We start from the raw sequence: 138,624 nt of genomic DNA, 5'->3' as shown, positions 1-138,624 counted from the left end.
CAGGTTGAAGGCTGGGGGAATTTTTTGCCTGAGTGACTAGAGGTCTTCACCTCTTCACCTTTGCTCTAGTTAGGTCAATATTTATAGAAAATACAAAGACAAGTGTTCAGATTTCTGAAAGTTCCCAGTAAAACATGGCTGAATTTACAACATTTTTCCTACCAGCAGCATCACAGGATCATAGAAAGGGCTGGTGCTTCTGGAATTATCCCTGATATATCTGGGTAGTGTAGGAGGTGTTTAGCAGTGAGCACACAGAGAGAGGGGAAGTGATTATAAATTAGTAGAAATGGGCTCTATTTAATAATTTCATGTATGCTTTCTGTTACATTTTCCCTGTGAAGAGCTGGACTCAGTGAGATGGAGAATCGTTTTACACAATCCCTGTAATTTTCTTACAGACTTCTGTGAGAACTTCCATAAGATATGGGACTGTGTAGACCTATAATTCATCTTCAAAATTGATAATATCTGAAAATAATATTTAAGATTATGCCACAGTCTCAAGGGTGAAAAACTTGTAATTTGGTTTAGGATTTGGTCAATAAAGAGAACAAGTTTGTGTGTTTGTGGGTATTATTCCTTCAAATGTGTAATTTTGTGGTTTGAAAAAGCACTGCCTTTTGGATTTGCTTTGTGCAGCTGGCTCTGGTTAATAAATCAGGTTCTTCACAGGATGGAGAGCTCAGAGCTCACACTGCAAATTCCCCACAGGCCTGTGCTCTCACTGATGAGAGGGTGAAAATCTATGACATTAAAACGACAGATTCCATTAGATTTGCACCTTCGGAGTCTGTCTTGTCAGGAGAAAGAAAGTGTGAATGTGCTGAGCAAGATGACTTTGACTTTTAAGAAATGCTTTTATCCAGGTCACGCAAGGAGCCCAAAGTTTTACCTGGGTGCTGCTCCCTGGCCACGGGGATGCTCAGCCTGTCCTGGGCTCCTCCTTGGCGTCCACAGGACAGAGGAGCACATGGTGACAGTCAGGACACCTATTCCAAAGGTGCTCAGCTCCCAGCAGGCAAAACAAAACGTGTTCCAGAGATGGTTTCCAGCTCTGCACTGGGTACAAGCTGAGAAGAACCTAAAACCACAGCCCATCTGAAATCTACCACGAAGGTCCTGACAGAAAGCAGCAAACAACAGTGTAAGAACAGCCAGTGCTGGGTCCACACTACAGCCAGGAAATATTGAACAAGGACTCAAAAGCAGATTTTCATCTCAAATTCAACACTGTCAAAAGATATAAAAAAAAATGTTTCCACTGACTCCTCATCATATGATTGCTTCCAATTCTTTTGGTGGACAATTTTGAAGAGGGCAAAGGATCCTTCTGTTTCCCCCAGAAAATTCTTTTTTTGCTGATAATAAAAGAGCAAATCTCTAAAGCATTTAGGTTTTTTTAACCACTTCTTTGTAAGCAAAATGACATAATTTTGTTCTATTCTATATTGTTTTCATATTTCCATATTTTCCACACTATTTCCATCTTTAAAATCCTTCAGTCTGCCTTTAGGGAAAAACTTTTTGCCTTTACCTCAGCCTCTCTGAGAAGCTACTGCCTGTATCTTTGAAGACAAAATAAAAATAAAATAAAATTTTTTAAAAAATTAACTTGTTTTTCCTCATCTTCCTTAGATGAGTGCAGGCAACAATTGCTTTGCTCTGGGGCCCCAGCCATACAAGCACTAACAGACACCACATCTTTGCTGCTGGCCACAAACTGGGAAATTTTAATCCTATCAAAGGCATTTTGCTTAATTGGTTCAGTGATTTATTTTAAATGGCTCTACATATCCAAAGCTGTATAAAGATGTTAACAAAAATAAATTATTCCAAGCACAGCCTCCACTGATACTGCATGAAGAGATGTGTTTTTTTACTGCACAAAGGCTGTGCAGTGTATTTTGATACATGTGCATACACACACCTTTAAGTCTGGTGATAAAGCCAAAGAACAGATCTACCACTTTCTACCTTTACAACTCCTTACAAAAAAAAAAAAAAGTTAATACACTGAGAAACATGTTGTTAGAGAAAACAAAATCATAAACTCCATCCAAAAGCTGCTACAGGGATGTGCAATGTGAGACAGACTGACCCCCCAGGATATTTCAGAGGGAAAAGCTTCCTCAAAACTTACAGAATTGGTGTCTTTCTGTCCCCTTTCACCAGAAGCAACACAACCAGAATGACAAAAATTATTAACTAATAATAATTCTGCAAGAAGGGAAGATTTTGTGGAGACCTCTTTTTCAGGGACAGGAGCGATAGGACAAGGAGTAATGGGTACAAACTGAAATAGGGAAAATTTAGCCTGGATATTAGGAAGAAATTATTTTTTGTGAGGATACTGAGACACAGGAAGAGGTTGCCCAGAGAAGCTGTGGCTGCCCCATCCCTGGAAGTGTTCCAGGCCAGGTTGGATGGGGCTGGGAGCATCCTGGAATAGTGGAAGGTGTTCCTGCCCATGGCAGGGGGTTGGAATTAAATTATCTTTATGGTCCCTTCCAACCCAAACCATTCTGTGGTTCTAATTTAAGATTTTTAACCAGCAATACAGGAAGCATTCCTTTATAAAAAATGAAAGACATATTCATTAGGAGCACCACATTTTGCCTGTTTATTCCTCATAAACACCCCAGAGTGAAGCACCCTCCATAGGGGCTGCCTTCTGCTGCTGCCAAACCACAGCAGCACTCCAGATCACCTGGGAGAGCTCCTTTTTCCTTGCACATTTTCAAACACAGTCATTACAAGAAGACCCAAATTCCTATTACTTTAACACAATTTGTTACCTGATGGGTGCATTTGTGTACTAAATTAATTGTTCTGTCTGCCACCAAAAATGGAAATCAATACAAATTCAATACAACAACTCCTCTTCTGAAAAGGAAAAGACAGGTCAATCTATCAAAAGAAACTTGAAAGGTGGTTTGATCACATCAGAGAGGAGAAGGCTGTGGTTAATTTCAGCAGTTACTTCTGGCTTAGAATATAAAAGCTTTTAGAAAGTATCAGTGAGCCTTTTCCCCAAAGGAGACATTTTCCAGACACTTAGAGCTTGGCAGTTCATTTTTAAGGGAATTTTAGTGCTTATCAGCACACTTCAAAGTCAGCCTTCAAGTCTTGTCTTCAGCAGATCTTTTGACAGAGCCTGACACACATCATCATACTCCAGGAGCTTTTCAGCTGATTGATAAAGTCAAAATCCCCTGTTCCAGTGCCCTCTCCCTGCTCTGCCCCGCAGCTCCCGTGTGTGAGGCACAGCAGATCACCAGGGGATTTCTGCTGCACCTCTCCAGCTGCACAGACAAATCCCTGGGGCTCTCTGCAGAGAGCAGGGATTAAGATAACATTTTGTAATAATGCAGGAGAAATCCAGGCAGTCCCAGGGCTCCCAACCCAACCAGATCAGCAATGTGGGGGATTTTCAGCTGCAGCACGACAGAATCAAGCATTGCATGAGTAACTGCAATTAGCCAGGAAAAAATGGGTCATTCACTGTGGAAACATCAGAAAGGCACAGAGCAGGGTGAGGGATCTGATGGGATTTGAACAGGCCAGGGGTACCCCAAGCCCAGTTCTGCTCCTTTGTAACACAAAAAGTCAGGATGAAATATTGACATCAGTGGGGCACTTCTGGAAGACAAACACTCTAAGAGCAAGGCTGTCTGCCAAAAATACTACTGATGAGCAGCAGGGTGTGTCAAAAGGTTGGCATCGATGCAGGTATACTGAAAGAAGTGTCCCAGCTTCCTTTTCCAGAGAGCTCTGCCTGCAGATGGCCACGTCTAACCCCAGAAATCCCCATTTGGCTGCTGATATCAATACTGCAGTGGGACAGTACTACAGCCTGGGACAGGGATCAAGTTTTGAGACCACCAGGGACCATTTCACAGGCTGGGAATCTGCCTGTGATGAGTGTTTACTGAAAGTCTGTTTAGCACCACCAAGGTAAGGAAAACTCACTGCTTCTCAAAACATTCACTCCTCTATTAATTTGCCCTTCTTAAACAAGGGTATTTAAAGCCAAACTCAAGCTAAATACAGCTCCATCTTCCAAAGGCCCAGTAATTTCAACAGTCTGCCTGTTCCCTGCCCAGAGACACTGCAGCATGAATAGGAATTTCATTATAAAATTCAGCTTGCACTGCCCAAGGGTTGGAATGATCTTGCTAATAAATCCATTGTTCAACACTTAATCCTCAAACAGCCCAAAGAGGTGATTTATTGCTGGTCTCAACCTGAACCAAAAGTACCCAAAGGGTACACATATGTCTTAGATGTGGGTTGAAGAGCTATAATTAAAGATTGATGCTTAAGTAAGCAAAAGAGCACAGGGCTTTTCAAGTTTAGCACTGCTGAGCAAATAAAAGTGCCATTCCATTGACTGGCTGCAGTTAAGTAAATAAATAGACCTCAGATTATGTTTTCCAGTTGTGAAAAAGAACAGCCTTAGCACATGGCTGCAGTAATTAGTGGCAGATGAACTATTCTCATCAGATCAGAAGGGACATGAGCCTTTTCCCAAAGCCTGAAGTAGCCCCAGGGTGCCACTGGATTCTGCATCTGGGTTTCAGATACCACGGGAAACTGAGGGGCCTGAAGGAACACGCAGTGTCCAGCCACATCTGATCTGAAACACAGACATGTAAACATGTGCACAAGCTTCACACCATTAGAAAGGTCTCTCTGTTGTGTCCAGATGGAAGTCACAGAAGAAAAAACACCTCCAACCACAATTTGCAGAGAAAAACCATAGAAAGCTTTCATTACACTAAAACCTAACAGGGAAGTTAAATTCTAAACAACTCCAATGGCATTTTATAGAATCACAGAATGGGTCAGGTTGGATGGGGTCATCTGGTCCAACATTCCTGCTCAAGCATCATCCCACAGGACACTGCACAGGAATGCCCAGATGGTTCTGGAATATCTCCAGTGAGGGAGACTCCACATGTTCTCTGAACAATCTGCTCATTGCTCACTCACTGCACAGCAAAGTTCTTCCTCGAGTTCAGCTGGGACATCCTGTGCACCAGTATCAATTTGGTATTGACTGTACCCCCCTTGAGAGAATGAAAAAATAATCTGCTTTATAGTACAGAATATGTTAGAAACTGTAAACAATCATCAGCATTGCCCTGCCTGCAGGATACAAATGGGACATCTGACCTGGGGGGGCAGGGAAGGGGAATACTGGTGAGTTTGGAATTTTGATCTGAAGGCAGTCACAGATTTCTGTGCTAAAAATCATCATCATGATGGCATTAGGCCATCATGCTGTTGGCCTAAACCAAAACCACTGAAATGAGCCAGAGAAGGAGCCCTTTCCTGGGAACACATCCACCAGGGATTTTAGGAGCATCCTCACAGTGGGGCAGGAGGTGAAATAGGGCTGCATGTCCCAAACTGTGCTTTCCCCCCTGAAATGAGACCTAACCCTGGCAGGACATGGCCCCACAGCCCTGTTAGTGCAGCCACATGCTCAGCCACTCAGCCAGTGCTGAAGGCCTCTGGAAAGAACTGGGATGTGCAATGAACTGTGACACCTTGGCAAGGGGGCACTGGGGGTTTCCAGGTCTCACCAATTTGGCAGCCAGGGGGGAACAGCTCCAATCAAGCTCCTGCACATCAAGGAGTCCAAGTGTCCCAGGGAACACTGACATTAAGCTGTTGCTACACAGTTAATTTGTGAAACTGGCAGAATTCCAGCTCTGGAGATTCCCTCTCACCTGCAATTAAACCTGGGCTGTCAGCCCATGGTATTTTGAGAAATACCAGTTTACAGCCCACGAAGGACAGCCACACCTTTCACCTCTCAAATATATTTATTCACTAAACGCTCCTGCAGTTTAAGTTTGGGGTATTAAAAATAGAAGTTCAGTGCCCCTCCTCATCCTGGACCATGAACTGGCTCTCTGTAAAGCTCCCCCACCTCTGCTACTTTTAAATGCCTAAATGACCATAAAACACAGGGGAAAACACTGCTATGTGCCAGGTGCTGAAATAAGCACCATGCTTCAATCACCCTTTGATAAACAGCAGATGAAACAGATTCCTTTCATGGTGCTTTTGCTGGGGCAAGACTCCTGCTGAATTTCCTGGGATTCTGGAAGGGGTCTGTGTAATAAAGGAAGCCTCACCTGAGACCATCTGTAAATTCCACTGTTTAACAAACTGGTTTAACCTGCACACATGAGAGGAGGGCAGCTGCTGGGCTGTGGCAAGTTTGCTTAAATTTTCAGGTGCTATAAAAAAATTCCAATCATTTCATTAATTAAATGACACCAAGAAGCAGACCTTGAGGTAATGGTCTTAAAATCTGTTACAGCAGCACACAGACCCAATTTTACCTCTATTTGAATAAAGGTAAACGTGAAGATGAGCTGTGTGAAAGGAGCAGGGATGGACTCCTGTCTGGAGAGGGAGAGAGGAAGCAACAGGGTCCTGAGGACAAGAACTGCCCCATGTCGTGGTTTTAAAGCATTAGCTAAAAAATCACTAGAAAACTTACTCATTTCTTGCTGTGAGATTAGGAGAAGGGAAAAACATGTTCAAAACTTAAAAGGAATAAAGAAAGTTTATTGACAAAAATACAAGAATAAGAAACCAGAATAAAACTTCTAGAAACCCTTTTTAACCACCAGGTTTTGTCTCTATGTTGTCAATTAAACAAGCACTGCTCTTCCCTCCAGACCCTCCTCAGCCTCTCCCACCAGAACATCTGGCTGTGGCTTTTCCCATGCTGGGGCATTTTTCTCCCTCTTCAATAAAGGCTTGTTCATGACCTTAAACTGTGTTATTTTGCTTAAATCTTCTATATTTCAAATGTATGTGAAGCCACTTTTGTTTAAGTGACTTCTGACCTGAGGTAATACTGAGGGCATTTATCTAGGTTTTTGGTAGAGAAGGACAAGTACTACTTGTTAGAAACAGTGACAAAATTTCAACTTTATTTTCATTTGAAACCATGAATTTATCCTGACAAGAGGCAATAATGCTTCATTAGAAAGGGTTTCTCAGAACAAGGACAGATTTTCTACTTAAACCAGATACCCCATCTGACGTGGAGAAACAATCTCCTTTGTTAGGACACCGCACAGGAAATGTCCATCCATTTGATTCAGCTCTGCTTGCTTTCCCACATCTAAAGGGGGAAACTGATAATTTGCAGTGTCCTCTTTCTTGCTCATCTCTGTCACTGTCTTGCAGAACAGGAAAAAGAATGAAAATTCTGTCTGGACAGATCAGAAAAGGGCTTTGTACAGTTCCTCTGACACACAAGAACTGAGATGGAGACAACAAATATTGGGAGGGAGGGAACAGCTACAATGCAGAAACAGAGTTGTCCATCAGTCTGGAAGGACAAGTGGAAATGATGAATACAGTAACAACAAATAGAATCAGTTTTACTCAAAAGACAGACAAAATCAGCTAGATAATGCTCAACATTTGTACATCACATGAAAAATTAAATAATTTTACAACAGCTCCACATACTGTACAGCTCCTTATTTCACTGACAAAAATAATAAAAGGAAAGAAAAAGAAAATAAGAAAGAAATTGAAGCACTGAAATGGCAAATGAGGACAAACTCTCCTCACAGCAGTTTTCACAAAGGTGAGAAACAAGCTTTTTGTTTCAGCATGTTTCTTCCAAGGGCTGCAGCAACACTGATGGTTTCCTGCTCCTGACAGCAGGTTCAGGGCCTTTTCTCTTCTGCTTTTCACGATGCTTCCCGTGGTTGTGCTCCAGGACAGTGCTGTCCATGCTCTGAGCTGGTCAGGCTCTCCTGCTCCCCTCAAACCAGCACCTCTCTGCAAGAAGTGCTCCTTTTCTTCTCACTGGTCAGATCCACTGAAGACAACAGTCCACTGCTAGGACTAGGAGGGAAAACAATCAGGTCAGATTACAAGAATCACCTCTGGAGGTGGAGGGTCCATTTCAAACAGGAGCTGCCTCAGCATCCTGTGAGAAACACAAGATGGTCAACTTAAAATGTGACCCACAGGAAAGGCTCCTGCAGGTGTGGGGAAACTCAGAGACCTGAAGCAAGAGCCTGCGTAACCCTTCCAGTGTTTTACATTGACCATTAAACCTCTGGATACACAGTCCCATTTTGGGCCCCTCAGTCCAGGAGGGACATTGAGGGGCTGGAGCATGGCCAGAGAAGGGAACAGAGCTGGGGAAGGGTCTGGAGCACAGCTCTGATGAGGAGCAGCTGAGGGAGGAGCTGGGGAAGCTCAGCCTGGAGAAAAGGAGGCTCAGGAGGGACCTTCTGGCTCTGCACAACTCCTGACAGGAGGGGACAGCCGGGTGGGGTCGGGCTCTCGTGCACCAAAAGCAACAGGACAAAAGAAAATGGCCTCACCTTGTGCCAGGGGGATTTGGATTGGATATTAGGAATAATTCCTTCACCAAACATTGGAACAGGCTGCCCAAGACAGTGGTGGAGTCCCTGGAGGTATTTAAAAGTCACCTAGATGTGACCACTGGGGACGTGGTTTAGTGGTGGGTTTGGCAGTGCTGGCAGCCAAGTCTTGGTGGGACTCAACCTGAAAGGTCTTTTCCAACCTAAACAATCCTATGATTCTGAAATTCTCTGAAACAATACTTTTTTATTTTTTTTTAAACAATCATCTCAGGTGTGACAAGCTTCTCCAGCTCTAATGAGTCAAACTCCATGTTTACACCCATGTTTACAAAAGTGGATGACTCACATCTTTCCCCTCTGTTATGCCACAGTAAACACCTACACGTGGTTTCTTCCACCCAGGTGAGTGACAACATCGACCCAAATTCCTAGGCACACACAGCCATGGTTTCCACATCAAGTTTTGCCCAGTGAGATCACTCAATACTTTTATCAAATGCTGCTGAGTCACAGGATTAGTGACATTTCCATCTGCTGTTTCCAGACTATTATACTGAAGGTGTCTTGAGAGAATTTTAACTTTCAAACTTTCAACCATGACCTAACGCCTGACAAGATGTGAAATATCTTTATTGGATCTTCCTGGATCGATAAAAGAATTGTAATTTCAAAGCTGCACAGTCTCTTCTGCCCCAAATGACCCAAATGGTGGTTTCAGAGAGGAGAAATAGTTGCCTTAACCCCTCTATTTTCCCCCCATAAATACATTTTTCCCCACATACATTTGAACACACAGTCACTGGAAGCCCTCCACAGCTTTCAATACAAGGATCATAACTGAGAAATAGACTGGGAAAAAAATGAAATTATTTTTCTCATGTCCAAACTGGACTGACACAGTTTCTTTTGGCTGACAGAAAAAACACTGCAGGTAATTCTTGTGACACCTAAAGGACCTTTTTATAAATATTGTGTGAAACCACTAAAGCCTTGGTACCAAAAGAAATCCAAGGACAACAGACAGTTTTTTTGCAGTAGAGGTAGGAAACACCAACTCAGTAATGTCAACAATTCTGCCAAAGTTTTTGCAGGAAGCTGCTAAAACACAGTTTGTTTCCTTAAGGTTGAAACATTGCTTTTAATGAATTGCTCTGATATTTAAAAGAGCCTCACACTCTCATGAGTGCACATCAATCACACCAAACACACTGTCTGGGCTCTGAGTGCTTTCCATCCCCCAGGTGAAAGCAGAACAACTCTCTGACATCCTAAAGCAGCCCTGCTGGCATACAGATCCATGTTTTTGTGAAGGCAGCAAACAGGTCATTACATTGGGAATTCTGATTCCTAATTCCATTCCTTCCTTATTCAGTGACCTTAAAGCAAATCTAATTCATATATGGGGGAAAAAGTTACTGGCACTGTCTGCCTAAAGGGCTTTGACATCTGCAGGTGAAGAGATTAGATGAAAATACCACTTTTAACTTTGTAACCACAGCAGAAGGTTATGTGGGAGTCACAAAAATCTATTGATTGCCACTTCTGATATTTAGAAGCTTAATATCCTGTGCAGACTTTTGAGATACCTGTATGTACCTGTCCTTCAGCAAGTATTTACATGTGAAAAATGTTATATGCTGTAAGATGCAGTGGATGGTTCCCTGCTTCTGACATACAAATAAGGTTTGTAAATTGGTAAATTAGCCATTAACAGGAAAATAAATAAACTTTACCTTTTCTAGACCCCACCTCCGCCTCGATGAAAGGCAGTTCATCCTTAAGGCTTCTCTTGTCTGCAGATTTAAATAAAAAATATTAAAGGGACCAGCTTCTCAAGGTGTAAAAAATGTTCATATAATCCAGAATAAGTACCTTTCTGTCCAGAAGTGTCCCAAACAACAGGATGAAGAATCCCTAAGAAATTGCAAAACCAGTTAACAAAACCAACATAACCACATGATATTTCTTAAGTGTTTTTAGATGTCTTTTCATTAAGGAGAGATCTCATCACTTGTGATTCGGGTAACAGCATTGCACAAAATGGTTTTATCCACCCAGGTCACAAGGGCTCTCTGGGAACATCAGGAATGGATATAACCTGTGTTCCTCCTGACTATGAACTGGACTGATAGGTAACACACCAGGGCTGTCTCAGCCCACTCAGTCAGCTAAGGCAGACTGGGTGTGCAGCAGGGCATCAGGTAACACTGCTGCTTATGCTGATGAGCTAATCAAAACCACGGAATCATGGAATGGAATGGTTTGGGTTGGAATTGACCTTAAAGGACATTCAGTTCCAACCCCCTGCCGTGGGCAGGGACACCTTCCACCGCAGCAGGTTGCTCAGAGCCCCATCCAGCCTGGTCTTGAATGTTCCCAGGGATGGGACATCCACAGCTTCTCTGGGAAGTCTGTGCCAGTGTCATCTACACTGGAAGGGAGAATTTTTCTGTGTAATTGTTAAGGATCAGATTTGTAGTTACGGACATGAACTGGTGTATTTTACATTTAACAGAAATTAATCATGGGATTAATTCCTCGTTCCACTTCCAGCAGACCAGTTTGTTCCATTACCCACCTGCACCTAAAACACCAACCCAGGATGTCTCGTGTGCAGGAAAGCACCGAGTGGAAGAGAAAGCTGAGATCCTGCTTTTCACACACAACACCTGCTGCCATTTGATCCCCCTTTGATCTGGTACCTTTATGCCAGGCCCAAGGTCTGAGCACACACACTACTCCCAGTGTCCCAGAGTTTACCTGGAAGGCGTTCAGCAGTGCAAACACGACGTGGAAGGCCAGAGAGCGGCTGTCGATGATCGTCGCCAGTCCAAACCCCCAGGTGAGGCCCAGCAGAGGCGTCAGAAGGGCAACGTTTTTACTGACTCGGATCATGCTGCTCAAATCTTGTGACTTGCAGCCCTCTCCAACGGAGGATCTCCCAGTCTTCACCACAACCACGACCACCACAATGAGATTCATAACAATGATGCTCAGGGCAGGTACAACAAAGGCCAAAAGTGCTTTTGTCTCATACCAATTGAGCCAGCAGGCTCCAGGCCTTAAATACCCATTTTTTGGTTCAGTAATAGCAACAGTGAGGACAGATACGACCAAGGGACATCCATATCCAATAGAGAATGCTGCAGCTAGGAACACAGATCTTGTTATCTTAAAAAAAATTAACAATAATCCATAGAGAATCAAGAGGCCCAGGGTAAACATCCAAAAAAACAGGGCAAGATAGAAAAAGTGAAGGAAAAAAGTGGCTGCCACACACAGCTGGTAGTTTAGGGCTGTATTGTGCACAATGGCTGCCAGGATGAACAGGACATCAGCGACAAGAAGCGAGGCTGCGATGTTGACCAAGCAGAAGTGGCGCATGTAGGTTATTTCAGTTTTTGTGACGTGGTGCCAGACCACGGCCTCGATGGCAAGGCAGAGGACCAGGCTGAGAATGGAGAGGCCCAGGCCCACCCGTGTGATGTAATCCAGCACCAAGCTCCGTGGCGCGGCCGGGGCCATCAGGATGGAGAAGGACCTGTAGGTGTGGCGTTGGTGGGCGCAGATGCAAACCACGGCGGTGACGCTGTGCGCGCGCAGCCGGCACGCCCTGGGATCCCAGCGCCGCTCGGCCGAGTGCCACCCCACGCACTGAGCCCCCACCTGCTCCAGCTTGTTCAGCTTCTCAAAGGTGAGCAGAACGTTCTGGAGCTCCTCTGGCAGCAACACCGACAGCACCATCCCGTTCACAAAAGCAGGGCCCAGCTGGTTGGTCTCTAGGATGGCTCCGAGCGTTGGAAATGCAACGCTGATGGCTTTGGAAGCCCTGGGTAACCTCAGAAGCTCTTCTTCTGGAATCACCACGTTCCCAGTGATGTTGCCTGTGCTGTTGAACTCCATGGAAAAGTCAAAGCTCCTTCCAGAAGTGTTTCTGTGTATGCTGTAGCCTTTGGTAGCGATGAAGGGCTCCTGGATACTTTCTGACTCATTCCTTAGAAGAAGTTTCCCAGCAAATAAATTCACCGAGTCCAGTAATATTGAACCAGCATTTCTGTCCTTTACAAAAGCCCAGTTGGAAATGATGGAGCTGTTCAGAATATGGTTTGCTATCCTGCTGTAGCTCTGAAACAAACAAGCAAAATAGAATTTATTTGTTTTATGTTACAAGAAACCAAATATTATTCTTCTGGCAATGGCCCCAAAAAATTCATGTGATTTCTGTAAAAGAATAATCCTTTGACAATGAATACGTTCCCATGATCCATCCCAGTCAAACCCAAACATCTCATTACTAGAATTGTCCCATCCTCTTCATATCCTACATCAAAAGGTGATTGGAGAAGTAAATATAAAGCAAAAAAGACACCCTAGTACTATTCCAGATGCTGACCCACAGTGCAGGTCTGGTTTTTACCACACTCCCTGTATTTCTTCCCCCACTCTCTGATTTCTGAGTTCATCAGGGAAAGATCTCTGTTGTTGTACAACACATGACAACACAGCTGCAGGTCAGCACCTCCAAGGTTGCCTTCCCTATAGTGTCATACTTTAGAAATTAATTTTTTCTTGTACTGTTATCCCATGCCTATGACAGCAGTTCCTGGAAACATTTGTTTGTAAAGAAATTTAATTCCACAGTCTATTTTCACACATGAATAAGTCAAAAAGTTTCTCTGACAAGATATCCCACTCTGGAAACTCTTTCCAGGTGATCTCCATGTGACTTGCAGCCACCACTTCATTGGACAGTGGCCATAAGGACAAAATACTTGTAGATGCTCCATAAAGCTCAGAAGCACCTCCAAAGCAAATAAAAGTAAATACCTGCATTTTCCCTCTAGTGACATTCTCTGATAGCAGCAGGGAAATCTTCTTTAGCAATTCCACTATATCAGCAATGTTTCCTGGGATGGCTGGTGAAGACAGGATATCTGGGATGATGCAAGAAAAATCCGCTTGGCAGCTCTGATTCCCAGCACCAAAATGCTTTGCTCCATCTCCAGGCTTCCCATGCCCTAGCTTTCCTCCTCCTCCAAAAGGAAGATGTGCTCCAGCACCACCACCGTGTCCTCCAGAGCATGGGAGGAGTTCACTTTGGGATATCCTCTGGAGGGAAGAAATAGGTTTGAGACAATCAGTGAAAAGAATGAAAATTAATCCACAGCTACAACTAGGCAAGAGATGCAGCCCTGGGTGTGCAGAGAAGGTGCCAGATGGACTGAATCTCAGGACCAGAGCTGACCTGAGAAGAATATCATGGTTACACTACACACATGAAGGAAGGGGCAAGAACTAAATGCAGTATCTTATTCTTGAAGTGACATGAGTAAGGATCTTGCAGCTGAGGTGAATTTGTCATAAATAATCTGATTATTACACACATTGGTGTTGTTCTTTCCTCAGTTTCATCCTGCTGTGTTCTTACCTCGGTTTAGATCCACTGGTGAGGAACACCAGGCAAGTGAACAAGGCAACTTCATTTCTGAATTCTGTTCCCACACAAGAATCTCCCAAATTTATTTCCTATCCCCTGATTTAAGACTGTGAAAGAATTAGAGAAATGTCTGATGAGGAGTGGCTGAGGGATCTGGCAATGTTTAGCCTGGAAAAAAGGAGGCTCAATGGGGGACTTTATCACTCTACAACTACCTGAAACGAGGTTATAGTGAGGTGGGGTCAGGCTCTTCTCACAGGTAACAAGTGACAGGACAAGAGGCCATGGTGTCAAGACACACCAAGGGAGATTTAGACTGGATATTAGGAAAAATTTCTGAAAGGGTGATCAGGTGTTGGAACAGGCTGCCCAGGGAAGTGGTGGAATCACAGTCCCTGGACAGGCGTGGAGGTGGCACTTGAGGTTGTGGTTCAGCAGTGAAATGGTGGTGCTGGGCTAATGGCTGCACTCAATGATCTTAAAGGCCTTTTCCAACCTAAACAATTCCTTGATTCCATGAAGTCAGAGCCTGTTATCAAAGCCTGTTACTCTGTGTTTTAGGATCTCATCTCCCTTTGCTCAGGACTGAAGGCACACAGAAGGAGGGTCTGTCTTTGCAAGAAGTTAAAAGCACAGGCCAAAGTAGGTGCACAACAGCATCCTCACCTGAAAAAGGGACTGAACATCCAGGCTTGCACAAGCATCTGACAACAGCTGCCACTTTCTGTCTTCACAGACAAAACTTGTCTCCCCGTGGAAGGAGGGAGAGCAAGGCTGAATACAAATTGCTCCATTATCTTGGCAGGGAATGAGATTTATACAGGCATCTGGAAAATAAACCAAGCAGACGCTGTTAGAAGGTGAAAGACAGCATACCATGGTCTGTGATGTATCAGGGGTGTAAAGTATTGATAACATCTCACAAAGCATTAACCAAGGCACTGTACCTTGCTCATCACCAGTCTTTGATTTGTTACTGAGAACCTGAAAAATAAGAAGTGGAATGTAGAGTGAATGTTTACATAAGTAAAAGATGACTCCTTGGTACAAATCAGAAAGGGTTTCAAGAGGAAAATAGTCCTTTAGAGGTTCAGAATGCAGATTTTCTGGCCCTTTGCTAATACAGCCCAGCTGAGAACTCTCTACTTCAGGTGTGCCTCTACATATGAAGCCTTCAGTTGGACCCTGCTACTGAAGTGACACTGTGAGCTCATGCACAGGATCTCAGATGAGATCTCAGATGAGATCTCAGATGAGGAAGTTGTTTATGATGAAGATGGTGAGACACTGCCACAGGCTGTCCAGAGAGGCTGTGGCTGCCCCATCCCCAGAAGTGTTCAAGGTCACTTGATGGGGATTTGAGCAGCCTGGTCTAGTGAAACTTACCCTGGGAGTGCTGTGTGACATGGCCAGGAAGAAGTGTGCAGCCCAAAGGAGCAGGCAGTGGATCACCCTCACATCCATCACCACTCATTTGCTGATTTCCTCCTGGAAGAAAGATGTTAAAGAAGTTTAGACATCTCTGTTTCCACTTCTTGAACACAGTCTGATTGTTTACTAGTAAAAAAACCAGCTAAACCTATGCCAGAGACTGTCCTTACTGGGCTTGCAAGGTGATTTTTGGGCATTCATAATTCATTACCTTTACTGAGAATGACTTGTGAACCCTTTCTTAAAAATAAAAAATAAAAAATCTTTTTGACACTGGATGTTACTGCATTAATAATTTACTCTAAACTGTAAGCTGGGGAGCTTATTAAAACAGTTCAGCCTGTGGGTCCCTTTTGAAGTCATTTAAGACAGTCTCATCTCCACTGGGTTCATGCTCTGCTCTCCTTGGGCAGTTCCTGCCATGTGAGCAGGAAACGTGGGCACTCAGGGCCCAGAAATCAAAATATGACAAACAAGGGCCAGAGTGAAGAGTTACTTCCTTTGCAGAAGAATTCAGACCTCTATTCCCTCCATGAAGTTGCCCACAATCCCTAATGAAAGCTAAATATCCTGGGATGCAACTTGTTACAGGTATAATTGTGGGAGAACAATAATCCAGAAAGGGAATGAAGAAAAAACAACATGTACATCAAATCTGATTATTAGATGCTAGACGTGTCCAAGGCAAAAGCAACTGCTGTGAGTTCAGAAGAATTGAGACATTGATCTTCTATCACCACAAGTAGATTAATTTAATTTTTAAAAAAAGAAAAAAAATGCATAAAAGTCATTGAGTTAAACTACCAAAGCAAGAAGCAATTGCACAGTGGCAAAACAGGATGACAGCTGGATCTCAAGAGAAGGCAACATGAAAAACCTCATCAAATTGCCAAGCCTTGAGAGGAGCCCCTCAGTTTTCCCTGACATGTACAGATCTGCACAGATGATGCTGATCAGAAGCAGGAGTCCTGCACTGGGACAGCAGAGATGTGTTTTCCCATCCAGAGGCTCCAGGCTCTCCCATCTGACAGAATCAAAGGCCCAGGCACACAGCTGCCTGCCTCTTCCATCTGTGATGTTTGGTCACCATGCTATGTTCTTAGATAGGAGGTTTATTACTTAATAATGAAATTGCCATAAAAGTAAGAGTTCAACTAATGCACTGAATTTCTAAGGCAGCTCTTAAGGAAAACCTCATGCCAGTCTCAGAATTCAGCTGTTAATATGAAAAGCATTTTCTGAGTTAAAAGCTAGCAGCCACTAGCTCTTCTGAGGAAATAAAATGATCAGGAGAAGTGAAGCAGAATATTCAGATCAATATTGCCAAAGAACGGGAGGTGGCTGGGAAACACCTACAGGTTTGGGGTGAAAGGCTGCACCGAATTCTTTTCTGATTTCTGCAGTCATTAAATGTTTGTTGTGAGCTCGTGGCCCTAATTCCATTTCACAGCTCGGAATCCTTGAGCTCATCGTATCTCACCATTAATTAATTCACATTCATTTTGTATTTAATCACAGGTGCAACTCCACCTAACTGAGGCTGTTACCTCTGAGTGAGGGAGAAATCTGGGACATCTCCAGTATCTCAGGCTCACCGAGGGACCGGCCCCAGCCAGCAGTGAAACACTGAGCTCACTCGGCTGCATTGTTTGACTCATCCTGGAAACCACCCAGTCCCAGCACTGCAACCTGCCAAGGCAACCACTGTGCAGTGGAGAAACTCAGGGCAAAACAAGCAAGACTGCAGCAAGTCAGTGTTACTTTAGGAAAAAACATGGGTGTAGTGACACTGGGCCACATGAAAGCATAAACAGAGAGAGGATGATTTATCTCTTTATCATGAACTATCTAGTGCCAGTAATCCCTGCCTTTGTAAGAAGCTGTAAACATGACACTCCTCTGTTCCAGAGGTTTCTGCTCCATCCATGTATCAGGACATAGGCACATGAGCAGCTGAGGTGTCAATACCCTCTCATGTGGAAAGGACTTTCTAGTAAGGGGACACTTCCACACCACAAGCTCAGGAGATTGTCACAAGCTGGTGATCCTCCTTCTCCAGTTCATTTCAAAGCCCTCAACAGAAGGGAAAGAGCAAGGAGTGGATGGGCAGGGGTTACAAGAGAGCAAAGAGTCTCTTAAAATAGAAAAATAAAACAAAACAGAACTGATTGTGAATTTAAAAAGTAATTCCTATGTTGTTTAATGCTCACAGCCTTACATTCAAATCCCTTACTCTGACTCCTGTTGGTGTGAAATTGAAGTATTTTGTAAAACTCTACAGAACTATCCTCCTTTCCTCTACCCCAAGCATATTCTTAATTTTAACTACTGGCAGGATGCACTGCACAGCAGTCTGGCCCTATGTGGGCACAGCAAACAGAGGGATCTGTTCAAACAGTGACAACTGGGATTTACACCCCTCCCACTGCTGGGCCCAAAGGCTCTGGCCAAAGGGTCCTTCATCACCTTGAGTCACTTCTCTCCCCTCTCCACTACTCCAGAAAACAAACTACAGTTAAGTTTACAGAGAAAGATGTTCTGCACAAAAAAATTACAAGCACGCTTTTTGCAAAATTAAGATTTATATTGATCTTGCAATAATTTGCTAGAGAAATGTTTTCTGAAATATTACAAACTCACAACTTTAACATTCATTAGAAGTATTAAACCCATTATTACAGGACCTAATCTATTGGTTTTAGGGCTTGAATTGCTGCATGGTTTGTTTAAAATTCAATAAATCACCACAACATGATAACCTGCCATTGCTACCAAGCAAGTTAAGCTGCAGCGGGAGGCTTCAGTGTTCACATGGTCATCCAAGGATAAAAAGTAAAGCTCTAAATTCTTCAGAATGGTATTAGTTATATTTTTAAAGGAATCATAGTTGGAAAGTGTAGCTTTAAGTGAAGCAAATTCTAAAAGGAAAGTAATCTTTATATATAGCTGTAAGAAAACTCCAAGTTTTCTTCAAAGTGACAACACTGATTAGAGACCAATTACAAAACTAGCAGAAAAAAACCAAGATGTTAATTAAAATATCTAATTATTTTCACAGATGTAAAAAGAATATAAAACTAAGAAAAGAAGCCCAAAGTAAAAACAGCCTTAGCAATTAAATGCATTTCAGATTATGAATGAACCAATTTCACAGACTACTGATAATTCTCCAGCAGCTCTGGAATGATGATTTTCTGTGGAAGTACTCACTGTTTTCAGAAGTCCAGGGAATACTGTGAGCAAAATTAACCCAGCCAGGGGTCCCCCAAGGTCTCAGACGTGACTGACTAACCACTCATGTGCTGCCATCCTTTCCCAGTCTCACTCTGCCTTACCCAGCCCCGTCTCGGTGCTCCGATTCATTTGGAGTTTTCCCATGAAGAAATAATGTTGGGCCGCAGCTGCTTCTTTTCCTGCCTGACTGGATTAAGGCTGAGGAACCTGCAGATGAAGGTATTGCACTGCAAAATGACAAAACATGTTACAAACACACCCACAAATCTGCCAGATTGTCACCTCTGCCAGGAGTCCACAGGGATGAGTCACGCCTGTGGGGTTGCTGCCCTTCCTCTGGGTGCAGGTGGCAGCTTCTGCTCTCCTGTATTTCACAGAACTATGGAATGATTTGGGTTGGAAGAGACCTTAAAGAACATCCAGTTCCAACCCCCTGCCACACCATCCACTGTCACAGGTTGCTTTAAGCACCCTCCAACCTATTACTGAACACTTCCAGGGATGGAGCATCCATAACTCCTCTAAACAATAATTTATAAAGACCTTAAAACACTATCAAAATCTAGTCAAGTTAATGCATTATCCTTCATAAATGCAAGAGCACACTATTGGCAGCACCTTGTGCATCTGAAAAGCCCAATGGGCAAATAATCTTTTCTTCAGGGCTACCCCATCATAAAGGGTGACAGGTACCTGCTGAACCTTGTGCCATGGTCACTATTAGCTCTCTATCACCTCAACTCCAAGAACCAGATTTTCAATAGCCAGAAATTTACAGCAAGTAGTTTATCACTAGAGAAGAGCAATTCCTAACAGTCCTTTACATAGGCCTGACTTGGAAGAGCTCTGATCACTAATTTTTTTCCTACATTCCTGCAGTATTAGTCAGGAGCTTACAGGGTTTCCTATCATTTTGTCTACTGTCAGAACTCCAGCCTGTCCTCAGCCACAGTCATGTCTCCAGTTTTAACCTAAAGATAGGTATTATTTACTGTTCTGCTTTGATATAGCCAGTCTCACATCAGCGTCAAGTAGGAATTTAGCCAGGCACAATCAACTATAGACACCTGGGAAGGTTTTATTCCTTGTACTTGATACACAACCAGATAGAGATCAGTTAAAAAAAAAAACTTTAAGGCTAAAAACAGTATCATGTCAAGGTATGAACATGTTTCAAAAGGCTTCTTGCCCGTATCACCTGGAGCTGTGCTTCTACACACTCCCTGAACCCTTACCGTGACAGCAAAACTGAATGGCCCTTGATTCTCAACACCTCCTCAACATCAAGAGTTCTCTGAAGGACACAAAACCCAACATCCTGCAGCCCTCAGGCACCCACACACTTCTCCCAGGAGGAAGGTGTGTGAATCTGGGCTCCCAGGGGGCTTGGAAAGAGACTGAAACCATGACTCCCAACAAAGAGGGCACTCCAAGCCCTGACCCCAGCAGCATCAGTCTCAGCAGTCACAAGTTGGGGTTGTTTACATTCCTCAGGAACAAACAGGGAGGGGTTTGTCTTCACAGCTCTTGCAAAATCCAATTACCCAAGATCTGCAACCAGCTGCTTCAATGCTGTGCTCACCACCTGCTTTCTCAGACATCAGAAACAACTCAGGTAACTTTTACAGCAGCCAAAAGGCAGCTGTGGAAACCTGGGTTTACCATTTCCTTTGGAAAGAGTTAACAACAGACTTGTGCTAACTTAATGAATACCAGGTATTTATTTAAAAGTTCAACAGATACTTTGCTATACACTTCAAACCTTGCAATAATCACAGGTCCATCAGAAATTCACTTCCACTAACATTAATGAAAAAATTCATCTTTGTGGGAAAAAAATCAAGTAGACCTATAATTTTGCTTTTTTTTTTTTTTTAACTATACCTTGTGTGCTACCAGAAGATTTTTAGACAAGTCTGAATGAAAACCTGGCAGTTTAAAAATGCCCTTCTGCTGTTCTGTTCTCTATGTGCCTTTTCCCTCTTCCACATCCTTCCTAAACATGCCATACCCTCAGTCTTCAGTTCTTCACTATATACTTAAGAAGGGGACTCAACCATGCATTTATCCATGTTATTGAGTGGCAATAGGGATCTTAAATAAAGCCTCTGATGATGCACAGTAAAGTCAGTTCAATATGGGCCAAGAGGGGAAAAAAAGGGGGAATGAATAGATCCTGAGAAGTTAAATATTCCCAGTTACATTTGCAAATAAAAACTGAGCTTTCCAACTGTTTGGATCCTAAGCCATCCTGTTAGTCAGGAGCCAGAGCATCCCCGTGAGTAAATGGAAATCTGAAAACTTTAAAGGGGAACTATCATAAATACTTTGCTTCCACTCCCCATACTCCTCTTTGCAACGAATGGCATACAAAACACTCCTGAACAGAACTGAGCAGACACCTGAAGAGGTTTTTATACTCATTTTATTTGCTGAGTTTGGATAGCATGCATCATTTTACAGCACCGGTAGACAAGTCAGTGAAGCACACTGCTCTTAGGAACTTGTACTGTGGAATGTCTCCAAAACCATTACCCTCTCCCCCTCCACTCCAGTACGTAACACTAGCTGAAAACAAGACAGACACACATCAGGGCAACTTCCTTATGGCTACAAATACTCATAGCAGCGACTTTTAAAGGAGGGTTTATTAAATCAAGTCATTGCACTTGGGTCATTTATTGCTATAGCGAACAAAGGCCATTACATAACAAACACCTTTCATTTGTGGCTTTAATTGATTGTCTTGTTCTGTTCATTCTCTGCAAGCTCACACACAGGCACAATTTCTGCAGAGCGACCCCTTCCAAGATTTCTTTCTTGCTCCAATCACAGTGAAGAGCTTGTAACACAAAACTGGGTCCTCCATTAGGCTCAATTCTTGTCCCTCATCACCTGCTTTACAGGTACGAATTCCAGGCAAGAGTTTAGTGTCTGATGAGAAACACATGATTCCTTAATTCATTTGTGATGCAATTGGGCAACTCAAGGTTAAAAGCACTAAGAGTGAATCACCTTACTAGCAATTTGACTAGCAAATATTACTCAGTAACTGCATAGTGTATTGATCAGGTTTCAATGAGATTTCATGAATTATCTGAATCAGTAATGGACAAACATTCCCCAAGTAACTTTTTGACATTTGTATTTTATGACACATCAACTGTGGAAGAATCCCACAGTGTGGGATTACTCTCAAGAATTAACACTTGCATGTCACTTGAACAAGTGATATACTAAACAATTATTTATGACTACTCCCATGAAGAAAAGCTTAATTACTTTCTTTTATTGATGAAGTTGCCAAACTATGTGGCATGTTTTTGCCTTTTAAGTTATAGGAGACCTAAACAAAATGAGCTGATTAACAGAACTAATGAATTTGACTGATTTTCTAAAGCTGTACGTTTTTTAATTCTTTAATCAGACAAACACAGCAATAAATACCATTGTCTCACATCACTTTGCATGTTATTTGTGTATTATTCTGGTGCAAGTTTTGAGCCCAGGGGTTAAAGATAATGGTAATCCACAAGAGCTCATCTTCTTTTCCATAAAGACACCATCCTGGACACCAGCACAATGATATCAAAGCAATTGCTCCAATCACTCATTTAAATACAAAGACGTTACTCAGTTTAGAGGTACTTAATATATTGAGAAAGTTTATGGCATAAATATATAAATATTGAGAGCTTTTGAGAGTATCAAAGTTCCAAAGGGATTTATTTGGAGATATAAACAAAACCTGACTATTGTAAAAACAGATCAAGATGCATACCTGAACAACTAGAAAGACTGATGACTTCAGAAACACAGAAGTACAGACGCTGTGACTTAAGGTTTACTCTTTCATGCTGTATACTGTAATAGTTTAGGCACAACAGGTTGAGTTAAGACTGGGCTCTCGCTTTGTTTCTGATTTCCTTGCATTCTGTGGTTTAACAGTTAATTTTGTCATGATTTCACAATTCAGTCTTAAATCCCTTTTTAATCCAATAGTGCAAGTGACAAACCGTTCTGCTGAACTACTTGGATTAGATCATTCAATCTTTCTACAATGCACAGGAGTCTCACCTGCTTCATTGCACTAACAAATTCCTATCTCAATACTCATGAACAGCATAGTATTAATATTCTCACTGCAGACAGGCACATCAGCATAACCCTGGGTAGGACTGCCAAAATTATACAAATATCACATATTCCCTTTTGCAGGTGGGGAAAAGTAGTGACTACAATTAGGATACAGTTATTCCATCCCTTCCAATGGACTATTTTACAGATTAGTTGCAAAGACAGATCACCCTATTTATTGTATAGATCTCTTTAAAAATCAAGCTACAGGTATTCAATAAAAATCTATTAAGAATTCCCTCTCCTTTCTATACAGATTCAGTAGTATCTTCAAGCAAACCAAAAAAATAAGGTCTGCAATTCCAGCACAGTAAGAAATAAGGCCTCTTTTATATTGGCAAAAAAATTACACCGTTATTCTTTTTTGTTTTCTTGTCTTTCTGAATATAAGACTATATTCCTTTTTTTCTACTATATTTTTTCTTTAAGACTGTAGAACACCAGCATCCATTAAAATGAAATAAGAGTCAGTTCTCCTTGTGTTCAGCTTCGAATTCCTAGTGAGTTAAAAACATTGAGTCCATAGCTGTCTCATGTAGACATCACTGCTTTCTTCAATTTTTCTATTTCAAGCTGAAAAAAACAGATATTTTGAAAAGAAAGTCAGTATTAAAGCAGCTATAAAGTCATCAGAGCTTTCACCAAAGTTATAATCTTTGCATTTCAAAGACACTTATGTATTGTACCATAGAAGCATTTGACAGCTCAGTATTTACAGTTGATTTTGTACCACTGTATTGCTAAACGAACAGGAATTTAAAATAATTATAGATTTGACTACAGTTCTGGTATAATCTTTTTAAAATTAAAAAAAAAAATGTTTTAGAAATGGGTTTATCTGAATAAACTCTCTGAAAAAAGAAGTCAAAGCTGGGTTATGGAATCACCTGACATGTCCCCATGTAATGCTGCACCATCACCTGAGAGTAACTTTCTAAAACAGCCTTTCATACAGAACACTGCCTGGATTAATTTGTATTTCTTGAAACAGACTTAGAGGACACCTGGAGTTACTTCCTCTTCAGCTCCAGTGCATATTTAAGGCATCTTCATTAATTGCTTTAGAGTCACATTGAAAAGAGAGAATCACCAGAAGCTTCTCTCATGTGTCTCCAGTAGTTTTGTAGCCAGCAAGCTGTACTATTTCACAAATAAAATGCCCTTTTGTACCAGACCGAAATGATTTCCTACAGTGAGCTCATCCTATTAACTATTTAATGGCATCATACTACTACCTACTACTGCAGGTAGTGTTCTTCATCAGTAAACTGAGGAGTGCCATTCATTCATAAGGAAATTTTTCAGATGCATTCTGTTCTTTTGGCAAATCATCCACACTTAATATTTAAACCATTAATCAAAAATTTAGAGACGTTTGCTTTTGCCCTATTTTTCTTCTGATTACCTAAATTAAATAGGTCTTTCATTCTTATACATGCAAAGTATTAACTGTCTCTCTTGGAACTTGTCCAGTTGGACACATTTCTAGCAAAGAGTAGAATCCAGCAACACTGAACTTCCATCCCAACTTCCACAGGTGTTACTATTTATGTTATTAAATGATTGTTAAAAATAATATTCCAGAAAAAGAAATCTGAATTTGGATCTTCTCCATACATCCAAATGTCTCTTGAGGCATTCACTCAATCACAAAATAAAACAGCAACACAAAAAGAGACTGAACAGGTTTGTTAAGACTTTCCTGTGACATCAAATCCCAGAACAAAGCCTACACACCCATAAACTCCCCATGCCCTCCCATAGTGGTAACATTACCTCCAGATTGCTTCTCAACAGCTTCTCTTCTTCCAAATCCTTCTTTAGTTTTTCTAGTTCTCTCCTAATAGTAGTTAAGATGGAAACAGAAGTTAGAAGGGGGAAAAAGAAACTTCACATGACTGAGGACAGAATGCATAGCCCTTGTTAAATTTTACAAGTGGGATTCACAAAACAAGGCACATACCCACCAGTGAATTGTTACTCTCATCTGTTGGACAAGTTTCCACCATCACTCAACACTTCTTACCTACAGCTATTCACCTATCCCTAATTTTTAATCCAAATTTTAAGGAGGCTACTTAAAAGTCTGAGCTGTTATTTAATATTTGAAGTTGAATTCAAGCTAAAACAACCTCAAATAACCGGCTACCTCTACACAGAGAATAAAGTACTTAGAAAATAAGGTTCCTACCAGTCATGTAAATACTGCAAGTTCTTGTGTAAAAGGTTACACAAGGCCTGCACATGTACTTACATCACTACCACAAAAAATGAACTACTTTTTCTTACAATGAAGGCACAAACTGTTTAAGAAATACTTTCCAGAAGATGTAATGGATGCAGAAGTGCCTCCATTAGATGCACATTAGAAGTCCAAGTAGGAGGGAAAAGCGTAAGAATTCCAAAAATACTCCGACATCAAATTTGTACATATTTAGGACATTTAATAGGATCAATTTCAGTAGAAAACATCTGAATTTATGTATTAGTATGTTATTAGCATAGAATAGCTTTCTTATTTTATTCTGGCATTGAAGACACTTAGAAGATGTTTATATAACCCTTTGCAGATTGACAAAGGAAATATTTACCCATGCTCTTTCTTCAGTGCGTCTACTAGACCCATTAAGTCATTAATCTGAGACCTGAGCTCTTCCACAGAAATTTTTTCATCCTCTGTTTCTCCTTTAAGTTGGAGGTCTCCAGGTAAAAAGTCGAGTATGACAGAACTTGGTCTCTGAGATGAAGGTGGAATCAGTGGGCTGAATGCAGATGGCTAAAAAAATGAATTGGTAGAAAGGTAAGAAGTGAAATCCTTATGAGCTGAACACTTACAGCACACAGGCCATACCAGGGTGGGAGCTAAACATGCATAAGTTCCCTTAATTTTCTACCTAAAAGGTAAAAAACTATGTCCAGTTTGAATGGATTACTGGACTATGTGAGATAGTTACTTTACACAGCTCTTAATTAAGGATTTGCCTGAGGTTCCTGTAGTCACTGAAAAATGTAGTTACACATACAAAGTCCTTTACACTTAAAACAAAAGTGATTTAATGGATCCCACTGGATTGTTATAAACAAACTTTTGAGCACTTTGCTGATCTGCTCAGTTGTTCTGCCTGTCAGGAGACTGAAGGCTGTGCAGGTATGGAATTTAATTGGGGAATACCACCTGACACAACAGTTCTCATCAGAACTCATGCCCTCTGTAAGTATAAATGAGCTTCAGTACTGAATTTCTTATTATGAACTTTATATTAAATGACTCAGCTCACTTGTACTCAAATACAAGCACTGGCATTCAGATGGTTGCATGAATCTGTACTGGAAATGCAAACAGGATGAACAGAACACCAAGCTGCCTGGAACTCCTCTGGCACTTTGGTAGCATCATACCTTCTTTGTTTCAACTGGCTTTGGTTTGGCACTTTCTTCTTCCTTCTGCACCTTCAAACTTTTTTCTGGACCCACATTTTGATTTGCCTGGTAAACCATTCATAAGGAATGAAAGGGTTTTCAGAATTTAAAACAAAACAACAAAACAACAAAACTTAAAAGTAAATTAAAAAACTTTTCTGAAAATGCGATAGCAAGGGGAAAACCAAGTAATTAAACTTTAATGGCTACACTAGAAGACTTTTCTGTTCCTGACAGTCATAATTTTCCTTCCCCACATTCATCTGAACTTAAATCAAAAACAGGAATCTTTGGTAGGATTTTCAAGCATATTTGCAATACTTAAACCTGTGATGCTTTTGGGAGCCGGTAGGTGCTCCCATAAAACACAAATAGGCAGTAACTGTATGTGGCAATTGCATGACTAATTATGCAGCATCCAGTGACAAAAACTGATTTCAAGGACTCTGCACCACCTGTTTTTCACTGTCTGTCAACCTCACATCAGCACTAACATCATAAGCCCAACGTTACAGCAGCATTAAAATACAAATTTATAGGGGCCAATTGTGAAAGTCACTAAAGACACTTTCAGATCTGTGTGTATGTACAACACCTATATCACCATCTGTGAGGCCAGAACAGCTGAGCATTTCCTGCAGCAACACCCCATGGAATATAAACACTCCTTCAGCTGCAGCACAGTTCCAGCTGTTTCTCTTGCAATCACTTCCCTGCTGGGAATGGACCTCCCTGCAATAAAACCTACAGGAACTGAACACCCCTGTAACATTTTGCTCACAGATAAATGGCTCACAAGAGTACTCCCCAGTGCAGTCCTGTTTCCTGGGAAGCCAGTTTTTAGTTCCCTACTAGGAGAACACCCCCAAAATACTCACAGGACTACTGCTATTGAAACGGGAGGGCAGCCTCCTACCAGGCATCTTGGGCCGGTTCGCAGTCGGGTGTGACAGGTTATCTGAGGTAGCTATTACATCATCAAAGCTGAACAGATCTACAAAAAGATGAAAACAGAGACCACCATCAAGAGCAGAAAGTTTTGTTTTCTTCTTTTTATCTTTTTTCTTTTTTTTTTTTTTGAGATAAAAAAAAAATAATTATCAGAATTCTTATTGTTTTGAGGATTTTCACCATATACAACACATGAGAGATCTGAAACAACTGCATGACTGCAACATATCTGGGAAACTGTATTTTCCCCCTTGAAAAAAAAAATAAGAGTTAATTCAACTAGGATTTAAATTCAAGTTAATTTATGTGAACAGAAAAAATGCTCTAGCAACATGACAGCATCGGCAGAAAATATATTTATTACTTTTTTCAAGAGCTGCCATATTCAACTACTTAAAAGCGTATTTTCTTGTTGCTGAACTTGCATAAAAAGCATGAAAATGCAAGTTTAGTGACTAAGACAAAAATTAAAGCAAAATGGTAAAGTACATAGTGGTGGACTCCACATGCTGGTGAAAGCTAACAGGACATTAAGTGCACCTATGCCAGTGCAGGTTAGTTTTTTCATGTTCAGTATCTAAAGATAATACACAGCTTCATAGTCTTTAATAAAACACTTCAAAACTCCACGCTCATACTTCATTCAATCACACAGATCTCTTTGCTCATTAGTCTCTTCATGCTCACACCTCTAGGTAAACTCTCTCAGATCAGCAGAAGAGCTTTACATCCTCTGGGAACAGGCAACTTCAGGAAAAAGATGTTGAAAATAGGAAAAACTGACCACAACTAGTCTTAGCAACCTAAGTATTTCACCTAAGTAACAACAGGACTTAGCCCTTTCTCCACAAAAATAAATATACTTACCTGACAACAGACGTTTAGTGAGACTGCGTGGTGTTTTTTACTTAAGCATTGACATAAGATTAGTTATTATATATTATTTACAACCCAAATTAATCAGTTAGTCTATAGACTGTAAATAAAATGCCATAAAGTATTTACTACAGGCACCATAAACAACATTCAAGATTTTGGGTTTGATGTTTTTCCATGACCTCTGATTCTTACTTGACATTATGATTTAGTAATTAGAACCTACGGTATCTCTTTTCCTACGTTCCCATTAAAGGCTAGATAAGAAAACCATTCATACCCCTTCAGGCTCTGGATGTCTTAAAATCATCTGATTAATACAAGCTTTACACACACATTGTCAAAGCTAATTTATACCTGTAGGTACTAAGTTTTCCACTCAATGTTTTAATTGATTTTAATCTGTTCTTTGCATTAATATCCTTGAAGGCCTTAGAACATTCAGCTCCTTTGGACAGCCCTGATCAGACCTACTTCATCACCCATTCCTTTATAGCACTGTTACCAATCAGTTCTACTGCTTTGTACTTCTATTCAAGGGAACAGAATGTCAAAACAGTCTTTTGTAAACATGCAATCATACCTGCAATTAAACAAGCAGGGGAGAAAAAAAAGAAGGAAGAAACAGAAGAATGATGAATGGCAAGCAGCTGACGGAAAAGAGGATGAGGGGAAAAATAAATGAGAAGGGATTTCTGTTCTAGTCTGTGCCAATAAAATATTTCATTTAATGCACTGCAAGCAACAGTGAGCACAGGGTCATCTTTAAGGTCTTTACTCAATTATTAGTAACCCCAGATTACGAAGCAGTCAGAGTCACAGAGTGGTTCAGGTTGGAAGGGACCTTGAAGATCTCCCCCTTCAAGCCCCTGCCATGGGGCCCCTTCCACTAGACCAGGTTGCCAAAGGACAAACTGTGATTTATGTTAGTCAGGAATCATTAAAAAGGTAACAAGAAAAAACTTTTATGCCTTTTTCCCCTCATCTCACTAATTTCTGACTTTAAGTGACCCTTCTTTTGTCATTCCACAGAAATGACAAATTATTTTGTAAGAAATTTAAGTAAGAATTATAAATTTAGCTGCTGTTCTGATTGTAATGCCACTCCTGTCTCCACAAACAGTAAACATGAAGCATATCAAGAATATATTAAGAAAAATGTAAACTTTGAAAAAAAAATTCACAATATTTGACAAGGCTTGAAGACTGCTACAGTCCTGAACTGTGTACTATTTAAATATAGATAGTGGAATGATACAAAAGCCAATGATTTTTTCCATATTTCTAAGAGCTTCTAAAGGAATTTGTTACACCTGAGAGAGCTGCTCAACATTAAGATTCTGTCAGCAGATTCCAGTCAGACATAATTCTGACTGTACTTGAATGTTTGTTTTTATTTTTCCAATTTATTCCTTTGGTATAGGGAAGAAATTAAAACACAGGTTGGTGGAGATTGGGGTTTGGTGGTGGTGATAGGTTGATTGGTTTTATTGTAGGCTTAGGGACTGATTTGATTGTTTTTCTTTTTAAACAGCATTTTTAGTTATTTTAGAGAAAATTTAACCATTAAACCAATAGAGATACTGATGATATCTACTGAAAGTTCTGAGTCTACACACATTTCAATCAATAAAATGCTTTACCAAATAAGATTCTTACAGACAGTCTGTGAGTAATTGTTAAAGGAAATCCCATCATAGTGCCAGAAGACCAATACCACACATCTGGAGATAATCTGGGTCAAAAAAAAAAACTTTATGACTGAGTGAGAGCACCTTTCTAAGAATATGAGCTAAGCCTAAAGCTACATAGGAGGGATTATTAGAAATGTCTCTTCTACAAGCTTACCATGGATCCACCACACAGCCGTTAGGAGCTTTGAGAGGTACAATTAACAAGAGGCTTTGTTAAGATTTGTGAATGCTTCAAGTGTATTCATAGCAGCTCGTCTTTAAAAGCCTTGACAAAAAGAAGAAAAGCTGAAGGGTGGCTGAAGAAATTATGGTTCCACCATTTCATGTGGCTGGGGTTTAAATATCCATGATACAAGTGAAATGTATCCAGTATTTTAGGCAATAACTCACATTAATCTGTGGAGTAAAAAGATGGCTCCCTTTCTCCTATCACTCACCTTGCTGAGATTTCACCCACAAAAATTCAGGGGACAGCTATAAGCTATAAAATATCTAATTGCCCAAAAGCTTCATGACTGTGTTCTTTGTGTGTACAGTATGATAAAGCCAACCTACATACACCAGACGTGCTAAAGGTACTGAACACATTTCACTACAAACAAACACAAAGTTTGGCTTATCAATAGCTCAACTATAAATTTTTTCTTACTTTTAGTCCCCACCAGCTCCTGATGAAAAAGCCTACTTAAAGTAATTTCTTTAACTGCTAAGGAAAACAGGCATTCAAACAAACAAAAAAAAAAGTCCATTAATAGAAACCCCAAAATTTTAGTACCAATAATTGCAACTGAAAACCACGCTCACAATGTTAAGAAGAGGATATGTGAATGGAATAAAGCATTTGGATTTCCTTAGAGATTGTTATCTTACCAAAATGGAGAAGGGTAGGGTAATTTCCTGACACGTAAGAAGGGAAACATGGCAAACAGGATAGGAAACAAAATCTGGAAAGAAAAGTCAAGGAGAGGAATGTCTAGAAAAAGATTCTGAACAAAAAAATTATTTTACAAAGCAGGAAAAAGAAACATTTGTAGAAGAAACAGAATTGCTTTACACGTTCAGCACGCCAGTATTACAGCTTTAGTCTTTTACAGTATTTGATTCTAATCAAACAGAGAAACATTTATGCAATTTTTCAAATAAAACTTCAAGAGGATTATTTCAATGTCATCAATGTTTCTAAATGGTTCTGGTTATTTATCCTTTTCTGATGGCTGGCAACATAATTTTGACATGGGGTGCGTTTTTCCATTACAGAACATTTACAGCTTCTTATGCTAAACTCAAAGTGGCACAATCTAAACCTCACTTCACGATCAAACTAAGTTGCAAGAAAACAGGAACCATATTTAAGAAACAAAACAAAAATACAAAGATTTCTTAAAAAGACTCTGGGCAATTGCCAGCCCCAGCCATCCATTTTCCCTTATCTCTATTAATACCTAGTCTAGTTATTATAAAGTTAAACAGTCTTAAATGTTACACAAGGACCCAATATCTTTTTCTTTTATAGTTTTATATGGCCTTGGCTGCATAGGCTCTTATGCCTTTAGCAGCACAGTATGCAGAGAATTAGAGCATGAGATCCATTACATTTTACTGCCAGGAGTTTGGATCAGTCCCTTTTCACAAGAGTGTAGGAGTGACTTATGCAGCTTGTTTTAAGGAATGACAGTTTGACAAAACAGGAGCTCTGAAACTTTCCTTCAATTGCAGCTCCTTGACCTTTCTCTGTGCTGCAGCCCCACAGGAACTCCCTAAGCCTTCACTGCTTGCACCAAACAGAGCTGAACAGACCTCACCCATGAGCCCATTGTGACCCCTGTGCCCTCCCCATTCAAATCTTCAATTTCTCCATAAGCCTGTAAAAACTTACACTAGCAAAAAAAATCTTTTTTTTTTTTGCTTTCCCCTCAGTCTGTGTAAAATTATTCTTTTTCTATCACATAATATTCTGATTTGTAGTATATACATGGACACCTACAGCAAAGGTACTATGTTGTCACCCTGGTTATTAAAAATGTCAAGGTAACAATGTAAAGGGAAAAAAAAACCCATAAAAAGAGATATTCCAGTTGTTTTCATGAGGAGTTTCTCCTGAGGTTAAATGATACTATGGTAACACACCTAGCACGACCCTAGAGATAATCACAGAATTTATTATACTAGCTAGAAAGCTGATAATCATAGAATGGCTTGGGTTGGAAGGGAACCTTAAGATCTTCACCTTCCACTGCCCCAGGTTGCTCCAAGCCCTGCCAAACCTGACCTTGGACACTTCCAGGGATGGGGCAGCCACAGCTTCTCTGTGCCCCCTGTGCCAGGGCCCTATCACCCTCATATTAAAGAACTTTTGTCTACTATCTAATCTGAGTAGTACAGCATCTGTACTAAAGACACACATGAATTAACCTTTCCTCATACAAAGCATTTACATTTAAAAAGCGTATTTTAACATGCTCAATGAGAAAAAGTCAGGAGTATTCTTTTCCATTGCTTCAGTTCTTTTAATGCAGATTAAAAGAATTAATGCAGATTATAATTTATTCTAAAAAATAATTACTTTGATCTTCCAGATGAATTTATTATACTTTGGACCAACTATTCTACAACTAGAATGTTATAATTTGCCTTAAAAATAAATATATTGATAGAATTTTTAAATTTATTATTACTAAAATATTTTCTGAGACAAGAAGTTGAATTTGAGATATGAAAGACAAACACTGTAGGCATAATACACTACAGCTTTTTCTGAAGTCTTTATTCATAAAATATAAATAATTTAGAGTTCAGAAAAGCATGCCCACAGCAGCTGATCCCTGCTTAAGTGACACACAGAGGTCTGGTATCAGTTGCACTGTCAGTCAAGGGCTAATGGTACCAATACAGTAGTTCAGAGGTTCTGATCATTAAATGTGGGGTTTTTAACCACTATCAAGGGTTTTACTGAATATATTTAGAATTAAGGAAACACCAAGTTTGGCTCAAGGTGGCTTTAAGCAAAGCCATAATTGTGCTATTCAAATGTACAATGCTCCATGCTTTTTTAAAGCCCCAATTTAAGGTATTGTAAAGTCAAAATCTAGAATAGCTCTGAACTAAATCACAAGAGACTGAAGGTAATGGCATTACTAAGAATTCTGAAGTTAGCCAGAAAAACCAAGTTATCTGAACTGCAAGAGCAGAACAAATTGAACCAGCCATTAAGAAAACAACTTCATAAAACTCAGGATGAAAGTGGCAGCAAAAAAAAAAAAAAAAAAAGAGCTTTCAAATTAGAAGAACAAACCATTATCTCTGTCTCCCTTCCTGCCCTCTATCACAACCCAGAGCTCAGCAGCTACCTGCAAATACCTTGCTGACATGTGCTCATCCCCTCCTGACTCTTGGCTTCAGCTGCCTACAGCACTTCTGAAAAAATACACAGGCTTATATAAATGCACTCACTGGCATTTTGAGTAAATCACTCAAAAAGCTTATTCCAACCCTGTAAAACACAGCAATCCAGTCAGAAAGGCCCAAAAGAACATTTCTTTTCTTACCTGATTCTTTAGAGCTCTTTATCACAAGTGAATCTACCTCTACTGATTTTGGTCTGAGTGGCAATGGTTCAGAGTCTAACTTTGGTTTTGCTACTGGCTCAACTTCAGATTTCGGTCGAAGCGTAACAACTTCTCCGTTAGTTCTGTGGTAAGAAAAAAAAAGATAAAACATACCTAGTCAAGAGATTAAATAGTTTAAAAGGGAATCATACTAAGAATTAGAAGCAAACTGAAAAACTATGGTAGATTTTATCACTTTCTAAAGCCTTGTTTTAAAATCAAGGCTTCTGGAGATCAATTCTACCTGTGAAAACTGTTTCTTTTGTTCCAGCTCTTGCAGGGTTGTCAGATGTGCACAAAACCCATGTGAAAACAATCCAGAACTTTAACTATACGACACACTTTGACATTTCAGTCCAAAATATTACACTTCAAATAACAGGTGAGCTGAATAACATTTTCACTAATACCTCTTGAAGTAATCCAACAACTGACTCCTTGACATTAAAAAAAAAAAAAAAAAAATCCTGTACAGGAAAAAAGGCTTTACAAGAACAAGTTATTTCTTGCTGGATATGGAAAAAGCTACCTTGTGGCTTTTGTTCTACCATGCACTCCTTACATATCTGCTTACATCATTAGCAGACAAAAAAATCCCAAAAAAATCTAAAGTAGCAAAATCCCCACCACCAAAACAATTAAAAAAGAACAGGCAACATTTTCCTTTACAATTCTTTCCATCACAAACCCATGCTGACCAGGCCTGATCATTTGGTTGGCCTGTACATGCTATAAACTGTGCCCCTTCCATTAATTCAGTTCCCAAAGCCTTTAAGTTTTACTGCAGCAGAAAAAGAGATAGCAGTCTAATCTTCCTAAAAAAAATGTTGAAAACTTTCAGACATTTAAATATCTCTAGGATTTTAATGTTTCAGTAATTAAAGGTCCACAGCTTAGTACAGACCTCTATTTAACTGCACATGTGCATCCCTTTAGAATAATAATTATTTTCTAATCTGGAAAATAATATGACTTGTGGTTTGAAAAAAATAATCTTTATTGGCAAAGTCTCCAAAATACCAAGTGAACATAACACAATTCTATACTGGAAAGGTATTTAAGGTGCAAGCTCTTCTGCTTCATTTCCACAAGGCTAAGTGTATCACAACCTCACTTTTTCATGGCTCTTTCGAGCCAACTGAACATCCCAAAGGGACAGTTACCAGTCAGCTGTTGCTTTACACTTCAGGATAAGGGCCTATAAACTACTTTGATGGAGACAGAAAGGAAAATTCTCTGTGTGGGAGATTGTATAGATGCAAAATTAGTCTTAGTGAAAGTTTCAAACTCATGAGGAAAAAGAAGTAAAAATCTAAGTGGATGTAGAAGTATTTGTCCCTATTTACGCAGAAACTCAAGTGGGAAGGCTCAAGAGCAGAGAATCTGAATGTGCTTCTGTAGTAAGTGCTTCCTCCTCCTTCCCCAAGGAGCAGACATGAGCCACAGTGAATACATTTAGCACAGGTACCTGAGCTAAGTTCTACCTTTCCATCTATCTTACCCTTTAGGTAAGACAGGCTCAAGCCTTGAACACTGAGGCAGCTCTAATTCTCAGGGTTTTCCTCTACACAGTAATAATTCCCAAGGCCCTTGCCCACATTCTTTTACTCCACCCTGTTACTGTAGCTACAGCAGCCCCCAGATGAGCAATTTCATCTGCCCCATGGTCAATTATGCTCTAGTATTGACTCTTAGATGGATTCAATATCTCAAAGGACTTGAAATATCACTGACAGAGACCTGGAGAACTAAGCCACTGGGAGGTGTAAGGCAAAACTTATCCTTGCATCCTTTTCACCCTCAAAGCACACAAAACTCATTCATGAAGAAAGATCAAACAACAAATCAAATTGAATATACTTGGTGACTACAGTTTAAGGCATACTGACTTGGATGCAGATGATGGCAAACCAGGTTTGTCTGGACGTTTTGGGTGCAGGAGCCCTGCTCTCAGTAAGCTGTTGGTCTTGCTTGGAGGAATAGGCTTCTTGGGTGGTACCTGAGGAGCTTGTGGCTTCAAAGGCTTCTGATCCAAAGCTCCTTTTTCATCTGACAAAAGAAGTCACACTTTAAAAACACCACATTGTCTAGAATTCCTACACTGCTAATCAATTAGAAAGCACCTGCTGTCAGAAATGCCTTCTTTGAAGACCAAAATGAAAAACAGACAGGCGTCTTAAATGACACCTTATCAAAACACACAAACTGCTTACCTGAGCTCAAAAATATCTATCTTAGTGTAAGATAAACCTCCCTACAGACATGAAAACAGTAGTAATAAATTAGGGACTCACATTAATGCACTGCAACAGACAGCTAAGAACCAGAAATCTTTGTACTGCTTTGTCTTTTCTACAAATGCATTTGATTTTCTTTTTAAAAGGATGGTGTTTTTATTTATTGTAACTAGACTTATTACACACACAAGCAGCATAATTTATCTATGTAAGAAGGGGCAGGGAGAAAAATGAGGTTTTTATCTGAATAGCTGAATTTATTTTATCTAAAGTCTACCTTCCTATGAAGAGATCAAAAATAGATATGGATGAAAAAAAAGAAGAAAATAAAAGAAAAAAATAAGTTGTATTTATTTGTTCAGTGACTGCATGACCTAACTGAATCCTGTCCAGAGGAGCTGACATACAACATATGGGACACTGAAAAATTGAAGCTGCTTCACAAGCAATACTTGAATAGGTTTCAACCCATGTGTCCTAACTCTACCCTATTGGACAGCCAGAGCAAAGCTTCTACTTTTCCCTGTAAAACTGCCATAGTTCAGAATACACAAACATAATTGTTATATTACACAAGGGGTTACAGTTCTTTAGAGTTACTGCCCTTATAGGACAGTAAATCAGTAAACTGGGATGGAGAGACTGACCTTCAGCTTTGATTCTCCCCATCCTCCCCTCCTTTTTTTGCTTTTAACCAAGTATTGATCTGTAGAATGTTTACATATGCTATGGATTTGGGAGTAGGGCTGGGTGTTTGCTTCAGCTCCATGCCAGCAAAATGCCTGAACTGCCCGGTCTAGGACTGATTTCCTTTGGACAAGTACTGCAGCCACTGAGCACCCCTCCAACCCTAAAATGAGAAGGGGCAGAAGTGTTCTCCTGCTTTGGGACACTTGAACATCAGGAGGAGATATGAGCAAGAAACCAAACTGGCTGGCATGTCCTCGCAGCGTCTCTCAGCATGGAGCCAGGAACGCAGGATGCTGAAGCAGTGGAAGGCTTTGCCACACGGTGGGGCTGCCTGCCCTCTGTAAAGCAGCACATCAGCAGCACCAGCACTCCTGCCTCCCCACCCAATACACATTTCCAGTTTTTAACACCCAACACCAGCCACTACTAACTGCAGATCAATTGGCTTTATTGAAGCTATGCTGAGAACAAGTTGAGAATTACCTCTTTGGCTTTTAAAAATAAGTGAGTTCATAAACAGGGCAGAAAAAAATGCTGTCACTGAACCCTGTTCCTGAACTCTCATCTGTCAGTTCTCCCTTCTAATACTCACACTCAAAATCTGAATATAAAAAATTCTATAGCTAAATGGAGTAAGTTAATACCAAAGGCTAAGGTTCACCATGAGCACAGAAACTGGGCATTTCTTCTGGAAAAAATGACATGCCTTTTTTGGATTCTGCTCCTGAATGAAAGTGTTGGCTAAAAATGAACAGTTTAGTAATGGAAATAAAATATACAAATCTGAAGACATTTACAGTGGAAAAAAATTTCTACATGACACCACTAAGTGTCCTTCACGATAAATACAGATAAATACTCATAGAAAACTCTACTTTTAATTTTTGATCAATTTTTGACTACAATTAAAGACAGATTTATTAATCTCCCAATAGGCATAAAAAATGACATGGTTTGACAGCTTCTGATTAGAGCTGCTCAATATTTTTTTCTGAGAACTAGTTACAAAAACATTTCATACTTAATGGGTTTAATTAGTAGTAATAACAGAGCTATTTTCCACAAGTACAACTGCACTGATAAATGGGCATATCTTGGAGTAAAGCACTAGTGCTACATAAAAAAGTAATTTTTATGACCTGATCTGCAACTGAATAAATGAAAAATTTCTCCTCCTTCATTTCCTGTAGCTCTGTAAGGAATATTTAGTATTTTATGTAATTTTGTAGATTTCACATTCATATGTTTTTTGGATGGTGTTACTCAATATTCTTTCCTATATTCTTCCATGAACAGTTGAGTTCTACTATGCCAAGATTAACACTGTAGTCCAAAGAGAACCAGTTTAAAATTAAACTTCCTTTTTCTGGAATCATACAGTTTATGTCAATTCACACCTGAAGATACTGCTCCAACAGATAAAAATTACTTGTTTGCTCACATACAGAAGAAACAGAACTGACTTTAACCAGTGTTTTTCATATTCAATACCTGAGAAGGTGCCTTATTAAAATGGGGGTAATAAAAACTGTGCAGGGAAGCCAAGAAACCCATCAGCAGCCTCACTGGTAGAAACGCTGGTCAGCCACAGTTCACCATTCACTGCACAGAGTGGTTTTGTTATTTAGTTAAGCTGCAGGAACATCAGGATTTCTTCTGCAAGGCCCAACCAACACATTTGTTTAAGTTTCTCACTTTTAAACACAATCAAACATTTTCACTTGGCAAGTCTTTTGAACATGGAAAGAAGCCTTTTAGAATCTGTTTGGGTGACTACAGTAGCTTTGCCTCTGGAAAAATGTGTCCTTTAAATTTTAAGAATAAAGCAGTAAATGTCTCCAAATTCAGTGAAACTTGAAAATATGGAATATAGCAAGAATTAACAGGACAGAAAATCTCCGTTTCTGAGTATTGTGACCGTAACATCTATCTAAGGAGCCTTGTACCTGTTCTGTGTAGCTCTTTCAAAATACTTCTGAACAGACTTTTGCAGGAGTGAACCCTTCCCTTTTTAATAACTCACTAGTGCTGCTTAAAACTGCAGCCACTGTCACAGAACTACCCCTTCACGAATGTAACAGTAACTATGTTACTGTGCAGTGCAACAGCCAATCTTCAGAATGTAATGTAATAACAAGAAATAAACATCTCAATAGAGTTTAGCAGCTCCTCTAACCATTCCAAAGGCATTTCTGTAACATCACAGACATGACAACTTCAGTAGCTGCTATCAAGGGAGTTTGTACAATGGCTGCTGAACAGAGAGCCTATTGCCAGAGCAGCCAAGTCACCATGAAGAAAACTGCCCTTACCTTTTTCTTCAGGCCTCAAAGAAAGGAATTTCTTCTCTCCAGTTGGCAATTCAGGTCTTGCAGCTGAATGCAAAAGCAAACCACAGACATTTCTCAAAGAGCTTAAATCATCTTGGTCACTAACTAAAAATAAGACTCATGCCAAGTTGTGTCTTCTCTTTTGCAAGGAGTGGAATACCATTTATAAAAACTCAAGCCCAGAAAATGGTGAGCCATTGTTAAAATGTTTCCAAAGTAGGCTCCATCGTAATTTTAAAAATACACAGCAGCAGCAGCAAAATATATAAAGTATGAAAAGTAACCTCAAAGTGTGACTATGGCTGCATTACTAGGATGTCAAAAGCTACTTGTAAATTTTCTTTTGAAGTCATGCACTGCTTCTGAAATTCAGTATTTTCTCAGACGAGAATACATGTACTACATACCTGGACTTTTAACTGGAGGTGGAGGTTTCTTTGGCTTCTGCAAAATGAAAGGGAAAAAAAACAAAGTAAAACAAGCAAGCAAACAGATATTCTCTGTATCCAAGACAGCCTCGTTTGTATTTTGTTTTGCATACTGTAATGTGGAGCTTGTTTACTAGCTGATTTCAAAGTATTTCACAAAAGAGGCAATCAATTCAGACAGGAAACACAAAGACCTGGAACAATTCCTCTGATATCTCCCAGACAACCAGTTACAAAAATTTAGGAACAAAATTCAGATCTTTTCAAATGAAATCAGTGCTTCAGCAATGTGCATAAACAGAGGGGGTTCAAAAAAAACCTAAAATCCAATAATTCCATCTTTTTTAGTCCAAAGAATTGCTCTGATCACACTCATTTTAATTTCAATATTTAAACCTCAATCTTAATACAATGCCAGTTTAGAAGAGCAACCAGGTAATTTTCTGAAACAAAAGCATTCACTTTCACTAAAAACAGATTTCTAAATTAAGTATCAGAGGAATGGCTTCAATTAATTGACTTTTAAATTACAATTGTATGAAAAAAATAAATAGATGCTGGTAGCATTTGTCTCAAAGACCACAGTTACAAGAAGAATATTGATTTGAGCTCCCTTATCATTATATTTAAGTGGGAAAGATGGACAAACTACACCAGCCATTAAAAATGTACAAAGTATCACAATGTGATAGTCTGTACATTGAAATTACCATTTTGAAACAGTCATTCACTACTTTCTGATACACTTGAAGTTCATTGAATCTCTCCTGCCTAAAGGAGACTGGCATCTCTCAGGAGGGACCTCAACCACTCATCCTCAGAATGTGACTCATTAAATTGCTTTAGAAGAGGCCTCTTTCTGGCTGTACTAAGGAAAAGATTCCCTGATAAAATGATACAAAAGCCAACAAAACCACTTGTTTTTCATAGAGGCACTGCTGAAACCATACAGGCTCAGTCTAACACAACCCCTCCAAAAAAGCCTCGCAGTGGGTATATTTAAAGCAGTTGCTATGGATGGATTTCAATTCTGTGCCCCTACAGTTACTGAATAAGCACTTTTTAATGCAGCTAGATTTTATTCTAGCATGTGAAATGTAATTAAGCAAGCAGGAGAACCCATATTCAATATCTTTCTCTGGTTTCAGAGGACACAAAACCAAGTGAACCTAAGTAACATGACACTATTTTCCTTCTTCCCCAAAAACGTAACTACATTATCCAGATGTGCAGCATTGCTGCCTACACCAAAAACAATTAAACAGAGTTCAGCATCAACTTGCCATTATACAGTTCTGCTCTGTGTTTTCATGAAGTCAGTATCAAATAGCTGATTATGATCACCAGCCACCCAATGCCTTGAACCTCAAAGCTGCTCAGTGCAAGATGAATCCCTGTCCTGAGACACTGTACACAAAGCAGAATAAAGGATCAAAGCAGGAAAATGCTGCTTAGGGTAAAAAATCGGATTTTACCCCCTCTCTGTAGGAAACAACTCTGTACTGTGAAACAGCAACCCTACCTACCCTCTCTTCTTGTATTCTATGGCATTTATGCTGCCCTTGCACAGCTGAGACTCCATCTGAAAAGAAAATTCTGACTGGGGGTAGGTAGGTAGCTTTCTGTATATGTGAGGAAACTAAGAATAAACCATAAATTAATAACTCCTGACCTGGAGCTGAAACCATTCCACCTGGGGCTGATGTACATTTGGGAATTAACACAACCGTCTTTGCTACAAAAATGTGACAGAACCAAAATATTTTACTAATATCAACAAAAAAAAAAGTAAAACAAGGACCAAAATTATAAGATCAAGGAATACCACATGAAAACATGAATTTCTACTACACATGATGGTGAAAAAATATTTCTAAATCCCACCCAAAAAATAACCTTCATATGCTGCAGCCTACTTCACACAGAAAAATCCCAGTCAGTCCCAGAGGGGTCACTCAGCATTTTGTAATTACAGTTACTTAAGGACTTGAGATGGAAAAAACCAACAGCTTATCTCCTTTCTAAACAGTAAGGGTTTAATCAGTAATCAGTAACATGTAACACCATGCTATGAGAACTACACCCTTTTCTAAATGACCTGATCATCCTCATTAATTGGAGTTTATCTCAAAAAATATGCCTCACTTTAATATTTATAGACAAGTTAAACACAAAAATTAACCTTTTCATCTCTCTTCTTTTATACAATTAGGTCAAGATAAAACCACAATTGTAATATTTTAAGCAGCATAATGTGCTGTAACCTCTTTTATTCTCTGCATTTTCATCAATAGTTTTTTTGTTATACTAAACAACAGGTGTAAGAACTTACAGGGAAGTCTTTATCAGACTCTTGTATTTGAACAGCAAAGTTATCTGGGAAGACTCCTTCTTTACCATTGAGCTCTCCTCTCCACCAGCCTGGCTCTCCAGTATCCTAAAATAAACAGGTCATTTCAGCCAATATTTACTTCTTCCCCGGAACAGATACAATTACACAACAACTTTTTCCCTTTTACACACAAGACAAAGTAATGGTTTGTCTGAAATTGGCCAGCTTAACAAGGGGAAACAGCTACAGACCAGATCAGGTTTGGTCAGTTTTTGTTCGTTTTCTAAAATGCAAGATGAAATTATATTACATCATATAAGATAAGGGTACAAGGATAAGATCTGCAAAGAGAAGGAAAGTACATAAAGCCAGTTATGACCTAACACACAACATCTGATCTTCTCAGCTTCCTTGACCAGCAAGTTATTCAGTAAATAATTCAAATGTTATTGGCATGACGCACAATTCTACCAAATAAAAGTGATTCCGATGTGATGGATCAGCTCCACTGGTCTAAAAAGGGTAAAGAAGCAAAAGAATACACCCCACTGAGAGAAAAAATAAACATACTATGACAAAAGAAAATAAAATATTGGATAATTAACCCAGCAGCAGAGAAATCCATTACAGGATTTTACTGGGTCAAGGCTTTTGTCTGTAACAGAAAGTTTGATGTTATATTTTACCAGCATAAATAACAGCTTTTCTCTGTGCCTCAGATCCAAAAAAATCACACAAACCTACAATGGTTTGAGTTGGAAGGGACCTGGAAGATCATCCAGTTCAAACCTCCTGCCATAGGCAGAAATGACACTCAGTCTGGACACCTCTTTTTTTGCTCCAATTTGGACCAGTGTGTGCTTGGGGTAAATTGGTTTAAAAAGACAGAGAGGAAAGATTGAGTGTAGCTGAGGCAAGGGTTGCTGTATTTACCGAAGGGCCTTCCATAACTACTCTTCTTCATTGTACTTATGATCAGTGATGCTCATAATATCAATTATTTAATTCCACAAAATTAAAATTTTAATAATGAAAAATGTGTTGTTTTCTTCTACAACTGAGGAAAAACTGAACATGAAACTTTCCACTGTCTTAGGACAGTCCTTATTCATTAACACAGCAAGCAAATAAATTAACAAAAGACTTCAGAATGCTGCAGGGAAATTAATTACAGGTAAATTTATTTCCTGTTTAGAAGCATCTCTGCAACAAAATGATCAAAAAGATATTCAACAGAATTCAACACAAATGAGAACATTCAACTAAATAATGATGCTTCTTTTACAGAAAGTAAATTTCTGTCTGATTATTCTGAATCACCAGGGAAAAAGAACAGTTTCTGAAGGTAAAGGGGCTGTCAGCAAAGCTTTTCCCATTTCCCCACTGAAAAGGCATTTGGTACTGAGTGTACACTGATCCCACTGGCCTTTGAGGACCCCAAGATAACCTCCTGCTCTGGAACAACCTTTGAAGTCATCTGTGTGTCCATCAAGCGCAGAAGCAAAGAGTTGACTGTCACATGAGAGAAATCAGCCTACAGGAATATCTGCTCCAAGAGACCTTCCTGGTTCTCAATTCCTACATGGCCCCCCGTACAAAATTCACCAAAGCCATACACATGGTCAGAGCAGACCAAACTTTCTTACCTTACTGATTATTTGAATGATCTCGCCTTCTTTAAAGCTGAGTTCATCATTTGAGCCATCATAGGAAAATATTGTCCTGCAATATTCCTTGGCTGGAACAGAGGAGCACAATTAATCTGGATACCACGAGTAGTAACATTCATTGTAACAGCTCACTTATGCTGTCTGAGAGCTGAGAAATTCACACTATAATCACACTTTCCTTCTAGACCAGCAACCTGAGACTGCTTTATGAATGTCCAAATCACAGGAAAAACAAGATTATATATTTATTGAGAAAAGGAAATAAATCTTTGAGAAGTTAGAAGTATAAGCCCCAAAAGATTTTTTTCCCCAACAGCAACATAATTCAAGCCCTCTGATTTCAGAGGGAGAAAAGAGGCCTTAGAAGTGTAACAGTGTAACTGTAACAGCCCATCTAAAACCCACTCCCTCAAAGGATTTATATAATCAATATTTAGGTACTTAGTAGAAAAATGGTTTCAAGCTTATTAGAGTTTATATGTATTTTCTCTAATTTCATCTGAATTTCAAATTTGCAATCCTAATTAAATACAGGCAGTTGTTTTCAAGTGACATCTTTTATTAATGTGTACAACTACAGAAATTTCAAGCAGAAGACTTCAGAAATTGTGCAGTGAAACAAAGTAACTTTAGCAAAAGCATTCCTTGGCTAAACACCCGAAACCAGAGCTCATCTGAGCCATCAACTCGGCCACAGCCCCTTCTGCAAAAGCAGAAAGAATAATTCTTTTCTTTCCTTTGGTACAGTTCAACACTAATCCATTTTAAATTGTGGTAAGAAATGAAAAAGCAAGAGGATATTTTTTCCTTTCTCACACTAGCACAATAAACCATGAGAAAGGCCAAATGGCATAAACACAGACTTTTTAACCCCAGCACATTTAAAATAATTTAGCAGATAAAAAGGTTGGATTTCTGTATGTGACACACTAAGAAAGAGGAAGCACAAAAAAGACTCTTTAGGTGCTGCCATGACCTATCAGGTGTTTGGCACTGCCACCACAATGAGCAGCTGCTTCAGCCTCCCCAAGTGACAGAACCACAGAATCATCTGTGATTTTTAATGACAGCTTTTGCTTGCCAGTAAGAGAATAAATCAGTTGCAGTCAGACCTTTTTGCTGTTCTATTTTTTTTAATCAACAGACACATCTTTAGTTTAAAAATGCACAAACTGTATTCACAAATAAAAATCAGTGATAACCACTATATTAAATGCCAAAGTATGACAAGCTTAAAGAGATAATATAGAGAGATACAGATATGTATGCACACAGACATGTAACCACATAAGCAATCTTAGATACAAGAACTTGCATTATTTTCAATGTCTTATCTAGTAATCAAAAACGTTCAGCCACAGCCTGATACATTGGGGTTCATGAATAATTACAGAAACCCAAGAACCATGTCAAAGAGATGAATGCTTAAATTGAGGTCCAAAGCCTAAAAAAAATGCAACAGGTACACTACAAAATTTGAGGATTTTATCAGTGAGTGACTGTAATACATTTCACTACATCCTGATTCTGTGCAAATAGATGTATTTCCTTACTGCCTGGGGAGCTGGCCTTTACCTCCTCTCCTCACATAGACCAGAGCAGACAAAAAGCAGTGCCAGAAAGGGGATACTTCACGCTGCTCCAGCTCCCAGAAGTGTGGAGACAGGGAGCCCTGCAGCCTGCCCAGGTCCCCATGTGCCAGGCTGTGATCCCCAGCATCAGCACCACCAAGAAACCCAAACATATGAGAGGAGTTTGTACAATTTCCCCTTTAGTATCTTATTTTGTGAGCCTGGTATTCTGCCAGTAATTAAGTTTAAGAAAGACTCCAGTTAAACTCTACAGCATTTAAATTTCAGTAAATGTTTTAAAAATAACTTAGTCTTTCCCAAAGTCTCAAGGCTAGCAATAGAGTAGCAGGAATTATAGATATTGTATCCTAACATAATTGGGGGAGAGGTCAAATTGTGATTATTTCACTTTTTAAAGAAAGCATTTTTACATACTTGTACCAGAGGCCAAAACAAGCTTCCAAACCAGAAGAACCTCACTGCAAAATAAGCCACCCTAGCCAAAGCATTTCAGAGATCTGTGTTCATTTGCTAACAGACAAACACAGTTTATCTTAAAACCTGGTCTTTCAAAACTGAGGGTGAGACATATAGACCATAGTGTAGTTTCTATTTAAATAAAACACTAAGGAGGAAAAACAAGCTTTCTTCCTAAGGCTTAAGATGTTCTTATCTGGTGCCTATAGGTATCACCTATTGATATTCTCCTTCAGCTTCCATTACTCTCATATTTAAGTTCCTCTCTGATACATTTGTTCTTCTGGGAAAGATACTCAGAAAGCCTAGAAGATTAGTCCAAGTTCCACACTTTTATCATGAGATGGCACCTGAACTATAAAAGGAACTAAATAGTGAATGTTTTGGGTGCCAGCATTGAATGTTGGCATGTTTTCTAGGTAGTTATTTTTTATGCAGAGTTTTAGACAAGTCAAATTTCACAACGCTCAGGGCTGCACAATGTCTTGCTGGTTCTTAGAGCAATAGCACTGGAATGGTGTAAAACCAAGATGTCCCAGTTTTCTTACTTCTGCAAATTATGTATTCCATAAAAAACAACACACTGAAATAAGGTATTTCCACATAAAACAAAAATACACTTAAAATTACAATACGGAAGCTGACAAAAAGCCTGCTCTGGAACCTGGGAAATGAGCAGTCTATGCATCACAAAGTCAGCTTTTCATATGGGGTTGGCACTCCCACAAGATGTTTTGGGCTGGCTTAAAAATATTTCTCTTGATAAAACTGCAATTTGGCAGCTAAATTAAGTCAAATTCATAAGAGATAATAAAAATGAAAAATTAAAAAAAGTATAAACAGAAACACAATGAAGCTGGATTGTCAAGGGAACAGACAACACAATGCAACATAAACAGCAACTTTCTGATGCACACTGCCACCTCCACAGAAAATCCTGAGCCTACAAAGGAACATGTGAAACTTGTTCCAGAAATTGTGCTGGGACACTGTTCCATGGGAATATGTCTCCAGCACCCCATCAGAATCAAACCAGGCAGAAAGTAAATCCCTTTCAACCCATCAACAGAAAATTAACGCAAAAAGACTCTTGCAATAAAAAAAAAAAAAAAAGCCTTATTTTGTTCTGGGAGACAACCCTACAAATTTTTTAATTCTTTTTCTACAGAAATATAAGCAATAATTTCTTTAGATTTTTTTGCACTTGCACAACTCCTCAAAGGTACAGAATATTACATAAAACTCCAGTACACACAGACATTTGTAGATTTTAACACAAAAAACAAATTGATAATCAAATAGTTCATAAGAAAGGACTGCCAGGTAATAGATATAAATATCCATCAACCTTACCTTTTGGTTTACTTTCAGCTTCTGGTTTTATTACTTCAGGTGAGCTTTCAGTTTTTGTTACACTAGGAAAATGAATTAACTTTGTTCCAGGGGGATGGTTAGGTAATGGCTGTATGAAAAGAAAAGAACTTTGTTAACAAAAATTCTTCAGAGTTGTGTTTTTGATTAGGCTACAGAACACAATTTTTCATTAGCTGAGATGATGAAAATTATCATCTCCAAGAGATTTAATGAGCTTTCCCACTAAGCACTTAGCTTACTGTATTTACTTCATTACAGACACTGCAATTAGAATTTGTCTACTGATTAAAGACAGAGCACATCTTTCAAACTGAAAGCTGATCTCAGGATATGGCCAAATATACTTTAGCAATTGTATTTCAGCAGTTCCAGGTGTTACTCTCCCATTAGCCTGAATATTGCCTCCTACAGCACATAACAGAAGCAGTTATTTAACAGCTCTGCTCAGAGTAACTCACTGGCAATGCTTACTTTGCACTGGAATAAGGCAAGGATATTCAGCAGCCATATACCACCTCAGACAAGCAGTTTTTAACTACTCAGACAAATGAAAAAGAAAATGAAAACCCATCCCAGCTTCCCTTCACTCTCACCAATTTGTACGAAACAGGTTAAGTGTCACTAGAGATTTCTCCTAAATGAAAAAACGAAGAGGCATTGCCACAAGTTTCAGAGTTAACAACCTAAATAAATTACAGAATATTTCATTTTTCACCTCAGAAACTTTCTGAGCTGCCAGGCAGATTCCAACAGCTTCAGCTGCATCAACTTCTTCACATCCAAAGAGCTACATATACAGAATATGGTCTTACAGTCAGTACTTACCTGAGCAGCCCTAACAGCACAATTGATGCGAAAAATCCCACTGCTCTTTGTTACTCGGCTCATTTTCATCTACAGTTCAACTTTGCACATCTTCTACTGTCAGAGAATCTGGAATTACTCTCCTTAGAACCTGTAGGCTGGTGCTTGGTGCCTCTGACATACCATAGAAGAAGCCAAGGTCACTTGAGATCCTCCTGCAGTACCTATGCAATTTAGCTCTCTCCAGAATGGTATATGAAGGAAGCACTAAAATAACTCTCCTCTGAGATTAAACACCTCCAACATGGAAATAGTTCTCTGCATTTCCCCCTTCCAACATGAGATGCAATTAGGAGTAAGAGAGGAAGTTTAGGCAGACAGGGTATAAATAGCCTCAGCTCAGGCAGGATGCTGAGAGCGCTGGAAAGATCTCCTGCAGCAGCATATACACTCTTGGGCCTCTCAGATCCATCAATGCTCAGCCTTCTTGTGCTGAATTCAGAACAGTCTGAATTTTCCAAAGGAAGAGAGCCCTCTCTCCTCTACATAGCTTGCTTTTTTTTTTTTCCTTACTGTCTTAAAAGACTGACAGTGCTCTCCAAGCATTTAATCAGCTAACCCCAAAGCAAGTTAAGCATAAATCCAAGGAAGCCATCTATTTTCACAAGAGCTCCATGAGAATTATTTCCCTTGGGCTCTCCATGCTGTTCTTTAAGTCTGTCCACCCTTGTGATGACTTTGGCAACAAGTGTAAGTGGAATATTAAGTGCTAAACTAAATTGTTTATTTCTCTGACATTAAGATATGCAAAACTGTTTTCTCACTTCACTTCCTCTCTTGATGAGAAAAGACCTACAAGACCTTTCCAGACAGGCCAACCAAAATTGCACAGCACCAGCATATTTTATTGCTTATACACAGTCAAATAGAACAATTCAAAAGGTCTGGGCAGACTTCATATCAATTGCACAATTTTGGATAGGTTCTTTATATTCCCAAGTGACAAGGTAGACAGTAGGGAAGCACTTTTTTGAATGATCAATCTCATGACAAGAAAGCAAGCTGGAAGCTAGGTGCTGAAAACCTACTCTAACAGCATTCACATGAAGATGTAGTGATCACAGACTGCCACATCAAGGGACAAAGGAGAGGAATGAGGAGAATCCATGTCATTTCACAGACTCACAGAAAGGTTTGAGCTGGAAGGGACCATCCATGACCATCCAAGTCCAACTCCCTGCCATGAGCACAGACACCTCCCATAGCACCAGGCTGCTCAAAGCCCCATCCAGTCTGGGCCTTGAACAATTCCAAAGATGTGGTAACCATAACCTGTATGGGCAACCTGTTCCAGCACCCCACCTCCCCCACCATGAAGAACATCTTCCTCAGCTCCCCTCCTTTCTTCCTCATCCTCCCTCTTTCAGTTTAAGCCATTGCCCCTTGTCCTGTCATTACACACCACAGTAAAAAGTTTCTCTCCATCTATATATTGAAAGGTTGCAGTAAGGTCTGCCACTGATCTCCTTTTCTAAACACCTTCTTTAGAAGGCAACATTCTCTGAGCAACACGCAGAAGGCAACACACTTGCAACTTTTCCAAATCATCTGGTGCTCTTTACCAGACCAGAAACAAACACTACACACACCATGCCATTACTCTGAGCATTGCTATTGAGGGAAAACACACTCAAGGAGCCTCTGACCCTCCCTCCTCCCAGGGTCTCACCTCACTTTTTGCCCTACACCATTACAATTATTAATTACCATGGCAGAGGAAAACAAAACACTCACCAAAACAGCATTAAAGACCATAACCCACAAAAATTGAAATGGACAAAGGCTTTAAAGCTTTCTTGATCACCTGAGTCAAAACTGAAATTCTGGACTGTCTCAGCTGCCTTTAATTTATTAACACCACCTGAAAATCCATATATAAGCTCTTGGAATAATAAGTTCAAGCAAAAGGACTGAGCATCACTGCTGTGCTTCCAACAGGTGAGAGCTCTCTTGAGTTGAGATCAAAATAAAATCCAAACAACAAAGAATAAAAGTGCTCCTTTTCACTCTCACTCATAAAAAAATGGGGGAAAGAAAATGCAAAATCCTAGAACTGCATTTTTCAGGCTTACACAACAGTAATTTATGAAGCCAGAAGCTTGGCAGCACTCACTGAAGGTAATGACAGTTGACACCTAGAACAGCAATCTCAACATCCGCCAAAACTTGAGGGAAAAAAAACAAATAAGCCAAAACACAAAGAAATGCCAAAACATTCCTTGTTTTAAAAGACAAGTTTAACTTGAATAAGTAGACTTAATCTTCTCCCAGACTTAATATAAAGTCTGACCTCACATTGCAGATGTGTTCAAGATGTCATTTTGTCTTTTACCATGTGACTCTGAAATGACAATTTATGTATAAGCTTGGTTCTCAGCTTCTAATGGCTTAAATACCAAGACATTTGAATACACCTTTTGGAATCAGTGTTAAATACAACTTACTGTGAAACAAATTTAAGGGGATTTGTTTTGTTTTATAGGCAAGAGTCCTGAAAGAAAATAACCGTCAGATTACACATCTGCTAAATTTAAAGGAAACCCCAAAAGAACAATATGTACCACTACAAACCTTATCTTGCTTTTTATCTTCTGATTCGTTACTGGATAATCTTGTTTTAAGTTTCACTGAGCCTTCCTTAAAGATATCTCCAAACCCAACACCTCGGATTTTCTTTGGCTGTGCTGGTCCCAGTGCAGGTTCACTCCCATTTCCTGGAGAGGTCACAGGTGAGGTAGGACTATTGAAAACGGGCTCTGAAAATAAAATAAGAAAGGGAAAGCTATTTTAAAAGCTGAAATTATTTATTTGCTCTTCTGGGAAAAAAAAAGTGGAAGCAGCACAGCTTTGTGCACTGCTCCTGATAAATAGCTTTTCTAGGAGCACCACTGTAGCTGTAACACCTCACATTTGTTCTCATTTTATATTTAATGTAAGACAAACTTAAATTACACCAGTTTTTCCCTGATTACTCTGGCAACTGAGTCAACAGCTCACTAATATTCTTACTATTTCAATTAGCACTCAGGCTCCACAGCCTGTTAACGTCAGTGTTTTCCATTAGTTTTATGGAACACTGCTTATGCACTCTCTGAAAATGGTATTTTAGTCCAACATTTAAAAGCTTCTCATTTGAACAGCAACAGCCACAGAAAGTGATAATCAATAAAAGTCCATAATGAATCCAAACATGTTTCAACTGCCACAGGAAAACACAGTGTATTTCAGTGGCAGAGTGATGCCCCTCAAGCAACCAAAATGACATTTTCCTATTGCTCAAAGCGCTCCAAGCATTCAAACCAGATATAGTTGTTGGAAATTAAACATTGCTGGATAATTCAGCACTTTAAAATTATTTTAATCTTTCAGTTTTGAGGAACAGCATTTATCCACCCCCAGAATTCAAAGAATAACAATTTTGTTGTTAAGAGCTTTGCAACTATTTTTTTTTTTTAAGTTCTTTAAGTTTTTTAATTATGATTAGATCTGTTAAAGCCCACAGATCGTACACATAGGCAAGCAATTCTTGCATGCAGAATTCCAGGACTCATGTGAAAACAGACAGCTTTCACAAACCAAAGTCAAAATGGCATCTTTTAGCCTTTGGGTCAAGTTTTTTTCAGCCCATGCAGGCCTATGAACTGCCATAAAGATAAAGCCGCTTCCTTCTATCAAAAGTCTAAGATATTTTGATAGTACCATGAAGCTAAGTTGCTCTTGACTTCAGCTGCTCACCTTTTGTCTACCCAGATGCTCTTTATTTAGTTATATCCCCTCAGGTATCTCAAAAGCATAGCTATACATCCCATTGGTGGGCAAAGTCCAGGCTGCACCTTTGAATGACCACAGTGATGAAAGAGGAAGTTACTGTTTCCCAAGGGTGAGGAGGGAACCAAAAGATACTCCAGACCCTGACTGTGAAAGTTCTGAGTATTAAATATAACCCCTGGAGGATGAGGGGCTGAACACATCAACTTGCTAGGTACTGACAGAAAATACAATTACTTCAAATTACTGTGCAGTGTCATTGATTTCAGTATTCACTAATTAAGGCCAACACATACCCATTTGTAAATTCACTGCACCAGATCCCACTAAACTCAGGGAACCCGACCTCTAAGGAAACAGCCACTGAGCTATTTGGGACTGCTCAAGTCAAACTCTTGTTTTATGCTATTGTGATTTCCAAGACTTCCAGAAAAAAATTCCAAGCCAGGCTCTTCCCTATGTCTGAGCAAGCCCTTGTTTGAAGCAATCAGTACCAGACATCATGTAAATGAGGGTGCACATTACCACAAGGTAAAAAAAAAAACAACCAAAAAAAACCTCCCCTGTTTTCCTTGAACATTACACCACCGTCTTTTAAAAATCAATTAACTCCTGCTATGATGTTCCAAAAAGCATTCCTGTTTCAGCAATACCATATTACAAGTCCCCTTCAAACGGATCTTCAGAGACTGAAATGTTTCTGAAGTGCATTTTCGAGGGAACAGAGTCATTGCCTGTAAAGCACAGACCTGCCTGGCACCACTCAGCTACTGTTCAGCCACAGATCATCTGCTTCTGCCCCAGCTACACAGTCATAGCCAGAAAAGGACAAATGTAAATTCTGTAAATAAAAAGGTCAAATGTAAATTCTGCCTTAAAAACATCTTATTGTTAGATCAATATATAATCTAGGCATAGAGGCATAAGAACCATAAGGGTCTTCGTCCCTGGACTCATTTTAAGCTGAGGCTCTCCACACTGTTTTGATTCTCAAATGACTTGATTGTATACTTAAATTTTCTGTTTTAGAGAGTTCATGTCTATGAGAGTAAGACTGAAAAAAGCTACCAAACAAAAGAATAATTTTATACCCAATTCTAAAAAATATCATCTTTGAATATGATAAAATTTCTTGTGATAAAGTGTAGAACACACATTTGCAAGATTAAGACCTTGCAATTTTATTATGAGTGAAATGGGAGCAGACAGTTATCTTCATACTCAGCATCAACACTTCCTAGAAAGAAACTGAAACAACTTTGTTGTTTTTAACTGTATTATTTCAATTATACCAGAAATCAAAAATTACTTTGCTAAGAGTTTGCAACAAACAGAACACTACCTGTGTCATCCAGAGCATCCTGTGTTTCTCCATCATCCGTTGATTCCAGTTCTTTCACAAAGTTGGAAGGAAACATCCCTGCCTTGCCATTCAGTATTCCACTCCACCATCCTTCTTCTACCTGTATAGAAATATTTTGCACGTTACCAATGGAGTAAAATGACTGGCTTTATATCCTCAGGGACTCACACAATTTCGAACAAAAGGTGAGTTTCAGAGATAAATTTTTTACAGATAATGTTGGGTAGAACAGAGAAAAGTCCTTAAGGACCTCAGAGTAATGCAAAGCTAAGCTGTCCACTCCTTCTAGCATGAGGCTGAACAGCAAAGCCTGGCCTTACATGCACCACAGGGCAGGGACCTGCCCATTAGAGCTGAGCAACACCACTGAGTCCACGAGGATTTTGTGGTGGCACACAGCAGTCCTAAGGCTAGAAATATGTATTGGTAAGTTTATCAGGAATACACCACATGGACTAAAGCAGAACAAGCAAAAGCTAGGTAGGAAGAAGTGATGGGGTAAAATGATGCCAAAGGACTAAGAATTGTGCTCTTACAATTTATGAACAGTTTTCAAAATGTCTTAAATAAATTCAACCTATCTGATGAGCACTAGTTAAACTATTCTGAAAATTTATCTTGATTACAGTTTTTATTTATGTTGTCCTGTTTTGAGGCTAGAAAGCTGTTTTTAAGAAAGGAAAGCAAGAGGAAAAGAAAAAAGCAAACCAAGCAGCAGCTGTTTGCATAATCTTTTTTTAGCCTGGCTTTGTAGGTCACTATGCCTGACACACAGGCACAGTTTTTAAATGCCAGCCTACCTCCAGGCAAGCAGAGCCCAAGCAGAACCTGGCAGCTGCAGACACAGGCAATGAAAGGAACACTTGTTTTTAAAGGCATCCTGATGCAAAAATACAGCTTTATTGTGGATGGTTCAAACTCAAGACTGCTTCTCTGAAACAAATTTTAAGCACAGATTACTGGCAAGTGCTGCCTAGGCTCTGGCACCTCAGGCTTTATGGAACACGTAACAGAAAACTAAAATACAAATGCCTTGACTCAAACACACCACTCACTCAGGAGCCATGAAAAAGGGACTTTTAATGGTTACAATACAGAAAGCAACTTGAGCATCCATTTATTCTTCTGCCAAGAGATGTGGTCAGCAAAGCACTTTACAGCAAAGCAAAGTGATGCCAACTCAGAAGCACTCAGGAACAAATCCAAAATTTCTTAAGCACGCTCATGTTAGCCTCCTCCCCGTACCGCCCTTATATAAACCCCTGACTATACACAACCTGTATTGCCCAAAAAGGTTTCCTTCATCAGCATTAAGACACAGACTAAAGAAGTTCTCCATGCTTTGGAGGAGAACATCTTCACATCTGTTAGCAGAAACAACACAGATGCCAGTTTCATAACCCTTTTCTTCCATTCCAAAATATTATCATATGATCCAATTTCCACAAGAGGGAGGTACAGCCCTGGTATACACACCAGAACTTTTTTTTTCAGTGTGAATCCCATAGACTTCTTTCTATGAAAAACTCAGACTTCCAAAGAAAAAATGGGGATAAAATAAGAAGCTTTACTAATCTGGTTTGTTTTTTCTTTTTTTACTAAAAACTTCCCTAATGATGTTATACGAAATTTTATTTCACTTGAAAAAGCAGTATGCAAATATTAAAAATATAATACTACAAAAATAAATCTGCTATTTAGTGCTGCTCCTTACAGGAGAGAGGGGATGATATAGAGGAGAAACAAAGGTTTTAGAGCAATGACACAGTCATCACGTGCACTCTTCGCATGTTCTTCATGTGTAAAACCCACGTGACGTTCTATAAACAAAAAGCCCTGTGGATTCAGCCAGCACATAGAACGATTTTCTTCCCAAAAAGTAACTTCTGCTCTCTTTCATATCAATCATTTCATTTCTGAACCCATTTGCCTCCACCTTTACTTTCATGATCAGTGGTGTCATATCTACTCAATTTACAAAAACCACTCAATGGCTAAATACTGAATTGTTCTCAAGTAAATAACAGAGCTGATCCCCTCACAGAGCTGATTTTACCTTATTTTCCCCACCAAAAGAGGTGACCAGTCTTTCCTTTTTAAAAGTCATCTGCATGTACAGAAACAGCACCTTTTATATATAAACAGAAGCAAACCATCTCATAGTAGTGAGAACAAGTTACATAAGACAAGTTATCCCAGCATATTGCACAACCAGTGGACAGTATTTTCCACCATTCTTTACATTTCTGGTCCCATCAGTACAGTTTCATGAAGTAGACAGACGTAGTCTACACCTGTCAGGTCTCTTCTACATCACCATGAAGACAGTGTGCAAACAGCTCTGTGATCATAGTATGCTGCAGTATTTTTCTACCAGGTAGCATTTTCCTAAAAATTTGTTAAGAGTTTTAATAGAAGTAGCAAAGACTGGGTACTACAAAAACATATTTCCAAATAATTAAAAAAGGAATAAGCATGACGACTAACAAAAAAAAATCTAAGTAATAAAATATAATCCATACTTCCTTCAGAAACCAGATGAGGAAATGCTCTGATCTTTTTATTCTGTTTGGCTACTTGGCCATCTCTGATACACAACACCACACACCCCTGTGAAAGTAATTCCAGATGTTGACAGGTGCAACCAAAACAGCAGCTCCCACAACAGTTCACTGCAAGTGCTCCTTCATGAGTGCTTCCACTGGACCATCCAGTCACAGCTGCCAGTGCAGGCACCATCTACAAGTTAAACTGCTGAGATTACCCAGGAACATTCCTCTAAAAACACCCACACACAAAGGTATTTATGAAACTGAGTTTAGTGAGCAGGTTTTGCAAGTCACTTGCTCTGTTTACTCCCAGATATTAAATTCTGTAAGTATTAGTGCAAATGCATCTAAGGGCACAGTTTTTTTTCTTTGCTAGGAAAATGAGGAGCCCTCCCCCAGAGGTTAGGACTCTCTTCCAAAGAGGGTCACACACATGAAAAGCAGTCTCACGGAACTACTTAAAAAGCACCACCAATAACACATGGCTAGAAAGCAAGTTTCACTCTCCTTCCCCAGAGCCTCAGGGAGGAAGAGACGGCACCAGTGAATGTCAGAGCCTGCTGTGCAGAAGTTTTCTACCCAGTTCTAAAAAGGTTTCTTCCACAATCATTCTGATCATTTCCACAGCTTCCCAGACAGATTTCACATTTGGAAGAGACCCTCCTCCGACACATACAAGCTTCCCACAACTGCTATTGAATGGAACAGATACAAAGGAAGCACATGGGTAAGAAAAGGTAAGAAACCACCACTCCAACTCAATGAGTTTACAAGACAGCTTGAAATTGACGAATCAAGTCAAATAATGTTTTTCACCTATACCAATTTGGAGTTTGTCAGCCTAAAGAAATTAGTCCAACAGTTTTACCACAAGCATCCTAAAGCCAAGGATCACACACAGGCAGAGAACTGCAAAATGCTTTCAAATAATGAATCTGTGTAACAGACCACAATTTATTACTGTGATGATCAAATATTTCTTCCAAACATCTAGCATTCATTGTTTTAGTATTAGATCCTGAGAGAAAAAACTCCTAAATTATTAACTTTAGCTGCAAAAACACTACCTCACATGATATGTTCCCAACATGCTTGTAATACAATTAAACAGCCAAAAAAGTAGTTTGACTCTCAGCACTTGAATGGCCAGCTCTGTAGAACAGCTTACCTCGTCAATGACGTCAATCACATCCCCCAGCTTGAGTTCCAGCTCATCCTCATTCTGAGGGAGGTACTCGAACAGAACTTTGCACTGTCGCTTCTTGGATCCTGATTCAAGAGAAACACCAAAAGTAAGAACACTCATTAAAGGAGAACTCATCTTTCCTCTGTTCCTGAAGACCCAAAAACCATCCCAAAAAGCTATGTAGCTTTTGATCCTGGTTTTGTGGTTTGCTTGAGTCACCTTAGGCTAGGGAGCCATAGTTTTGACAAACGAACACTATATCAATTATCAACCTGCTATAAAAAGCATGCTGACACAAGCAAGCCAGGTAAATCCCCACTACAGCAATTTCTCAAGCTATTTCCCAACCAAAATCTGCAGGAACGTCAATCACTGCCAGTTAGCACCTACTTGAAAGAAAATGTGCAAGTTTGAGCATCCAGTCCTTAAATAATCCTGAAAGCTGGAGCATGTTTTGTTATGCACCGTGCTGGAGAGCTTACAGACCTTCTGGCCTCTAACAAGGACCTTGCTAACCACAGCTCTTAGGTAATGCCAATGTTTGCTGGGCTCATATTTCAAAACTGAACTCATTTTTATGTGTGAATTAAAAAAAAAAATCCCTCCTTTTTCTCTGTGCCAATACGACATCTAGTAATTCAAACTGTCAATTAACTGTCTTTGACAAAAGCAAGATTAAAATCAAGTGCAGTCTTTAGCTGTTTGCCATGTATCATTAAAGCTCTGCAGGCATTAAAAAGCAAAATGACATCCTGAGAGGAGAGAGCATTGAAGTGGCTTCTGACAACCCAAGCCCTGCAGCCACAGTGGTGTGCACCCACACTGCCTAATCACTCTGCACATATCCTGGAGTGCTGCTGCTGCTGAACCCAGACGGTTTATGCACTTCTCCTTCAAACAAGAGGCCATGCCTTCAGACCTTTTCCACAACAGAGCAGTCAGCAGGCTTTTGAAGTCAATTATTATCTCGAGCTATGACCCATGTATGCTCCCTATCCTCCTCAAAAACAATCTGCCACAGTTTAAATGAAAATATCAATCAAAAGTTTGAAGTGGTAAAGCCTAAGCTTACAGGAGCTGTGTGATTTCCATGCTCTCTCTTATACTTTGTACTCCTTTGACACTCAACCTTTAGCAATTAAGACTGGCTGTGTAGGAACATTTCAAAATACAGATACTGCCTCCAAGCTTGATCCTTGTCTTTTTATAGCAATGTTCAAAGTCCAGAGCAAGGCATTTAGAAAACCACACCCAACGTCCTCACTACAAAACAGGCCAGGCATCAGAGTAATATTCAGCATCTAAAATTTCTGAGAGAGTGCTTACCAAATCAAGAATTTTCTACATGCTGATGTATGATTTATGCAAGAAACAAATAAACCAGAAACATGGAGCTTCATGGGTTATTTCTAATAACACATAATTGCCCACATAATACACCCTGCTTTTACCTCCACTCATGCCTTTATCAACTCATGCATGACCCCAGAGGGATTGTTCAGTTAAGAGCAATTGCAATAAATGGTTCGATGGCCTTTACTGCCTCCTGCAGTGCTTTCAAGGCTTCTGCTTTGGAGGAGATTAACTGATACCAAAAAAAGGCAAATTAAAAAGTCACTGCCATTTGGTGTAAATCTGATCTCAGTGTTCTTTTTCATAGTGTAATTAGATCTAAATGGGAGAGAAACCCAAGGATGCATTTCACATCCAGAAACTTCCCTCTCCTCTGAGGTCTGTTTCCAGTGATACAGTTTAGGACGTACTGCCTCCCACTTTTGAAAATCCTAGAATAATCTAGGAAGGGAACTGACCATTGCAGAGAACAGCACTCCAGCTTCATGTGCTGCTGCAGGACTGATGGGCTGGCAGCCTGAAGGCAATTCTGTCCCTTTCCAAAACAACTTATCTGGCTTCAGGTTTTGTTTGTTTCGCATAGGGCATACCAAATTTAGCTCTTTGTTGCCTTCACTTAGCACGCCTTCTGTATTTTCCTTCTGCTGCACAAAGGCAGACATCTAACTGACAGACATTCAAATTCTGCCTGCAGCTTACCACCCACCTGACACAAAAATACCTGAATTCAGGGAGAGCTGGATGAACAAAACTTAACTGTTTTTAACATTGTAAACCTCATTTCAGCAAGTGAAAAACCAGAAACACAAAGAGAACTACACTCTGGAAAGCAAGTGATTGCCCAGGCACAGAGCAAACAGGATCTGCAGGGGCTGTTTAAACAGTCTTCCAGGAAAAAGGGAACAGCAAGTGTAATGGAAATGCAGAGACTGTCACTGCAGCAGGTAAACGTGTGCCTAAAGGGAACTGCTTGAATATCATTTTCTCCAGAATGATGAGTAGCCAGAGCTCTGCAGAGTTTGAGACCAAGCTGTACCTTTTACCCTGGCCTGTAGTGATTAACAGCCACCAGCATGAGAATGTGACATGGAAAATATGGGAACATTCCAGGGTTAGGGTGACCAGAACCATAGCTGACAGCTGAACTGGTATCAGATCATGTTCACAGAATCCTAGAGTATCTCCAGTTGGGAAGACCCATAAGGATCACATTGATTCCCTTTTAGAGTCTGGCTGTATTTATCTAGGAACAGCAGTGATCTTTCAGGTTGGATTTTCCCAAAGCCTGCTGTGTAATCATCTGACAGGCACCTACATGCTGTCACCAACATGCACACACAGATCAGTCACTAAAAAGTGATTCTGAACCCTTAGTTTCCCGGAACAAAGTCTCAACAAATCTGTAAAGGTGGTGGTCCCATTTCAGGGTTTTAAAGACAACTAGTGGCTCTTCTTTTATAGGCAAAACCTCAAAGCATAAACATGCCAGAACCAGTAAGTTCTGAATTCTTTTCCAAAATGCAAGCTTAAACATAAATGCCTTCAAAACCTTGTAAGACAGAGGAAGCCACAGAAATTTAAAGCAATATCTTATAAGAGATTGGTATGTCCAAATACAAATCACAAACCCATTTTCTGGATGCAGGGAAAGGTAAGTTTTCTGCTTTAGGCTTTATAGTCACCTTGATATAAAATCTGGCATTATAACATAGAAAACACAGATAGAGAAGCACCAGTGCTACACCCCTTGCCATCCTGAGCATCACTGTTACAACAAAAGGAAAACTTCCACTTTTTGTTAACACCCCCAACTGCACCCTACTTCACACCAGAAGCAAGTCTATCAGAAGGAATCTGAACTTCACAGTGTTTCCTTGTCAGAACCTTGAATTTGTAGCAAAACTTGATGTTTTCATCTTTCAAATTTTCTTTTCACAGGAAATTTTTTTATTATCATAAACAGGCCTACAGCTCTCCATTCAGGTACCTGATAATATATATTCAAATGAAGTTATGGAGCTCTCTGACATCTAGAAGGAATCTAAATCCTGTTCACAGGAAAATTCATCCCTATTACTGGTGTTAAAAGCTACATTTAAGCTTTCTGCCTATAAATACAGGATCAAAATTTGTCTTTGAATCAGCTTTTCCTCCTCTGTTTCTAGTTTTCCATGTAACCTTAAAACTAAGTCATGCATTAAATAGTTCATGTTTATTTGAAAAATGCATGTCAGCAGTATGCACAACTGAAGGAATTGGAAAGACCACATACTCTTCTTGAAGCCTTTGGACGGGGGATGAGGCTGAAATCCTCCTGCTGGAAGCCCATAGCTGCTCATACGTTGCACAAGGCTGGCTACATTGCCAGATTTCTCCCTTCTGAGTGGCACAGCATCATTCTTGGGCTCTACATCCTTCTTAACTTCCTGAAACAAGAGATTTAAAACACTCAGAGGCCACTTACATCACCCAAGAGGTCAGTGGTTTTAAACAGGTGCTCCACAGACTAACACATTTCAAGTACTTACCTTTCATGGTATAATGACATATACTCAAAAATAATGGACTTCATCCTACACCTAAACACACCCAAGGCTATAATAAACTTGACCTTTCCATACAAGTAAACTTTTCCATACTAGTAAATAGGTAATGTGCTGAAAAAAATCAGAAACAGGGGTATCATTTTAGCCATCTACTCTGAATCTCAGAAAAGGAGCTTTGAGCCCAGAAGTCTCACATTACAACTTTAATGTAACAGCTTGTATTTGGAAACGTTTTTAAAAATATAAATACTACTTCAACAACAGACCACAGGGGAGGGTACTAAAATATTTTTGTATATAAAACTGTATTAGGTGATCATCTCTGCCCCAGAAAGCTCCAAGGTGTTTATAGATGAGAGATGCAATTGGACTGCTGAAAGATGTGAGTAGAAAAGAAAGTGAGCTCCAAGAAACAGAATGGGAGCAAGTGAAGGGAAAGATTTAAGAGGAAAATAACAGACATACCATTTTTCTGGTTAATGTCTTCCACTCTCCTAATCTTTCTAAATTAGAATATTAGCATTGAAATTCATTGTGCCAAACAAGACTGAAATGTCGATAAAGAAGAAAGCACCAGTTCTTGACAAAAAGGCCAAGCAGCAACAGTCACTCTACTGCATCAGCTCATTAAATGGGATTCCACAGGAGAACAGATATTCTGAAAGAAGGAAATCATCACTTTGCACAAGAACAAACCCATTAAGTCGGATCAATGGCCCATCAATTGCAGACACAGCTTCCAGCAGCCAAAATCCCAGATGCTCTTTAGAGCTCCTGTAGCTCAGATCCTCCCACATTCCCAGAACACCCATGAGGGTTCCATCAGGGAGATGGATCACCTCCTCTTCCCTCCTGTGCCCGCAGCTGGAGATGTCTAATCCCTTTCTGCACCCACGGTCCTGTCTACCTCCACAGCATTCTTGGGGATGCAAACAGCCGTAAGTACTTGCAGCTTTTTGTGATCCACTTCAGAACAATTCTTGTATCCACCATCAGTAGCCACTGGTTAACAGCTTCATGAGTTATTGCAGCTGTAGCTGCAATAAAATATTTAATACTTGAAAACAGAATTGGCAAGGCATATATATACACTTACTCATGTGAACTCTTGAACATGAGCTTCAAGACAACAAAGCACACACATTGATAAAATGCCAAAAATATGAGAAACATATTCCCCAGGACCTGTCTGTCTGGTGCTTTTTGGACCATTAAAGCCCAGCTTTCTTACTTGTAGCTGTCCAGCTGGGAAACTCAGCAGGTCTGAACAGCCACTGGTGCTTTCAAATGTACTATGAACCTCAAGTTAAACAGACCAAACTATCTTCCTATTTCTCAAAAGAACAGAACAAGACTAAGGACAGCAGGATTTTTCCTCCCACTCATCTACATTACACAAAAAAGGCTTTTTAAAAAGCAGTCAAGTAGTTCCTGCTGTTACTCTCCTTCCTCCACAGTAACTTCTGCCCTGGAGATTTTAGCTCTGCTGAGATCCATCCCATCTTCCAAGTTCGAAAAACCACAAAAACAAACAAAAAACTAACCCCTCTTGAATAGCACATCATCCTGTCTACCTCCCATTTGAGTAGACATTTCACATTTCAAAGATTTTGTCATTCTCAGGCCTATGGCTGTTTTTTGGCCTGTTACTTACAAGTCTGACAGAACCATAACCAATTAAATTTGGCTACAGCTGAAAAGTTTGTCACCTCCAAAACACCTTTTTAGCTGCCTTGCTGACAAGGCCATTCTGCTCACCTTAAAAACAGACTGGTACTTGAAAATCTGCCTAGAGTGCTTCTGCCTGCCCCTGGATTTTTAAAATTATAATTTTTTTGCTAAACATTTCATGCAGGCTCCAAAATCTCCAATCCACTCCAGGAACTAGTACTTCCCCAGATTTCTCAATTGTAACACTTTCCAGTGAAGAGTCAGCTCCAGGCTCCTTCCCAAGGTCTGCACTTTTCACAAGACTTCAGAAGCAGCTGCTTCAATTGCTTTGCAAAAGCACAGAGATGCAAAAACACAGTGGAGAAGACCCACATAGGCAGTTTGGTCAAAAACATGAATTTTTTCTGCTTTTTTTAATTTATTTATTGAAAGAAAAAGGAACAAAAACCACACACCACTTCAAAACTCTAGAAAATGGTGTGAGATAAGCACCAGCTAAATCAGTAATTTGAATTAAACAGACAATATGCTTCCAAGTCCAGCACCAAAAGCAGCAAAATAATGGATGGGTTATAAATAATAGGAAACTATTTCAGACAGAAGACCAAAGACCCAAAACCAAAAAGGAATGCTTGAGTGGCTTTCTTGCCAGGCTTCAGTCTCCACCTGAAATAGTGACAGGTAGGAAATACTCAGAGGTCTAACATGAGGCAATGGCAAATTTTAGCAGGAAGTATAGTGGAATTACATTTAAAAACAGGATCTAAAATAATTCTGTGTCTACTCATTATATGCAGAAAAACTTGCTGCCCGATTCAATGGCTGAAAATTTACTGATGAAGAATTTTCTCAGCAGACATCAAAAAGAACAGACAGTGGGAGAGTGCAGTAGCACCAGGAAGGTACTCTCTGTACCTTCCTACCACAGCCAGGATAGGAAAGCTGTGAACACTTCAATACACAGTTAAGAGAAATCATCCTAATCCAGACACACAAAAGCCAAGAGGATGCAAATCTGTCAGATCTGCAATGAGCAGACGTGGCTACAGGACTGGTACCAGCCAGTTTTGAATCAGAGCTGACAATGATGTTTTACTTTGTGTGTCAGAAAGCAGCACTGGAGCATCACAGGGAGCTGCTTTGCAACAAGGAAAGAAAAAACAAACACATGAGAGAGTTCTGCCACAGCAGAATAAATCTATGAATAAATCTAGACTAAATGCAAGGAATAAATCTTCTTTTGACAAAGAACTACAGAAGGCATCAGTAAGCAATGCCTAAATGGGCCAGCAACTGCTTTTTCCATATTTAACCCTCTACCCTTTGTAACATTCTTGTAAAGCAAGAATTATTTTTTTGTTCTCATTGTTAAAGACGAATTGCAACATTAATTATCCTTCCTTGGGGCATTATAAATCATATTAAAATTAAACCAAGCTCTAACAAATTCAGGAATCTCTGGTGTCCACACCTGCATGTGGCCCACTATGCCACAGCCCTGTAGTTCACATCAGTCTTCTAACAGTAAGGAAATTCTACAAGATTCATTTTCAAAATCACACATCAGGATCCTCTGACATATACACCCATCACCCCTGCCAGCACCTTCATCCTGGGCATCATCCTTACTACTCCTTTCACAAAGGAAGTAATTTCTACACAAAGACAGATTGGATATCCCAAAACTGACAGTTATTGATGCAAGCGTTAATTCCTGCCCCATTAATAAGAGTTTGCAATTCTTACATCTCTTCCAAACAGCTTGCTTGCACTTCAATGGTTGGAAAATGACACTGCCCACGGCAGTGGGCACTACTGAGGCACTACTATATCTAACCTGAACATGCCCAAGACTCCTGCCCATGGGTTTCACAAGCCAGTTTTCCTTCTTTGTTTTTGGTGGGTTGGCTTTAGGTCAGACTCATATATCCAAATTATCAGAGAGAATCTGTGTTGTGAGAATATCAACAAAAAGCTCCAGGACACTTCATTTGTTCTACCGTGAGGCCACTGCCAGCTAGCAAAATCAAAATGGAACTGACATTAACTGCAGCTGGAAATTTTATTATTCTTATTTTGCCAGTCCACTGCAGTTCAAGGCTTGTCAGTGTTTCCTTGAGCAGCACAGATTTTATGAATTTATGACTTGGCAATACAGGTCAATAGAGACTGTCTCTTGGTGAAAAAACACACTCCGCTGGGAAGCAAGCACCCACTTGTTCTGTGAACTACAGCAATAGTCATAAAGGTCTGAAGTTTTCATAATCTCCACTAAATGTGTATTTTGCAACATTTACACACTCATTGCAGCCTGATAGGCAAACTAGCAAAAAAAAAAAAAAAAAAAAAAAGAAAAAGAAAAAGCAGTTTTTGCTTTAATTGCATCTGTCACAGTCTAATAACCCCTCAAGGAAATTTGTATGTTTACAATAAAAATCTCAAAATCGTTTAAGTGCATGCAAGAACCATTCCTTAGATGCAGACACAAATGCAACACATGTAAATGCATGCACAGCCTCATGATGCTGTTAAAATAAGCGGGTGCTCTTGACCTACTTCTGAGGAGAGCAGGAGCAGCCTCCCCTCCATCAGCTGCTCGCCCACCCACGGCTCCAGCGGGGACAGCTGGATCCTCCCCACTTCCCTCGCCAGAAGCCAAGAGCACTCTAATCAGCCAGGCAGTGGAGATGCAGAAAGCAGGTCAGAGCATCTGAAAGGCCAGGAGTTAGAAATACGAAGTCTATTTCTGAATTATAGGGCACAGGGAAGTTTATTATCCAGCAAATCTAAATCCTTAGTTAGATTCTTCAAATATAAATATTAAGGCTTCAGCTGCCATCTCCTCCTATATAAGCCATTACACAATCATCTTTAGACTTCTTATATTAATTCCACTGTAACACCAGTTTGTGAAAAAATGATGTGCATTACTCTTAGTAGCTGAGTACATTTTAAAGCAAGACCTCAAGCAGCAGATAATGGTCTCAATCTCTAAAAAGGCTGAGATAAAGAACACATAAAGATAAATGTCTGAGCCTACACATACAATTATCTCGTCTCTTTTCTTCCCCATCAGAACAGCAATAAAGAACCCATGGACTGGCAAATTAAGTCAATGATTCATGTTTTACTGAGTAGAAAATAAGTAGCTCAAAATTGAACCTATCATTTTAGGGGAGAGGGAGAGATTGGAAGCAGGCAATAGTTCTGTTTATGCAAGTTCACAGCCTGCAAAATCCCATTCCTGAAAAAACAAACATAGAAGTGTGACTGTATATAAATACATATAAAAATCTGTACAGCTGCCTACAGAGGAGGTAATTGTCATCCATAACCTATTCAAGGGCAATGAAACTTCAGTTCCTGGAGCATAAATATCTTCACATAACTAATTGTATGGGCACCACATTTACAGTTTTAGTAACAGCAAAAGAGAGGCAGGCATATGGCAGCCTTAACAGCCCCAGTCACCTTAAATCTCAGAAATCCCACACCCTTTCATTTTGCCTGTGTCTCTTCCTTGAGTAGAAAACATGATTTCTCATCCTCAATTAGGTGCCCAGAGGCACAATATTTAATAAAGGCAATGAAAGAAAGATGAGTAATGTGCAGCTATTCCTATCTGTCTCATTACATGAACTAAAGGGAAACATCAAGAAAATCCATGGACCAAAATAGCTGAGAAGCTGCTGAGCTCCTTCCCTGGAGCATTCAGGAGATCAGAGCAGGCTCCACCTCCCAAGAGAAGAGCATGACTGGGAGAGGTCAGAGGCTGCCCCTGACTCTCCAGAAGATTAAACATTATTTTTGAAAATAAAAACAAATCACCTAAAGATGAAAGCAGCTACCATCTCAAGAACAGACAAGATGGATAACCTTTGTTTTGCAAGACAACTTACCTCCTGGAGAGTGTAACACGTGTCAAGGGTTGATTTTTGGGGGCTCAATTTATGCTTGAAGTAGGGAATGCTTAACACTGTGTTTAACACTGTGTTAAGCTTAACACTGTTTAAATGCTGACCCACAGTCAGGGTGAATCAACAGCAAGGCAGCATCACTCCCTGCCTTTGCCCCTTCATAGTCTAACTTGCTGCTTTCCATAAAACCACACCCACATCACATAACACGGTTTAACAAGTTACCAGCATTTTTACATATTTGGCAATCTTGCTAAGTATGATTAAAAGATCTGTATTGTCTCTCTGTGTGGGAGGAAAACAATCATCAATCAAGCAAGGTACCACTTCTTCCTCACAATATGCAACATGTGGAGTAAGTGGGATCTCCAGGAAGCATAAAAAGTTAACTGCTGCAGATTTACAGACGAAAACCTGAGTCACTGAATAACTGTGATACTTGAAGGTCAAGAACAAAGAGCTGAACTTTCCTACACAAGGAACACTCTACGGAGGTAATGCAGAAGCAGGCTTGAAGTTTCAGAATTTGATACACATTATAAAAAGACATGCATATAGTTTTTATATACAAAATAATTCAATTTTGTTGTGGAGAATTGGATACACAAACTTTGCACCCAGCAGGTGTCAAAACAGAATCTGACACAAAGTCTTGTCAATATTGTCAAAACACAAGAGCCCCCAAACAAAACATGAAAGCCCAGATGCAGGAAAGCTCAGTAGTCAGCTCACCAGGTCTACCAGCAGCAGAGCAAGGAATCCTAAATTAACAGGAGTAACGAGAGGAAGCACAGATCTTTACATCAATGTTTCCTAACCATTTAATTAAGAAAAAAGTTCATTTTAAAATACTTCTGAAAATAATAGCTTAAGAATATTTTTATCATGTTGCCATGTTCATAGCCAGATAAAACCATTTTAAAATGTTGATTGCATTTCTTCTCTATTATATTTTCTAATACATATATATTTAATTTAATTATATTTCTTGTAATTGTTTTACAGAATAACAGCTAATGTCCTGGCAACCACCAGTCACAAAATGGTGCTTCATATCAATGAAAGCAGGAATCACAGGTGGCAGAGGGCAAGACAGAGCTCCAGCTCCCACAGCACATGTGTTTTATCAGCTTCCCCCACAGGGGAAGGCAGGAAGACATTTTTTTCCTTTCTCCCAGTTAATTGCCTCTACTGCTAGTCCAGAGAAATGTGGGATCCAGTAACCACTACAGGTTCACTTTGATGTTTAACTCAGAACATCCCTTATTCCTTCTCACCATCATGCTGTCTTTCTGCATCCACTCTGCCACACTCAGCTTTCTTCTTCCCTGAATCCTTTTTCCAAGGCATCATTTCTTTGCATTCTGTGTAAAACCTGCAGCACTTCACTCATGGCCACAAGTTAAAACACTGACACATCCACATCCCTTCACAAGTCTTGCCTAGGACACAAAAGTAAATGCTTAAGAGATTGTCAAATAATATAAAAAAATATAAATCTGGAGTCTCAGTGTAGATTAGAAAAGGTTTAAATATGAAGTGTTACCTTTAAGATTCATACATTAACATTTTTAACTGAAAAAGCATCTTGCTTTCTGCTCCTGTTTTGAAAACATCTATGTAACATGCTCATCACCATCAGTTTCAAATAATTCAGAAGCTTATTACACCAAGTGCAAAGCTAATGAATTCACATACATACACCAAAATGTATTTTTACCAAGTGAAGCGCATCAAAAAAGATTGTTAAATCTAGAAAATATTTACCACAACAAACTTTCAGATCAGCTCACAGAATCAAGCCAGTGTTCAAGGAACACATACATTTGAAACTCAATACTGAAAGCACTACAGTAGAGATGAGCTAACTTCCCCCTCCAAAATGATGAGCTACCAAAAAAATTCACAAATGGTGCAAATGTTAAGAGATGACAGGACAGAGATGAACTACCCTTGTGAAGGTTTGAGCTTCAAGTTCATTTAGATTACTTCACCTCATAAAAAAGCAAAAGAAAAGATTTAATATTAACTCTGTTGGGTTACACACATGTCGATTTATGAGACATATGGCAAAGGACTACAATTACATGGCTGGAACATGCAGCCAGAGCCTCCCAGGCTGTAACAAACATTACAGCAAACAGCACCTGGACAACTGATCTCTCTGGTCTATACTACATATGCTAATTCCAGAGTGCATATTTATAGCTCTATTTTAGACTTTTGTATACAGGGAAAGACTAAATTTAAAAGTCATGTTCCTGCACAAGCCCACACAGTCCCTGCTGCCTGAGACGCCAGCAATGCTTTGTGCAGTTTACTGTGGTGGTTGCAAACACCTTCTGATGGAGCACACCCTGTTTGAAGCCTCCAGGCAGGGAACGGTTGCCTTGCTCCTGTGCTTGGATAGGAAGCTATAAAATTACACACAAATCAAGTGTAACAACTAAATAAGGACAGACAAAGGAGCAGACTGCTTCATGTGATTACAGGAATAAGGACATGTATAAACCTGCTGCTTCCACACAAACCATTACACTCTATCAGAGAAGCTCTGGGAGTATCCAGGAATGTGCAGTTACCACACAGCAACATCACAAGCTGATATGGCATTTAGAAAAGCAAGAGGCACAGGTACGATCAACAAACTTGGATAATTCAAATCAGAGGGAATAATTAGCATATTAAGCAGTATTCACACAGATCATTAATCACACTTTATCCTGCTGTCCTTCAGAACAGCACCTTAAGTTCCCTAAAGTTCCATACCATTGTTGCCACTGAGTCAAAACTTAGAAGCTTTTTCCATTTCTCTCATGCTCTTGACAACACAGTATCAACACATATAATATTCCATATTTGAAAAGATACTAAATATTGCAAGAACCACCAGTGTTTTCCCCATTCTGTGTTCACATTCAGCCACCAAAGACTTAACAATGCCACAAATTTTTACTCTTACAGTGAAACAACAGTTTGAGAATGCAAAGTGAAATCTTCTCAGGTGATTTTTTTCAACATCTTAAAGCACAGGTGCTCACCCTGAACAGAGAAAGTGCCACATAATTTCAACAAATTTCCTGCAGTTAAATAGTTTTGAGGAAAGCATCCATGACATTTCAGATCTAACAGTCTATCAAGATAAGTATTTCAAATAGTCAACTCACTTGCATGCTCTTTCTTTCCAAACAAGATGCTTATACTGACTCGGAATATGAAATAATTCACACATCCCCAACCAACACTGACAAAGGAAATTCCTGTGTGGACGTGGTGACAGCTGAAAAGACAACCTGACACACAGGTGCCCACAAATGGCTGTGTGGGCCCAGCTGTGTTAGCAACAGCAGCTCCAGAGTGCTAAATCAAATACACCTCCAGACGCCCCCTCTTCATGCCAGATACAGTCATAGCACAGAGGGACTTCACAGGGTCAGGACCCAGCAGGTCTGAACCCAAGCAGTCAATCCAGTGATTAAACTGGAAAAGAGTAAGTCACAGGAATAAGAATAAATCGTGGTGAGCTCAAAAACAGTGAAAATGTTGACATATCAGTGCCATTGGTTATATCTGTCAATGATTTCAGTTGATTTAATTTTCTTTACTATTGCTTTTAGAAATAATAGTTTCCCCCTCATAAGCAAGGCCCACCCAAGCCAATTACCAACATTCCAGTTAGAAAAAAACTGTTTCCTTGTTTATTCAGGCCAAAACAGCTGGAGAGCAGAGACTTGTCTCTCACCCCACAAGCACAGGAATCATCATCACCATTCTCACAAATCCCAGACATGTGCCAATGGATGGGATTAGCAGGTGCAGCTCAGGCTGCACAAGGTACCCCCTGATACAACACTCTCCTCCAGTGGCTCTATTTCCCCCAAAAGCCCGAACTAAAATCGGCAGGAACAATGGGTGGCACCATAGCATTGGCAACAGGTCTTAAAGCACCTGCCTGAATGCTCAGCTTCACTTCTTGCCTGAAGACAAAGAGCCCAGCGCTTCTCTCATACACTCAGCACTGAAACCGAAATTACTTAATATGGCTTTCAATCTTGCATGTAATCTTTGCTTCTCAGAAACAAGAACTGCCAGCTTCGAAGCAAACATCACCTTCTTACCAGCAGGGCTGCCTACGCTGCTTGGGAAGCAGTGCTGCTCCGAGCACTCAGCGTCACCTCCCTGCACAACCCACTGCTAGTGGGGACAGTTCCTTCAAAACAATAATAAAGCAAAGGAAAAGGTTGTATAAACTGAAATGTAATTTGGCCAACAGGACTGATAAATTACTGTACATCTTGTTTTCTCCAAGCCTTACCTGGATGCAAAGATTTTGGACAGAATACTTCAAGGAGCAGACACCAGCATTTGGGAAATAGGTATTTTATTCTATTCCTTAAATACATCCTACTTATTCCAAGCTAATGAGTATGGCTTAACCTATACACATTGTTTAAAAGTTGATTTATTAATTTGCTTTTTTAACTAATGTTACTACACTTTTTAATCATGCCCAGATTGGAACTAATCTAGAAGAGTCTGTCTTGTCACGATCCCTCCCAACTCCATGAATCCTGTTTAAAGTTCTAGATGAGGTCAACTTACAATTTTTGAAAAGGAAATAAGGAAGATGCTACGCTTGAAGGAGCTTTCAGCCAAAACTTCTCTCCCTGGCTCACAGCACACTTGTGTACAACAGCATCTCCAGTGAGAACACAGGACATAGGCAGAAAAGACAGGCTTAAGAAGGTAGGTCAGCAGTGCTAATACTCTAAAGTGTTCCTCCAGGGGTGATGAAAGGGGAAGAAAAGAGGCTTGGGCTGTGTTTTGTTTCCACAAACACACAGACCAGGAAGTTGAACAGACAGAATCACCTAAAAACAAATCATCCTTTTAAAAAGGAACTCTTTCTGCAAGCACAGTAGTTGTCTGCAATCTCTAAGCATCTCCCTATACTACAGAAGGGGACACGAGCTAAACCAACCCCAAGAAATTTTATTACACAAACAATTCTTAAACCAAGAATTTACACCATATACTAAATAAACTCTCAAAATCATATTGCAAGCATTACTTTTAAATTCATGCTGTTTCCATTCACTACTCTGAAACACGAAGTCTGTTTACAACATTTGATATTAAGAACAAAGAGAAAATAAAACAAGCTTACCACTTCCAAGGACATATTTGCTCGAACACGCTCAGTGTTGCAGGTTTTTTTATTTAGGGGAAGGAAGAAAAATGTCACAGTGAGCAAAGTTCACGTGTTAGCCTGGAGAGGATCCAAGCTTGGCACTAGAGCTGCAGCAGCTGCTCACACCTGTGCAGGCAGGAAGCTGTCCCCACACCAGCTCCAAGGCTGAGGGGCTGCATGTCCCAAACTTGCTCAGAGAAGTGTCCAGCTCGCTCACCAGAATGTCCCCAGAGCCTGCTGGCAAACTTCTCTGCCTTGACTGAAGAAAGCTACTGATTAATCTATCCACTGCTCCTCCCTCATCCGAGTTACTGCCTTGAACTTATGATCAAACTGGTTTTACTACCATGTAAAGCCTATTACTCACAATACAGCTATTTACAAAACTAAGATAGCAATAAATTAAATAAAACCAGGAACTTCTTAAAAAAACTTTAAAAAACTCAGCTATGTAGGGACAAAAACCTTAAAAAAAAAAAGCAGAAGGATAAATACCAAATCATCACTTCCAGTTATCAACAGGTGTCTGGAGAGTGAATAGAACTACTCAAAACAAATAAATCAACAAAAATGAATCTTGGTCCATATCTTGTCAAAGAAAATGCAAAAAAAGGAGGTAAGATTCATTGGGTCAGAGAAAGAGGGAGGTCGGGGGGATTTCCTGAAGGAGGGAAGGCTTGGACTCTTAATCTTTACTTTCAGAGAACTGTTCCTGTATATTATATAAAGTCTAGAAGCAAATAGAAATAAACCCCAGGCCAAAACCAAAAACTCTTCCACATTTCACACACCTTAAGATCTCCAAAAATCTCACACATTACATCAAACAGCATTACTGCACTTCTCTAAATCACACTGAAAACAAACGTGTGCACATTTTTCACCATGATGGATTTTAGAAAGGAAAAGCTGCTCTCAAAGAAAACAATAAAAGTCTGCTAGGTTCCATTGCTAACTCCTTTCAGAAATTAATGAAGTTGTTTATTTTAAATTGCCCATACAGGAAGTAGCAGAAAAATGGCAATAACAATGTCAGAAACAAGAACTCTTAATTCAACTCCTTTCAAAGGGGATATGCACACAGTTCAAACAAGAACTTCACACCAAGTTTTGTTAGTAACACTGGAAACCTGTGCACCCCAAAATCCAGCTCTGCAATAGAGGCAGAACATCCTTAAGAAGCTACAGCACTGAAAAGTGAATTCAAGGAAATGAGCTTCACAAGTAGGCAGTGTAACTGCTTGCACTTTTTTTTTTAACCTACTTGTCTTCAACTGTACATTTACCACCATCTTCTGGTTTTAGGATTGCTTCGGACATCCCACACATCGAGTTCCCACCCAACCTTTACAACACCTCCCACTCCCCACCCCACGCAGTGGCACTGCACTGTAGTATCTGAGGATGTTCCAGAGCCTTTATGGGGTTCCCCTCAGCTGAGGCTACAAGCTCTCTTTCTTTTAAAGCAAAATGATGCAAGTCAGCACCAAGAACTTCACCTTTTGGGACAGACAATCTCAGACTGCTCATTAACCCATCAAGTGGTGGGCACACAGGAAACATCCTGGTCCCAACTGGCACGAGGAACCAGACATCACCAAGCTCTGATCATGCTGCCAGATCTCCCCATCAATATGCAAAAGGCTTGGGTAGAAGCCAGTAAAACCCAACCAAAAAGTTACTAGATGATGTTATAAGGTACCAAGCATCAGCATTCTATCAGTATCCACAGGAAGCTTCCATAAATTCCCTTCTTTGTAGGAGTGTTTCAAAGTCACATAGTGCTTAGCTCACCCACACCAAAAAACAAATTAACCAAATTAAAAACACAGTATCAGCTTCCTCTGCTGCACTTCTGACAGCAAAGACCCAACTGCTACCACTACATGAAACAGACCTACTATCGCAATTTAAAATTATTTTACAATGTTTAGAAGACTTGAGAAATAAAAGGAAGACAATAAAAAAGCTATTTCCTGTTTTAACAGCCCAAAATGAAGTTGACAGCACTCAGTCATACTTCAAACAGAAAGATGCATTTGTCAAAGCATGAGAAGTGGCATAAAATGTCAGTAAATCCAATGTATGGGCAGAGCCCAGAAGGAGGGAACAGAAGGAGACTGATCTGCTTTAGCAGTGAGGATACAGTCTCAATCTGGGGCATCCATCATATTCAGGCAGCATGCAGAAATAATCCTCCTGTCCAAATTTTTCTTGTCCTTCTAACAGGCAAGAAGCAGCCTTGTGCAGCTGGCACCAAGGCAACAAGCTCTTTTCCTGCCCTCACACAGGATGAAGAAGAGACAAACTAACAAAATTAGCAAAAACAAACTAGAATTAGAACCTTCCTCCCAATTATCCTACAGCTGATGAAAATCAAATGCTTTCATTTATTTTTAAAAAAATAATTTATCTTCTCTAATAACATCTAACATTTGAACAAGAAAACATGTTTATCTTCACCAAGTTTCATCTGTCATATTTATTGTTTTTAAATTTTACACATGAAGGCAAATCTAGTAGATAACAGGTGCACTTTCAGTTTCAAATTTTAATCTTTTCCAGATCAGCACAGATTATAATTTACCATCCATAGTCTGCATGGAGAGGCTATATCCTGGACTCAGTTCATTCCTTAACAAACCAGTGTGTATATGTATGTCACCAAAAAGCTACCACAAATTTAACCACATAATGCATTCAGGCCAGATCCTTATTTAATGCACAAAATTATAACAGGAGAGTAAGATGATCCTTTCAGGAAGTAATAAATATTTAAGGACAGTCCCAGAATTTTGCAACCAAATATGTAAAACTTGGTGCAACCCTTAGTACTGTCCACAGCAATTTGTACTCTCTGGTCACATTTTTGTCCTCTTCCAGAGTTTTGTGTTCCTTCCCTTTCATGTGTGTCATGAGAAGTAACAACACTCTTCTCTTGTCAGTATCCTCACTGTTCTTATCACTCCCAATGGTGGCGGGTTGCTCTCAGCAGCAAAAAAATAAATCCATTTCTTGAGGGACTTTCCTGATCACAGGGCCAAAGTCCAGCCCTGTTTGAGCTTATTTCCACCTCCCTGCAGCAGGTCACCCACACCTTGCAGGTGTTAACAGCACACCAGGCTAAGAAGGGGCATTTGAGTTTAGTTGCTGAGGCTTGGTACTTGGAGCAGACTGGTCAGAGCAGCGTCCCATAGATCCTGCAGCATGATCCAACAACCTACTACAGCGGCAAATGAGAATGGTTTCGGAGAAGGTACAAAAAACACCAAAACACTCTTCTGCAACAGCATTCCCAGAAACAGCCTCTCAAAACTATCACTACCTGTAAATTAACTTTTACAAAGAAATTATAATCAAATTAACCATGAAGAAAGCACACAACTTCCACCTTTTTAACAATCAATGCTTTCCCATGATCTCACCACTGCACAACAGCTTTCCAGCCTAAACATACCTTCTTGAAGAAAAGTTCCCAAGATCAGCCTCATAACTGAACTCAGCTCCAGCACCAAGAAGGCAAGCCACCCCTGCTGCCACGAAACAAAAGTGATAATTTTCTTCTACACAACTTCCCTTTCACTTCTCCAAATGCCTACGCCTTCTAGAAAACTGACTGCCCCCTGTAATTCAGGACATCCAACCATGTCATGTGCATATGAACAGCCGGAAAGTAAAAAATACCTGCAGCTGAGATGCCAGGATGGAAATAATTTTAAACAAAGTTTATAAAAGGCACAGCTGCAGAAGGGCAAGAAAACACCAATAAGTATGGTAATTAACACAGAAACATGTCATATCTGACCCATCTTTGCTCTTCAGCAGGACAAACTGATGACACACAAACCAGCAAAGAGCAGAGTCTGATGCTTTCTTCCTACACAGCACTTGAGGGCTAATTAAGAACAGCAGCACAATAATCATCAAAATACCACTTGAGGTCAAATTACTACTTATACAGGACTCAAAACCCAAAAATTACTTCAAACTAACTGCCAACAACTTGAAAGTGTCAGACAAGTGAAAAGAATAATTTTGCTTTTTCAATTTTTCAGAAAATTTGTCAAATTTACAATAAGTAAGTGTAAAAAAGTGTTTATAGCACTGGACCAATGCCCCCTTGGGTTTTACAACATGAAAGTACCACCATAAGATAGTTCTGGTTTGCAAAGAATTAATTTAAATAAGTAAAAGGGGCAGAAGTATCTACATTCACTTGGACTATATGGAAGTGTTACACCAAGGAGTTTGCAGAGTCACAAAAAAGGCAGAGCCAGCAGCAGAGTCCAGGATAAAGGAGAATTGCCCCTTTAAATAAAGCAGCTTGATCCAGGCTGAAGAATCCACATCAGCACAGCCCGAGGATGCAGCTTCTCATTATAGATGAGCTGACTGACCTGTGACCCCACTTTCCCAACTCTCTCATGACTGGATGTCTTCTGTAGAGGTAGGTTTAGGATTTTTTATATTCTTAAGTTCATCCCACTAAAGCAGGTAACCATGGCCATAGACAACTTGGTGCACTGCAGAAGTCAGTGACACAGAACACATAATGCAAGGGTACAGACCAAAAGAAATGCTGAAGTAAGAACAGCAGAACTTAAATTGAAAAAAAATGTTCAAAAGCATATAAAAAAATTGTCAGCACCTTGAATGTGTTCCTATTAAAAAAAAAAAAAAAAATCATCCTGTTACAAATACAACTGTTGTGTATTCCAACGATTTCAGTAACAATGATCCAGCCACACCATCACAGTAAAATCAAGCCAGTGCAGAAAACTCACCTTCACAAAATTGTCAGGGAACATGCCCCTTCTGCCATTTAACTCCCCTTCCAACCATCCTTCTTCTTCCAGTTTTTTCACATTCCTGATGATTTCCCCAACTCGGATTGTTAACTCATCATCATGCACTGCATCATAGTCATATTCCACAATATAGTCCACTAAAAAGGAAAAAAAAAAACATGCACAATGAATACAACCCAGACTGCGAAATGCAACTTGAAAGTTATGCATATTCAAAAGACAAACCTAACAGTGACTTCTAACAAAAGGCATTTCCCTCACAGCAGTGTTCATTTGTGACAGTCCCATGTATTTTTGGGAGGAAGGAACAATTGCATAATCAGCTATTAGAATAAAATAAATTTAGGAATATGACACTGGGTCATGTTTTGGTGGTGGTTGGCAGATTTTTGTTCATGTCTGGTGGAAGGAATTGCTGGCAATGTTTTTTTTTCCCCCCACCAAGTTCCAGCTGAAGATTTACCAATTATGAATCACTGACCACAGGGCAAGTGTTTCTCACTCCGTGCCCAGTAGGGGTAAGGATCAGACACTGTGTGTACAGTAATGCTTTGTTAATTCTCACACTTCAGCCTATTACTATGTTTGCAAAAAAAATAACTGCTGCACACTAATTTCTGCAGGTTTGATCCAAAAAATGCAATATAGCCAGAAGGTGTGTGATTGACAGTATCATACAACTTAAATTACACAGAGATGTTAAAAGCACCTTCTCTCAGTGTAATTTGGTTTGTATGAAGTAGAATAAGCAAGTGAGCTTTACTTTTAATACACTTAAGTTTACTCAGAGAAGCTCAGCAGTGTATTCACATACTTGTCAATCTGTTGCACAAGATCCATGAGAGTTGCTCACTGACAGCTCAAGGCTTGTTTGGCAATAAAGACCCATTTGTTCATCAAGAAACTCTGTTCATGCCTGAAATTTCCAGAATCCTGCAGCAATCAAATAATCTTCCCTCTCATCAAATTCAGTCAAATATCCAGGCACTGCCAAATGTTAAAACGCTGTTCTCACTGAAACCTCCCTCTCCTCTGCAGATCACAATGCAGAAGAGCACAACAAGGTTAAAAGACAGAAAAACCTGAATGGTTGTAGAAGTTTCTTTCCCAGGTTAATTTATTTTATCAGTGCACAATAATACCCAACAATTAATTAAAAAACAAAAGAATCAAATGGGAAGAAATTATTTCCTTGTCATTGAACTTACAGCTGCATTAAACCAATGTGTAATTCCAATCTGTGGGCAGTTTTAATCACAAGTGCAGCTGCAGTGATTGTAATTAAGCCTTTATCCCTCTGCTGCCTATGGATGAAGCCAGAAAACCCTTAGTAAAAAACAGAACTACGTGATGGTGCCACAGATGCAAGAGATGCTTGAATGATATGTCTGGCAAACTATTTTCTGTATGCACCTGTTAACAAAGGAACAGGTGCATACAGAAAGACTTAATTTTGCTTTTTTCCTTTAACAAAAGAAATAATTTTGTTCTTTATGAACAGAAGACATCACGAGAGTTACCTATGTTACGCACCTGAAACTTCTAGCACACACTTTTTGTACTGGAGACTTTTATTTTTGCCAAATGTACTCTCTATGTTTGTTTCAAAGCATCATATTCCACCATCTGCCTGCAGGAAGCAGAATAGTTCTGTCTTGCTTCTGCACAGAATTGTCTCTTGAGTAGCTGACATAAAATATTACCAAACATACAGGAAATTCTGGCAGTCACAAATCATAAAGACAACAGCCATTCATCACCTAAGAGTCTGGAAATGAAAACATCACCTTCCAACCAATTCAACCCAGCTATTCTGGAAATTTAAAAATGTAGAAAAATGTAAGAAATTTCCATGACACGTATTTCTCTCATGATACACTGTTTTGAAGTACATTAGCAAGTAGCATATTTCAATATACACACTATAGGACAGCTTTACAAAACTAAACATGGAAAATTGATCACAACAGACTGTCAGTCATGGCATATGCTCACAGCAGTGACTTGAACTACTGAACACCTGGTCCTTTTTCCACAGCAGCAGTAGATAATCACACTCACACTGTGTCAACATGAACCAATTCTATTGAAAGCTTATTTATTACCTTGGGAGAGCTTTTCTGTATTTGTGTTTGAAATACACAGCACATTCATTTGGTCACCTTTCCAGACTATAAAACATTGACTCTGTCATGCCAACAAAAAACAGAGAACCTGAAGAACCTCCCAGTCATCATCCATATGTCTTTATGTTCCAAAGACAAATAGCAGTAAACAGACAACAGCTTCTTACACTTAAATTTCAAGTGCTGAATTTCCTCTTGTATTTGTCAGTGTTACTCAAAGCCACCCTCGCTCTCATGGATACATAGACAAACCAGATATGAATTCTGTTGCCTCATCTGTAAAGTGGAAGGGACCATGGGGAATGTTAAAATAGTTTCATCCCACAGATTTTTTTTCATATGATAGCAGAGGAACAGCAAGGAGCTACACATCCCATGTATTGCTACTATGTAGTCCTCAAGAAGAACACTTAGAAGTTTTGCTTTTCAGCATTAGCAAGTAGCACTAGTTGAATTATCCAGGTGATGGGCAAGAAACCTCCATACTGCCTAAACAGTCCAGATTAAATAAATCTCTGAAACATCCTGAAGTATAATATTTACCCAAGTAAAAGCAGAGTCCAGCAATGACAGAAAATGTTTTTAAGGAATCACAACTCCTTACAATAACACTAACAAGAAATTACATTAGTTTACTGATTATACTTCTTAATGCTTGTACTCATTCTGAATACTTCAGGTTCTCACTTAAAAGCTTTTCTCAAGAACAGATACACTGCAATCAGTCAGGAGGTGGATTTGTAATGTAAGCTGGTCTAAATTTTTTTAGAAAACCTCTCAACTGGTAGAAGGCGCATCAGAACTCCTCAGCAACACAAGCTGTCAAAACCACCTATCTCCCTTCTGCTTTTTTTTTACACTGCTTTTGCCATTTCAAACCCCACTCAGATGAATTATCTGTAGCTTAAAGTCCTTAATGATCAAGTCTCAAATGAAAAGCAATCTTAGGCTTAAGCAGGAACACTGTGAGGTTTACTGTGCTTTTCTAGCACATCCAGAAACACCAAAGTTCACCTGAGAGGGGGAGACAATTTCCTCCTGAGTTTTCACAGTATCTGCATACAAGGAAAGGCTGAAAAAGCTGGAAAAAGGCTCAGAGATATCTCATCAATCAGGGCGTGGAAAAGACCAAGCAGTGCCCGATGAAAACACAAGATGCAGTGGGACAAAATGAAACCAAACAAATGCCACTTAAACATATATAAACACACTGTCTCATCCAGCCATGATAGCTTTCCAACATACTTAGGGAACCTTCCAGATGGTGTTTCTTGAGGGTTCTGACCCATTTTCAGGGGCAACTGACTGATTAAAATCAACAGAAAAAAAAAAAATTGTTGACAGGACATCTCTGGAAGAAAAATGACTCTGGGGGAAGGGTCTGCTCAGCTCTTGCTTTTTAGTAAGACAACAACCTCACTAACAAAACAAGAATGAAACAATTAGGTTGGACGTTAGGAAGAAATTCTTCACAAAATGGTGAAAAGAGTGATCAGATACTGGAATGGACAGCCCAGGGACATGTTTAAGGGAAGACTGGATATGGCACTTAATGCCATAGTCTGGTGGACATGATGGTGGTCACAGGCTGGATTTGATGATCTCAGAGCTCTTTTCCAGCCTGACTGATTCTGTGATAAAACAGACAGAGCGCATCAATGCCAGTCAGCAGCTACAGGCTACATTATTCCCCATAGCACAGACAAACTGTCCTACCTAGCACCTCTTTGACAAAACAGCTCCCACTGTCAGCCAAGGCAGCAACACTGCCTGCACCACGCATTCAGTCACTGCTGGCATAGCTGGACTCCCCACTTCTGAAAACCTTCCACAACCAGCTCTTCTGCCAATCACATCCCAGTGCCAAGGAAGAGGCCAAGTCTCCCAACAAGCATGGGGCCACATTATACCCATCTTCTCTCATTGTAAACAAAGGATGCCTTCAGCTACTCATAGTCTTTCTGAAGTTGCCTATTAGAGGTAACTAAGGCCCTCTGGTAGCACTAAAGCAGAAATCAAAACATAAATTAAAAAAAGAGTGGAAAATATATCAAAATTATAGCACACCTGTATCTTCAATAGAAAGAGACACTCATCCAGCAAAGAGCACAATTTCACATTCTTAGTACTTTGTTTAGAGTACTACAATACTGTCAGAACCCAGTGACCTTTCTGCAGTAGCCAAAAAAAGACACAAACCAGATTTAAAATAAATCCCATGAAAAACACACTTTAATAGCTTATACATTTTTTTTAAAGAGGGGAGAGGGATTCATCAGATACCTGAAATCCTTGCATATACTGGGAAGCCTTGCTGAAACTTGCTGCAGGCCTGGAAGGACAGAGTCCAACAGGAAGAAGCAAGAATTGCTGCAGTTCTCCACAAAGGTCTCTTCAGGCAGGTTTCAGGCCAGTTCAAAGTCATTTACTAGAACAACAACCCTGGAAAGTTGTGTGACCTCCAGAAGTACCTTGCCAGCAGAACTGCAGTTACATTAGAAACTGAGCTTTTGCTTTTCCAACTTATGACAATAGATGCTAGATGCCTAAAACAAACTTCATTAGTACTGTTATTTCCACTTGTACATTAATCATGTAAAACCTTCAAAGTTTAGTCTCCTATAAAACAAAGCCTATCAATTTTGTTATTATGTATGAATAGAATTACAAAGCTATTTCATTTTATAGCAGACCAAGTTTCCACTAGAGACAAAAGACCAGAGGACACAATCTTACCCTTTTAACTACCATACTTTTCTTCACAACTATTTCAAAATCAGGTGCTGAACTTAATGATCCTTACAACTGCATTCCCACAAAAATGTTTCTACCATTTATGAGCTATAGGAATTCCAGCTGGTTTAAAACTAATATATGTTCAGCCACTTAAGACAGATCTTAACACTGAAAAAGTAGCTTCAGTACTGAACAATGAAAACACCTTTGTAAGTGTTAAACATAAGTAATGGTTATAAGGATGTTTTCTTTCCACTACAATACCATATAATTTCCTGTCACCCTGATCTGAGTCACTGATGACAACCCAGATGCTTAAACAGAAAGGCCTGACAGACTTCCCACTGCTCTTAATAATCTAGTTCTTGCTCCCAAAACTGTGAGTTTTGTCTAGAAAGCTCTCCTGTAAAGACACATACACAAGGTGCGCACCAGGGTTTGAGAAGCAAAGACAAATCCCTCCTGGCTAGGAGCTCCCACTGCTCTGCAGCCAGGCTTCCTCCAGGCTCTGCACCTGTTTCACACTCCTGTTTACAAATTACCATAATAACCAGTTCCCCAAAGATCCAAGTATTCCTTTGGGGAACACATGTAGGTTTGCTCTTCCTCAGTCTGAATAGGGGAGCATCTTGCATTTCCCACTATCAGGGAAACCACTCTGAGCACTGGTCTTGTGCAAAAGTCCCTCCCCTCCTTTCACACCCCAATAACCATCCAACTGAGAAGCAGATGAGGGACTGAACCTTGAACAGATGGAAATATTCAGTATTTCTTACTTCCTTCTTATGGTGCCCAATAAAGCTACATCAACAGAGAGTAGGAAACCCACAAAGTTGTATTTCCAAGACATCTTAACTCGAGGACGTTGTGATTCCATGCTTTCTTCTGAGTGCATTCACCAGTCCTTTCCCCCTGCTCTCTGCTTAAATTAGTAGTTATTTAAAATACAAGTGAATCAGGTAAAGAAAACAGCCCAAGAGAAAGCTTGTAGTGACAACTTTCTGCAAGTTTATTTCCTTAAGATGTCTCACTGCAGGATCAGACAAGGACTGCTTCAAACCCACTTTAGGTCAACATCTACATCCCTGTTACAGCCCAGATCACACTGCTCAGTGAAGCTCCCAACCACCCTCATTTGTGGCATTCAGTTCAGTGTGGAACAGTCTCACAAAGTAATCTGGAATCTTCACTGAAACTAAACGCAAGAAAGCACTTAATACACATTAATCTTTAACAGGCATTATGCCCATAGGACAAGACTAAAACTACAATGATATAAAAATGTCGAAAACTTGAAACCTGAATATGGTCTCTCACACAAGAAATTTCCCCCTACAGATCCATTCAGCGTGCCCCTCACCACTTGCTGCTTTGCTCAAAGCCAATATCTGCCATGAAACCACATCCCAACACAACACATTTTTGATACAAGTCCTGTCAACTCTCATGGTAAGGATGCAGTTCCATGCTATTAAGAAACTGAACAAGTGTAATTAGCTAATGGAGACCATGCAGTACACACATATTTAACAGTACAGTCACTAATTTTGAGCCACACCACACAAAAGAGCAGACATTTCACTGAGCTGAGCCATGCAGAGCCATCACGTTCACATTTCACGTGGAGGACTTGTAAACAGTTGCATCACAAGGGCTACTGCAAGCACTGAACATCACCAATGAGATGTTTTACCTTCACAGCAGCTCAGAAGGTCAGGTGCCTTCTGAAGGCCCCTGGAGTGGCAGTGACACATGGCAGAGCCATTTCTACCTGTGCCTCCTCCCAAGGGAACCACACCAGTCATGCCAGCTCCAGTCCAGCCAAACAGCTCTGTACCACAGCACTCACACCTCCTCCCGCTCCTGAAGCTTTGATCCTGTGTGCCAGCCAAGCAAACTCTGCTGCCACAAGGAAGGGATGTTGCAGAGGAGGTTCTCTACAGTTTAAGATAATGCTGACTTCATTTATTCAAATATTTACTTATGGTCTTATTTAAAGCAAAACGCCCAAAGCCATGAGAATTCTTTCATTAGTTTATAATAATACAACATAATGCCAATGAAATAGAAAGATTTTCATGCCATTCTATATACATTTTCTTTTAAGCATACACAATTACTTCCCAATTTGCTGTAAACTGATTATTCCAGTCATGGATTATTTCAAAGACAGAGAATCTAAATCTGTACAATTTATTAGTTCATGTTGCTGGGCAAACAAACAATCCTTTCAAGCACTGAAGATGCCTCCAATACATATAAACACAGTGTTGGACCCAAGCTGGTTCTACATAAAATGAGCTCAGCTATGAGCACCCAGTTCTCTGGAAGCACCACAAGCACCCTGCTGTCACCCACTGGTGACTCAGTTTGGATGATAACAGTATTTGCTCTGTTTAAAGCAACTTCATGTCGAAGTGAGTATGAGCTTTCACTCCATTCAACACACCCCATCTCAGAAGCCTCAGCAAGTTCAAAGCAGCATTAGATGAGTGAGGGCAATCAGACACTCTTGCAGTCAGGCTAAATTCCCAATAAGCCCCTTTCCACTTCCTTAGCACATGGGCTGACCAGTCAGAGCACCATCCCCCATCTGAGCCAACATCAAATTAATCACAGAACAGGCTGAGTTGGAAGGGACCCACAAAGATCGTTGTGTCCAACTTCTGGCCCTGCACAGGACCATCCCCCAGAGTCACACCCTGTACCTGAGAGCATAATCCAAACACTCCTTGAACTCTGTCAGGCTGCTACTGTGACCACTTCCCTGGGGAGCCTGGAACAGGCTCCCCAGGGAATTATCCAACCTTAACCTCCTCTGACACTACTTCAGGCCATTCTGGTCTCCACAGCAGAGATCCATGTCAGCCCTCCCTCTTCACCTCATGAGGAAGCTGTAGGCCATAATGAGGTCTCCCTTCAGTCTCTTCTTTCTCCAGGCTGAACAAGCCAAATGACCTCATATGGATTTCCTCCCCAGAGCCTTCACCATCTTGGTTACCCTCATTTGGATCCTCTTCAATAGTTCAGTATCTTTTTTCCACTGTTTATCCACAATTGCAGAATATTGAAGGTAAGGCCACCTCAGCATAGAGCAGAGAAGGACAATCCCCTCCCTGGTCTGCCTGGCGATGCTGTGCCCGATACACCCCAGGACAAAGTGCTGTGCCTGGGCAACTCGGTCTTTCAGCTGCAGCTCCCATTCCTCTATCAGATGCTAAAAAAATTCAGGAATTTAAATATTAGAGTCTTCTCAATCAAAAAATCATTGCTCTGTTATCAAGAAAATATATCATTCTTCTGGAATAATTTAACTATCCCAAGTCACTACCAAAAGGCCACTGGATATGTGATGGTTTAAAGGACCTGTTAAATACTCCCTAAGTACTCTCCAGTGCTTACACTGAGGATACTTTAAACTGCTATAAAGATAGTTTTTAGGAAAAAAAAGACTGAAGTCAGAATAAACACCCACCACGGAGAAAACCAACAACAAGCAAACCAACAAATGGCAACAAAGCAACTTTGAAACTCTCACAATATCCAATATCTCACATAAGCCTTTACTTCCACACACTAGAGCAACAACAGCCCAGCTACTGTCAGCTTCCCACATTGATTAAGTACTATGAGCTTAAAGGGGAAAAAACTACATTGCAAGAGGGGAAGGAACAAGATGGTACAAAGGCATTTCTGTTATTTTCCTGAAGTATGGGGTCTGACCACATTTTCTACTTTCTAATGATAATAGGTACCTTATTGCGTCCTTTCTGTATCTACTTTTTTCCAAGGTCTGTAGTGACAGGACTGGGGGCACTGGTTCTAAACTGACAGAAGAAATTTAGATTAGACTTCAGGAAGGAGCTCCTGCTGCTGCAGATAGTTAGACAGCACCTGGAGATGGCTGGGGATTGTACTGTCTGAGAGTTCGTGATTCAGATGTCAGTGGCATAGCAGTAAGAAGATATTTTTGAAAGGAGTGTTTAGTAGCTGAAACTAATTTCAGTTTGGCCAACTTCTGCAGAATTTCCTGTCAGCTGTAAAAGTAAAATCACAAGTGTAAGTAAGAAACTTCCATGAGTGATATGAGAGATCTTGTGGATTATAAGAAATCTGTGAAAGGTACAGGATGTCTCTGAAAAAAGAACACGCTAATGACAGGGATTAGTTCATTTATTTGTATGGTCTATAAAGAAAAAATATCATAAAAGATATTTGTGCCTGAATCACAGGACAGCTTGGGTTGCAAGGGACCTTTAAAGATCATTAATGGGCAGGGACACTTCCCCCAGACCTAGCTGCTCCAAGTCCCATCAGCCTGGCCTTGAACACTTCCAGGGATGACACATCTGCAGCTTCTCTGAGCAGCCTGGGTCAGTGTCTCAAGTCTGTGACAAGGCAACTTAACTAAAGTTTCTTTTTCCTTTTCTTTCTGTCTGCCTTGCAGTATCTGCTATTTTTCCTTACTTCTTTTGTAACTTGCTGTGTGCTGCATCACCCAGTTCTGGCACAAATATTTTCTACTTAAAGCAACAATTCCTCTACATCCATAGCTTGTCTAAAAAAAAAAAAAAAAAGGATAATAAAAACAAAAATAGCAGTCTACCCTTGAGACTGTCTGAAGCCAGGAGATTTGGTTCTGTCAGCACAGAACTCGTCCATCTGGAAGCCGCCCTAGATCCGCCTGGCATTTTTAAATTGGGTAAGGCAATGGTGCATTCTCCAAGATATGACTCACCACGCATTTTTAATAAAAACTTTGTGTTGAATTTTACAGCCCAGTAAGAATGCCTGAAATAATTAGTGAAACAAACAATTGAAAACAGTTAAAAATGTAGGCTTTTCCTCCTAAATTATTTCAATTAATGAGAAACTTACTGCATTCTAACAGCAACCACCTCAAACGTCACTTTCTTGTGCTGGCTTGGGTGCAATTAGCAAGAGACTTTGAGAAGGAAACTAAACAGTATAGCAGAAACCCTGCCCTGAAAGACACAAACCACTTATGCCTCATTTTCCTACTCCAGGCTCCTGTAATTTTCTGAAGTGCATTATAGCGCTTAATACTGTATAACTTAAAACATAGCTGAAAATTGAATGTTTGTCAGTTTTCACTTACCTGAAGCAAATTGTCTTCACACATCCCCTCATAATTTTACAACTGTATTCTGTAGATGACAGGCTGCCATGTAGATGGTAGGCTTCCAACCAGATGGAAAGAAAAATGTTTTAAGAATACTTCACTCTAGATTTATCAACTCTAGAAGTACCCCATCATGTTTCCTCCAATATTATCAGAAATACTTCCCTTAAACTCAGTCATAAATTTAATAAATGTTACAATTGTGGATTTAATTTACCCCTTCACTTCCATAAGCAGAATTGCTGGGCTCTTCCATTTACAGCACAAGACATTAAACAGGAAGTATTAGAATAAAACCTCAACCACCTCCAGCTATTTAATACCTTGTAAGGATAGAGGAGGTCAAAACGTTTCACCTGGGAAGTGACATGAAGCAGAAAGTGATGGTTTGTGCTACGTGCTATTTCACTCAGTCTGAGCAGAGCTGAGAGCAAGAAAGCAGCCTGGAAATGAGAGGTGACACCCGCAGGAAAGGCAGCAAATGTCTCCACAAGCAGAAGTGAAAAAATGCTACTAATTCACAATGCAGAGAAAACCAGAGATCTTTGAGGTCACAGGGGAATGTATTTTAAAAAAAAAACACCACATTTTCTAACGCCATGACTCAGACATTGTTCCATATATAGATTTATGCCTCTTCCTCTGTTCCTTCCCTTAAGTTAATTTTATAACATCTATTTGGCAAAACATTCAAGGTGAGTCACAAAACACCGAATTACAAATTCTGCTAAAACAATGCCATGCCAAAAAGCACTGAAGAACAAAAGAATCATACCTCATTTATGTTTTGTTCAAACCCAAAGCACAAAATTAAGCAGTGAAAGTACCGCGAGGTCAACACCGTATTTATAGGTGCTCGCTTAAAGCCTTTACTAGATAATTAGCTCACAAAAGTTAGCTTGAAGCTCTGTTGCTTATCTAAGAACTCTTTTTACAAAGTCATTCCCTTGAAAAATAAAAAATTCTATTTGAAGTTTCCTTTCTTCTATCAGGACTCCATACTACTACAAAACTTCAGCTCCTCCTCCTCCAGATTTTTCTTCCAGGATTCTCCTAGCCAAAAAGGACATAATGATCATAGCCCCAGGTTATGAATTCAAGAGTTATGAAAACAGGAAAATTTCTGAAAGCCTCTCGGGTTTAAATGAAAACTCCTTTTACAGGCCAAAGAAATGCAGAAATGCTTTGATAGACAGCCTACAATTTGGCACATCTCTAATTCTGAATGACAATTAGTACTTGTGCAAACATGGCAAGAATCTGGCTTTGAAATAAATTTACAGGAACTTATAAGCATTATTTGGAGCATGCACAACGTGTTCCCTTCATCTGTAAAAACAGACATGATGCAAGAGTCTGAATGGTCCCAGATTGAAATCTTGCAAAAACCACAAAATATGCTTAGAATTACAACAGGAACAAGTGTTTGTATCTGACTGCATGCTGTCAGGTCATACTAATTGTGACATAAAGTTCATTTACATTTTAGTGTGGACATTTTAGTCAAGACAAACTGAACCTCTGAGGGAAAAGCACAGAAAGAAATCCTTACGGATTCTTACAAAAGCCAGTCAAAACAGCAAACACTCAAGGGCACCCTACAATCTCAATCAGACAGTTTTAAAGGAGGAAAAACTGTTTCATTTGGTCAATCATGTTCTAAAAGTTCAGAGATCAAGTCCTTTAAATATCTATTTTTACAAGTATTTAGAAGGATTGAAGCAATTCTTATTAAGATCATTATTTCCATCTGCATGGTTTGCAACACTTCCATTCACAGGAAAATGGCATTTCAAAGGACTCCAGAGTTTATTTATTCCAAACTGGTCAGAGCAAGATTAATTTCAAAGTCAAATCAGGTTGTTCAAGGCTTTGGCCAGCTAAATGTTAGAAGTCTTGGAAGACATAAAACAACCACCCCAAGCACCTTTTTTGATGCTGTATCCTCATAATAATTTTTCCACATTATATTCAGTAGGAATTACCACTGTCCTAACCTTCAGGCATTGGTTCACAATTTTTCACTGTGACTCCAAGGAGAGTAGGTTGTTCTCTCCAGGCTACACCTACTTCTTGCACACCATACGCACCACTCCCAACCACCAACTCTCCAGTTCAGCGGCACTCCCACTGCATTTGAGGGGAGAGAGGAGCAAAACTGGACACAGTATTTTAGAGACAGTCCTGTGCCTGTCTCTATTTTAGAGACTGTCCTGTGCCAGGGAGTAGGGAACAACCACTTACCATGACCTGCTGGCTACTATCCTGCTCGTGCCCCCTGGCAGACAGTAAGGTAGTCCATTACTACTGCAGCACATCAATCATCCCCCACCACATTAACTGTGGAGTTTTTTTGTAGGTACTGGTCATAATCTTGACCATTTGAAGAAATCAGCAATATGCGAGCATCCCTACCTGCCTGTCCTCCTGCTTCACTCCAAATAATTCTTCACCTGTACACCCATTTGGCTGAAACACACCAGAAGGGCAGTACCTCTAAAATAAGAGCTGTATATTTTTTATTTTTAGGGTTTTTTGCAGAGCCAGCACTGAAGCACTCAAATCCCAGCCCTTCCCAAGGAAAACACTTCAGGACTGCCCCAACATTTGCCCTTTTAACCTGATGGCTGGCTGATCACCAAATATGCAGCTTGGAAGCAGCTACAGCATGTGCTGGTCTTGCAGAGCTAATTGATAATGGCACCATGATTGGTATTTGAAGAATTTGAGAAGGGATCAGAAGCCTTACCAGAGCTTATGGAAAGCAGCCTGGGGCAAGGGATAGCAGTTGCTGCCATCAGGAGGCAAAGCACCCAAAGCAAGTTCATAGAAAGCCAACCCTCACCTCAACTGTTCTCAACAGTCACTTGAAGAAGTAGTCCGGATTTCAGAAACACATAGGAAATACTCTTGATTTTTCCCACACATTCAGAGCTACAGCCACATATTCACATTTACAGGCATAATCCTGGGGACCCAGCTATATACACACAAAAAAAAAGTGAAATCAGGAGAGAAGAGCCAGCAATACAACCTTGGCTTTTTCAAACACAGGATTCACCACTTCAGTTGCTGCTCGGAACTGAAAATTCAGGATACAGCAGTGAACAGCAGGATCCAGCAACTCGGTGTTGATGGGAAATCAGTACAGTCTCCTGGCTGCATGGAGATGGCAGGCTGTGTCTTATTCTACTGACAGCACATCTCCTGTTTCATAAACAGCTCTATTTCATCTGCTGTTCATCCAGCCTGAGGCTTTCTGTCTATCTAGCAGGGCAGGTTTTCTCCTACAACCTACATATTAGAAGCTATTTACATTATAATCCATACATGTGCCTTAGAATTCTCTCTCAGTAAGGATGAAGCACTAAGACTGAAAGAGCAAGCTATTCCCACAAAATAAGCATCTAGTAAGGTGATGAGCTCATGAAAACAAGAGGAAGCAATAGTATACACAGTTATGCTTTCACTTGACAACCTCACACTTAATTTATACATATAGCCCTACAGACACCATGATTTAAGAAATGCCTTCAAGCTCTCCTCAAGCTGACAAGGGTATCAACTGAGGTTGTCTGCAATTCCCCTACTTCCTTGCACCACATCCTTATTCAGATACTGGTAGGCTGTAAAAGCAGACCCTGTTAGGCTTCTTATAAAGCCCATGTGTCAGTGTAATGGTTTTTATTATCATCTTCCACTTCACAGACAGTCTCCTTCCCTGTGTTGAAGGATGAGATGTATCTCCAGCAACCTGTGGGTCAGGCAAAGAAGACTTGTGTTTGATTTTAAAAAGCAAAACAGCAGAGTTCACGGTAATTCATCCTTAATTAAAAGGTTACATTCTGCTGTTTGCACTTTTCAAGAAAAACTGCTGCCTCCTTAACAACCATATCCACGACAGCATGCCATAACATTGGGATTAACATGGGATTATCATATTTGCTTTTATCCTCATAGCTTCAAAAGCCTTGCTCACCTCAGCACTTCCACTGCCCCACTTGCAGCACAGCATCTCATTCCACCTGGCTTCAGAACAGCACCAACTCAGCTGAACACAGCAAAAATGTTGTTTGGGACACTGGGGTTTCAAACAAAAAGCCCATGGCGCACCCTGCAGACACTCATGCCGCTTGGAAATCCTGCTAATTTTGTCAGGTCTTGTACCAAAATCTTTTAAGAATATTCTTCACTTAACCTCTTAGGAAAGGGAAACAGGCTCTGCTTTTCAGGAACTGCTTTAGTCGCTTAGAAAGACCAGAGTTTTACAGTGACTCCCAAAAATCTGAGGCTAAAGGGGAGACCCTGCAAGGTCTCTCTCTACTCATTCTCATTTTATTACCTCTTCCCTGTGCTGGTCCCACAGCTGTGTTGCTCCAGGGTGTGTCAGTCTAGTTTGCTGCCAAATCAGCCAGCTGGTTCTCTTCCAGCTGGATTCAACTGTGGCCAGTGTCTTGAACTAGATCATTGGATGGACACATGATCACTAAACCTGCCAAAAGGGGAGATTAAAGAACACACTGATATCTGCATTATCCAGGGATTGACCATACCAAGAAATGATGGATTTCGCATTCTCCTGGCAGTTTGGTCTAGCAATTAATAACTTCCCTGACAGAAACATTTAGATGTTAAAATGAGTGTAAATAGCAATGTGATTTACCTCAAGTTTTAGACAGGCTTATTCTACTTAATGTTGCATTTACTAGTTTATGATAATGCTACATAAGCCAAACTCCATAAAAGCATTTAAGTGATGGGAAGGTTGCAAGTCCAGCCCACCTGCAAAAATCAGGATACAGAAGAACAGATGCATATTTTTACATATTGTGCTCAGTCCTCTTCTCGAGACATACGCATTATTGAGAACAACCAAAACCAACACCTACAGAAATACAAAAGGCATCTCAGTAACAGGTTCTAGCTGCTTAGAAACTATTTTCTCTTTAAAGGGATTATTAAATCAATAAAGAAATTGCAAATTAGAGTTACAGCTTAAAAACAATATTTAATGGCTGGCTTAAAATGGATTGTGAGGGATAAAAATACCCCTTTAAAGATACAGAAGAAGAATGCTGTGAAATAAGTTTAGTGGATCATGAACACTTAGGAAGAACAATTAATACAGACACTCAGAAGAAACTTCTGAAATCTTAGCGCAGATCTAGTGTAAAGTAACTGCAGGTTAAAATGGAAAAGGAAAAATACTCTACATTCCCTGACTCCAGGAATTCAGTCCCATCCACTCTCTTGCCCAGAGCTAAGGATGCAGCCAGTGTGAGGCCATCCAACTTGCTGTTGTGATGGCAAAGCTGGCACGGGGGTTTGTCCCCACCAGCCAGCTCATCAGCTCCCAGCAGGGCTCACAGCCACGGGAGCCAGGGCAAACCAGATACAGGCACTGCACAGCTTGGGCCCCTTCCGGCAGCCACCCGGAGTTATCTCTGAAGCACAGCCTGGAACTGCACCCACCACGTGACTTTGGGACAAGGGAGATTATATGCAAAGCAGCCTTAAAACAAATCTGTTCATAGCTCAAGGTACAAGTTCAGAGTTAAGTAATGAGATTCTCCTTCACTTCATGAAACCATGGTTTTATTTCTTCAAGCAGCAAAGATGGACACTGTTCTCTCTAAGTGCCAAAGATGCATTGAGAAGAAACAACAAGAAACATTCTGACAAGTTTGCTTTTAAATATTTCCTGAAAAATGAAGAAACAGTGCAACTTGGGGAAATAAAGCCACACTAAGAGGAATGAAGATATACTGCTATGTTACCAATTAAGCCACAATTGAACTGAAGAGCCAAAACCAAAGACAATTTCTATAGGGGCCAAGTTGACAACTGCTGAAAGTGTACTGCAGCTGATATCAGCGTCAGTAGCATCCTCATCCTGCTCCTGCAGCCATGAGATCAGTCTCAGTTTTTGAACAGCCAGCCTGGCTGAAAGCTGACTCAGGAAGACAGGGAAGTTTCACATTATTTGGTTTATACAAGCAAGGGAAGAGGACAATGCTTATCAGCCAGAGGTAAGCAAAGGCTCAGACTTAACTTCAGTGCCAGCTTAAAAAGATCAAACTATATCCACAGTCAAAAACATTTGACAATAGCCAACCACTTAGAAATTTTATCAAAGAGGCAGAAACTGATGACATAAGTCTTCTTTAAATAGTAAGGCAAGTTTCCAGGAACTCTAGCAAAACTGCCTTATTTAAAATTAAAGTAAAAAATCATTAATAACTCCCATCCACAAAAATCTATTCACAGTTGCTGCAGAAGCAAAAATACTGAGATTGCAAAGTACTGCTTAATTCCAAAACCATTTACCTGTAAATGACAAAAAGAATCATGTTTACAGAGATTTACTTACTGTTAAGAAACCGTGCAATCTTAAACCATCTAAATAATTTAAAGCAACACTTTGTCTAGTGAAAATGTTATTATTCATTTTGAGTTCTTTAACAATAATGTTAAGTTTAAATTCAATTTGTAATCACAAAGCTCTTCAGCACTAAGTGAAGAGCAGCTACAGCCCTCACCTGTAACACCACAGGTCAGTACTGCACAAACTGCTGAAATTAAAGGAAAATGCTTAATTTTTTTAATTATTCAAAATATTATATTCTAATTTATTCTGCTGAAAGCAATCCTGGCCTAACACAGATTTCACAGAATGTTCTAAGTTGGAAGGGACCCACAAGGATCATTGAGTCCAACTCTTAAATAAATGGCCCATACAGGGACTAAACTCATAACCTTGGTGTTTTCAGCACCAGGCTCTGATGAGCTGAGCCAATCTCAGGGTCATGAGCATATTATAGGCAATAAATACTCCTTTTAAAAAAGTGAACTTTAATATTCTAAATTACCTCATATTATACTCTCTACAGTGAACATCACCCTGAAAGTGGAAAGATTTAACTCATTTGGCAGACAGACACATACCGTGGTTTTTCCTTCAGTCTGATTTAGGACTCTGGCTAGACTTAAATTTTTGTTCAAAAATATCTACAATGTATCATTTCTGAAAAAGAAGTATTTAATACTGATTGTATATGAAGAAAGTCAATTCTACATGGAAGTAATGAAGCAAAACACAATCCCACCCAAAAACTCTTGTTGGCATTATTCAGAGAAAGTAAATAGCAGTGCTGGTGAAATGAAATCTTAAATTTATGCTGGGAAACAGGGAATAATTTAGGGTAAAAGGAAACTTATTAATGTGCCAAGAGTTTGGACCAGAAAAGAGGCAACTGGAAAGGCAGTTTTAGTGTTTCAGTCCTGCTGCCACCAGTGCACCAGGACAGCCGTGGGTGATGCTCAAGCAGGGTTACACTTCCACCACCACTGCATTGGAGAAATCTGTTTCTCACCACCCCACATCCAAGGCAAGGGACAGCAAAGGCTCAGGCAGCACCTCCACCAAACACTGGGCACATTTTAGATCATTAGTATATTCGCAATTCAGAGCAGAAATAAAAAGCAACATTATGGAAATTACAAGTGTCAGGAAAGAAAAAGCTGAATGGAATTTAGCTGCCCTACAAAATTCAGGATGCCAGTTTAAAAAAAGACAAAAAATACCAACTTTAAAAGGAGCAGAAGAAAAAAGTTAAACACCTGCCAAGGACTAGAGACACATTTTAAGTGCCCAGGTAGCAAATACAGCTGCTAGAAATTGCTACACCCCAGACCCACTAACAACAAATTTCACCTGATTGATCCACCAATTCTGTCAAGACGATTTTAGTCACCTTAAGTATTTTCATTGCTGCTCTTTCCTAACAAATTATTTTTATCAAGCCAGGTTAAGGAACTACCAGACCAGCAGTCATATGTAACAGCATCTCCAGGGAAGCACAATGAACGGGAAGAGCAGAGCTGTGACAGCCAGAGTGGGACAGCGCAGGCAGCGGCCTCACTTAGCCCCACACAGCACAGCGTGCCCAACCACACACTTCCTGTGTTTACGCAATAAAAACCCACTCAGGGAAAAAAAACAAGCACAAGCAGATAATGGAGAAAGCCAGTGAAGGTGAGGATAATTCAAGGGCAAGGTCCTACCTAGCTGAAATTAAAGCTCTTAAGAACTGCTAGAAAAAAGAACCTGCAAGAAGAAACCAAGACAGCAAATATAACTGCACCCCTACATGAAGTTAACTCTTAAAGGACATGAAAAATTCTTTTCAACAAGATGAAAACACAATCAATACTAAAATAACTGTCCAGTAAAGGTGACCAGCACCTGGAATGATGGGCACATGACAAAATTAGATGTAGAGACTCTCAGTATGAAGCCACCAAATAATCACCCACCATTTCTCAAAAATACAAAGGAGTCTGGCAGAACAAGGAGCAGTTTCGGGGCAAAAAAAACTCACACTGAAAGGATGTATTTCCCCCATGCATTCCTATATATGTTAAACAAGGACTCCCACTGTCACAGACAGTGGTGGTTGGCAAAAACCACAGGGGTTTTTTGAGCCCCTTAGGGAGGGACAACCACGGACTTGAACTGTCTATAAAAAGTGATCTGGTGAAACCACAAACACCTCTGAGAAAGTTCATAAATCACTAACTGCCAGACCAGGGGTTTTTATTAAAAGAAAAAGAAAAAAAAAAAAAGAAAATAAAAAAGAAAGGAACTTTCCACAACAAACCTGCTTCACCTATCCTTTTCCTCCCTACCTGTCTCCACAGTCAGGACTCTCAGAATAGCAGTTCTTAACTTCTTGGGGGGAAAAAAACCCCAAAAAACAAGAAAGGCAGCAGCTGAGCTGACAGAATCTCTAGCACCTTTTGATACCATTTCTACTCTGTCTTGACCCAAAGTCAGGGTCTTACTTTAATTTGGTTTCCCAGTAGCTTAGGCAAGTAACTTCCAGTCAATTTTACATCACACTCCCACATGGTTTTGTCTACAATAAAGAAAATGGTAGTGAGAAACCACTTTGCTGATCACCACAAGTACAGTTGGTCAACATCAGGCTCATCAAGTACCTGAGTACAGAAGAGTTTAACAACTTGAACTTCTGATTGTCACTTTACAATACAGTCTGACTGAAACTCAACTGCACATCCCATGTAAAAAATTACATCTTTCTTGGTAAAAATACCAGCAGCAGGACTCTTCATCTATGCTATTCCATTTGTTTGGGGGTGTATGGAGTAAATTTTTGGTTTTTGGTGGGGGAATTTTTCTGTAAGGGTTTTTTATTTGTTTTTGAAGAACAAATCCTGAAGTAATGTTAAAGAGGTTCTTGGAATACTACTGGTGAATACTGAAACTGTCACAGTCTCCATGACAAATGTTAAAAGTATTAAGTCTGCTTACAAAAACCTTCTAGATTGTTTTTGTTGCCACATGAAGTTGGGAAAAGGCATCACACAAGTTTAATGTTCAATGAACTTACTCTGTAGACCAACAATATTTATACTTACTCTGTTGGCAATGAAGAAGTCTATCTGGCTTCTTAAAGCATTCCAAAATTATAAATTTTTCTGAAGATCCCATGCAGAAAATTCAAATATACTAACTATACTAATACATATACTAATATATAACCACAAATCAAAGTCTGCACTATTTTTTTGGAAGCAAAAAGTTGGGGGCATGCATACAGCTAAGAAGAAACTGACAGATGTTCAGTGGATTGCAGTGTTCTACTGTGGCAATTTATCAGCTGCTTCTGGAATATTTCCTCCCTAGTTATAAAGCTATATGACAATTAGCTGGAAGCTAATCTCTCCAAGTTACTATCAACACAAGACAGCAAAAGGCAATTCAATCGAATAAAATCTTTTCTACCTAGAACATCTGAATATATTTTTTCCTTTTAATCTGTTTATCAAGCTGTTTCTAGAGTCATAAACACATGATTAATCTGGTGCAGAAGGCAGAGAATTATAATGATAGGGCTCAAGGATGTCACTGGACATTACCAATAACTTTATATGGTCTTGTGTGTCTCACCTCTGATCACATCCCCCTCCCCATCCTTCAGACACCTCAATGACATATGCTCTTGAAACACGAATTTCCAGCCACCAGAAGAACATGAAAGAACTTGTTTCCAAGACATTCTGTACTTCTGCCCTTCTCTTTTTGGTTCCTTCAGAGTCATACTGGCTGTTCTTACTTCATAAATCTCAAAAATCCTTGAGTTCATCAAAAATACCTCAACACTCCCCTCTAAGCTATCTCTTATATGTAAAATTGCTTCCACAAGATGACATAGAAGACAATCTATTATCAAGAGCCAGCTCTACCATGACGCCAGTAATAAAATAATCAACTAATGTATTCTGAAGGTAAATTGTGAGGCAACTGCTAATTACAGTGAGTACAGAGCAAGCAACAGTTACTTCTTTTTCCACTCTTATTTTTAGTGATGTTCTATTGTACATTCCTTTTGACCACATGAAAGAAATACTTGGAAATCTGAATAAAGGAAAAGACCTTCAGAGAAAATCTGTTTAAAAGGCTCTGGGATTATCATACAATCCTTTCTAGAGCTTGGCCACCATCCTGGCAGGAACTGCTCTGTAACTCCACATACATACAAATTGTTATGGTAACAAATAACCCACACAACAGCAATACTTGACAATGTGTGCACCCACTCAGTTCACTCATATCTAGAACAGTAATAACATTCTCACTATGGTCATCAGAAGAGGATTTCCTTTAGAAGAGGAAACTTAAGGACAAAAATACATAAAACCATGTAATAGAATAATCATATATAATCATAAACTGGACTCAGCCCTTATACAGTATTCCTAACTATACTAATTGAGTATACTAAGGATTTTAATAACCCAAACCTACCATATGTCAATCCTGAAGTATTTGTCATTTCAGCATTACAGCCTGAGTTCAATACATTTAATTAGCACACTAAGCCTTTATGCTTTAGGAACTACCATCACAGGCCATTACAATGACCTGGGCAGACATTTGTCACTTGCAAATGAAACAATGCAGCCTGAAAAGAAATGAAGAGCAAATCTTACCTATTCTGAATAATCACAGAAAGCCTCAAAAAGTGACATGTTTGGTTTCTACCAGAATCAGAATTTAAAACACTAATTTAATTTTATATTTTCATATTTCATTTAAAATTACTTAAAGTCTGCTTTGACTCCATAAGAGAGCTTCCACTGAGATGAACACACAGAAAGCCTATCTTAATAATCAGCAGAACACCAGCCAGGAGGAGTGCTTCTTGCTTCACAACTGCACGTTTGATCTGCAAACCGTGCACTTCTTCATTTTCATGCACAACAGGAAGGCAGAAAAGCTATCCAAAACCCAGGTATCCTTCCACTCCAAAAGCTTTACTCCCGTTCTGACGGACATGTTTGCACACAAGAGCATAAGCACACAGGGCACTGAAGCCGCTGCCACCCGCGCCCCTGCACACACCCTCCAGGAGTACACTGGCGTTACACAGCACAGCAAGGTGGAAACACCAGAGACAGACAAAATGATCCGCGCACCGCTTTCGATTCCAGCGAGGTCCAAAGTCTCTATAAAAGGGAAGTCGCTATAAGCAGAGGGGTCTCAAGAGTGGTGTCCAAGTCACTCGTTCATACTTCCCTATGCCAACGCTTACACTAAAAATTAGATCCATCACAACTTACTATTCCCCGTAGATCCATCACAACTTACTATTCCCCGTGTGAACCTGAACTGGCACATCCTGAACACAGGAACGCTCCCAGTAGTTCTACGCTCCTTCTCTTTAAAATACAGTGAGTGCTTCTCGCCTTGGTGGGGAAATGAGCGAAGACGTAGCTCAAATTGACGTCCAGTGGAAAAAAAATTTACAAAAAAGGCGAAAGGGCTGGATTTAACCAGAAAAAGTTTTATGCTTCACCAAGCCACTCGTCCAAGCAGCACCAGGCATTGCTGTACACCTCGCTCTCCCCACCGAAACCCACGGAACTCCCCGCGCCTCCTCCCAGCCCGGGCCCCTCCGCAGCCCCCGGGACCGGCCGGGCGGGACGGAGCGGCCCTGGCCTCTCCAGGAGGGAGCGCTCACCGAGCACCTGCCGCACTCGCCGGCCCGGCAACTCCTCCACCGGCCCGTGCGTACCGGCACCGCTCCCGCCCCGGGCACCTCGGGGGCTCCCTGGGGCCCACGGGTCCGAGCCTTCCCCTCAAACAAAGGGCGGCGAAGGCGCCCCCGAAGAAGTGGGAAGAGGGAGCTGGTCCCACCGCCCTCCCCGACGCACTCACCCATACTGCGCCCGCCCGCCCAGGCTCGGCGGAGCGTCTCCGGGTCCCGCCGACGCACTCAAACCGGACACTGCGGCTCCATCCGTGGCGCTACAGGCGTGGAAGGGGCGGCTCCAAGCCGCAGGCGGCCCGGAGCAGAGGGGCCGCTCGCCCGTCGCGTCCCGCCGCTCCTGCTGCCGCCTCAGACGAACTCGGGCACCGGCGGCTCCGCCCCGCCCACGGCGGGGGGCGCCAAGTCCCGCGAGAGCCGCGCGCCGCCCCCGCCCCCAAGCCGTTGCCAGGCTGTGGTGACGTCACTAACACGGACCCGCCCCCCTGACCCGCCCCTCAGGGCAGGGACCGCCCCGGTACCGCCCTCTGGCCACACCCTCAGCATCCCCCTCAGCGCTCCTCTCTTCACCGTCCTCATCAAACCCCCTCCTCATAACCCCCTCACAGCTCCCTCATCACTCTCCAGTCAGCCTCCTCACAGCTCTCTCATAACTCACTCACCACCGCTCACAGCCCCTTCATCCACCTCCTCATCACTCCCCTCATCTCCCCCTTCATATCACTCACAGCCTCCTTCATGCAATCACAGAATAGGTCAAGCCCGGAAGGGACCACAGTGGTTCCACCTTCTTGCTCAAGCAGAATTACCCAGAGCACAGGGCATGGGATTGTGTCCACAGTTCTGGAATATCTCCAGTGAGGGAGACTCCACACTCTGGGTGGGCAGTCTGTTCAGTGCTTGGTCACTGCACAGGGAAGAAGTTCTGCCTCCTGTTCAGGTGGAACTTGTTGGGATCAATCCCTGCCCATTCCTCTGGTGACATTGCTGGGTCCCCATGGAGCAGAGCCTGGTCCCTGCTCTGAGCCCTCCCTGCTCACAGGGACATCCAGGGATGAGGACCCCTCTCAGTTGTCTCTTCTTGAAGTTGAACAGCCCCAGCCTCTTCAGTCTTTCCTTGTAAGAGAGATGTTCCACTCCATCATCTCCATACTCTCCACTGGATTCACTTCAAGAGCTCCATGTCTCTCACAGAGCCCAGAACAGGACACAGCACCCCAGATATGCCTCAGCAGGGCTGAGTAGAGGTGCAGGATCAGCTCCCTGAGGTGCTTCCAATGCTCTTCCTAATGCACACAGGATTCCTTTTGCCTTTTTGGCCTCAAGGCCTCAAAAACAGCACCACCCCCCTCACCACTCCCTTCACTGCTGGGGCCACCCTACATTCCTGCCCCTCTTCCTGGCACAAAGTCCTCCTCTTCCTCTGGGTGTAGAGCACAAATCTTATGAGGAAAAGCTGAGGGGGCTCAGGTTGGAGGGTGACTGCACACTGGAATGGGCAGCTCAGAGACGCCATCCCTGCAGGGATGTTCAGCAAAGACTGGATGTGGCACTTAGTGCCAGGGTCTAGCTGACATGGTGCTGTCTGGTCACAGGTTGCACTGGGTGATCTGAGAGGTCTTTTCCAACCTAACCATCCCCTTGGCCAATGTCATTAACATCATGCATGTGTTTGTGGGCTTGTACACTGCTTTTGAAGAGTTTATAGGGTAGGGGTCTTTTCTGTTGGGTGGGGTTTTACTTCAGATGCATGTTGGAAATTGCTCCAAGCTATAGCGGGCTGCCCCTGTTAAGGTTTTTGTGGGAAACTCAAGAATGAATGAAACAACTACTTAGAACTGAAGCAATTTAAAGAAAAAACCCTGACCCTGAGGCCAAAAGGACAAGTAAACATGGTCTGGTTTTGATGAAAATCAGGGAATATAACACAGCAGGGCTCTCTGAAATGAAAATATTCCCTCTTCCTTGTTGCAGACATCCTTTTATGAGTGGTTCCAAATGAGCTGTTTCAGCCAAGCTCAGGACAAAATTAGCCTGAAAAGAATGTCAAGTATTTCCAGGAGTCAGCTTTTGCTTAGCATCTTTCTCATGGCACAGAAAGGGAAAATGAGTCAGATCATGAGCACTAAAGACAAAACATGAAGTCTGAGTGTATAAACAAGTATATATCACATTTTATTATAGTATTTTATCTGCTTCACCATACTCTGAGGCAGGTGCTTCTATTTCTTTCAACTGCAGAACTGGGAATGTACAAGTCATAGTCAGAATTTCCTTGATGCAGGTGCAATGTTTTGTTGATAAATGGCCCCATGATACTACCCTTTAAAGGAGAATTTATTTTTTATAAAACTACAACCCTCCTGCATCCCCAGGTTTAAAGTAGTTAACAAGAAGAGGAGGTTTGGGACAGAAAGGAAACATCAGCCTTAGAGTCTGAAATTGCTCCCAATAAAAATTCAGAAAATAACTTCCATGAGAATTAATTATCCTCATCTGTCTAAAGTATCACATTTTTCCCCTTCCTTTGTAAAGCTACATGCTAAAAAAAGGATAAAGGATAAGAGGAATTATAAATTTTATCTGATGTAGCAGTTTTTACTTTTTCAAACTCTGCCACTAAGCTAATTGTGCATAAACAAGAGGTGAGAAATAAATATCAATAGTGTACATTTTTACAGAGCATTAAAGGAGCACCATGTAGCCTTCTTTCTGGAAGCTTCTTTCTGGAAGCTGGCCAAATTTCATTGCAGTTCATATTCACTCATGCTGACATAAAGCTGCCTTTGCCCCTCCCATCATCCTAGAACAGGAGAGTAAAGCCCTGGTTCTTGGTTCTTACACCATGAACAGATAAAATAATGGCTTTGTGAAATTCTGTTTTATTTCAACATGCCTTGATAATTCTGGCCAGGGCTGGCTCAAAGCTTCCTAGCAATCTGAGTAAAAAAACTGAGTTTTATTCAAAGCCCATCTGCTCCAGTGATAATTCACCAGCATCCGCTGGTCCTGTGCTTCAGTCTCCATCCTCCTTCCAGTACCAGTGAGGCAGAGAGGAGGGAGCCCCTGTGGCTGCTGAGCCCGAGTCTCTTTCCCTGTGGGTGTCTGCCTGTGATGATGCTGAATCCATCACCTGCAGCCTGAGCAGCTTTCTGTCTAAAGCTGGGCTGTGGCCCGTGAGGTGTGTGGCCCTGGCAGTTGTGTCTGCCCCACGCTTTGTTGAGTTTGAAAAGACTTCACAGCACTGAGGTTTGCAAAAGTGCAAGTCTGCTCATGTGTGACTCAGAGCAGCATCAGGACCCATATTTAGCATTCTCATGTGAGTTGGCAATTGTAATACATGTAAAGAAAATACTTCTGTGCCAGGCTATTGACTATTTTCACTCAACTGTTAAATCACAAAATCACATGACTACTTCTTTTCTCTATGCTCTATATCTGGTGGCATGTGCTAAATGCTTATTTACCCAAAATTACCTTCTAGATCACCTACAATGAGTTCCTTCCTCGTTTTCCATTTCAGTAAAAGCTGAAAAATTAAATAAGCCATTTTCCCCTGGATATTAGTCAATAATTGGTATTTATATAGTCCTTTAAAAATAGTTTTACTCATATTCGGGCAGATATACAAGGAACAGTGACTTGCTTTTTATTCAGACCCTCCTTTCAGTTTAAGGTGTAGAGAATTGATGTTCTAACTCTATGTAAAAGTGCATTTTTGTTTCAGAGTATTTTCAGATCCAATTAGGTTCCCAAAAATAACACAACTGTCTCACAGATTTGTTCAACAAAACTTTTTAAAATGAAAGAGTAGCATTTCAAGTGTTTTATGATTGAGCTAAATAGAATATCTGGATTTCTACTTTGCTTTTGAGAGAGGAAGAGTTGTGACATACTTGCAGATCAAGATAATATCCACTGTTAATGTCAGTAACTGGTATCATTTCATTTTACAAGACAGATCATTGTATAGTTCCTGCTATGCAGGTTTATAACACAAGATAAGAATGATACAATTTGTCACCACTGGAGCTGATTTCTTTTCTCTCACAAAAAAACTAGTAATAATGAGAATTTTTCCCTGGTACAGTTACAGTGAACTTTTCACTTAACCTTTTTTGCCACTGTGGTCATCTTAAAATTACTCCAGTATTTCCAAATAAAGAAACCTAAACCAGGAACTTTAAAGCTTCTCTCTAGAGTGTAAAAATAAAGGAACTGACTTTTTTTTTCCAAAAAAACCTGTGTCAACTGTTACCACACAGTGGTTTCGTGCACATTTGAGTGGCACATGCATTGCAATAATTGTACATTCCCCTTTAACCAAATAGTTTGCTCCCAAACATTCCAGCTGAGCTGATTTTTTTTATGCTTTTAATTCTCTAATGTATTTTTGACTGCAGCAACTTCTTGCACAATGATATCCGTAAAAATTGACTGGAAGCAAGCAGCCTCTATCACTAAGGAGTTAAACAATCTGGATGGTAAAATTTCACCTTTTCTTTTCAGCAGCAGTTCCTGCCAGGTAACAAAAGTACTGAAAAAATAGGATTGTGTTGAAAAGTTTAAAAATTATTTGGATGAGCAAACTCCCTCTGCTGGTTTGAAGCAGCAGCAGATATATTTCATTTTAAAACATACAAACTGGGAAAATACTCGTTCAACACATACAGTACTTTTCCCTTCACTGCATAATCAGTGAAGACTGAATCTGTTTATTCCACAGAAGGAGGCAGAACTCTTATTTTAAAAAATAAGGGAGAAAATATAAAACCACAGAGCAGTTATTTTGTAAATAAAAATTGTGTCAAAATGCATATTTTCAAGCAAGGGGAAAAAAGAAGCTTGCATAATAATATTGAACCAGTTTTTGGATATTTTTTACCTGTTGTGGAGGTGGTTGCATGGAGTGTGTCCAGAAGAGGGGATGGAGCTGGGGAAGGGTCTGGAGCACAGCTCTGATGAGGAGCAGCTGAGGGAGGAGCTGGGGAAGCTCAGCCTGGAGAAAAGGAGGCTCAGGAGGGACCTTCTGGCTCTGCACAACTCCCTGACAGGAGGGGACAGCCAGGTGGGGGGCAGGCAGACCAAGAGGAAATGGCCTCAAGCTGTGCCAGGGGATGTTCAGACTGACATGAGGAAGAATTTCATCAGTGAAAGGGCTGTCAGGCCCTGGAATGGGCTGCCAGGGAGGTTGTGGTGTCACCATCCCTGGAAATCTCCAAGGAAGACTGGATGCAGCACTCAGTGCTTTGGCTTAGTTGGCATGGTGGCACACAGTCAAAAGTTGGACTCAATGATCTTGGGGGGTCTTTACCAACTTTCATGTTTTTCAGATTCTATCATTATTCCAAGAAGCAAAGCAAACTTTGTTTTTCCTGTTCTTCCTACCCACTGCAGACACTCCATTAGGAACACCTTAGCAGCTACACTGGGTCACAGGCTGGACCCTTTGGGTACAGCACAGCTCCCTCCAGCCAGGCCAAAAGCAACTGGTCACAGGCCATCGTGCAGTTGATTGCTAAAGGAGGACGAAAAACTGTAACCAGCTGGACACAGCAAAGATCCCCAGAATACAGCTAGTGACACTAAGGAATTTGTAAGGCTGTTTTTCAGGCTGCTGAAAGAATCATGTGCCATATTTTTGAAACCATGGAATGTGGGTCAATGCTGATCTGTAAGAACTCTAGGAGAACTGCTGTGCAAATAACTGCAAATGACTTTGTAAACCACTCATATTTTGCATTCTCACTTATTAAGCAAGCAACCAACCAAAATGAGGGAAATTATATGAATGCTGAAGTTTATCCTGATTTGATTTCTCTTTGACTGGAAACTGTCATGGCAACACCACAAACATGGTTTGTTTTTTATTGATTAAAATCTTAGTTGAAAAGTGGAGGAACATCAGCCAGTGGAAACAAATTCCTCTGTCCTTTGTTTCAACCACTCTTGGTCTATTTCCTCCATTATTATCAACCTCCTCATTCAGTGATGTTCTCTTTGCCATATTCAGTTCACACTTGACTAGAGAGTACTGTTCCTTTTCCTCCTGTCATTTCTTTGCCACATGCCAAAACTCCATTTTGCTGGGCTGAGAACAAGACAGGGAGCCAGGACAGGTTTCAATTCTGTGGCCTCATTGTGACATATAAAAATACATCCTCTAAATAGGACTCCATTTGATTTAAACATTGTTGTAGATGACAGCTTGTCCTGTACTAAACATTTTTAAAGTTCTGAATGAAGTACAGAAGTTAGAAATGTCACTTCTGCACAGGTACGAAATAAAGTACTTGGAACTGTTGAATCTTGAAAGAAAAGAACTGGCAGAGGGGGAGATGTTTGTGAAATTCAGGCTAAGTACCAGCAATGATTAATCATGTTTCTGCCATGAGGCCATTACAGCAGCAGTCTGAAAGAGGAGTTGCCTACCCTGATGACAGCTATTATGTTTTTTCTGTGACCTCTCTTCTGAGGATGCAATTAATTTATACTGGGCTATTACAACTAATTAAAACAAAGCTGCAAACAGCAGGGAATGTGTGGAGCAGCATTATGCTGATAAAAACCAGTTCACATGGACATGCAGTCATTAACGGTAGAACCATTGGTAGAACTGTGTGTTTCAAAGGTATTCTGTTTGACTTGAACACAGGAGAGTTTTCATCTCACAGTTTGTACATCACACTGTACTTAGGAAGAAAGAGAAAAAAAGAAAACTGTGTTTTTCACTGGCTTTTTTTCCCTCTTCTCTAATAAACAACCATCTACCTCCTTCCTTTCTAGGTGCATTTGGCATTTTGCATTTGTATTATGTCCCTTTGGCAGCCCCGGTTTGGGATTTCCTTATATTAACATTTAGCACAAAGGAATCTCATCTTCAGGGTCCAATGGGCTAATGGTTTCCTTCGGCATCTGAATAAATCAACAGCTGTGGCCTTCAGCCATTTTGTCTTTCCAAAATAAAAGGGGAAGCTGCTTCTTGTTGTAACAGTTCTCACACATGCTCTACGAGCAGGATACAGAGCCTTTTTTCTGCAGAGATGATTTCACACAAAACATACAGAATTAGCAATGTCATTTTCCCCTCACTCCGTCAGTAGCAGCAATGTAGTCCAACTTGAAGTGACCAGATGATACAAAGTTTGCTCGAAAGTTGAGTTTTATTAAAACATTTGATACAGAAATACTGGTATCACTTTAAGTGAACACACGTTATATGTGTGCCTGCATTCCTGTGCCACAGGCAGGATGATGGAATCAACTGAAAGTGCTTTTTTATTCAGTGACAGTCACTGATACTGGTACAGGCCCTTTGTGCTGGCAGTGTGGCACTGACACAGCAGCTGGAACGTGCCACTGTTTGACCCTGAACTTCTTCTGGCTCTCTCACTCTTGTGCCAATTCTGGTGCTCATCTGGTGGTTGTGCTTAGTTAAGTTCAGTTTCCATACCTGGTAGGAAAATTTAAAGCAGGAAATTGTTAGTCTTTAGATCAGTGTGGACTTGTAGTTGACCTATGGATGTCTAACTAGAATTTTTAAAATTCCAAATAAAACCAGTCTATCACCAAAGGCCTGGATTAGGTGCAGAAACTCTGCACAAACTACTTGCACTCAGGGTACTATTTTGGGTGTGATTGTCTTGGGGGAGCATTTTGTGGTTTTGTTGTGGATTGTTTCTTAATGGAAGTACAGCAAAGACATACCCCTGAAGGCTCCAGGACACAAAGACACAGTTTTCCCTTGCGAGCCTTTAGGAGAAAGGGATGTGAAGTTACCTGTAAGTTTACATTTTTCCGTATTGATTTGCCTAAGCTGACAATGCCATGAGCAGGGTGATCCCATCAATACCCCAGGCTTTCACAGAGAGGCCGAGAAAAAGCAGTGCAAACACACTTCATGCCTTAAGCTCAGCACAAAGCCTCTTCTCTCTTCATCGTCCAACAGTGTCAGATTGTCGTTAATTTTCTTGAAACTGGCAGCCTTTTTGTGAGTGCTGTTCAGCCCCTTTGGAGTTTATAAGTAGCATTCCCAAAGGGCTGTCATTCTGTACATGTGTGGAATTGCCAGAGTTGACCAAATACCACTGTTAGAAAATTCCATAATAAAACACTATTTCCCCTAACAATCACACACCCTCACCTTCAGTTATACCAGATGAACTGTATGTGCTTCTAGAGTCAGTAGATGCTTCTGTGCAGTGTATAATTGTTTCCAGCAAGCTACTGAACTTTACAAAAGGAAAACAAAAATGTTTCCTGCATTTTTGGTTCTGAAAATTATTATGTAAATAACAACCGACAAAACCATTAGACATTTCTACAATGAAAACATTGCCCAGTGCTAGAAAAGACACACATCTCTCCCTGCTTGGCCCCAGAAAAATAAAACCCTATAGACTATTCTTTCTTTCTGTTGTCAAAAAAGTCAGAATTATGATTGAATCTATTAAATATTTTCAATTAGAAGTGTAAGCTCTCCTCTTAGTAAGGTACTTGTGACTATGAAGAAGGGCTCCTTGGCAGCACTTTGAAAGCTTTCACTGGTTATTTTTTTGTTGTTGTTATGTATAGTAAGAACTTAGATGTTTATCTACATTCCTGCAGGCTTGTATATCCTCTCCCTCGGGACACTGACGCCTGCTTCCAAGAATACACATCAGGTTTTCTAGAGAGGCAGCAAACTGAGCCAACAGCACAACAGACTGAGCACTTAAGAAGCACCTGATTGCCTTGTATTTTCCCTTCTTAGAAGTTAAAGTACAGGGGATTATTCATTTTACCACAGTGTATTCCCACAAAAGCAGCAGAATATGAATTTTCACTCATTGGCTAAAAGTGTACATTTTGACTCTGTATTCCCACTTTAACTGTTACCAAAATCTCAGCCTGAAAGAGGAAAAGCAGCTCCTGTTCTGCTTTCAGAGCCAATGAAATTAGAGACACAGAAGATGGTATTTACAGCCTGACAAGTAAAATGTTTCTGAGTTCCCATTCTAAGTGGGATGGTGAGCTGAGATTATTGCTACTTCTCCTGATAAATATGCAAAGAACTGCAAATTTTTTGTGTGCAGAGAAAAACACCACAAAGTTAATACGGAATAGTTAGTTGCATTTTTGGACTTGCATTTGCCCATTGGAAAATGCAGGGGGGGTGTGCAACAGAGAAGGGGAACGTGCTCCAGCATGTCCCTGAGTTGCCAAAAGTGTATTATCAAAGATATTTGCAAACCTGAGTGCTTTTTCTAAGGAAGCAACATCTAACTAACTCATCAGCTGATTTTTGAGTTGATTACCCACAAATTTGGGCATGGGTAACACATACTTATCCTACCAAAAGTTGAACCTTTAGCTGGCATTCTCCCAAAAACACCCACTCAGAGAACAGTTTGCAGACACAATGTTTACTATTCTTGTTCACTTCTCCATCAGTGTTATTTCCAGCCCAGACTGGAAAATCAGCATCTCTTCTTCTGTCTAATTTGTCTTTATGCCTTGGCCCTTCACATCAAATTCTTTCTTTTTCAGAAGTTCATGTGAATAGTTATCCCAGAGCTCCTGCTGTACTCTGGAACTCCCAGTCTCCATTCATTACCTTTTGTCACAAACAAGAGGGAGAACAATAGCTTTGTTTAAACACACTGGTCTGCTAAAGGATCATATTATTTCAGAGTGAGCTCCTAGAAGATGGAATTGATATAAGGGCAGAGAGCAACCTAGGATTGAAGGGAGGAAATTTCCTATTTCAGCCATTTTTAACACCATAGTATCAGCCCTCTGTCATGTGAAATCAGAATTCCAAAACTTATTCTTGTTCCAATTTGTAATTAGAGCAATTTGTGCAATGAATATTCTAAAAGCCACTTGCTTCTGGGGAAAGGAAAACTGTTTAAACATTCCCTGTTCTTCTTTCAGTGTTTGTCTCATGACAATAAAGACCAGATTTAGGGAGTTTAGTTCTTTAAAAACAGGTCTCTGACATATCAGGTGACTTCTCTGTGATCCCTTTTCCTCTCAATGAGTGAAAAATCCAAGTGTCATTGACTGGAATATTCTTTTGGATTTTAGGATCAACAGCGAAGAGAGGTTAACTTCATCTGCTTTTAGGTACATACTTCAGCTACTCTGCTGATACAGATTCACTTCTGTGAAAGAAAGAAGCAGGCACTGATGGGAAATAGTTCTTCAGATCATGAAATATGTGCCTGAGTGATAAAAACCCTGGAGAGGTGCCAGCATCTTTCTGGTGATTGTGGAGGGAAAACACACAACCTTAGACTTTGGTGACTGAAGTCTGATAAAGCAAATGCCATCATACAAATTCCTTTTGCTGCATCTCTGTGTTAGTTTTGCCTTTAGGTTCTGCTAAACCTGTTTTCCTTGCAAACAAAATCAACAGTGCAGTTTGGACAATCCAGAATTAGATTTAGCTCATGACTAAAGCTTACAAGCAGCACTGTTCAGAGTCAATACACACAAAATGGTGGTGGATGTGCTTAGACTGGAAATTAGAAAAGATGTATTATGGCAAAACACTGCCATGATATTCTGGAACAACATTCATACAGGAGTTTGGAGAGAAGTGACTTTAATGGCTCTCAGGATGAAGTTTGTTCCTTCTATATAATGGATTATTATTCAGTGATTTGCTTTAGTAGAAGGAAAAGGACTTAGTTACATTATTTCCCTAAGTTCATGTATTAACATACACACATATAGAATGTGTATTTGTGTGTGTGTGTGCTGTACATATTTATTCATCTTTAGAAGCTCTGGACACAGGGGTGAAGTTTTTGCCAGCTCATGGAAAACAAAGGGCACAGGCATTTGTGTGCCTTTATAGGCTGATAGGATGCACAACGTGGCTTTCACTATTCCCATTTTGCCTTTGACATGCAAACATCCAGGAGTAACTCCAACACAGAACACAGTCCAGAGCAAGATTAGCAGTGCCAAATCTGAGTCCTGGTGACAGCAGTCATGGCAAAGATCTCAACAAGCAGGGAAGTCTGCAGTCTGAAGTCATAGAATGGATGGAATTGTTTAGGTTGGAAAAGACCTCTGAGATCATCGAGTCCAACCCTTCACCCAGCACTGCCAAGTTCACACAACCACTAAACCATGTCCACAAGGGCCACACTCAATCATCCTTTAAATATCCCCAGGGATGGTGACACAACCCCTCGCCTGGGCAGCCTGTTCCAATGCTTGACAACCTTTCTGGGAAGAATTTTTTTCTTAATATCCAATCTAAACCTCCCCAATGCAACCTGAGGCCATTTTCTTTTGTCCTGTCACTTTTTACTTGAGAGGACAAAGCACCCCCACATCTGGCTACAACCTCCTGTCAGGGAGATGTAGAGAACGAGAAGGTCCCCCCTCTGCCTCCCTCTTTCCAGATTTAACACCTCAAGCTCCCTCAGCTGCTCCTCATCAGACTGGGTTTAATAATGTCCTATCACAGTCCCACTTTCCCTCTGTTTCTTTTTCCCAGGAAGGACAGTCTTCAGACTGCCAGAACAGCATCCTTAAAGGAGCAGCTAGAGGCACAGACCTGCAGTAATGACTACAACTCTTTCCTGCTCTAAAAGAAAAAAAGAAAAAACAAACCAGGTGAAATCAAGAACTGAAACCTCTCAGCTTTGGCTGTGGTCCCACAGACCTGAGTTACCACCCCAGGCCAGGAGAGCTGGAACAGTGCTGATTGACAGCTGCTGATTAATCTATTTGCTCAGGCAGCAGTGATACGTGCCACACACAAGCCAGACACTTAAATTGTATCCACTTGTGCAAGCTGTGGCCAAGAGTATCTATTTCTGTGACATCGCCAATCCAGCACCTGCCATAAGTGTCTGGTTCAGAGCAAGGGAGCAAAGGGAAGTCCCAGTGACACATCTTCCAGCTGCAATCCCAAGGAGGTGTCACAGGAGGACAACAGAGTACCTCTTCTGCAATGAAGGAGTGGGTGTTATTACGAGATGCATAAAATATGCAGAGGGTTGAATTTCACCCCTACCAAAGACAGGAAAGAGACACAAAATATGTCTAATTTTACTACACTCTGGAGTTTTGCTCTACAAGGTCCTTGAAGAAAGCTGTAGTGGGATGAGAGTCATGGCAGTATGTGGCAACAGCACTGTAACTTCCATTAGGAAATGGATGCATGTGATGTAGTAATCACATTCTCCTAGGCTGCATTTGCAAGGAGGGAGGGAGGGAGAAAAAAAAAAACAAGCAAGAGCCATTATGTCATTTTTACATGGTAACTTCTTTTCTTAGAAAATGAGAAGATTTTTATTCCTTCTACTTGCTTATTTTTGTCAGTACAACAGCACTGCCCTATGCAGTCCTCAGTCTCCTATTCCTCTGCTGTGTCGCCTTTCATGTGTATTTGGGGTTTTTTTCAACAGCTTAATCTCCCTTTGCCCATACCATTTTTCTCCTTTTCCTCCTCGCCTCCACATACACTATTCATATTTGTTTAAACAGTGTATCCATTTTAATTTCTTTCTGTAAAACCATTTACAAAAGAGTTGATATTTAATACAGATGTCTGTTCTGCGTATCTTGCCATTTGTAGGAAATGCTGAGGATTTTATTATTAAGCTTCAGGATGATACTTGTCTTTGAAGCAACAGCTATTCACCTGCTGCCTTAAAACCCTCTCAAGTCATTCCCCAAAGAGGTTATAGCAGTCACAAATGTGTTATAACTGCCTGTATTTTTGACTGTCTAATTTTATAAGTCACCTGGTTTTCATAAAGTAACTTCTACTCCCAATCTCAGACAGTCTGCACATGGGAGCACAGCTTGATCCAAGCAGCAGTGAGGCAATACCAGAGCAGGAGAATAGACAGTTCCACAGTCTGGGAAGGCAAAGTAGCTCCAGGCACAGATGGAAACGAGAGAAGCTGAAAAGACAGGAGGTCAGAGGGAGGAAAAGGCTGATAAGGACTTGTAGCCCACACAGCAAACACAGACCACAGAAAAAAAATCCTTCTCCAGGAAATGAGCACAAATGTTGGAGAGGAAACTTACCTCACACAAAGGATTTGTATCAGATAGATCTGAGCTGAGCCTTGGAGACAAAAGCCTGAGGTCTACAGGAGGGAACTCCACTCAGAAAGCTCTAAAAGGATGGCAGCCTGGAAAGAGGGAGTAAACAGCTGGAGTCTGGAAGCAGGCAAGGCACCTAGGGAAATGGATTAATTATTGTGTTTGAGGAAGCCATCTGGAAAATGTTGGATTTTCATTTAAGTTCTTCATATTTGGAGAATTTCTGTTGAAAAAAATAAAGATAGTAAAAAGACATGAGAAAGGGGAGGAAATTACACAATTACTATAACACAAGAAAAACCTAAGCCAATTCAGCAAGCCAAAACAGGCCTGGAGTGACTGGTCTGATCTTTCACAGCTTGTAGCTTTAGGACATGAAAATACATAATAAACAAGAGAGACAAGGAATTATAGTAAGGAGGGTCTTGGGGGAAATTGGGTCTTGGGGTAGAAATGATTGAAGAAGAGGAAAAAAGGTCAAAAAGGGACTACTTACTAGAGGAGCCAAAAGAGAGAAGGAGCTCGGGTTGGCTGAAGGGTTGCTCAGAATTGAGTCATCAGCTTTTTTTATCCTGGGAGGAGAGACCAGGCATAGAGTCTGCCCAGTGGGGTGTTAGTACTGGAGACACAAACCCTTAAATTACAGAAGGGGACTTCAAATTGTTTTACTTTGTTTATTGCTTAATAATATTTTCTTTGTTAATTGCTTAATATTGCTTAATAGGACAAGTGGTCCTGGTCATTACATCCTATTTCTCCACCTTTAACAAATTTCCGTCATTTTAATCACAGTGATTCATTAACGTGATTGGAAAAGAAATCTTCTCAGGTGTCTGGGCTGGGACTCAAACCAATCTTCCCAACAGTCCTTCACTGATAATCAAAGCCATCCCCTATGGCTGCCATCCAGGGCCCTCCAGAAATACTGTAGAAGAGCTGAGAACAATTTTATGGTTTACTTGGCTGTTGGAAAAAGGCTGCAGCTGCATTAAGTACTGTGAAACACCTGTCCCCAAAAATCCTGCTCCCAAAAGTCCTAAATATGGGAAATTACATGGTCCACAATTCTGCCCAGGATCAAATTTTATTCCAAGAATTACAAGAAAACAATGCTAGTCCAGCCCAGGTAGAGAATCAAAAGGACTTAATGGAAGAAGAGGAATCTAGCAACAGGCAGATTCTAGAAAAATCTTATTTAGCCCAGTAGGATCTGAAGGCTGAAGGTTACTTCTTCAAAATATAAACCAAAGCTTCTGAACATAGTTTTTGCAAAGCATAGTCAGCCTATAACAATTCATTGTTTTTCTGAGAAAGTTTCTTTGTGTCCTTGTGTTTTTTCTACAACAGATATTTATAGAAATTGTAGTCATAAAGTTGCTAAAAGCACTTCCTGTAAATTGCATAAAGGTCTGTCTCCCTTCCAGTATCACAAGGACCTGTTCACAAGCTTCCCAATACTTTTGAGACCTGTTTTTACAGAAGAGAGCTCTCTGACTGTTACCACCCATGTGCTCAAGGAAAAAACTTGCCTGTAGGAGACAGTCACTGGCAGAGAATAGCTGGAGTAGTAACTGCAAATGTTAAAAAAGTAACATTGCCAGTTGTGGTTTTATTGTTGGGATTTTCAGAACTTTAACATGTTTTCTGGAGCTGCCTTTTCTTCTGAAGTTATTTATTCAAATTCACTAGCATACTCCATGTTGTTCATTTTCCCTGGACAAAAGTGCCTGTGATTGTGGCCTCTCTTTAATATCCATCAAAATGTTGTGTGCTTCCACCTCACCCAATTTTTTCACGATAAAGTAACTATGAACCTTCTGTTTAGATCTGGGCTATGTTCACCTTTATGGATGAGAAGACCCTGGCATATTCTCAGCAAAATTAGGAAGTTTAGAATACAGAATTCTTGCAGTGTGTTACAGAACATTCTGAAATAAAGCTAAAGTGCCTGGGTTAATTTTATATCCAACTGAGCATAAAATGGTTGATTACAGCATTCAAGAGGAAAACATGAGATTAAAGAATTGATCTAATCTGCATTGTAGTTTGTTAGAAAACGTCATGTATTCTAGTGGGCCTTAACATGTCTGGAGTTCAAAGGAAAATGAGATTCAAGCAAAAGGTTTAAAAATATGGAGAGCACAGTTGCATAGTAAACAATCCCATGAGCTCATGCTGTGCCCTTTCTTTGCCTGCCTTTGATGTTTGAGCTCCATTTTAATTGTACAGACTTGGTCCTGCTGCTTGTGAATTTGGTGGGAAGACCTCTCATCAACTTTGATTGTGCAAAAAATTATTTTCGATTCTTACATTGCTTTTTGGGACAATGAGGCAGTTTTGTACTCTCACTGTGTGATGGAATCCTAAACTCCTCTGTATAGGGAGGAAGCAGAACCAGGTCTGTGTTGCACCGGCTTTCTGCTCCCAGGGACAGGAGGAGCAGAAATTTTCCATCTGTTGTCCTTTTTCCTCTCTTCACCAAAATGCCAAAAGGAGACAAGCAATGGAGCAAAAAGGATCAGTGGAAGTACAAGGGGAAGGAGCAAAGGAAAGATGGGGGTAGAGGGCTGCACTGAGTAGAAATAACACCATAAAATCTTAGAGATATTTAGGTTGTAAGGGAGCTTTGAAGTCCATGGCCCCTGCACTGAGCAGGGACATCCTGAACTACATCACGTTGCTGAAAGCCCCGTTCAACCTCACCTTGAATGTGTCATGGTGGTGGCAGAGAGGAGGTGGCTCTGATGCCTCCCACACTGTGCTGGTGTTGTAGCACAGTATTTTTGAGGGGAAATGGGATATCCTTCCCAAAATTCAGTGTGACCCATTGTGGATATAATGCTGCCTCCTTCTCAAAGGTGTGTTATTAGTTTTTACACAGAGAGCCATGAACACAAGATGTGTGATACACTGCCTACATTTCCTAATTGCTAGAGAAGGATTTTGACACCAAGCTTCCCTCCAGGAAAGGAAGGAAAAATAACACAGAAAAATTGTGGGTAACTTCACTTGTCCAGTTTGCATCTTCCTGAGCTCCCTCATATTCAGAAAAGTAACAGCTTGCCTTGAATTTGACTCTGTGACTCAGACTCCTGCCAACCTCCTGGCCACTTCCAAAGGTGGTCTCCACTAAATTAGTAATTAGTTGACATGACAATTATTAACTGAGAAGAAAATCATCTGAGTCTACTCCAAGAGCAGACTAATGGAGATTGGCCCTAATCTGTACAGATTGTTTGAGATAAAGGTTTACAGTGGTATAGAAAGGATTTAGAAAGTGACAGTGGAGGCCAGCATGTCCCAGCCCTGCCCGTGGCTGCTGCCATTGTTTTCTCACAGGAGACAGAAAGCAATGGGGCAGGAGCTGCAGGCACCAGGGAGTGCAGAAGCATTCAGAGGGAGGGGAGCAGAGGGGCTGCGAGCATTACACAGCTCATTATGGCTTCCACAAAGTCTGGCAGCATCACACACTTCTAATTGAATTTGGAATTGAGGTGATTTCCCAACACATTGCTTTGCTTGAACCTCTCCCTCAATTCCCCTTTTGCTAATTTATTAACAAATTAGGGTATTCGCTGCAGCAGATGAAGCAACTTGCATTCACAACTGCAGAACACTGGTTTAAAAATAGTAACAAGAAATGTAATAGCTCAAATACAGGGTGTCTACTTGGAGAGTAAACATGTCTTCAGTGTTAGCTCAGCTTTTAAAACAAACTCAGTAATTGCTTCCAGAGGTAAAATATTTGCAAGCTGTTATTACAGCACACGTTCATTAAAGGGAAGGAAACACAGTTGTCTCTTCGGAGCAGGGAGACAGGAGCAGAGAAAGCTGTGCTCCATAATTAATCTTCAAGAGCTGTCAGGTACCTGTACCTCTGACAACTCAACATTAAAACCTTATCAGTGGAGCATTCATCCATGCTGCTGTTTCCCAAGCCAGAAAAAGAGCTTGTGAATTTGTTAATTAATTTCTGGGAAACACCATGGGTCTGTCTCCAAAAGCAAATAGCCCAGGGAGATGTAAAATGTCTTGAGCAGAGGATATAAACCTGCAAGTGATGTCGGGGTTTGAATAATATGTTTTCTTCAAAAGGAGTGGAAGTGGAGGGACTGTGCCAGCTAGCTCATGTCCTTACACAGAGACATGTTTTTTCTTGAAAGTGGCTGTTTCACATCAGAGCCTGTGATCCTGCAGCTGCTAAAATTGACAGCCAGCTTCTTCACATCAGGATGAGTTGGATTGGAGACTATCAGGAGATAACAGAGGCAGCACTTTGCTTTCTAAAGATTTCTTTAGGGTTATGCAATAGAACATATCGCTGGCTTTTGTTGTTCACAGAAACATCCCTCATAGACAGCAGCACTTCCGATGGTTTTAGTTCAACTTCTCCTGTCCTTGACATAATTTGAAACAATTTTGAACTAAAAATAACCAGGCAGGAAAAAATAACCAAAATAAAGAACTCAAGCAAAGCATAAATCTAACATTGTTTCCCTCTCAAGGGATAATAATATGGTGATATGGCAGCAGGCCATAGCAATAATTGCCCCATATCTACACTGCACACATGCTGCATCAGAATGGCACATTTCTGTTCACAGAAGCACAACTTAAAATTAACTGGCAGGGGCTCCATACCACAGCAAGCTCAGTTAAAATTCTGGTGCTAAAAAATCCCTCACTAGCACTGAAAACATCTGAAGCACACAGCCTGCTTTGGAGCTATTAGCATTTTCAGTGGGAACATGGTACACGTGAATGTTTACATGTTTTACAGTAAACACTGGTCTGGATTAAACCTCTCTGGACTTCATTTTTGGCCAAGGGCTACTTAGAATTTAGAAATTGGGCAACCCTTGACTGGTCTGATTCATTCCAGTTGTGTAACATACACAATACACAATGTTGTGATCCCACATGCACAGCCAGGGGCAATGCCTACCTTTTGTGGGAACCCCACTGCCCATATCTCTTGCCCAGGAGGAAGACTTAATCTTACAGCTGCATTTTTTCCTGAAATGCTTTGAATCCCCACTGTACTGTACTCTAGCAAGATTGTCTCAGCAAAGACTCCACCTCCACCTCTGTTAAGGGAAGGCCCCTACGGGCCCATGAACATCCATGGCATGACTGGGAGGGTGTTTCTTTGGGGCCAGAGCCCCTGCAGGAATCGCCTGCTGGTTTTTTTATGAGAATCTGTAAAGCCAAAATTTGGCAAAAAGCAAAGAGAGACCTTCAGGAAGCTCCTACCTTGCGAGCATCCTGCTGGTGGCCACCATCCTGACATTGGTCTGGAAACTTCTCCATTCAGCCCATGGGGAATTTGGGCTTTGTGACTTCTCCTGAACTGTCTGCTGCTACCATCTGCCTTGCAGGCCTGTCTTAGGAACCTGCTGTGGAAAGGAAGAAAAGATCTTCAGATTTCCAGGCAACTGCCCCTGTTTCTGCCATCTTCCACCCTCTTGTACATAGGTTCAAATTAAAAATATCGTAGGCGAATATTCTTTGAGCAGGAGCAGCATCATATGGTTACCCTGGTTCTCTTGCACTCTTTATTTATTTATTTATTATCCAGAAGGAGCCTCTGTACAGAGGAAGGAAATTTTATAATGATTGTCTGCAAGGATTTCCAACCATCTGAATTCATGATCTGCAGGGATTATTTGAATGACTGTGAGAGTTGTTTCATTTGTCCTGCTACAGAGGAAGCTCAGTGACTCACTGTTTGAGGTATAACAATGATTTTTGCCAGATCAACTTCCCACAAAGGAGAGCATTTCGTGTAAACAGACCACTTACTGTGGGACAGGACTGGTTTGCAGTGCAAGAGAGGACAGAATTTACTGCAGCAAATTCAAGCTGGAACAGTTCAGTCACTTGGGACTTCAAAATACCAGTGCAAGTGTAATTTCTGTAATTTGATTATTCTATCTCCTTTCACAGTGCACAAGAAGAACAAACCTTTTCCTCTTTTCAGGAGTCATTTTGTGTTTAAGGGTTGCTAAAATATTTTCCAGCTGCTCTCTTTTCTAGAAATATCTAGAAGTTTCTAGAAATGGATTCGTTGGCTTATCATTTCTGAATTATTTTTCCCAAATCAAGGTCTGCAGCCTTGTCAGTGCTATCTAGACAGGCAAGGATATTTCAGCATCTTACTGGTGGAATTGATTATCTGCAAACCTGCCTTGACTTTTCTTATTTAGCTGTTTCCTGCATCTTACAAACACTTTTCTGTTATTTTTTTCAGAAAATGCAATCAGGTTGATTAATGACAATTCAATGCACCTCCCTTCCTTCTTTTCTGAAAGCGTCACCCTGATTGTTCTTCTCCTGTTCCACCCTGGAACCTCATCTGTCCTTACTGCCTTCTCTGGGAGGATCACTAACATCTCATCCTGCTCACAACAGCTACTTAACCATTTTAAATAAACTTCCTTTTTTAAAGCAACTACTGAAAGGAAAACGGCCTTAAACCTGTCACACGTTATTATTTCTCCTTTCCCATCAGATGTTGGATGAACTTATCTTTCATATCTTTGGAGAACATCCTTATCTTATTTTTCATTCCAGTTCCTTGTTGTATCTTATTCTGCTCTTCATTTTTGTCCCTATGTTTATAGTAGTCATAGGAATTCATCATGCCCAAACCCATTTGATTCAGGACTTCTGTCATGCAGGGCGGTGGCTTAGCTCTTCTCTGACAGATAACAGTAAGCAAAGACATTTTAACTAAAATACCACAGATATTTTTGTAATTATATTTCTTCGTTTTTATAAATAGACATGCAAAAGAGGAACAATTTGACCACTGAAAGCACATTTTATTCTGTTTGAATACCCGAAACCTAACTGTATGATTAAACAGCTGCTCTAGCAAAGGTTGGATAAACCCAAACTCAAATATTTTCTGAGTATTTTCTGAATGTTTCCCACACTAGCCAGGAAAAAGTATTTTTGACAGTTCTGAAGTGTTTCCATAATACTGTTTTTCTCTGGTATTTCTTATTTCTACGGTTTAATATGTTTTTATTTACTACTATTTGACAGTAGTTTTTTGCAACATTTCTCTAAGTATGATTCAGAGCACAAACTTGAGCATGTTCCAAATAGAATGAAAATGTAAAAGTCCAGATGCTTGACTGCCTTTGTGAGCTGAGGGCAAAGCTTGAGCTACCTGGTATTTACCAGTTTTATTGCCGCACACTTCCCATCTTCAAAATCCTCTTCAATCATTAACTGATCTCTCACAGCTCAGCAATGCAGGTAAAGTTCTTTCTTCCTGCCTGGCAGGAAGAGCCAAAATGATACAGTGAGTTGAAGAGGCACAGAGGGAGTCCCCATCAGTGCCCCCATTCAGAACATGATTTAATTAATCTTTACATGATGGTAAAAATGGCTGCATCTTCCCTTTTAGTCAATGAGTCATCCATCTCTTTCACATTTACATTGCATATCTTTGTCCTCTTGCTTTTTACAGAGAAATTCTACTCCTTTTTATTTTTGCATCTGCTTGGTCTCTGCTTTCCCTGTGAAAGCTATGGTGCAGGGGAAAGGATCCTGTGTCTTGCTCTGGGATAATCTGAGCATTTGTTGGCAGACAGGTTAAAAGCGAAGCAGAGAGATTTGGCACAAGACAAAGTCTGAGTGTTTGGTTGTTTGGAATTTTTTTTATTGTTTCTAGGGGATTTTTTTCCACATCTCTTCTTGGGAATGTTTCACTTAGGCTGCCCTTCAGTCCAGGGAGAGAACAGGAACCCATTATATGAAAGCCTGAGGTTTGATGTTACAGCTATTCACAGGAAAGTGGGACTTTCCTTTTATTGTTCACAACAAACATTTTCCTTCATGACAAGCATAATAGAAAGGCAGGTCTGAAGTTAGGGGGGAAAAGTGTTTTGCCCAACTTTAATCAGATATGAATTGCTTGTGAGGTTTTACAAGAAATATATTGTTTGAGCTAAAGAACACCAGCTGATACTTCCTTTCCTTTTTGGATGCATCATTACTAAATAAATATGGCAAAAGATAAAGTGTAAGTACTCTAATGTTTCACAAAAAAACCCCAAAACAAACAAAAAAACCCTAAAACCAACAAAAAAAGTTAAAAAATAAGTAATAACTTGTGATGCTGGGTCTGTGCATATGGTCTGTCTCTGCTTGGGGGTGAACTGCTCTGTTCCTGGGTCTGTAGCACCTCTGCATGGGCTGAGCAAAGAAAAGTGATTCCTCATCTCTGCTTGCAGGATTCACTGTTAACCTGGAATTATTTCCCACCTGCTTGGCAGCTCTGTCATGAAACATCTTAGGGTTGTCCAGGTTAACCCTTGAACTGCCAGTTTTTCATCACCTGGCAGAAATAAATCCCTGTGCTTTTCAGAATCAAACATGACCCAGAACATGAAAATTTTATCATTTTCCAAGCCTGGAGTTCTGTTAATCACAGGCAAAGCTTGATCCATTCCCACCATGCAGCGCCTCCTTGAATTCACCCCAGAGAAGGAGTGTTTCCTCATGCTGACACTGAGAACCTCCTGAGCCAGGAGAAATCATCAGGGAAATGATGCAGAAGGAGCAGGAGAACTGTGGGCTCCCCATGCCCAAACTCCACTCTCCAGCTTCTTCTCCACTCATGCTCTGAGATGTCTGATGAGAGTAGCTGAGCTGTGTTTTCCTGCAGCTGCTCTGTGGGTCAGGATCACAGAGCCACGTCTCTGGGACTGTCCCTCCTCTCTGGCAGAAACATATCCCTACATGAAGCTCATCCAGGGTGTGCAATGCTCAGAGTTTACAGGATTGCTGAGCTTCAGCTTTAGCAAGAGCTCTGATCTGAGCTGACTTTGAATTCTGAACTGTTCAATCACCATTTCTGTAAATAAGGTGTTTTCTGTATTATGCAAGGCATCTGTGCTCTCCTTCTCTGCATGCCCCATGTCTGCATAAGATGTCCATGAAGCAAGGAACAGTCTTTTCAGCAGATCTTGGGCTTTGTCTTCATACAAGATGACCCTGAAAATCACTAAAGTTTTACATGTTCTCTACTAATTCAGGGAGGGGCCATGAATGGACATGTCTCTTTCAGAATAAACTGAATAAACTTTGTCAGCAAACAAAGGAAACAGCCTGTATAGGAAAGCTGCTAGAGGGGAAGAATAAAGCTGATCTAATTTAGGCAGATACAGAAAGGTGAAGTCTGGACATGTGAAGAACCATGCTAGACCTATATTTCTGGAAAGCCACTCTGTAGTGGAGAAAAGTTCATGGGGAATTACACAACTAATGCTTGACATACTGAAGAAAGCAGAACTAATAAAAGATGAATTAACTCTGTGTGACCACTGGAAAAAAAAACTAGTCAATGTTGAGATTAAAGCAGCATTTCAGCCCCCTGTGCTACAGCAGGAGCTGTTGGCAGGTGTGTATTTGGGTTCATTTCAGCAGCATGATTAAAATACTTTATTGTATAATGTAAAAGGGAAGAAAACTATTTCAAGAAAATATTTTTTTTAAAAATATAAAACCTTGTCCTAGTTTTTCCTCAGTGACCAAAGTGAAATTTCACAAGACTCATTCTTAATTTGAAATTTTTTACCAAATATATATTGCAAAAAGCCTGCATAGGTTGTTCTTCAGTCATATATTGGATAGTCCTGTCATATAGAAAATACACTGGTAAAACTCTTGGTTTAGTGATTAGATGATATTAAAAAAGAGCACCTATTACTCATCTACCTATGGCAGCAGTTCAGGACAACTTGGGCTATGATTCATACATAGAAATTCACTTTTACAAGTTTATGGAAATTTTGAAATCTTTCTAACATATATGTTCTGGTATAGCAGAGTCAAGTAAAGCTGGAAGCCAATGAACCTCAAAAGAGCATTAAAAACATTATTATTTTTTAATTTTCAAATACTTTTCCTATTCATAATGATTTAATGAAGTCATGCCAAAGATTAAATTGCGCTAATTACATAATTTTTGAAATTAAACCTTTTTTAACTATAATCTAACATAGTATAATTAACACTGGCATGCACAACCCTTAATTAACCATGGAGATTTTACAGAACCTGATGTTTTTAATGGGAAATTTCTTGTAGGAATATTAAAGTTACTATAGTGTGGGAAAGATCCTGTGTTAAGTAAATGCATGAATAATTTGCCTTCCAGCATTGCTCTCTAGAGGGATGTGTTTCTCTCTCTGCATCCTTTCCTAGGTGTAAATATTAAGAAAGCTCTCCAAGCAAAACTAAAGGCACAGAGTTAGCCTTATGCCAAAAATTATTTCCATGGGATCACAGCCCCACTTAGGAGGGCACTTGGCCATTTTTGCACATCCAGCAGGAGGGTTGGTCCACAAAGTTCAGTCTGCTCATTGCCTAAGACGATGTCACATTACTGCAAAAAACACATCCCAAACCAGGTCAAATTAAGATCGCACAAGAAGTCTCCTAAGGAAAGGAGCATTTGGCAATAAAAAAACTCCATCTTTTTCCTTGGTGTCTTGGTCATAGCACTCATTCAAAAAGGATTTTAGATGGAGAAGATGGATCTAAGATGAAAGCTGAGCAAGGCTGGCTGCAAACAAACATGTAGGAGGCTGTTTGAAGAGATGTCCTTCTCCTCAGTGTGGTTCCCACACTGACCAGTGCTACCTTCATGTGATCTTGGTGCTCTCCACTGCATTCTGTCGAGGACAAAGCAGAGACAGGAGGCTGCAAATGTCACAGCAGCCTACAGTGACCCAGCCTCCAATGCTCTCTGGCAGTTCTTCAGAGATGTTTTCCTGAGATGTTTTCCTGGGAGTGCAGGGAGGTCTCAGCAGGGCTGGAGGGAAGCAGGTGGCCCTGCCAAGTGTTTGACACGCAGCAGTTCTGGGAAAGATGTCAAGTGAAAACAGAAAACAAGTCTGTATTCAGAATTCAGACCAAGCTGGTGTAAAGCAGATGAAGATGACTGGCCCAGCTCAGAGCAGGGAAGTGGTGGAGCCACCATTCCTTGGAGGTATTTAAAGGATGTGTAGAACATGGCACTCAGGGACACGATTCAGTAGTGGGCTTGCTGTGTTAGGTCAGTGGTTGGATTAGATCTCAAGGGTCCTTTCCAGCCTAAATGATTCCATGATCTGCTGTCTGATTTGCTCCAACACTTTCCTGAGCCTAATTTGTTACCATCTCCCTCTTCTCCTAAGCCATGCAGACCTTCCCAGAAAGGAATGAAGGACTGTTCTCATCATTCAGCAAGGAAGGGCACCTCTCCACCTGCAGCACCACGTCCCTGTGGGTGTCTCACACTGGCAGCAGGCTGAGAACAGCACTGTCACACTGCTGTTACATGGCACTGAAGAATGTCTCTGACTTGTAAACGTTCTTTAATGTAACACCAAATAAGACAATAAAATCTTACAGGGAATGTGGTGCAAAAGACAGATGTCTCACATCAGTCAGGCAAATAAAGCACTCCAGCCACAGCTGCCTTAATAAAAATACTCCAGAAATACCATGTTTCAGCCCAGGTTTGTTATTGGGTCATAAAAAAATCCTTATAATCAAACAAATAAAATGTTATAAGTAAGTAACAAATACATAAAGGGCATTTTTCACACTTTGGTCTTGAAATGCACTGATGATACACAAATGAAGGTGCATTTCAATATAATGGACAAAGTAGAGACTCTTTTTTGAGTATGTAACATGCTATTTCACACATGGTTGGGTTTTTTTGAGAGAATTAACATGTTTATTATTTATGCAATACATAGCACCTGCCCTATTAATATTCTGTGCAGACACAGAACTGAAATATTTGTTCAATGCATCTCAGCCCCTGTCCCCAGAAGTGTAAATATGCCAGTATGAAAGCCAGGCTCAGGGAAAAGAGGCCAGACATGTGCCCTGTGCCATGGACAGAGTCTTTGTGTCAGGAGTATCACGGCCCAGTTTCACCTTTTCTGCACATTCTAATAAGCCAGCAGCAGTCTTCCACCCTGTACCACTCTGGGCAAGCCAAAAATAGCACAGACACTCAGCTCTCTCACCTTCCTTTTAAAAGCTTTCTTCTTCCACCTTTCTTTAAAAAGCTTTCATCTTCCCCCTCTGTTTTTCCTAGGGAAATGGCTATCATGATGTTTTTAGCCTGGTTACTATTTTTTTCGTCTTTATTTCTGATTCATTTCACCTCTGCCAAAGTGTCACAAATTGAATTGCCAGGGGTCCTGCAAACTGCAAAAACAAGTCCAGCTCCTGCTGGGAAAGATGCTCTTAGATCCAGATAGATACAGTGGATTGATGTCACAAACAGCTGGAAACAGCAGTGTGAGCCAGGGTGGGAGCAGGGAGGAGATGAGCCACCCATTGTTGGACAAGATGAGCACCAAATACAGCAGTCAGGAGAGAGACAGTCACCCTAAGGTCAGCTTCAACAGGACTAAGAGAAACCTGATCCAGTGAAAAATTTAATGGCAGGGTGGTTGGAATAAAGTGATCTTTAAAGATTCCTTCCAACCCAAACCATTCTATGATCCTCTCAGACTCCATCCTAATGTCCACATTTTGCTACAGAAGCAGCCCTTTCTAGCTTCTGTGAAGCATCCACCCTGCAAACCCAAGAATCACAGCACTTGTTTATAGCTTCAAAGGAAAGGCGCATTTCTACCCCAAAGGCACAGAGCATTTTGCAAAGGAGAATTATGCTCCTTCTGAAGTCTGCTGTTTGCACACAAGTAAAGAAGTGGGCATTGTCCTGGAATAAGCACACAATCTGTTTTGCAGACCCAGGTCAGGCAGAAGAGGTTTGTTTCTGCTGCTATCAGAGAGAAGGCAGCCATCCGTATGATCTGATGCAAAATAAAAGTGCTGGGGCTTTGTAATTTACAGCAGATAAAACTGCCCCGAGAAAAGGCATGGAAAGAAACTTTGTTAGAGCAGATGTGCCCCTGCCTCATTGGTAACTGAGGGACTGCAGCCCCGTGGCCTCAGCACAGCTCTCTTCAGCCTGTCCCTCTTGCTCCAGATGCTGCTGTGTCCTCCAGCAACTTCCAGGCCTGTGTTCACATTATCTATTATTTCACAGTGCTGTGATTCCAAGCAGAGCTCCTGTTCGAGGGGAGGATCTGTCCCCTGGCTTCCAAGGGGACTTCAAATTACGTTTCATTTCTTCTCTGTCCTGCACAACAGATCCATAGCTAAAGATGGGGCAATGCTGGAACATTTCTTAGAGAGAGGAGGAGGTATCAAGTTGGCAGAGTAGAACAGTTCCTGTGGCTGAGCTGTGTGCAGGAGCCAGACCACACTGTCACACCCATGCTGCCCATGGGCTGTATTGCAAAAAAAAACCTCAACTGCATGGACAAAGCTGAAAAAAACCTACAGGAGAGAGAAAATAGATAAATAAATAAGTCCCTCCTTGAGCTGCATGGACAAAGCTGAAAAAAACCTACAGGAGAGAGAAAATAGATAAATAAATAAGTCCCTCCTTGAGCTGCATCGCTCTGTCAGTAGATGGCTCTGCAAGCCTTGGTGCTGCCTGCTTAAGCCCTGAGCTGTTCCCAGCTGGGGCTCAGGATGGGCGGGATGCAGCTCCTGCTTTCTGCCTGGAGGTGCCACAAAACCTGCAAAAACCCACGGGTTTTGCCTAACCACCGCTCTCCCTGGCATCTTTCCCAACCTGACCTTATTCTTTTCTAACTGATGCCCATCCCGCCCTGCTGGCTCCGGAGCCCAGGATGAGCAGAGGCATTCCGTCAGTGCCCATCTCAGCTTTGCTCCCAGGTCCTTAGCTGAGCGCTGGTGGCTCTGGCAGGGTGGGTACCTCAGCACAGCCCTGCCCTGCTGCCTGCAGCATCCCGGGCTCCTCAGCCGCCCATCGCATCCCCGGAGCGCTGGAGGCACCGCCGCTGCCCACAGCACACCCTCGGGCACTGAGCGGGTTAAGCCAGCGGCTGCCATCCGCCACTGCGGAAAATACAGCTCGGAACAGAGGCTTGTCTCATCCCTTCCCGTGCCTAATGCTGGAAGCCTCTAGAGGTCCAATCTGCTTGACTTTTTCCTATCTGGCGACTCAGTTTACTGGCGTTTGTCTCCTGTGACCGTGCAGAGTCAAAAATTTCGTTTCATAGAGAACACATTTAGGTTGGGGATGCAAGCCAAAAGCACTCCTATGGAACAGCACAGGCTTGGAGCAGTCAGGGAAAAGTGCATCCTTTCCAGCTAGAGCAGATTGCTATGGAGATATCAGGGAGATTTGTCAAGGGTGACAAATGCCTGGGTTGTTTAAATCATGTAAACAGATTTTTACCTACACAGCAGCATCCAGGCTGGCAAAAGGGGCTGCAGCTTTACCTGTTATCTAAACAAAGTGAGCTTGTTCTCCTAAATTAGAATCATAGAATCATTTAGGTTGAAAAAAACCCTTAAGGTCATCAAGTCCAACCTTTAACCCAGCACTGCCAAGCCCAGCACTAACCCATGTCTCCAAGTGCCACATTTACACATCTTTTAAATATCTCCAGGGGCAGCGATCCCATCCAGCCCCAGAGACTCCTATTTGTCTAAATGGTGTAGCAGATCACGATCACTGACCATTTCCCCTTGGATTTGGGGGGGCTTCATTCTGCTCCTCTGTTTTCCAGCTCAGGGCCTGGCTGTCTGGAGAACAACTGGTCTTAAAAGACTTAAAAACTGAGGTAAGGAAGGCATTAAGTACCTCAGCCTTTGCCCCTACATGTCCCCTGGATCCAATAAAGGACAAGAGATTCTCCTTAGCCCTCTTTTTGTTGTGAATATATTTACAGAAACATTTTGTATTGTCTATTACAGCAGTAGCCAGATTAATTTCTAGTTGGGCTTTGGCCCTTGTAATTTTCTCCCTGCATAACCTCACAACAGTGAGGTCCTTGTAGTCCTCCTGAGTTGCCTACCCCTTCTTCCCAAGCTGGTAAACTCTTTTTTTCCCCTGAGTTCCAGCCAAAGCTATCTTTTCAGGCAGTACAGTCTTCTCCTCCACCAGCTCATCTTTGTCACATGGGGACAGCATGTTCCTGCACTTTTAGGATTTCCTCCCTGAAGAATGACCAGCATTCCTGGACCCCTTTGCCCTTCAGGAATCTGGTACTACACTGTAACAGTGTTTTTTGTTCTCTCCCTCACCACACGGGGTATGATTAAAAAAGGTCTCTGAAGTTGCTTAGGCAGGGGATGGCACCATTTCTACACTGAAGAGGCAGAGAAGATTTTTCCTCAGAGGATTGAAGCTGACTTGAAGGAGGTTGCCTGTGAATGGGGGGCTTGGTCATGTCATTGGATCTGGGCTGAAAAGATCCCCCCTTTATCCATGCTGAGCTCCTTCAAGGGACACACGTTGTTCTGCCTGTGCAGAGCATTTCTCAGCTGGAACCTCAGCCTCAAACTGGAACTACAACCCTGCTATCAACGTTTTGTTGTTCCTTTTTAAACCCTGCTGCCTTTCCTCCCACTACCTACACTTTTCTATTTATTTCCTCTATGTCTGAGTGTTCTCATTTATGAAGATAAAAGCCATGGAGAAGTGAAAGTGAGAAACTTTCCCACTTGAATTTCCATAAAGGCAAATCCTTGGCCCTGAGCTGCCAGAGAAGATCCGTGCATGGTGGCAGCGTGCCTGGTCCCAAAGAGGGACACAAAGGCCCCATCTGTGTGAATGCAATATACAAACACTGGTGCCCAGTTGTCTGCACGCTTGTCTTGGTGGGACAGCCCTAGACACAAATTTGGCCACAGCTCTGCCCAAGCAATTCCTGGGGTGGATTCAGGACTTAACCCAACACAGGGGCCACCCCCAGCAGCAAAATGGATGTACACATTCCTTTAAAAGGTAAAAGTGTAACAGTATGGATGCAGCCTTATCATACCATGCAACCTCAAGGTCAGAGGAAAGGAACAGTTTTATAAGATAAAACTGAAAGTGATGATGCTTCAAAATGGAAATAAAAATGTTCTCTCTCAGCAATGCTGGGCTTTGGCTCCCTTGACAAATTCCAGACAAATCAAGGCAAGAGCATGCTCATTTGGACTGACAGTGGCTGAAAGCCATTCCTTCAGGGAAGCTGGCACAGCCTGCCCAGCACACAGAACAAACCATGCTCTGCCTATTCCCACCTGCCCACCAGAGCCCTGCGTTCAGCAGAGTCAGCTTCTCCAGCGGATGTCCCATGGGCACTGCAGGGCACCATTTGGTAGGGAAATGTAAAGAGCTCCAGCTCACATGCACTATAAAAATAGCTACATCCATCTACAGAGTCACTGCCCTGCTTTTCAACTCAGTCCCACACCCTCCCTGGAGCTACAGCTCCCAGACAGATCAGACTGTGCAGAACCTGTGTCCACACCGCTACTGGGCAGGACTGTGCTCCAGGCATCTTAGTGCAGACCACTTCAGGGACCAGTTTGGTGGAAATGTGGAGTGTGAACTACAGCAAGAGAGGCATCAGGTGCCTTCCCTTCTGTCCCACCTGCTCTGCTTTGGCAGATGGTCACAACAGGGTAGGACAGCAACAGGGACAGGCACCACGGCTGGATTGGGCAGCTGATGTGTCACAAGAGCCCACACTCCAGGATGAATCCCAGGAATTCCATCCCCTGAATACAGTTATCATTTGGGAAAGCCACTGCAACCATCACCAGGGGACTTCAGTGACTGCTCACATTTCTGCTCTTACCACAAAATTTGCAAAAGGCCCCAAGATCTCTAGAGCAGCCCTATAGTTCCAAAAGGGTTGCCCAAGCCATGAGCAATCTGAGCTGCTGGGGTTGCCTGGGCTGTTGCTCCCTGAGATCCTCAGCCTTCCCATGCCTCTCTTCCTCTCCACTGAGCACAGGGAAGGAGACATCCCCCTTCCATTGGATCAGGGTGTAGGAGGAATAAATAACACCATAACTCAAACCAGGACAGCCTGCATAGCGTGAGGGCAGTGCTTCAGTGGCCAACTAGGAATGAACAGCAGTGCCTCTCTCCCCTTCCCTCTCCATGTGCCCTCCAGCCACCCTTTCCCCTTTTCCTGGTTCCCATCTCCTTCCCGCTGAGCTGAGCTGCAAACCACTGCTCTCCCCTTGCTTTGGCAGGCTCCAAACTGACACCTTGGTCAGAACCTGTGCTGGGGCCCTTCTCCCCAGGCTCAGTCTTGTTGCAAATCCAAGCAAACAGTGCCTGGCCCCTGTGCTGGGTTTTATCATTACTCATAGAGCTTGGGCAGGATAGGACAGGGTAAAGGTTGCACAAGGAAGATGCTTGACACCTTGTAAAGGGCCAGCTTTAGAAGAGCACTAAAATCTTGGGAGGATCTATTGCCTAAGGATGCCTTCATGACTCACAGCAATGAAAAGGAGCCTTGCTCTCTGTACTGGGCCCTAGGCTGGCATACAAAGGCATCTCAAATCCATCCTGGGTTGGGCTGACTGGTAAATGGCAAAGTTCTCAGGTATTTCTGAGTGAAAGGTGTGTTTGATGACTAGGCTTTAACGTGTTAATGCCTGCTGTGCCCTGATGTGCAATGTGTTCACTATTTTAGAATTAGCCCCCAAGATTTGTTTCAAATCAGCCCTGAAGGATAATAGCCTGTGTCTAAAAAACCTTCATGTGTCAATTTGTTTCAGGACCCTCACTGTGTTATAAATCAAGGACTGAAATCTGTAATCAAAAGCTCTGCTGAGCCTCCACTTTCCTTAAAACATTTCCCTCCTTGAGCATAATCTTCACATCAGCAGTGGGGAATGCATCATCTCCTTCATTGCTGAGCAGCACCAGCACAGCTGTGCATGGCTGTGATTTTAAGTTCTGATAAGGAGCTGCTTTCTCAGCAGTAGAACCCTTGTCTCTGCTTAACCAGCCACATTTACTCCTGGCAGGAGCCCCCAGTCTCAAATTACCATTGGGATGGATACCCTGGGCTTGTGCACAACGAGGGTGGAGGAGCAGGGGGAGGGGTAGCAGGTTTTGGGTTTGTGCTCACAGCAGATCCTGTTGTGTTGGATGGTTGGAACCTGACATGTGTCAGAGACTCTCAGCAGCAAGAAGAAAGAAGTGGGAGTATTTCTGTGGTGCAGGCTGGCTGCCCATGAGTGCAGAAATGAAAGGGATAAAAACACACTGGGATGAAATGTTTGTTCATCCATACCAGTTTCATTCCCAGCCTTGTCTGCACCTATGTGCTCTGCAAGCATCATGATGACTCCAGGTCTGCCTGGCTAAATACACTGAAGGGTATGAAATTGGTTATTCCCTTTCCTACCAGTCCACCTTCCCTCCCAAAACCTCCATCACTGGCCTTCTTCAAATCCCATGTCAGATTCTGAGGATCTCTACAATAAAATAACAAACCCAGCAACCAATAAAAAGTGTCTATGTACTTGTAGTACTGAACAGAGACATCTGTCATGGTCTCTTCTGGCAGCTGCCCATCCCCTGAGCAGCCCTGAGACCCCTGGGAATTATGTTATTTTAATCCAAAAGCTGCCAGGTATCTTGGAATCCAGATTTGCTTTCAAAAAAATCCAGTGTTTTCAAAACAAAACTGCAGGATTTTGGTTTCTTTAATGTTGTTTGAGGTTCCCTTCTAATCCCACATGAAAATAATTCTGTAAATCCCAGTATAATTTCAAGGAAATGGGGCTTACCAGTCAGCTCTGGCACTGTCAGCCCTCTCTTACCTCCTCTCTGTTGTGCCTCCAGCTGCTGAGACTTGGAGGCACCACTGTGCTGGTTTTAGGGAACACTCTACCAGTTTTCCAGAAGAGCAAGAAACAAGGTCTTAAACTAAGCCAAAGTCCAGGACTTTCCATACGATTCTATGTCATTGCTTCCAGAAGCTTCCTCCCTTTTCCCTGTTAAAGATGGGCTCTTTTTGAGGCCTTCCCCTGGAGGGGCTGCTGCAGGGCTGTAGCCACATGTCAGAGCCTTACAGGGTGTAGGATGATCCAGACCTACTGAAAGCAATAACCACTGCAACACCCAGTCAGCCTGAAATGGTGCACATAGCTCCAGGCAAAATAAAATTCTCTGTTTCCTTAACTGGAAACTGGAGATAGAGCTGCTAATTCCAGTACTGATCAACTCTGCCATTAGTCTGAGGGAAAAAAATTAATATAATTGCTTTTAAGAGCTGGGGATTGCAGAAAGACTGGTGGGATAATCAGTAATCAGTGACAGAGCAGTTGTACCATGGCCTGTCTCTCTTCCAACAACGTAGGATGAATATTGCTCCATGCAGTGGGATGTACAGGAGAACAAGAAACACAGGCAGTGCCTATAGAATGGGGACTCACTGTGTCTAGAAGAGGATTTGAGGGATTTAGGGGGATCATCTGTACCAGCTCTCAGTGTGATGTTGCAGCAAAAAGGACTGAGACTGAAGAACAGATGGGAAATCTGTGCCTTAGTCAAACACAAGCTGTTGGACTCAACAGGAGGAGCTGGTTACATCTTATAATTCTGTGTCAAACAAGAAAGCAAATGAGATGTTCCTATGGAGTGTAAATTTTTGATTTGCCAAGGGTCACACGTGATATTTATCATAAAAAAGAAATTTGAAGACGTCTGTGAAGCCCTGTGGCCAACATCCATCTTCTGAATCTTTCTCTCTCTTGAATGAGAAATAACAAACAGTTTTCATTGCTTTTCCTTTTTTTCCTCCCTTAGATTGGAGTGGGCTGGCTGGGAAAGCTGTGGTTGTGAAAGGCTGCTCCCAGAACTGGTATTGGGAAAGCTGCTTTTGAGCAGAAATTCTGATTACAGCACAACCTTGTCCTGCTGCACTTTGTACTCAATCCTGCCTGAATCCTACAGCACGAACCTTTGCAGGTCCCACTGCATCCACTGCCATGTGAAACACCAGTCTCGCTCCAAGGCCTCTCCTGGTCCCTGCTATAATTGTCCTGGTTCTCAGATAATTTGCTCTGCCTCACTGCCCTGCAGCAGCAGTGGGTCACCAGCGAAATGGGCTCAGAGCTAGGATTTGGTTTGGAAAAACATGCAGAAGGAGGAATGCTGCTGGTGTGCTGGCAGCACTCGTTAACTCAATGTCAGAGCTGCTCCGCCAGGGACGTGGGAAGTGACATGTGGTTCATCTGGAAGCTTGGCAGCACTTTCCCTGCAAGCAGTTCAGCTGTGCTCCTCAGGGAGGGAGGAGGAAGTGTCCTCATTTCCCCGCGAGCACGAGGCACAGCGTACTTCCAGCGTGTGTGCATGAGAGCTGTACCTTCACCTGGGGATGGGACCAAGGGACATTTCCTTCCCTCTTACAGAAACACATCACAAGGGAGATATCGTAGCAATACACCAGAGATCAAAGATGTTTTTCTACTAGAGAGCGGGGAAGAGAAGGGTTATAAGGTCCTTTCCCATCCAAGCCTTTGGGAATTCTGCTGGAGTTGCAGAGAGCCTCTGTGCTCCTGCTAGCCAAGAACTGAGCTGCCTGGGAGGGACAGGAGCTGCTCCAGGGAGCAAAGCCATGGACAGGGATGCTAGCAGGTTCCTTGCAGTGTGAGATGGACCCTGGAGAGCAGCAGGGAAACCATGTGAGTCAGCAAATTCACCTTCTCAGTCATTGCTGCGTTCATGCTCTCAGCTCCTCTTTCACATGCCTTCTCACCCCCAGCTCTTCAGCACAAAGCCTGAGCCAACGTCACCACAAAAGCAGGGAAAGCCCAGAGACGTGTGGCTCATCTCCCTTTGGTGAGGTCTCCATGCTGACCTGCTCCTGTAATCAAGGAAATTGCAGCCTCCTCATTTGGACCAAGGATGGCATTTATTCCTAGGAGAAGAGGGAGAAGGAGTGAGCCTGGTTTCCCAGGGCTGCTCCCTGTAAGAGACCTGCTGCATCCTCAGCAGTTTTGTTACAGAGCCTGTATAAGCAGATCTGCTCAATGAAGAGGATAGACAGAGGGCTGTATTCCCATTTCAAGGTACCCATTGCTGTTGTGTGACTGTCATTCCTCAGTGTGGCCTTGGAGATGTAAAACTGGGCAGTGGTGGGGAGGGAAGCATGAGAAGCTTGTTGGACCACCCATTTCTCAGGGAAAGGGAGGTGTCCTCAGCCCAGCAAGTCTGAGGACTGGGATGAAGGGATGATGGAAGGAAAATCTCCTGCTTGCTACTCCCCAGGGGAGTGCTGAGTATTCCATTGCTCCATGTGCCAGGACAAGGTGGGATAAGCCAGTTGGGCCACTGGTCCCTGAAGGACACTGTGCCACAGCCAGGGCTGCAGCCATGCCCTCTGCCTGGGCACTAGGAATTCTGTGGCTCTCTCTGGGCCAGCTCCCAGCTCCCTGAGCATTCTGTCCTCCAATATTGTCTTTCTCTCCCTCTATCACACACATTTTTGGCATTACTGATGCTCATTCATTTTTAACAGTGAATACACTTTTCCTGCCCAAAGCCTTTCATAAATGTCAGCTAATGAAGCCTCTGTGCTCCCCTCGGGGACTGGCATTGGGCATGATGATCCCTGTAGCAGGGGTTTGCCCAAGAGCATGACACAGACCAGCTCCAGAGCTGGTCTTGAGCCTGGAGCTGGAGACCCCCAGGGCTGTGCTCAGGCCAGACAGGTACATGTGGAGCATCTCACCCCTTCCCCTGGGAAGGACACATACAGATGGTGGGTAAGATTTTCACCCCAGGTTAGGGGACAGAGGACTGATGGTCTGTAAGGGCTGAGCTGCACACCCAAACTGCCACAGCAAATGTAAAACTATATTGGGTTACAAACTGAAAGAGGGGAAACTTAGGTTAGATATAAGAAATAAATTTTTTGCTGTGAGGGTGGTGTGACACTGGAACAAATTCCCCAGGGGGGCTGCAGATGCCCCAGCCCTGGAAGTGGTCGAGATGAGGTTGGATGGGACTTGGAGCAACCTGGTCTAGTGGGAGGTCTCCCTGCCCATGGCAGGGGTTTGGACTTAGATGGTCTCTGAGGTCCTTTCCAACCCAAAACACTCTGTGATTTTGTGAGATAAAATATAGAGGATAAGAAGTGTGGTCCTGCCTGTCTGTACCAAACTTGTCAGCTACAACTGCAGCGGTGTTTTGTTCCCAGCAGAGACCATTCATCACACAAATTAAGGCTCTGAGTAGCAGTTCCCTGGTAAAGGATGGGTGTTATTAGCTCCAAAGCCCCTGTGTCTGAAAGGCAAAATAGTTCACCAGCCTGTTCCTGTTGATTTGGTGTGCCTGACCCAGGGGGTGTCCCAGAACCAGGAGCTGTTTGCCTTAATCATTATCATCATTATTATTATTATTACTAATATTTTTATTATTGTGGCAGTCTCCTCTGTGCCTGCCTGCAGTTTCCTAGAAAGGGCAGGTCACTAAAGCATTGGAGGAACTGCAGAGAGTGCAAGCACAGCTGGAGGAGGTGGAAGAGCCCTTCTGTGCAAAAATGATTCCTATTTTCCAGACAGCTACTTTGCTTCCAAGTGGCAGCTGGATCACATAAGGCAAAACAAGGAGCAGGAGCTGCTCTGATCTGCTGCATGGAGCTGGAGCATCTCTCCACTGCAACCCAGAGGTTCCAAGGATGGCTCAGCACAGAGGGATGCCTGTGCCTTCAGGCTGCTCTGCACATTTCCAGCCAAGCCCATCGAAGGATACCTCACTCTTTATGTCAAATTGTGCTCAATGTGTTTTCTTTCCTAGGTGGCATTTTGGGAAATGCATAAATGTCACTGGTGTGTTAAATGAAAGATAGATGAAATACAGTGAAAGCTCCATAAAAATGAAATGTGTGTATGTCTAAGCCTCCCTCTTTTCCACTCACATTTTTCTTTCTTTTCATCTAAAATGGAGCAGCTACAGTAGGAGCAAAACCAGCAGGAAGGAACTGGGCAGACAGCAGGTAAGGAGCAGGGCATGTCAAGTAATTTCCCTAAGCCCAGAAAGTCCATGGGTTAAAGTGGTAAAATGTGTCAGTGCCAGCATGACCCTGGTATAAAGTGTGTTTAATCAGAGCAGCAGACTCAAGCTGTCCTCTCCCCTCCAGGGCAGGGTGTGCAGGGGCTGGCCATTCCTGCAGCTCCTCACCACAGCCCCACACACCTCCTGCTCTCCCCAGTGGTCCCAAGGGACTGCATCCCCCAGCTCCATGTGTAACAAGGGGTAGCAGGGATGCTGGATGTGTTTGTCATGGTTATCCAGGAGCAGGAATGCTGTAGACATCACCCCCAGTGCTGTCCCACTGCTTTTCAGGTCAGCAGGAGCAAACCCACAAAGGATTGTGTGCCAGGGCTTGGGCTGCTTAAAATCCTTCTGAATGGGATGCTGTAGAGCGACATTAACTATAATAGTGGTGCTTTTAATTATCCCTCAAGTCCTTCCAGTGCCTTGAGTCACACCATTTATTTGGAGTGTCAGTGAGGGGAAATGCACAATGGCACAGGGTGCCCAGAGAAGCTGTGGATACCCCACCCCTGGAAATGTCCAAGGCCAGGCTGGATAGGGCTTGGAGCAACCTGGGCTAGTGGGAGGTGTCCCTGCCCATGGCAGGGGTCTGGAACTGGATGTTTTTTAAGGTTCATTCCAACCTGAACCATTCTGTGATTATATAAATAACACACATTGGGCTTTCCTGGGTGAGGCCCATACAGGCACTGCAGTACCAGGAGGTGCTGTATGGGGTGGGGCAAACCCATGTATTGGGTTGGCATGGCCAGGTTTTGGTCATGGCAGAGCTACAGGAGGCTGCCAGAAGTTTCCCCCATGTCCAGCAGAGCCAATCCTGGCAGCTCCAGGACCAACCTGCTGCTGGCCAAGGCCAGGCCAATTAGAAATAGTGGAAATGCCTCTGTAATAACACATTTAAGAAGAAAAAAAAAGTTACTGTAATTGCAGCCAGAGAAGAGCAGAGTGAGAATGTGTGAGAGGAACAGCCCTGCAGACACCAAGGTCAGTTCAGAAGGAGAGGCAGGAGCTGCTCCAGGCACTGGAGCTGAGATTCCTCTGCAGCCCCTGGAGAGGATCATGGAGAGGCAGCTGTGCCCTGCAGCCATGGGGTCCATGGGGGCAGAGATCCACCTGCAGCCATGGGGTCCATGGGGAGCAGAGATCCACCTGCAGCCATGGGCTCCATGGGGAGCAGAGATCCACCTGCAGCCATGGGGGTCCATGGGGGGCAGAGATCCATCCACCTGCAGCCATGGGGTCCATGGGGGGCAGAGATCCACCTGCAGCCATGGGGTCCATGGGGAGCAGAGATCCACCTGCAGCCATGGGGTCCATGGGGGGCAGAGATCCACCTGCAGCCATGGGGGTCCATGGGGGGCAGAGATCCACCTGCAGCCATGGGGGTCCATGGGGGGCAGAGATCCATCCACCTGCAGCCATGGGGTCCATGGGGGGCAGAGATCCATCCACCTGCAGCCATGGGGGTCCATGGGGGGCAGAGATCCATCTACCTGCAGCCATGGGGCCCATGGGGGGCAGAGATCCATCTACCTGCAGCCATGGGGGTCCATGGGGGGCAGAGATCCATCCACCTGCAGCCCATGGGGTCCATGGGGGCAGAGATCCACCTGCAGCCATGGAGGAGCCCCCACTGAAGCAGGTGGATGCCTGGGAGGAGACTGTGACCCCATGGGGAGCCTGTGCTGGAGCAGGGTCCTGGCAGGGATCTGTGGAGAGAGAAGACCATGCTGGAGCTGGTTTCATCACAGGACTTGTGACCCTGTGGGGTCCTACCCTGAGCAGCCTGTTCCTGAAGGACTGTACCCTGTGGAAGAGTGACCACAGTGCAGCAGTTTGTGGAGAGCTCTTGTCCATCTTGTCCACAGGAGTGACTCATGCTGGAGAAGTTTCTGGAGACCTGTCTCCCATGGGAGGGGAGGACCCCAGGGTGCAGCAGGAGAGAGACTCCTGTCCCTGAGCAGTGGGAGAAGCCACAAGTGATGAACTGACCATAATCTCCACTCCCCATCTGCCTGAGATGCTGGGAAAGAGGGAGAGGTGGGGGGAAGATATTTTTAAGGTCTGATTTTACTTCCCATTACCCTGCTCTGGTTTTGTTATTAATAAATTCAATTACTATCTCTAATTCAAGTCTGTTTTGCCTGCAATGGTATGTGGTGAGCGATCTCTCTCTGTCCTTATCTCCACCCATGAACCCTTTGTTACATTTTCTCTCCCCTGTCCAGCTGCAGAGGGGTGAGACAGAGAGGCTTTGATGAGTGCCTGGCATCCAGCCAGCATCGACCACACAAGCCCACAACCTTAGCTGGCTGCAATTTGAAAATTAAACACACAAACAAAAAGGTGCAGCAGATATTTTGTGTTTCGGTGGTGTGTAATGATGCAGAGCTGTGTGTGTGCCTGGGGAAGTTAGAGGGGGGTCTGTAGCTTTGATTTCCTGGACCATATGTTACCCCAGATTTGCCAGGGAGGAGCAGCAGTGTGCAGAGATGGACACGCTTAGAGGACAATGTTTATTCCCTGAGACCTCATCTCACCCTGCAGGATTATGTCGGATAATCCCAGAGTGATAATGGGAGTGATTTTTGCTTCATCACCTTCTTTGCTTCAGCCTTGCTGGCAGGGGAGTGGTTATATCACATCCTGACCTCAGCAAAGCAGGAACACTTCTGTTCCCAGTCACAGCCATGGAAACAGTTTTCTAGGGTTTTTTTTATTTATTTTATTTTCATCTCTTCAGCCTGAGGTTGCTCTTACTACAATGAGTCACTGGGTGCACATGTAAGAGACAGTACTTGGGTAAATACACAGAGTGGCACAAAGAAATACTAAAATGTACCAGAAATCGATATATTTGCACTAGATTTCACTTCTGGTGATTTCAAGCTGTTCATCAAGCCAAAGCTTGTTTTTGTACCTGAGCATTTGTAAAATCAATGTGTACTGCCTACAAGCAAGTGTATGTGAGCATATTCTTGTGTCCCCACGATTTTTACTGCTTTCCTGGAATTACCCCTCTGTGAGTCCAGAACAGATGTTGACTTCATACTTGTAATAAATCCACCAACTGTCAGCCTTGCATGCAGACAGGGTGTAATTTTTTTTGTTGTTTAAATTGGACAGCATACAAAGAGAGGAAAGAATTTGTTATCAACAACGAAAAATGAGAGTGTTTTTTCACACACGAGTGTGTGAAAAGCCAGAAGGCAAAGCGGAGATGGGAATCTGGTGCCTTGGAAAGTGTGCGAGCAGTTTTATGTGTCAGTCATATTTTACTGTCTTGTCCACTGTGTCATGAATCTCTGCCTGTATCTGCATGTAAAAATGCCACAGCCTAATTATTAGCTATTAATTATATGCTGGATTCAAGCGAGAATTACCATAATGTGCCACAGCATCCATAAATACGAGATCCAAGAGGGGCAGAATGGCCTTTTGTTTCCCTCTGCAGAATTATATGCATGACCCAGTTTTTTTCTAATACTGCAGTGGCAGGAGAGACATAGCATTGTTTGTTCCACACAAAATGGGGAGGGGGAAGGGCTCTATTTTGAAATGTACAGTAAATAAACTCTTGCATTGCAGAATAAGACCAGAGAAAGGATGCTCGAGTCTCTTGCTCCAGCCAGCAACATTTGCACAGACATGTCACAGTTAATTATAATACTTCCCTGATCAGTCTGAGGCAAATCTCAGAATCCAATTTTCTTTTTAAATACCCCTCTACTACATTCTGGGTCTCCTGTTTGTGATGCAGGTTGGCTTAACCTGCTGGTTTGGGTGGAGACCAGTGAGCCCCAGCCCCTGGTGCCTGCAGGGTTTGGAGGGGCTTGGGGTTTCCTGGGTGGAAGTGGAAAAGAAGAGGGTTCAGTGCTTAGGCTTGGATGCCTGTGGGGCAGCAGAGCTGGGAGGTGCATAATCCTTATCCCCAAACACCTGATTCTTCAACCTGTGTGGTCACTAGGATGAGCAACGAGAGAAAAGGCAGCCAATTCTCTCTGGAAATGAAGATTTTGGCAGCTGAATTTTCCCAGCTGAGAACCCCCCACCCTGGGCAGAGAACTATAATTACAGGAGATGGGGAAGGACCCAGATTTCTTAGAGAAATTACAGTGCTGGTGACTCAACAAGGGAAAAAGGGCAATGCAGTGATTATCCATCTCCCCCAGGAGTCTAGGAGATAAATAAATACACCGTGAATGCTTAAGACACAGTCATAACGATGACATAATGCACAGAGAATGCACAGCACAGAAACCTCTTTCTGTCCTTATGGAGAAAATCTGGGAAGAGCAGAGGAAAGGAAGGCAGTCCCAGAAGGGCATGCAGCAGGGCCTGGGATGTGGCAGAGCTGAGGAGGAGGAGTTGGGAGAGGTTTTTCCAGTTATCAACAGCAGTGAGAGCAAGGGACATTATTTCAATTACCCACGACTGGAAATGAGACAGAACCCCAGTCCAGTGAATCCCTAGGATGCTGGGGACAACGTTTCAGCTCAGATGGACAAACAGTTCGTTCATCAGGCTCTGACCATGAGGAGCCAGCTGGGAACTGAAGGGGCAGTAATTCTGGGAGCAGGCATCACTAAGTACAAACAGGGAGATGCAAGAGCAGGGGCAGAGGAATGCTGGACCCAAAGCAGGTGATTTTGGCACACATGGGGAAGCTGTGGATACCTCCGAGGGAGAAGGAAAGCCAGCACAGCAGGGAAAAGCCCTAAAGACACTGGGTGGTTTATCCTGCCAGGAGGAAGGCAGAAAACATAAACACTGAGCCCAGCAGCAGTGGCCCTGCTGCACACCCAGGGCAGGGGGAGGTGGGAGCTGTGGGAGCTCGTTATGTATTTACATCAAAAGCTGCCCCACTGTGAAACCACACAGGAAGGCCTGAATGAGTTTCAGGGAGCAAGGGTGGGAAGCCAACAGGAGGATCTGTAAACACATCAGGAGAAGAAAGAGGAAGGAGAGGAACCAAGGGATGACTTGAGAAAGACCAGTCCTGTGTTCTCAAAAGGTTCCTTGTGTCAGCTGCAATTACCAGTTAATCAAACTAAGGGGTAGAGCAGAAAGA

General features: G+C 41.4%; 2 protein-coding genes and 3 long non-coding RNA genes across 11 annotated transcripts; 1 reads left to right on the top strand and 4 right to left on the bottom strand.

The window, feature by feature from the left end:
• Window positions 1–6,567: 6,567 nt before the first annotated feature.
• Window positions 6,568–19,985, bottom strand: ADGRF4 (adhesion G protein-coupled receptor F4). 3 transcript variants are annotated; one of them, XM_023924295.2, is made up of 10 exons: window positions 19,719–19,985; window positions 18,585–18,710; window positions 15,205–15,306; window positions 14,766–14,802; window positions 14,485–14,645; window positions 13,209–13,490; window positions 11,142–12,506; window positions 10,254–10,295; window positions 10,115–10,174; window positions 6,568–7,890 (listed from the first exon to the last, which is right to left on the bottom strand). In XM_023924295.2, the coding sequence occupies exons 3-10, from the start codon at window positions 15,280–15,282 to the stop codon at window positions 7,885–7,887; spliced, it is 2,031 nt and encodes a 676-aa protein (XP_023780063.2). In that variant the 5' UTR covers window positions 15,283–15,306; window positions 18,585–18,710; window positions 19,719–19,985; the 3' UTR covers window positions 6,568–7,884. The 3 variants fall into 3 exon arrangements, with proteins under 3 accessions (XP_023780063.2, XP_023780062.2, XP_023780064.2); XM_023924294.2 differs by lacking the exons at window positions 18,585–18,710; window positions 19,719–19,985 and adding an exon at window positions 18,460–18,549; XM_023924296.2 differs by lacking the exons at window positions 10,254–10,295; window positions 18,585–18,710; window positions 19,719–19,985 and adding an exon at window positions 18,460–18,549.
• A 905-nt stretch (window positions 19,986–20,890) lies between these two features.
• CD2AP (CD2 associated protein) lies at window positions 20,891–98,067 on the bottom strand. 4 transcript variants are annotated; one of them, XM_086875647.1, is made up of 19 exons: window positions 86,272–86,431; window positions 85,473–85,554; window positions 75,468–75,628; window positions 59,631–59,784; window positions 55,988–56,088; window positions 52,250–52,370; window positions 49,711–49,895; window positions 46,255–46,363; window positions 42,830–42,921; window positions 41,184–41,288; window positions 38,831–38,867; window positions 38,406–38,468; window positions 35,056–35,215; window positions 33,107–33,249; window positions 26,919–27,034; window positions 26,020–26,106; window positions 25,212–25,396; window positions 24,397–24,460; window positions 20,891–23,193 (listed from the first exon to the last, which is right to left on the bottom strand). In XM_086875647.1, exons 3-19 carry the CDS (start codon window positions 75,489–75,491, stop codon window positions 23,152–23,154), a joined length of 1,788 nt encoding a protein of 595 aa, XP_086731773.1. In that variant the 5' UTR covers window positions 75,492–75,628; window positions 85,473–85,554; window positions 86,272–86,431; the 3' UTR covers window positions 20,891–23,151. The 4 variants fall into 4 exon arrangements, with proteins under 4 accessions (XP_086731773.1, XP_086731772.1, XP_086731774.1 ...); XM_086875646.1 differs by lacking the exons at window positions 85,473–85,554; window positions 86,272–86,431 and adding an exon at window positions 97,741–98,067; XM_086875648.1 differs by lacking the exons at window positions 75,468–75,628; window positions 85,473–85,554; window positions 86,272–86,431 and adding an exon at window positions 97,741–98,002.
• Window positions 98,068–104,714: 6,647 nt separating this feature from the next.
• LOC111927428 (uncharacterized) lies at window positions 104,715–110,762 on the bottom strand. Of its 2 annotated transcripts, none has more exons than XR_015282689.1 (2): window positions 110,609–110,762; window positions 104,715–105,023 (listed from the first exon to the last, which is right to left on the bottom strand). It is a non-coding gene; the product is annotated as an uncharacterized LOC111927428 (long non-coding RNA). The 2 variants fall into 2 exon arrangements; XR_015282688.1 differs by lacking the exon at window positions 110,609–110,762 and adding an exon at window positions 110,320–110,448.
• Window positions 110,763–112,356: 1,594 nt separating this feature from the next.
• Window positions 112,357–127,128, bottom strand: LOC111927511 (uncharacterized). Its single transcript, XR_002863591.2, has 4 exons — window positions 126,982–127,128; window positions 121,286–121,504; window positions 117,815–117,912; window positions 112,357–116,022 (listed from the first exon to the last, which is right to left on the bottom strand). It is a non-coding gene; the product is annotated as an uncharacterized LOC111927511 (long non-coding RNA).
• Window positions 127,129–131,251: 4,123 nt separating this feature from the next.
• On the top strand, window positions 131,252–135,626 carry LOC147654578 (uncharacterized). Its single transcript, XR_015282493.1, has 3 exons — window positions 131,252–131,563; window positions 133,446–133,491; window positions 135,422–135,626. It is a non-coding gene; the product is annotated as an uncharacterized LOC147654578 (long non-coding RNA).
• The last annotated feature ends 2,998 nt before the right edge of the window (window positions 135,627–138,624 follow it).

This window comes from Cyanistes caeruleus, chromosome 2, assembly GCF_971803275.1.
Source record: "Cyanistes caeruleus chromosome 2, bCyaCae1.hap1.1, whole genome shotgun sequence".
NCBI lineage: Eukaryota > Metazoa > Chordata > Aves > Passeriformes > Paridae > Cyanistes > Cyanistes caeruleus.
Note: the sequence above shows the minus strand (reverse complement) of the source record. Positions and strands in the feature narration are given on the sequence as shown.

Bases quoted from the DNA above. Each gene is read 5' to 3' on its own strand.
- CD2AP (XM_086875646.1), bottom strand. The intron at 38,469-38,830 runs GTATGTAGTACA...TTTTGCATTCAG, and splicing joins ACCTCCAGTTAAAAGTCCAG to CTGCAAGACCTGAATTGCCA. The intron at 25,397-26,019 runs GTATGATGCTAC...TCATTTTTTTAG, and splicing joins AGCCAGTTGAAACAAAGAAG to CCATCTGCATTCAGCCCACT.
- ADGRF4 (XM_023924295.2), bottom strand. From the start codon at position 15,282: ATGGATGTGAGGGTGATCCACTGCCTGCTCCTTTGGGCTGCACACTTC. The intron at 14,646-14,765 runs GTACAGTGCCTT...TTTATTTTCCAG, and splicing joins AAAGACTGGTGATGAGCAAG to ATGCCTGTATAAATCTCATT. The intron at 10,175-10,253 runs GTACTTATTCTG...TTAAATCTGCAG, and splicing joins GGACACTTCTGGACAGAAAG to ACAAGAGAAGCCTTAAGGAT.